This window comes from Micropterus salmoides, unplaced genomic scaffold, assembly GCF_014851395.1.
Source record: "Micropterus salmoides isolate LMB-PRFRI ecotype aquatic unplaced genomic scaffold, ASM1485139v1 Ms_hic_scaffold_5, whole genome shotgun sequence".
NCBI lineage: Eukaryota > Metazoa > Chordata > Actinopteri > Centrarchiformes > Centrarchidae > Micropterus > Micropterus salmoides.
In genome coordinates, this window is record NW_024044237.1 from 22,829,986 (window position 1) to 22,971,514 (window position 141,529).

The 141,529-nt window shown below is 39.9% G+C and overlaps 10 protein-coding genes across 26 annotated transcripts in view; 5 read left to right on the forward strand and 5 right to left on the reverse strand.

The window, feature by feature from the left end:
• Window positions 1–22,352: 22,352 nt before the first annotated feature.
• Window positions 22,353–26,905, forward strand: gpr101 (G protein-coupled receptor 101). The gene has a single exon (XM_038698715.1). The coding sequence runs from the start codon at window positions 23,257–23,259 to the stop codon at window positions 24,610–24,612; it is 1,356 nt and encodes a 451-aa protein (XP_038554643.1). The 5' UTR covers window positions 22,353–23,256; the 3' UTR covers window positions 24,613–26,905.
• A 604-nt stretch (window positions 26,906–27,509) lies between these two features.
• LOC119888235 (transmembrane 9 superfamily member 2) lies at window positions 27,510–36,506 on the reverse strand. Of its 2 annotated transcripts, XM_038698713.1 has the most exons (18): window positions 36,221–36,506; window positions 35,616–35,683; window positions 35,420–35,513; window positions 35,180–35,307; window positions 34,744–34,873; window positions 34,139–34,266; window positions 33,371–33,485; window positions 33,172–33,251; window positions 32,919–33,024; window positions 32,431–32,481; window positions 31,952–32,084; window positions 31,257–31,376; window positions 31,101–31,158; window positions 30,766–30,925; window positions 30,481–30,632; window positions 30,246–30,357; window positions 29,818–29,989; window positions 27,510–28,140 (listed from the first exon to the last, which is right to left on the reverse strand). In XM_038698713.1, the coding sequence occupies exons 1-18, from the start codon at window positions 36,356–36,358 to the stop codon at window positions 28,073–28,075; spliced, it is 2,013 nt and encodes a 670-aa protein (XP_038554641.1). In that variant the 5' UTR covers window positions 36,359–36,506; the 3' UTR covers window positions 27,510–28,072. The 2 variants fall into 2 exon arrangements, with proteins under 2 accessions (XP_038554641.1, XP_038554642.1); XM_038698714.1 differs by lacking the exon at window positions 32,431–32,481.
• A 1,582-nt stretch (window positions 36,507–38,088) lies between these two features.
• On the forward strand, window positions 38,089–43,732 carry rbmx (RNA binding motif protein X-linked). Of its 3 annotated transcripts, none has more exons than XM_038698716.1 (11): window positions 38,089–38,534; window positions 38,642–38,767; window positions 39,453–39,559; window positions 39,653–39,818; window positions 39,967–40,116; window positions 40,245–40,362; window positions 40,611–40,739; window positions 40,809–40,900; window positions 41,707–42,667; window positions 43,300–43,403; window positions 43,593–43,732. In XM_038698716.1, the coding sequence occupies exons 2-9, from the start codon at window positions 38,659–38,661 to the stop codon at window positions 42,021–42,023; spliced, it is 1,188 nt and encodes a 395-aa protein (XP_038554644.1). In that variant the 5' UTR covers window positions 38,089–38,534; window positions 38,642–38,658; the 3' UTR covers window positions 42,024–42,667; window positions 43,300–43,403; window positions 43,593–43,732. The 3 variants fall into 3 exon arrangements, with proteins under 3 accessions (XP_038554644.1, XP_038554645.1, XP_038554646.1); XM_038698717.1 differs by having other exon boundaries at window positions 38,144–38,324; XM_038698718.1 differs by having other exon boundaries at window positions 38,156–38,534; window positions 39,967–40,110.
• Window positions 43,733–44,333: 601 nt separating this feature from the next.
• On the forward strand, window positions 44,334–74,339 carry arhgef6 (Rac/Cdc42 guanine nucleotide exchange factor (GEF) 6). 2 transcript variants are annotated; one of them, XM_038699127.1, is made up of 22 exons: window positions 44,334–44,732; window positions 45,821–45,904; window positions 48,120–48,204; window positions 51,130–51,251; window positions 51,442–51,646; window positions 52,101–52,153; window positions 52,647–52,741; window positions 52,967–53,062; window positions 53,968–54,090; window positions 58,159–58,297; window positions 58,579–58,638; window positions 59,830–59,976; window positions 62,195–62,281; window positions 62,432–62,513; window positions 63,141–63,256; window positions 63,432–63,611; window positions 64,688–64,708; window positions 69,825–69,921; window positions 70,428–70,526; window positions 70,650–70,749; window positions 71,036–71,090; window positions 71,900–74,339. In XM_038699127.1, exons 1-22 carry the CDS (start codon window positions 44,568–44,570, stop codon window positions 72,020–72,022), a joined length of 2,334 nt encoding a protein of 777 aa, XP_038555055.1. In that variant the 5' UTR covers window positions 44,334–44,567; the 3' UTR covers window positions 72,023–74,339. The 2 variants fall into 2 exon arrangements, with proteins under 2 accessions (XP_038555055.1, XP_038555056.1); XM_038699128.1 differs by lacking the exon at window positions 64,688–64,708.
• A 583-nt stretch (window positions 74,340–74,922) lies between these two features.
• cd40lg (CD40 ligand) lies at window positions 74,923–77,881 on the reverse strand. The gene is made up of 4 exons (XM_038699129.1): window positions 77,557–77,881; window positions 76,908–76,935; window positions 76,707–76,799; window positions 74,923–76,595 (listed from the first exon to the last, which is right to left on the reverse strand). The coding sequence occupies exons 1-4, from the start codon at window positions 77,755–77,757 to the stop codon at window positions 76,216–76,218; spliced, it is 702 nt and encodes a 233-aa protein (XP_038555057.1). The 5' UTR covers window positions 77,758–77,881; the 3' UTR covers window positions 74,923–76,215.
• A 1,598-nt stretch (window positions 77,882–79,479) lies between these two features.
• tmtops3a (teleost multiple tissue opsin 3a) lies at window positions 79,480–86,834 on the reverse strand. Its single transcript, XM_038700195.1, has 4 exons — window positions 86,450–86,834; window positions 83,393–83,721; window positions 80,475–80,708; window positions 79,480–80,063 (listed from the first exon to the last, which is right to left on the reverse strand). The coding sequence occupies exons 1-4, from the start codon at window positions 86,832–86,834 to the stop codon at window positions 79,884–79,886; spliced, it is 1,128 nt and encodes a 375-aa protein (XP_038556123.1). The 3' UTR covers window positions 79,480–79,883.
• A 3,003-nt stretch (window positions 86,835–89,837) lies between these two features.
• vgll1 (vestigial like family member 1) lies at window positions 89,838–93,959 on the reverse strand. Of its 2 annotated transcripts, none has more exons than XM_038700197.1 (4): window positions 93,725–93,959; window positions 92,686–92,882; window positions 92,232–92,591; window positions 89,838–90,752 (listed from the first exon to the last, which is right to left on the reverse strand). In XM_038700197.1, the coding sequence occupies exons 2-4, from the start codon at window positions 92,873–92,875 to the stop codon at window positions 90,715–90,717; spliced, it is 588 nt and encodes a 195-aa protein (XP_038556125.1). In that variant the 5' UTR covers window positions 92,876–92,882; window positions 93,725–93,959; the 3' UTR covers window positions 89,838–90,714. The 2 variants fall into 2 exon arrangements, with proteins under 2 accessions (XP_038556125.1, XP_038556124.1); XM_038700196.1 differs by having other exon boundaries at window positions 92,686–92,888.
• Window positions 93,960–94,026: 67 nt separating this feature from the next.
• adgrg4a (adhesion G protein-coupled receptor G4a) lies at window positions 94,027–104,043 on the reverse strand. Of its 2 annotated transcripts, none has more exons than XM_038700199.1 (19): window positions 103,897–104,043; window positions 103,742–103,812; window positions 103,617–103,644; window positions 103,409–103,431; window positions 103,093–103,235; window positions 102,880–103,009; window positions 101,807–101,913; window positions 101,336–101,552; window positions 101,082–101,247; window positions 100,168–100,320; window positions 99,236–99,373; window positions 99,095–99,140; window positions 98,820–98,923; window positions 98,485–98,606; window positions 97,188–97,456; window positions 96,401–96,506; window positions 95,938–96,218; window positions 95,493–95,594; window positions 94,027–95,378 (listed from the first exon to the last, which is right to left on the reverse strand). In XM_038700199.1, exons 2-19 carry the CDS (start codon window positions 103,780–103,782, stop codon window positions 95,230–95,232), a joined length of 2,325 nt encoding a protein of 774 aa, XP_038556127.1. In that variant the 5' UTR covers window positions 103,783–103,812; window positions 103,897–104,043; the 3' UTR covers window positions 94,027–95,229. The 2 variants fall into 2 exon arrangements, with proteins under 2 accessions (XP_038556127.1, XP_038556126.1); XM_038700198.1 differs by having other exon boundaries at window positions 103,093–103,238.
• A 7,579-nt stretch (window positions 104,044–111,622) lies between these two features.
• On the forward strand, window positions 111,623–115,248 carry LOC119888421 (tumor necrosis factor receptor superfamily member 27-like). Its single transcript, XM_038698976.1, has 9 exons — window positions 111,623–111,670; window positions 112,237–112,350; window positions 112,461–112,639; window positions 112,748–112,863; window positions 113,105–113,215; window positions 113,310–113,454; window positions 113,531–113,675; window positions 114,769–114,808; window positions 114,980–115,248. Exons 1-9 carry the CDS (start codon window positions 111,623–111,625, stop codon window positions 115,246–115,248), a joined length of 1,167 nt encoding a protein of 388 aa, XP_038554904.1.
• A 1,370-nt stretch (window positions 115,249–116,618) lies between these two features.
• Window positions 116,619–141,529, forward strand: part of map7d3 (MAP7 domain containing 3) — a 27,513-nt gene continuing 2,602 nt past the window's right edge. The window contains exons 1-20 of one of the 11 annotated variants that reach the window (XM_038700037.1): window positions 116,619–116,778; window positions 124,190–124,291; window positions 124,606–124,686; window positions 125,085–125,248; window positions 125,563–125,671; window positions 126,567–126,650; window positions 127,487–127,594; window positions 128,386–128,487; window positions 128,894–128,992; window positions 130,883–131,008; window positions 133,046–133,185; window positions 136,703–136,833; window positions 136,971–137,182; window positions 138,979–139,099; window positions 139,528–139,813; window positions 139,986–140,039; window positions 140,123–140,192; window positions 140,430–140,598; window positions 140,776–141,068; window positions 141,171–141,529. The exon at window positions 141,171–141,529 is cut by the window's right edge and continues 2,602 nt beyond it. In XM_038700037.1, the coding sequence (XP_038555965.1) occupies window positions 116,634–116,778; window positions 124,190–124,291; window positions 124,606–124,686; window positions 125,085–125,248; window positions 125,563–125,671; window positions 126,567–126,650; window positions 127,487–127,594; window positions 128,386–128,487; window positions 128,894–128,992; window positions 130,883–131,008; window positions 133,046–133,185; window positions 136,703–136,833; window positions 136,971–137,182; window positions 138,979–139,099; window positions 139,528–139,813; window positions 139,986–140,039; window positions 140,123–140,192; window positions 140,430–140,598; window positions 140,776–141,068; window positions 141,171–141,178 (2,604 nt within the window). In that variant the 5' untranslated portion in view covers window positions 116,619–116,633 and the 3' untranslated portion in view covers window positions 141,179–141,529. The remainder of the gene's footprint in view (window positions 116,779–124,189; window positions 124,292–124,605; window positions 124,687–125,084; window positions 125,249–125,562; window positions 125,672–126,566; window positions 126,651–127,486; window positions 127,595–128,385; window positions 128,488–128,893; window positions 128,993–130,882; window positions 131,009–133,045; window positions 133,186–136,702; window positions 136,834–136,970; window positions 137,183–138,978; window positions 139,100–139,527; window positions 139,814–139,985; window positions 140,040–140,122; window positions 140,193–140,429; window positions 140,599–140,775; window positions 141,069–141,170) is intronic. The other 10 variants (XM_038700038.1, XM_038700040.1, XM_038700041.1 and 7 more) reach the window with 10 other exon arrangements.

Below are 141,529 nucleotides of genomic sequence, written 5' to 3' on the forward strand. Positions count from 1 at the left end.
GTGTTGTACTCTCACAGCCTGCACAAACAGAGACGTGTTTGCCACTATCCATCCATGCAGGACCGGATGTGCAGTCAATGAAATGTAAAATGGTTGTACTGTAAGACATTCACATAATATATCCGCGGAAACGAGTATTAAGATACCTACGAACGTGTTAACGTTTTCATTCAACTGTTAAATTTAAGCCGGTTATTTTAAAAATGTGGACAACGAGGAGGTAACATCTGCCAGTTTGATAGCTATTAGCTGGCAGCAGCAGCAAAATTTATTTGACAGGAACTGATGGCTGTATAGGTGGAGAGATGTCTGTTTAATACCATAAATAATTATTACCTGTAAGGCAAACTATGGCTTCTCCATCTCGCCTCAGACTAAGTGCTGGCAGTCAGGACAGCAGGTGGTGAGGTAATGCAAACAGCCTGTTCAAAATTGATGTCCATCTTTCTTTGACAGCCAGCATTTTTGTGATAAGACATAAGCTAGATTTATTTAATGGAGCCTTTAAAGGAAGTGTAACACACTTTGGATTGCAGTGAGGTGTAGTGTAAGTTTTGTGTTACAGATTTATCATTAAAATGTATTTATTTTTGCAGTGTGGTGTGGATTATCAGTGTGGATAGTACTTTTTTATATGATTAAATCATTTATCCAACAGTCACACATACATCACTGTCACTTTGCGTGTGTATGGTTTCTTTTACTTCTGCTCCTACTTTTGTTTCATATACCTTTATTTTATTTATGTTTACCATGTCTGTATATCTCTAGTATCTCCTTGTACTGCTGCAACAAACCGAAATAATCCTCTGTGGTATTGTTATATGGTATAATATTATATTTTTGTAACACACTTTGTAAACACATTTCTAATATTTTAAATGTGGAACAAACCCATGCCTCTACACAGCAGGCTGTAACTGACGTGGGGTTGGATAATAGTAGACATCACGTGACTGCAGCACTTTAAGTCCGGACGCACGGCAGGGTCTGTCAGAGCCTCCCTGGTGAGGACGACACTCACACGCACTGAACGGATAGACACCATTCATGTATTGAGAGGACGCTTACAAAGCTACATAATACACATCCAACTTGGTAAACTTCATCACCACCGCTTGATTTTATTGGTGGTATCATAACGAATCAGTTTTTAAACAATCTGCACAGTTTACTGTATCAAAATGCGCACCACCAACGCCGCACGGATTTCACTCCTCCCTCCTGCACTTTCCATTCATGACAAAACAGTGGTGTTTACTGTTCCATCGCACCACACCTCACCTTAGTCTCATAAGCGACACCGACAAAATTCGTTAATTCACATAATTAAGTCTTATCGCCTCTGCTATTTGCTGCGTCACCGGCTTCAGAGAGGGGCAAAGTGTGGCACCATATCTGAACTTGCATGAATGAAAGTGACGGAATTAAAGGATTCAGTCAGCAGGCGACTCACTCAGCCTCCAGTGCGTCTGTCTGTCTCGCCTGTGTGGCGCTCTCCTGCATTCTTCAGTGAGCATCACTTTGTAGAGTCGGTGCAAGGCATCCTCCTGTGCAAACACCGGTCTTGGACATCCTAGACAGCCCGTCCTGCGACATATTTTTAGTTTGGACCCGTTGATGTCACTTCCTGCCTGGTAATAGCCTGTACAAATGTGATGTGGAGGGGTGTTCAGGGAGCCGTTCGAGGGAATTGTCGAGGTCACCAGGCAGGCAAGTTCACAAGGTCATGCAGAGGCAACATTTCCAGGAGCAGACAAGAAGCGCGTTAGTCTATAAAATGACAGCCATCATCCCATCTCGTTCATTCCAACTGTGCCCTATACTTTTATATAATCAGCCACATCCACATCATCCTACCCCCCTGTGATGCGCCGGCGAGTTTCATTTCCTGGTAGGCTGTGCGCATTTACGGCCACGGTTATGCAATGATGAAGGCGCATCATCACTTTGGTTTGTTTAAACTACGCATCCAAATCGGTGAGAATATGATGGAGCATATAGGGCACTCTAAAAGCTATAGTTATCCTGGGACACCTGTTGATGTCAATTTAAAAAAAATACTCATGAAGTTAAGTTAAGGTTTCTCATTCTGTTTTTTGTTAAAAATGTGCTCAAGGCCTATTTGGACTGCATTATTCACTGTTTTGTTTAAGCTTCAAGCCACTCACTGCTTTAAGAAGTCTGTGTGTCCTTTAGCACACATTTAATATACCTTGGAAGAATCATAATGATGACACACATATTACTATTCTGGCTGCCTGTGTGAGACTGATTGCTCTTGTCTGAAGAGGGGTACGCACACTGAGGTGATAAGATGGGTGTTGGGAAAGTTGACTCCTGCTAAGAGCGCTATCCTCTTTCCTTGCCCAGGTCTCTCCTCTTTACCTTTGAACCCAGGCCCAGCAGCCCATCTCTGATCTACAGAGGGTCTCCTCTTACCCCTGTATACCCTCATAGGCCCCTGTGATAGATGACCATCAGCATGCCGATACTTCACAATATTTCAATTTCCTGCCCAGGAAGAGGAATTTAATGGGTTGAGTGAAGTTCAGAGGCACAGTGTGGTGCCTCCAGCTCACATCCAGCCCCCAGCCTCATGTCGAAGACTCAAGATCCAAACACGCAGCTGAGAACATTCCAGAAACCAGGTCCTCTCTGTGTCAACAAAACAACCCCTGCTGCCATCGTCCTGCCTGACAGACAGCAGCGCAGAGGACACTGACTGGAGACCCAGCAGCCTCCGTGAGTGCAACATTACAAAGATAAGAGATTGTTTTCTTCAAAGGTGAATGTTCTATCTGCAGGGTTAGGCTGATGTTTGGCTGGTATTGGCCTGCTGTGCTACTCACTGCTGATATGACATGTTTCAAAGACTTCTACATAAGTCTAAAATTCAGAATAAAAGTGTTTTGGAAAATGGTGAAATTAGTACTAAATATTTGAACAAAATATTTTAGGTTTCACTTTCTCACAGTCATAAAAACGTTTGTTTGGGCCTTGAAATTGTCGTCCTACTATTTAACCTTCAAATATTTATGCTTTATGCAATGGTTGTGGATTACACTGCTTGACTGAAATTTATATTGTCACGTCTGAGTTACTGAAACACCAGACAAGAATTAGTATTTGTTGAGCATGAAAGTTCGTTCTTGACAATAGTTTGACAAAAATACTGCAGGTCCTCTTGTTAACGTTTGTCGGGGCTTTCAACAACATCTCAAAAAATCATGACAAATACCAGTTCTATAATAATTTCCTAATAAATAACTAGAAGAGAAGAACATTTTCAGCCTTTTCTCCTGGTAGATCAGAGGCCTTTTTTTTCTCTCATGGATGTTTTTTTTGTCTTAAACAATCATGACAAACACCAGCTTTATAATAGAATCCTTAAAATACTTTGAGATAAAAATGTTAAACTTTTTTATTGGTAGAACATGTACATTTTTATTTTATCCTTTTTCATACTGTAACAATATTCTGAAAGAAAAATGTACACATACTGTATTACAAACATGCAGATAATTAAGCTGTGTTTGACTTTGTTATGTGGATTAGTTATATTTATATGCCACGGTGATTCAAACAAATAGGATTATGAACATTGTATCAATGTGAGTATGGCGGGCAGATATCCAGTGTGTGTAGAACTGTGCGGGTGTATGCTGCCTGTGCAGAAGTGTACATGCATGTGTGTAATATTGTATTTTTTGATAGGAAGACTCTCTCATGTGGCTCTGTTGTAAAGGTCTACCATTGGTTGGATTAATCAGAGGGCTGTGCAAGCAGGAGGAGAGGCTACGAGTCAGGCAGTGCAACCTAGTGGTGGAAGAGGGTGTGTGGTGCAGAGGGGAGTGTACTACAGATCACACAGATACACCCATAAATACACATTTTCTATCTTGCTCATAGACACACACACAGACACATATTCACAATCAAACCCACATGCTTTGTTAATTCGCTGTAGAGTAATTTATCTCCTTAAAACACATGGTCTTAACCTCTAACTCGTGGATTTGATCTAATGTACTCAATACCCGACATAGTGTTCCAGGTTTAAAAATAACAGATAATTCCCTACAACCCACCCACATATATGACTGAACGCTCTCTAACCAGGTTGGTACACATTTGTTCAGCCCACCCTCTTAGCCCCTTCAACTTACATCCCCCGCTCCTACTTCCGTCCTCCCACAGCCAAGCCCTGCTCTTGAACCAAATGGCACTGTTAGCAACTTCAAAGTCAGGAGCTCTGTGACTACCCAACCTTCAAAAGGCAACATCCCTTTGCCTCTGCTATGGAATATTAGGGAAGTACAGCCAGACCAGCTGACTGAGCAGTGGTGTCACCTTTCTCCAATCAACCAACTGACACTTACTCACACACCAGGCTGTTTTTGGAGATGTTCGGACTAGAATCACAAGTTGCCCACCAACCCCCCCAAAAAATGACAGATTACCCCACCCTTCCAGATGTTTTTGCAGAGATTCAGGGATCAGAAGGAGGAGCTTTGATAAAGAGGGGGCTAGGTATAGTTTGGTGGGCGGATCTGGTCACCAATTTTGGTAGAAAAGAGGAGTACAGCACTTACAAGTGAAGTCCCAAAAGCAGGGTTTAGTAGGGGCCCAGCTTTACCAGAGCTACGGCCCATTTTTCCTTGAAGGGGATTAATAATGAATTAAGGCACTCCCACCCCCTTCTAAAAAATATTCATGCATGCTAATGCATCCATTATTTATAGTGTGCATAAAGGCTGGCTAGTGGTGGCCACATGCAAGTGGGAGGGATGTAAGGATGAAATGAGCAGGTGGGGGTCTCTTCCCCCCGAGTGAAGCTTCGAGGCTCTGGAAGCAACATCCGCCCATTGTGGCTGGGCTGGAGCTGGGTGGGGATGGGATGGGGACTGGATATGGACAAGTAGGAGGAGGTGGGGGATGAGGGGTCCTCGCTGCCAGACAGGCAGCTCATGCATAGGGAGAGGGCCGCCAAGTGTTGTGGGGGGAGGGGTGGATTAAACAAATAAATACATGATAAGAAATAATCATGCGGTGGAGAGAGAGAGCGCAACGTAGACAAAGAGGCTAAGGGGGACAAGGCGGAGAGGTTAGTTAAGTCAGACAGGATTTACTGTCTGGTCGGACCCATTCTTGACCAAAAATGACATGGAAGACATGAAAACTTTTTTGATTTGACTGTTTGATTTGTTAGTTTGTATTGGTACTCTCAAAGAGGAGCCATCTAAAGTTTTACTGCTTTGTAAGGATATCGGGAACTGAAATAAACTGGATAAATCTGAGCTCTACTTGAAAATTTCAATTCCAGGTCTAGCACATAATATTAGGTAGCAGTGGGTGATAATTTAATAAAGCATTACAGAAGTTGATGCAATGAAGCAAAGGTTGAAATGTAGAAATGTGAAAAGGGGAAAAGTGTGAAGTTGAGAGATGGAGGAAGAGTGAGAAGAGGCTGCACTCTTTTCATGTGCCCAGCATGCCAGGTATGTGATGCAGTGAAGGAGCAGGGTGAGTAGAGTGATAAGATAAAGCAAAAGCACAAGGCAGATGAGCTTTCTACTCCACTGATCCCCATATTAGCATAGATACAGTGATCCGCATGGTAGGGAACTGGTGTTGTGGAGGTGACATCAAGGCCATGACACCCCAACTCATCTCCATAGATATCACCGGGGCCATGCAGGCAAATCATACATCAGGCTTATCTAAGATATGTCTGTAGTGCATGACATTCTGCCAACAAGCCGCCACCTTAAATTTCAGTAATTCTCCTGAGTGATTCTTTCCCAAAACTGTGTTGGTTCTTCCCAAAATGCAGGAATGAAACACATGTTAAAAATGCTGTGCTGTCAGAGTGACTGTTTTTAAATGGTTGGACAGTCTGCATGATGGCTATTTCACTGTTTATGTCCTTGCTCCAGATCACACATCTGGTCGATATGTGGTGATATCTGGAGTAAAAGGTCATCAGTGTGGCTTTGCAAAAACTGTTTCAATAGGATTTCCATCTCATTTTAAATTGATGATAATATACCCATAAGATGATAATGAAGCAAATCCTTGAATTGAAAATTGATCAAATTTTGTTGCATGAACCGTGATGGGATGATTCAGGAACAATGCAGTTAACAGAGAGATATCCATTAATGGCAGACATGCAACATGTTTACCAAACACCAGAGGCAAGACCTCCCAGAAGTGACAATCTGCATTGTGCAAACATTGCAACCTTTGTTCCCCCAACAAACACAAGGTGAGGCACTTAAGTGTTTTTTAATAACAAAACCTCAACCACACACAGGAAAATCCATAAACATTGGAATGATGTCAAAACAACGTTGTGAGGTTTGGCTGTTTTAATTTTCCACTACTCAAAGTAAAAATGGCTCCTGCAACATTTCCTGCACCCCGGTGATTTTTATGACAAATACAACAGCAGCTTAATTATACATGCGACCACCACCATAAAAGCAGAACCATTAACTCCCATCTTGTTAACACAGAGGACCAGCCTTGAAAGTGCTAGAGTCGCATTTTAAAATCTTTTCACTCAGCGCCTGTCTGTTGTGGCAGATTGGCACCATTTAGAGGAAATATAAAATGAATGTGGCAGTGTGTACACACCTCATGCATGGGTATCTGGTTTGAATGAACAGGATAGTGACCACGAAAGGCAACTTTGATAACCTATTCTTGATGTACTGGCTAATACATAATGAAAAAAAAACAATCCAGATGAATACATATCCAATGAGAAAAACCTAGACACTTTCACTGACTTTGAGTTCATCCTACAGCTGCATGGATGCTAGAGGAAAGGTGGCTTCTGGTGTCCCTGACCTACCCCAGTGTATCCAAGAGAAAGCTTTGGAGTCTGCAAATAAGAATGAACTTCCAACCTCTTCCTGTAGAGGCTTTGGTTAAGTTTCAAAGGCTTCCTGGTTTTACGTTACTGGCCAAACATGCCCCAGCTGTACACAAAGTGGCCACTCTCAGTGAGACCCTATGGAGGCAGAGGGAGATCAGACACCCCTTGACGTTACCAAACATCCCAGTTAAAAGCAGTGAACAGAGGGGATGCCATTGATGTTATTGCTTGCTTTAACAGGTCAGCGTTCACCCATGGCAAGTGTGATATTACCGAAACTAATATCATACTTGTGAGCAATGGTTCAGGCCCAGAGGCCTCTACAAAGAGAATTCAAAGTTTGTCAGTGTCAAGAAGTAGAGCGGTAATCTGAATATTTCATACTCTGTTCTTTAATCTACCATATCCTTAAGATGCCCAAATGGACTTCATAGAATGTGTCAATCTCTTGAGTGATAGAATGTAAAACTCACAAAACACCCCCCTAAAGGCAATCCCATCAAGCACCATTCACTAAGAGATGTATAGCCCTATGTTAAGCAAATGTGCAGAGAAATGGTGACCCACTGAATCCATTATTTCTCCTCCTATGGCCATTGTCTTAAAGGCTGCCTTATGTGCCTTTAAAGACATGTTAAGAGAAAAGAGCTCTCTGCCTTGGAATGAGTTAACTTAATTATCATAGCAACTGGCAGTGCTCTTTAACATGTCAATGGTATTTGACCTGCATGCATAATTTTTGCTGTGTTATTGTGGTGGCCTCTGCGTTTCTCACTGACAAAAACCCAAACCACAGGCACGGGGGCCTATTGTCATGGGCGCATCCATCTGGATCAAGGCCATTAGAGGATATTTGCACTTCCTCTGTGGCTCCTGGCTCTTTTTGACATGCGGCAGAAGGAGCAGGCATCACCCACCAGTGCAGGGCCAATTGAGGTGCAGATTGACCAGAGGGACAGTGAAGAAGGGCAGCCAGCAGGGCAGCTCTCTTGTCAAATCTACTGATGGACACCCACACGGGGGCTGGTAGTTGTCCTGCGGTTTCTCAGGTCCTATAGCAATTGATGGGACATGACGAGGCAGGCGCCCTGGTTTCATTCTTTTGTCCCTGGGGATGTTGGAGGGTGTATCAGAATGTCAGAGGTTCTTGCCTACAGCACACTTCTGGTGTCAACTGCCTACAATATACAACTGCCCCTTGACTGTCCACACATACACTAAAAAGAAAAATGATATTCAATTGGCAGTGACGTACAAGTATACTGTGCCTTTAGAAGGGGAATTTTCTCCTTTTTGTTGAACATCATACATGAATAAAACATAAATATATAGAACATATATGCTGTGTGAACACAGATTGTATGAAGCTCAAACAATTTCAACACAAATGCATAAATAAACATGAAGCACTGGAAACATGCTGATAAGGCACACAGATAGGCCTGATGTGGTTAATACCACAGCAGGAACAGGGACCTGGAATGTTCCTTATGTGTATGCATGTGCATGTGTGTGTGTGCTTGTGTGCTCAGGTGAGGGAGACGATTAAAGATAGATCTTTATACACATATGGAACAACAGCTCTCAGAGGAATATCAAATAGAACCAATTCAGTTTCAACACATAAACACCTTAGCTGTCAATCCATATCTCTCCACATGTAACGTATATGCTTGTCACTGCATATGGTGCCTCTCTGAGCTGTGTTGGAATGCTGACAGCAAAGAGATATGAATCTTGATTTGATTAAGAGTCAGAGTTGAGGGTCTAAGCGCTGGAGCCAATATCAATTTGGGTGGGTTGGGGGACTGTTGTGAAAGAGATGAGGTGGAGGGGAAGGGGCAGAGTGTGATGGCAAGGGGGGTTACCTGTGGCCCTAGCTCCAACTGGGAGTAATTTGGAACAGGCTGCTCCCAATGTGTTCATTAGGTTGTGATTGGGCTGAGCGCAGGTGGGGAGGGCCTGCCCTGCCTGACGCTGAATAGTCCTGATTGTGCCCAGCATAAAACGCCATCTGTTTCAATGAGGGTGAGAGAGAGGGAGAGACAGGCAGTAGGAGGGCGCTACCGGTGAAAAGTCATGTTTTATGATGTCTGGACAGTTTTGTGTACTAACTAGGGGACAAAAATTAAGGGGAAGAAAAAGTTATGTACAGCAACATTTGCAAGTCTCTTGCTTGACTGAAATTCATGAGTAAAATAAAAAAAAATACGTGGCCAATTCTTATGATGCAAAAAAACTCCACCTAAGCCCATAAAGTAAATTAATGAGTGGGTGTAAAAAAGAATTGCCACATAACCAAACTTGGTGTAAAAACACAAATAGGCCAAATGTGAGATATTCTAGACAAGAGGTAAAATGGCGTCCATTTCCAGTTTTAATGGCAGGTTTCAGTCTAGCTGTGGCCTGCCACTGTGAGCAGACGGCTGAAGAGACAAGGGGATTGGAGATGGGGCATCGGAGTATATTTATGGGCCGCCTGCTTCAAAGCTGGGATTTTTTTGGTTAATCCTGGACTCATACCAAAAGCAGACATACAAATGTTAATCTAGGTGTTTACATGCACATTTACACTGTCTACTATTCTGTAGACACAACATTACCCAAAATCATATTCATAGGTCTCACGCCGGTAAGAACACAAAAATATCTTTTTACACAGTCAGCCTCTCTCTCTCTCTCTATCTCTCTCTCTCTCACTGCAAGGTCCTGGGAAGAAAAAGAAGAGAGCAGAAGAGAAGAAGGCCAGTGTTTGCTGCTCGACTTTTGAAGCGTCTTTATCGGGCTTGGCAGCGTGGTCCTGCGTGTCCAAGCCTCATCGTTCTTTTCATCCTTTGTGCTGTCCAAGGTGTGTCCAATGCACTGGGGCTTTGTGTGGGGAGGGAGACGACACATCACATTCTGTCTTCTGTACAGAGCTGGGGGATGGGGGGATTGGGGAGGGCTGTACAACAGAGGGGGGACAAAATGCAAACTTATAGAAGGCCATTGCTCTTCAAAGCACCGATGCACAAAGGCTTATAAAGCGTTACTTCATGTAGAGTTGTGCCAGATGTAATTGCGGGGTTCCTAGAGATAGAGAATCACATGCAATGCTTAGCCCCGCCCCTGACACCATGAAAGGACTGTGAAGCTTAAACTGCAAAAGAGGGTGGGCAGAAAAGTTTGCTTTAGTTTGATGCACAATAAACAAGTGAGTAAATAAGTTATCTTAAAGGTTGTGGTACAAATCTACAACTTGCGGCATTGGAAAAGGTAATTTCATGCACGGGGCTTGATTGATGCAGGAGGACTGGCTGTCCTCATTAGAAATCAGGAAGGGTGGAAACTGCGCCGAGCGACAAGTGATTCCCCTCCCCTTTTTCGTTCCCCAATCAGCTTCATGGTATGGGCTCTTTCTCTACACTGCTTTCTACAGAAAATGATGTTGATTCATTGTTAATAAGCCCAGAGGTTGGCAGTGCAAGCACTATGCATGACAAATATAGGTAGGCTGTAGTTTTCCTGATCAACCTGACTAGTCCTCATCTGTTTCCTGTGGCCTCCTGCTGTGACAGTACAGGTGTCGTGTGTGCATTGTTAAATATGTTCCAGGGCACAAATGCTGCCATTGTCAGGTACGTTTGCACAGCCTGCTCCCTGTTCAGTGTATGTGTGCAGGTGGGTATCTGTATGTGTGTGTGTGTCTTACTGACAGTGAATGGTGATGTGTGAGGAGGAAAGGGTGGTACCATCACTTTAGGCCTGCAGATGGGGTTCCCACAGGAGGGACACGCCCCGGTGTTTTCCAAGACAGAGACGAAGGCAAACATGGCTGCAGATCCATCTTTGCATCTCAAATGTTCAGCAGATACTTCCATAGCCAGAGAACAGAGAGAATGAGTTCTTGTTGTCTCTTCATGTGTCATGTCCAAAGGCCTCCTGCTAGGGCTGTGGAAACAGCTTCTGTATCCACAAGGTCAAGGCTTAGATGTCTTGCACAAAGATTTTCTTTAGCAGGCTTTATTTTGAATGTAATATAGTAAACTAAATCATGTAAAGCTTCATCAAGGTGACATAGTGAGCACTATAATAGCATATAAATGCACCTCAGTTGCTCTCTCAGGATGAGTTTACTCAGGGACCTGCGTAAGTTTTACAGACTTCTTTCTCACTACTGTGGATCAGAACTCAAGTTTACATTATGTCTTCACTGCAGTAAAAGGGCCTGTGTTGGTTCTATACTAGCAGAATTACAATGGCTGTTTGTGGCAGAGTGAAATCTTGGCCGTGATCAGAGTGGAAATTAAGGATCTTTTGTATATCCAAGTGATATTAAATGGCACCTGGCAATGCAGGGGTGCTAAAGCCTCAACCGGTACTCCTTTGCATATCAATAAGTAGGCACTCTCGTGAAGTGGAATAATTCAAATATGCCTGTATTGGACTACAGTAATTATTTTTGATGTTGGCACCACAACTTGCATGCAAAATCAAATAAAATAATCATCAAAAAAGAAAATGCATAACAAATACAACTGGAAGAGCGCATCCAAACATGTTGCCACGCCTTGTTTTATAATGGCTGCCATTAGTGCAGATGGCAGCGGATAATGGTAAATATTACATGTAGATACAGAGAAACATACTGTAACAACGTGCACACAGCAATAATGCCACCATAGATTGGACATACGTCAGTGCTAAAGTGTGCAGCAATCATTTGGTGACTCACCACTACAACCTGCATCAAGATGAAACTTTTGGATTAGCTGTAAACTGGCCTGTATCTTTCCACATGTACGCACCATTCTCAGGTCACAGAACAAAGTACAAGGGCCAGCGAGCAGGTGTCAGGGGTCATGGTATCCCAAGGGTACCTTGAGTTTCATCCCAAAACCTTTAGCATTTTTCAAAGCCCTCCTGCAGTCCAGGACCTCATCAGCAAGTGCCCCCAGTGGCCCCATGCACATATGCACTACCCCACGCTCTTTTCTGGTGGGTGAAGGGGGAACCTGAGTGCATCACCTGGATCCCCCAGTACGTGACGAACAGGCTCGGTCTGTCCAAAACAAGGCTGAGACCCGGTAGGGGGGGCCAATAATGATGTTGAAGGGGCAGAAACACATACAGGGGGCAGATTTCATTTTCTCCATATTTGAAAAAGGCTTATCACACATTCGTGTTAGACTCAAAGCCTAGCTAGAGAGGGTTCACCCCATGAGAGATAATTACTCATAACCCACGTGGCCCTGTTGGCTTGGGTTCATATACACATTCACTCAAATTTCGAATGTTCTCACCTTGGGTTTACTCAAGCAGAGCCAAAGTAAAACAGTTCTGTTTGCTTGGAGATGGAGAGTGATCTTCACTTGGATTTCAAACTTTTGGCCATAGAAAGTGACACAGAAATAAGCCAAACTTTAACCACCTGCAGCTTAAAGAACAAGGACAACGAAGGACAATGATTTAAAAAAGACTTGTATACTGAATACTGCTTGTACTAATCCTGCATTAATTTGATATGTCTGTGAAAGTGTCCGTTCGGCCTTGATAAAGGGATGTGGTTAAAACCACTGATGCAGCAAATCTAAACCCCCATCCCCTTGTCTGCCCAATCAGCCATCAATAAAATCTCTCTTCACAACTGCAGACAATTACAACACTGGCCAAGCCCTACCTAACATAGGTGAAGACTCCATTGCTCACTGTGTTACGTACAAGAGCCCGAGAAAAATTAAGGTGTTCTATTTCTCAGCAGATTATACTATATCCGAGATGAAGGGTTGAAAAAAGAACGAGTGTAGTTCAGTCAAACTAGCTAAACGGGTGAGAATTAAGATGTGATAGCGTGGGATGAGGCAGTTATGCATACATAACATGTTGAGGCTGGGACCCCCTACTGGGGAGAGGCACGACAAAGCCTCTCAAACAGCAATACCTCTGGGACAGCTAATGATTAATTAGCTTGTGTCATTAAGTGAGGCAAATGTCACCCGAGCTTCCTGGGGAAGCTGTCACACCATGTGTAGGCTACTCACAAGTTTCCCCCTCAGGTGTTAGTGAAGGGTGGGGGGTGCCTGTTACTAGGCAAATCCTGACATCTAGTGTTCAAATATAAAACTGCATCAGTCTCCAGCTGCCACAAGAAAAGCAAAGGCTGTCCAGAAAACGTTTTTCCTTGTCTCAAACAATGAATAGTAATATTATACTAAGACTTTAAACTTAAAATATAACTTATGCCATACATTTCTAACAATAGGCCTTCAACAACGAAGTTCTCCAGATTCAACTCCCTGGATTACTCCCTGATCTCTGATCCCTGATCACTAAATTTGGTGAGGTGACCTCTGACCTTTAAGTGTCATTCACCTCATTGACTGTGGCACTGACGTCAAAATTAAAGCACTGATACCACCTCACACCCAAGTTTCTGAGGAGGTATGAGCTGGCATACGGGCATGCTTGTCGAGGCAGGCATCTTTTTAATTGCAAGACCTAGCACCACACAAACATTTTAGATACAACTTGCAATATTACAGTATAGTTTCTAGAGTTAAAAACTGAACCACGTAATACCAAACATAAAGGTGGACAATTAAGATTTTCTTACCAAAGATCCAAGATGCAAGCTGAGATGGACGACTTTCTTGCACACTTTGTAACTAATCCGGACAAGAGATACTTCCAAAATGGCAGAGAGAATCACGTTAATAACTTTAATTGTTATTTAAAGACTATTTTATCCATCAGCTACCACTGGCTTTTCACTGCATACGTGCTCACACTTAAATTTCTTTCACTGTCCATCTCAGAATCAGTTAGTCTGAGTCTTAAGAAGGTCAGCACTGAATCCTGGCCTGCTATAAGACCAGACCAAGAAGAAGTGAGAAGGCCCCTCTCTTCATCAGGGAGTGGCAGCACAACGTGGAGAGGCTTAACACACTCTCAAACGCACACACATACACATCTCATGTTTGTGTTTATTCTCATCCACAAGCGCACGTGCACACACACACGCACACACACACACACACACAGGCACGCGCACACACACAATCTCCCTCACCCTCACATAGACATACGCGTACAAAAGCACACCTGTCAGGGCCTTTCCACTGTGTGAGCAAATGCAAAGAAGTCTGGCCCCCCCTCTGTCTCTCTGTATGTGGTATCCCATGTCTGTTATATTAAAGCAAATCCATTCAATTCCTACTTTCTCATCTGAAATAATGGCATGAGCAATTTTCACATTTAGGCAAGCAAGGACACATGCAGTCTCTCTCTCCCCCTCTCTCTCTCTGCTTAATGAATGGAATCAGATCTGGGCCCCTGTGGCTATACTCTAATCTGCCTTTGAAGATTTCTACAATTTCCCAATAAAAAAACTAAACCCGAAGATCCTTACACAATTGTATTATTTTGCAAAATATTGAGAAAATAAGATGTCTACTTATACATTTACTCATATCTACAAGTGCATGTGATTTATGTTATTTACCTCAACCAAAAGGGCCAGAGTCTTTGCTAGGATCCTCCTGATTGTGCCAGTCTATGGGTGTGTGACGTCCATTTGAACGGGGAATCTGTCCAATAGAATGATTGAATTAAAGTGCACTTTGGTCCGAGTGCTCTCTCTTTGCCACTTTGCACCATAACATGTCTTGTCCTAAAATAATTAGTTTGAGGCCTTGGGTGGTGGAGTGGCCGGATCCTCAATGGTCAAAAGAAGGAATGGTCTGGCTTTGAATGGAAGCCTCCCATCTTAAAAAAACACTTTATTTCTTTACACTTGAGGTTTGTTGTCTTTTGTGACTATTATCCCCATTCACCATTTGCTTTCATGCAGCTGTGCCCCTCTTAAAAAAGTCTTTGTGCCAGCACCATGAATACAGGGAATGTGTCCGTGGCAGGTAGCCCTTATTGCAAGTTAATCTCCTGAAAGAGCCTCATACAAGTACTTTTAAATTCTCCCCAAGCCACAGAGGGCTCATCATCAATCGAGCACTTCTCCCCTTTGTAGGGCTGATGAGTGTGGTGCCCGGCCGGTGACAATGGCTGCCAAGTGTGGCAAAGTAATCACCTTCTGGGGAAAACACTAGTAATTACTTCTAAACTGTTTGGGCTTCGGAGACAACTGCTATTGTGCAATAAAATGAAAGTCTCCCTTTAGAGAGCAGTGCTGTGATGGTTGCACTCAATCTTTTTGTCATCAGTTTGTTTACAGAGATTTCTCTTTGCAGTTGCCCACTGTGGCCATGCTTTATCATAAACTGTATGTGTGTGTGTGTGTGTGTGTGTGCGCGCGCATGTGTTTTAGATTATCTGTGTCCCCGTGCCTTACGCACTTCTATGCCTGTATTCCTGACCAGAGAAAGGACAATCCACATGCATGCAAAAATACACTTTGCATTGTATACACTATAATATTAACAATAGTCTTTAGATATCTATTATACAATTTTAAAAATGTAATATTCCTTCCATTCCTAAAGAGTTTGGTAATAAAGCACATTCCTGCATTCAACCAGAAATGTATTCATATTTACCCTCTATTAGGCTCTGAATAAGAGAGACGGGAATATCTTTGACTATTTCGTGAGATGAACTGATGAGAAAATGTTTTTGTTGATCAAGCATAGGTCTAATTTTTGTTACCGCATTAAATATGTTTATTTTAACTTATTATGGGTGAGAGCACTACTGGAGCATAGCAGCAAGAAAGAAAACAAAGACAAAACAAACAAAAACATTATGCTGAATTCTCAATCAGCCTTCAAAACGACAAATTATGAAATAAATTTTGCAACTGAATAAATGTTTATCCCCCAAGCTGAATTGTCAAAATATTATGTATTGTAGAAATACCATCAGAAGAGTAAATGTACTTACTTGCTCCTAAATCTTTATTTTTTGTGTACTTTTTAGTAACACTAACAGAGGAATCTTTAGCCACTTTAATGGCTCTAATCACCTTAATGCCTACTTAAAACTGACCTAGCTAAGAATGTCATTGTATCACATCATATACAAGAATGTTGCTAATTTTGTTTACATGAGAGCTATAGTAAAAGATTTATCTTACTAGGTCCGGATCTGGTACATTAGCAGAGCATCTTTGATCAACTCTGGTCTCACAGTATGCCAACACTGTAAATTACCACAGCATTTATGGATTAAGGTGCATGTAGTATAGGAGTTTACTTAAATATGTGGTGGTTTGCTGGCACTGCCATATTCTAAACACACAGTAGATCTACAACACAAAGGAATTGCAAAATTTACAAGTAAATCCTACTTCTGTTATAATCACCCTATTTTTTTTACAGTCAATTCAAATATATTATTGTGTGTGGGCACACAGTGACGAATTGAGCCCTTGCTGTGAATCCACATTTTTTTCTGGGGGTGAACACTGATCTTTTGTTGTCAGTTAAATGTAACCTGTTTCAGTGTTGACTTTAATATAACTTGTTGACCTTTTCTGTATGCCTCATTAAACAGTGCCCTGCTGACAAAATTATTTTATTTACCGCCAATCAGACATCTGTTTATTGCATCAGTAAAGAAAATTACTGTGACTCAGACATAATCTTTGTAATCTCTAAAACCATTCGACAACAAGAAAATGGCTCAGATGTCATAAGACTTCAATTTTCCTTGCAGTCTCTTTAATATCAAACACTTGTTCACTTCAAACACTACACTATATTCACATGCTTTATACATGCATACACGTGTGGGGTATAGAGATGATTAATTAATGCAAGGATTATCAATAAATACACACGAGAAAAGACATTTAATTTAGTAACTTTCATTTCACAGTTGAGGGTAGACACCGTTACTTACCTTAGCTTCACCATAAGTGCTCATCTCGTCGGTTTAACACGGCCATGTAGGGCCTGACTATCATGCTATCAAAAAAATAATTTAATCCAACAATAAGATTAATCCATCCATTGTCAACCCGTGTACAGGGTCGCGGGGGGCTGGAGCCGATCCCAGCTGACATCAGGTGAAAGGCAGGGTACACCCTGGACAGGTTGCCAAACAACCAGTCGCACTCACACATAAGGACAATTTTAGGGTCACCAATCAACATAGGCCATAGGAAGCTGGAGCAGAGAGAACCCACACAGACACCAGGAGAAGAAGCAAACTCCACACAGAAAGGCCGGGGTAACTGGGGTTGAACCCATGACCTCCTTGCTGTGAGGGCACAGCGCTATCCACCGGACCACCGTGCTGCCCACTTGCAGACTATTTAATATCAAATATCAAACATTTGTTCACTTCAAACACCATATTCATATGGTTTATACGGGTATGTGTGTGAGATATAGCGATGATTAATTAATTCAAGGATTATCATGTAGCTTTCATTTTACTGTTGAGGGGAGACTTACACAACACCACCGTCACTTACCTTAGTTTCACCATAAGCTCATCTTGTCGGTTTGACGCAGCCATGTGGGACCTGACTGGAAAGACTCGCAGGGATTATTATGCTATCAAAACATTAATGAAATCCATCCAATTTTTATCCAATTTTTTACTCACATAATTTTGTCTTAGTCTCAGGGGATTTGGGGTGCAATTTTAAAAAAGTTGATTATAAAACATGGTTTAGTAAAGTGATTGGCTGCCGCAGGGGGAAAAATATCTAAACATTGCATTCTTAGTTAACATGCATATTGGAAAAGCATTTTTTGCACTCCTGCTCAAAAATATACACTGTTAGAGAACAACATTTCCCAAAAGTGTCTGGAAGCTGTCTAAAGATACCGCCTTTAAATTCAATGTAGGCATACAGGATGCGGTATATACCATGTTTGTGTATGTATATAGTATGTGTATGAGGAATTTGCAGGTTTATACATATACTTATTCCTATTGTTGAGGCCCATTAGGTTAATCAGTGTTTGGGCTATGTTTGCTCTCGCTTTTATTGTAATGTAGTTTTTATTTTGAGCCATATATTTGGTCTAGAAACTGTGGCTAATACTCATGCATGCTACAGAGACAGACATAGTTAGGGCACTTTTCACCTGCAGCAATGCTGGGTGTTGTTATCTGGGTATATGGTAAGTGGTTTTCCTGACTGTTTATGTTAACAGCTGCATTGCAGATACAAGCAGAGGGACAAATATGATATGTAGTTGAGGCAGTCAATAAGAATCCTTTCCTTCCTCTTTTATGACTCAAGCTTAACTTGTCCTTAACAAAACCCTTAAAGCTGCAGGAATCAAGTTTTCCAACAGCAGAGGGCAGAACACATTAAAAGAAGCTGACAGATAGTACAATAAACAAACACCAGACTGACAGTCTTAGTGTTGAAAGAATTAGCATTTAGCAGATGTAAGACCCAGATATTTTTTCTCAGAAGCAGGTTTTATCTGCCATAAAACCTTTAGAAGACAATATGTCTCCATCAACGTCTGCACATGCTTGGGTAAGTTGTAACAATTAGACAAAAGAAGCAAAAGTTTCTCTCTCTCTGTACCAGACTATGTCTGATTAAGCATGTGTGTACTGTTATACTGTGTATATATACATATTTTGAATTGAATTATATATATATATATATATATACACACACACACACACACACATTATGAAGTATATATATAAAAGTATAGTATAGAAGTGAGAAGAAATTACACTAACACTTTGCTACGATGTAAAGTAGTGAGTGTACAGCTTGTATAACCTTGCTGTCCCCTCAAAATAACACATCATATATGTTGTAGAAAGACTTTGTGCATCGTGTGGACTACTAGAAGGAGCTACACTCACACTCCCTCATCACTGGAAGTTCAACATAGCAACTCATAGCAAAGAAAAAAAGAATTGTTGCTCTACATAAAGATGGCCTAGATGGCCAAGAACATGCAACCTTCTTGCTGTGAGGCAACAGTACTAACCACTGCACCACCATGCCACCCCTGATGAGGGCAAGATAAACTTATTTGGTTCAGATGGTGTCAAGTGTTTATGGCGGCAACCAGGTAAGGAGTACAAAGACAAGTGTGTCTTGCCTGCAGTCAAGCATGGTGGTGGGAGTGTCATGGTCTGGGGCTGCATAAGTGCTGCCAGCACTAGGGAGCTACAGTTCATTGTGGGAACCATGAATGCCAACATGTACTGTGACATAGTGAAGCAGAGCATGATCTCCTACCTTCGGAGACTGGGCCGCAGGACAGTATTCCAACATGATAACGACCACAAACACACCTACAAGACGACCACTGCATTGCTAAAGAAGCTGAGGGTAAAGGTGATGGACTGGCCATGCATGTCTGGAGGAGCGCAAGGTCTCTAACATCCACCATCTTCGTTATGTCGTCAAGGAGAAGTGGAAGAGGACTCCAGTGGCAAGCTCTGGTGAGTTTTTGTGATGAAATCTGAAGCTGGAGAGGTATGTCCTGGTCGTCAAAGAAGCAGAAACAAAAGATGCAGGATGATGGAGGATGAACTGCGAAAGAGAGAGACAACCTGCATGAACATATGCTTTCTACTGAAATTCTACTCTCACTTCATTGGTGAATGACGGTTCGATTTTCACGTCATGATTGAGCGAGTGTTCCCAAAGGGACTTTTTATGGAGGAACGCTAACTCGCATTCCTCACATACAGTATGTAGCTATTTGGCTTACCGGCGTGAGTACTTTAGCTTTTTCCCAAGTTCGAAAAAGGAAACTTAGTGGTGCAAGGTTTATGTTGAAATGAATAAGGGTTTTGATTAGATGTATATTTGGGTTTTTTTTGTATTTTTCTCTTCATTATGTTAATAACTGATAATAGAGATGCACTTCCTCCTACAATGTAAAACATTCAATGAAATAACATCTACATAGGATATACTATTTGTGTGTGTGTTAATGACCATATTACTGTTATTGTGTGCACTGTTTTTGAAATGTTTGTGCTAATAAAGCCCTTTTGAACTGAATTAAATTGAGAATATTCTTACATTATTATTTACATTGGCAGAATTGTACATTTTCAGTCATGCCAATAAAGCCCCTAGTAACTGACAGATAACTAAATTGAAAATAGATAGGTGGAGAGAGAAAGAGAGAGTAGGTCATGTACAAGTTGTGAGCTTGCAGAGCGAGTCCTTCCTGCCCGTTGTGCATTTGATTTTGTTGGCCCATAGGTGACAGTGAATGAGAGACAAAATGCATGACAGAGCAGGAGACACAGATGGGCAGTGGGCACTTAAGGCCACTGAACATTCATACAGTCTAATAATCCCATGAGGCAAAAGGCCTGTGGGTCTCCCTTTGAACCGCAGTCCATTCAACATAAGAAGAGGGAAACATGTCCCCACCCCTTTGCAGTCACCAGCATTTCATTTGCAATCTAAATCTAAAACACAGGGTGCTAGAGATTTACTTCAAAGGGCTTTTTGATAGCTTGGATAGAGCAAAGACTTGAAATAAAATGGCTAATTATGAGTGTTGATTAGTAGGCCATGTAAGCTACAGACTAATTGGATTGCACAATGTAGTACTGCTTTTGTTTTTTGTGCATTTTAATGAGGTATTTTACTAGAAAGGCTGAAATGGTGAAGCATGGTTTGTGTTTCCAGTAATAAAAATGGTGGCTGATACAAATGCATATGTTATACACACATTCATAGTGGAGCCTTCAACTCTCTAGTTGTGGTTATTTTATCAAAAACGGAGCTATCCATATATTCATAAACACCAATTGTAAAAGCTTTTTTTGTGTTGATAGAACCGTCAGAAGTTCCATGTAAATACATTTCATCCTGATACAATGGGGTTCTATTTATCTATTCTGCCTTATTTATCTATTCTGCCTTTGTGATATTTAGAACGAATCGAGAGCTCGTTTTCACTTTCATCCTGTCAGAGGGTGAATAATGAAGCCTGAAAATGTTGTAATAATTATATAATAATTTCCACAGATGTTAAATGTTAAAACTTATTGCTTGTTTGGCAAATAAATGATTTGCTTTTTAACAAGTGCTTCTTAAAATGTCATATTGTTGTAGAGATCAGACAGATCTGCAGCCAAGTATAACAGCAAATATGGAGTTTAAGTTAAAATATGAGTGATCTACAATATTTTGGGATTGTTACTGTAACACCTTACTATAGGTCAGGTTAACCAATGTGAAGTTAAAAAAGATATAAACATAAAATAGATGTACCAATTTATACTAAATAACATTCTAATCAAAATATAAACACCCAAACCTAGTGCTTGGTCCTCTGCAGGCATGCCTGCTATGAAGGTTGACCCAAGTTCAATTTTTTTTTTTTTCGTGACTCCGGTAAGGGGGTGATAGTGTTTTTTGTTTCTGCCTTAGTGTGCGTGTGGTATGGTGTGTTTTAGTTCTTTGTTTGCGTTCTCTATCTATCTCTCTCTCTCCCTCGCTCTCTCTCTCTCAAATTAGCTTTATTGGCATGAATGTATAGCAACAATATTGCCAAAGCTATATATAAAGTAGCCTTCATGAGGACAATTAATTTCATACATTTCATTAGATAAGAAAATAGAACAGCAAAAGTTGTTTGTGTGTGTTAATACAAAAACAAACCAAAAAAAATTAAAAATTAAAATAAACTAAGTAAATGACACTGTAACGTGCGTTATTATAAAAATATAAAAAAATGTACATAAAATTAATAGATAAAACCGTGTGCGTGTGTGTGTGTGTGTGTGTGTGTCTCCCTCTCTCACACCCTACCTGCAGTAGAGTTGTGGGCGTTCCTTGGGTTGGCGCCAGGACACACCTGACCAGCAACCGCCAATTCCCAGCCATTGGGAGAGAAGAAACTTTTCCCCGACGGATTGTTGAGTTATCTGATTCTGCCGGATCTTGTCACGTAGGCCTACCAGCCAACCTGTTGTTAGAACCTCTCGGTAGGCTAATGCTCTCCTCAGTCTCTCTCTGCCACAAACTAGCTCGGAAACCCAGAAACTCAGCTACACAATGGACCTTACTTGCCTGCTTGCCATCCTCTCCTCACCGTACTTTTTATTTGTTGTTTTAATAAATGTTTACAACTCACTCCTTTGTCCGATCTGCTTTTGGGTTACCAGAAACCTGACACTGACAAGCTTCTATGTGAATATCAAATAAAGGCTATCTGATTGAATGACTTGTTACTATGGAGATCTGTGAGAATACAATAGGCTGCGCCTAAAAGGAAAATCACGCTTTTTTGTGGGGAGCAAAAGATAACGGATAAACTGATAGGCCTATCTAATGATCAATTTAAGTAGGACTATGTTGCGGAAAAGAAAAAAACAATTAGCCTATAATTGAACATGGTCAACCCTCATTGATGTTCTGTGCGGTTCTTTCTTTTTTCTAAAATCAAGTGGGCTACAGAAAATTAAAACTGGATCACGTTTGTATGTTCCACCTTGTTCAAAAAGTGTCAGACAGGATCGTGAAACGCACTTGCACATCCACAACAAAAGGGGAAAGCGGATGGGAGGAGGTCTGTGACAAGCTCCAGCGGGGGGAGATTTCAGTGCAGGTGTCCTTGGGTTTCTTTTTTTTTTCCCTTTCCCCCTGACACCTCGGAGACAAGACTCGACCGTAAGTAAGACTAAGACTGTTGAGGAGGAATCAGAGATGATAAAATAATAAATGTTTGATCTGCCATGAAATCCGAAAAGAGCAGCAAAGGGAAGATATGCTCGTCTGGATGAGAGACCCCCGCTGGGTGAAGACACGCAGCGTATGTTAGCTGAGCCGTGAAAGCTTGCTGCCATTGACTGGCGCTGAGGCTGAAATGGGAGCGAAACGGTGAAAACCGAGCGCAAGGGAGTGAGCATCCTTCAAGCAAAACATCGCATCACTGATCATTTGAAGGTATTATACATCTTCTACAGATTAGCAATCCGTGATATTTGCCACGGTCTGGACATTGTCAGTTGATGCTGACGGCTTGAACGGTGGCATTTATTGTCTCCAGAACAATTAAATTTTTCTTCTGCAGATGTGGGCTGCAAGACGAATAAGGCCTAGTCGGTGGGTGAAACGTTAAGGGATTAATCACTGATCACGATGAACAGCGATTCAGTGTTAATAATCTGCAGCATTAGCCTACAAGCTACTCAAGGATGGGTCTCCTGGACTATTTTCACATGTAATGGATGATATGCCATGTTAAATGAGATGAATATGGGAATTATGTGAGATGCATGTTATTGCACCTGAAATCCACTGATAAAGGAGGACCAGCTACTGCATCTTATTGTTGTGAAAACCTGAAAAGTGCAAACAAACCCTGAGCTGGTTTTGTCTCCTGTCATTCTGCACAAGCTCAGAATGGGACTAACGTGACTCTGCTGGATGTGAGGCCACACATGCACTCACTGGCCCCGCTGTCAGACGCACAATGCCAAGCTCTCAGGTTCCCGGTATGGGCATGAATTTCACTGATGTTCCCTGGGAGCCCGGTTTGACCGGCTCTGGACAAGACCTAGTCTGGTCCTCCACTGCTAACAGCGTTGTGAAGATGGCGCTCATATCTCTTATTGTGTGTGTGTCCTTATTTGGGAATGTGGTGGTTCTGCTGGTGTTCCAGAGGAAGCCTCAGCTCCTTCACGTGGCCAACCGCTTCGTCCTCAATCTCCTCTTGGCAGACCTGCTCCAGACCATATTAGTCATGCCCTTTGCCATTGCAGCCACCGTGCCAGGTGTGTGGCCACTAGATGCCCGACTGTGCCAGGCTCTGGTGGTGCTCATGCACCTTTTTGCATTTGCTGGAGTCAACACCATCATAGTTGTCTCTGTGGATCGCTACCTGGCCATCATTCACCCTCTGTCCTATCCCACCCGCATGACCCCTCACCTGGGCACCAACCTGATCATCTGCACCTGGGTGCTCAGTTTCCTGCAGAGCACGCCTCCACTATATGGCTGGGGGGCCATTGACTTTGACCGCCACCACAGCGTGTGCTCAGTGGTGTGGTCATCTAGCCTGTCGTACTCAGCTGTGGTGTCCACCTTCTCCTTCTGGCTGCCTGTGCTCATCATGCTCGGATGTTATTGGATGGTATTTAGAGCAGCTCGGAGGCAAAACGCACTTGTGCACCCCATACAGACACAATCCTACTCCCAACCATGCCCACAGGACTTCCAGGGACCTAGCAGTCCACAGCGGCAGCCTCAGCCCCGGCCCCAGCCCCAGCATGCCAGTTCACCTGATGGCCCCTATTCAGCCAGGGGGTACCCTGTTCGAGTGAGGCACAGACGCTTCCACTACCACTGCAAAGCAGCTCGTGTTGTTTTTGTGATAATGGCTTCATATATCCTCAGCATGGGGCCTTACAGCATACTAAATACTATATCTACGAGTGCCAGAGCAGCTGTACCTCCCTGGCTGTCCTCCCTTGCCCTTGTGCTCTTCTTTTTGCAGTGCTGCCTCCACCCGTACATTTACGGTTACATGCACCGTAGTGTAAGGAAGGAATTCCTAGCTTTGCTGTGCGGGCTGTTCTGCAAACAGGGCCGTCCCAGCCAGAGCTCTGCCGTGGAGAGCTGCTTCACAACTACAGAGGGACGACTCGGTGCCCACTCTCACGTACCCAGTCTGACTGCTCGAGTCTTCCCTCTGCGGACTTGGGAGGAGTGCACAACATCCTCCTCTCCCACTTGTGAGAGGAAGTTAAGGGACAGCCGTAAAGAGACCACCTCTACCAGCGTCAGCTCTGAGAGGGAGCTCACAGTCCACAGCAAACAAAGCACATAAACTGCCTTGAGGACTCATCAGACAGACCATATTTTCTCTTACTTAAAGAGCTTGTCATACAGTGTGTTCAAACATAAGTTAATACACCTACTTGACAACAGGGTTATTCATTCTGAAGTTGCTGGCATTAGGAATAGTGGTATTACCTAATTGATCACCAACACAATGACCTTTACTATTTTAGTATTTAGTATTTTTTAAGCTTGATTAAATTATTGACTTGAGATTTCAAGTTAGGTTAGGTTCAGTGTTGCATTATGAATGTATAATAGAGCCAACTGTTCTAAATAATGAGTATTACATTATTTTAACTTCATCAAATTATGAGAAACAAATAATCTTTTTGAGGTGTGTCAGATAAGTCATAATGTGTGTAGCTGTAATTATGTGTTGTCTCTACAAAACATTGTTTGAAATGTATGCAATTATTGTACCAGTAACTGTTAAATACCAGAAACCATATATTAATTAATGTTTTTGCCCACAGGTCTAATATAAATTCCACTGGGTTTTTTTTTAAACTAGACTAGTCTGACTCATGTTGAGATAGAATTCTTATGTTGGATCAAAGTTGTTGCTCTAATTATGGGGCATAAATGTCTTTGATAAGGTATTGATCTGCAGTATCTGCACAATTACTCTATCTCCTTTAAACTGTTTGTGTGTTGTATTCTCTGTGATCCTGTCTAAGGGGAACAGGATGTACTGTTGTTGTGTAAGTGCAAGCAAGCCTCGCCTGCAACTAATGAACTCAGGGTCTGCTTGCGGAAACATTTGTAGTGCCCAACCCTGTTCTTGAATCTTGCTGAGCAAGTTAATATATGTGTGTTTACGTCTGTTCTTAGTCTCAAAGCACCTTTTGTGTAAATGAGTAGTATAGCGATTTATTGTGCTTTCCGGTTACAGAACACACACGAGTTGGTGACTCTCTCCGATGGGATGACCGTGGCCTCTTTGTTTCCTTAAACTTTAGTTTAACCAAGGTGGACATTTTACATCTCACTGTGTGCCACTGTACATTTGGTATTTGCTGCCTTTGTAATGTCAGCCTTTCTTTGAGGAAGCACCGTATTTTTGTTGAAAAACTACAGTGCACAGAGAGCAAAAAACATAACTCAAGTGGACTTCTCCCGTTATTTAACGTAGGCCGCATGCCGTAGGATCTTATATAACAGATTTCTTATAGTCCACTGAATACATGTAGATTTGTAAAGATACCTCCTGATACAGTATTTGTAATAGAAAACCCTGTCTGTTAAAGACCACAGCAAGGATGAGTACTTATGTAAGTGTTATATGCTTGCCGTGACTCATATCAGAGAAAGGCAATCGATTGAGTTAATTGGGTAGATGATGCGTCTTGCCAAAGGATGTGCATCACAACATTATGTGCATTATTTGAAAAGTGGCTCTAGTTGACACATGGTCAAGTTTTTGTAACCCTTCGGGAAAGAGTAAACATAATTGAGCAGAATCAGCCAGGGTGCTCCCAGTGTTATAGTTATTAGACTGTGATAGTTTTATGGGAAACAATTCACAAGGTATCAGACCTAACTGGACTGGCGTGGATTTCAGCCTTGGTTTATACAAAAGGTCACTGCATAAATCCGTACCACAGTATTAATGACAATCAAACTTGTATAATATGTTTTAGTGTGTTGCTCTGGATAGGACAAAGGGGTACAGTATGTTATGAAATTTAAATAAGAGAAAATAATGTTTTTAAGTGCTTTAACACTACATATTTTTGCGGTTACTATTGTGCTTTTGTATTATTTCTGGTTTTGTTATCCAACATCAAAATTTGTGGGTTGTTTAATAAAAGTAAATTAACTGTAATATGTGTAAAATGTTAAATTCAATTCCACAGGTTTTTCACATCAAATACTTGCATAAGACTAAGGTGGGCATGACTGTGCCAAAGTTTTTCCCTGCCTCCATCAACCAATGCCTGGCTTTAGATATAATGAGCAGGATCTTTTGAAAAACTACAAACTTAAAGGAAATTTGTGTAGTCAGGTCTGACTGAGGCACAGGTGAAGGAAATTCCACAAATCAAAGTGAGGCTGCTCAGCCAGAAATGGGATTAGATTTTAACAAAAGCCAAAGGTTCTTAATTTGAAGTTGGTTTTTTTTGCATTTTTGGTTAAGTTCTATGATTTTAGTCAGTACACAAAAGAAATGTACATTGTGATGAAGAAGCTGAAAAAGTTTATAAGGTGCCAATTCTTGTCCCTTTCCTTATATTACTAGGTGTCCTTCCCACACAGAAGGCCATTATACACAATACAAAACTGACAGAGGAAGAATAAAATGTGGCTACAAATAGCGCACTACACTGCATTTGTCCACACTGAATCATTATCACTGTCGGAGAATTCTTGCAATAACTCTATACTCATCCTTAGAACTCGGTCTCTTGTAAGCTTTCTCATTTTGCTTTGTATTTTTGTTTCAGCCAAGAAAAACTGACTAGGAGCTGAAGACTGCATCCTATTAGCATCATGTCCACATACAAAAAGTTTTTAAAAATGTGGTAAGCATGTGCAAAAAGTTTTTTTTTTTTTTAAATTGCATTTATTTGCTAAAGTGTTATCACCTTGGGTGATGACTTCACACTGCTCGAAGCAAAAGGCAGCAGTGTTTCATTAAGTTAAAGTTCAGCAAACCACTTATTCAAATCTAAAAGGGTGCATATGTACTTAATCAGTAAATTCATAGACAGCATTATGATAACTTGTGTGGCCAAACAAATCAGGCATGTCACTGTGAGATTGTCCTTCATGTGAAACATTCTGTAGCATGTTCTAGATACAGATGTGCTTCTTAACCAAGTGTACCCTTTGTTTCTATGCAAACTTAAATGTAGCCATCAGATACAAAACAGTGGACATGTATCATAGCAATGTCAGTGTTTTATATCATTTCTGAACAATACAGGCTGATATTTTTACCTTAAAAAAAGAAAAAAAAAACTCCTACAGAAGGATCCGTATTGGCGAAAGTCTTTAAGTAGCATTCTCTCGGTCACTCTCTCTGTACAGTATGTACACGCATTTTTTCCCCTCATCAGTACAGGTAATGAAAAAACAAAACATTTAACCATATGGGTATAGAAAAACAAAATACAGAAATTTTTACTTTAAGAAAATTAAAATTAAAAACAGTTCGGTTTTCTTGTTAAACTCAAAGCAAACTGCTCACTACAACAGCTATATCATTGGAACCTACACTGATTTGCAAGGACCCACTCAAAATATTACCAGTCAACAGTAAACACAAAATTATATATATATATATTTTTTTTAAAGAAAACAGCAACATAGGTTTAAAGCACAAAAGAGGACGGGCTCTGCTCTTCGGGTCTTGTCTATAATAAGTGATGGTTTCAGTTCAGGTCCATTAGACCACTTTATCCCGTAGCCAGCACTGAGGAGGTCAGTACTGCAGCAGCAAGGAGTCAGTCCACCTTGACCACACTGTAGATCTTATTTACAAACCAGAAGCAGGCGAAGAAGCCAATAGTTCCTGAGGGGGAAAAAAACTTAGGTTAGAGAATTCTTTGATAAATGTTATAACATACAAAAAGATTAAAATTAATAAAAAGGCCACAAGGTCTTAAAATTCATGTACTTCAGGAGCCTAGAGACACACATACACACACACAAAGTGTGAAATTGTACAGCCAGCTTGTTGTTGCAGGAAAACCAAATTCCACTCCCTAAAAGCTTGAAAAGTAACTTTTGACAGGGCTGGGACTGCAATTTCCACAAAAACACCAGCAGCAGCACTTCATTTTGTCAGAGAGAATATTCTCCCCCAATGCTGAGAAGCCAGATGGGTCAAAATCCTGGATCAATTCATGTGGGTATAAAAGTCCTATCTGACTGCTCAATTGGGGGCCACACAGCCCAATCCCGAATTAAGTTGGGATCAAAGTTGGGATGAGGTGAATGAGACAGACAAGAAAATAAAAACTTAAATGGGGAATGAGAGAGATTAGGATTATTTAGATCAAAACTGGAAGCAAGGAGGGAAACTGATCATCTTTTCCTAGAATCCTTGGATTATTTCTTGGTGATAATCTTTTGACATCTCGTCCCCTTGGTACTTACAGCTCTGTCTTAAGATAGTGTCAAGCAGTGCTGTAGTGACAAGCAGGGCTACAGGCTAACTTTTATCTGGCCTAACGACAGTGCAGTATAACACCAGGGGGAAAAAGTCATCATCTGACATAATTGTGAGCAGTATATTTCTGGTTGACATAAAGACTAAGCTGTTATCTAGTCCTGTATATTATCCTCTTCATCATCGTCTCATATGAGTGGGTGTGCAATAGAGCTGGACAGGGCTGGAGAGCGCTGTTGTCATGCAACATGTGTCCAATTTTGTCCCTTAACATGCACGCCAAAGTGGCAGTGTACTGTTCATCCTAGCTTGCAAAACTGTAGTCACACAGCTGCATATGAAGTGCAAATGCAGAGAAATTGTCTTAACAACAATGGCAATGAATCCTGCATATTCAACATTGACTTACTATCATCCATGGCAACGAGTGAATGTAGCGCCTGTATCTTTTGATCTACAGAAAAATAGAACCAAAAAAAAAAAAAAAAAAGGAACTCCCTGATAAAACTAGGCTCTGGCCTTTCAAACTGAAAACCACAGACAGAAATATGACCCAAATAAGTCTGCAAAACTAGACCTGACCAAGAGGGACTTTGAACATTCTCGTTTCATTTCCCACGGTCTCCCTGATTTTCATAAAACTTTAAACAAACCCTTGCATTTAATATGCTCTTTACTGCATTTGGCACAGTGCTCCTATATTGCCAGTAAAGAAATAAAAAAAGGCCAAGGCTTGGCTTTAACTAAATGAAAAAATGTACAATAGTGTTGACTGCTTCCTGGTGTCTTATTTCATAGGAACAGGATGGAAGTCCTGAATCTTCACAATACAGTTAAACTGACATTGGGTGGCACTTTACAAACTGAGCAAAGCAAACAATGCCATTCACACCCACAAGGTTCACACTCCTTTCTGCCTGACATATGGTGAGCTACTGGAGCTTTTCCCAAAATTGTTATACAAATGATAATTTGTGATTTTTATACAAAAAAAGCAACTCATCACAATCTCATTGCAATGTGTCAACACAAGCAGGAAATTGTTGTGGCTCACACATCCTTAACTAAAAGTCTCACCTGTGAAGAGGAAGAAGATGAGGACCATAATCATAGTGTAGCCAAAGTAGAGGATGGTGCTGGCAGCTCCAATTATTTGCAGCTTCGAGAAGAAGTAATGCACAGCGTAGATAAACAGATAGACAGCTGTGAAGCCGCTGGTCAGGAAGGAACGCCACCACCAGTGGTAGTCCTGGACACACATTACAAAAGATGACATGATATGATCCAGTAATGAGGATATGTCAAGTTAAATCTGGAGCAGATGGAAAATGCAAACACAAAAAAGCCATATTCACAATTACCGTATAAAAAAATATTAGCACATGTAGTTAGGGCTGTCCATGAGCATGATCTAGAGCATGATCTATTTATTTTCAAGTTTAAGTAATTAATTTTTTAGACTCAAGTTTGATAAATGCTACAAAATTCTCTGATGATTTAGGTACCTCTGCGCATAGGTGGAAGTAGCAGAGCAGAATTGTGGCCTCAGAGCAGGTGATGAGTAGAATAATGAAAACAAGAAACAGGAATCCAAACATATAGTACATCTGATGAGACCTGGAAAATAAAAAGGAAACATGTGATAAAGAAACAAACTCCTCTTTGCTGTGCAAAGAGTGCAAATTGTTCAAAACAGGATCTGCAGACAAATCTGGACAGACAGCATTCCTGTGTCCTTACCAAATGCTGTTGAGGATGAAGAAAAGCTGGATGAAGATGCAGCCAAAGGGCAGGATGCCACCCATTACTATACCGGGAATAGGTTTTGTAAAGAAAGATTGCTCAGGAATTTGACGGGGGATTTGGTTTGTTCGCACTGGTTGCTCAATTGCCTGAACAGGAGCAGAAAAAGAGAAGATATGATTACAAACTCTCAAACACACACACACACACACACACACTTACTTAATCTACAATCAATAATTTCAAGATAGACAAATTAATAAACTAGGAGGCCTAACTCACAGCCTTCTTGAATCCAAAGTAGGCACCAATAAAGGTGAGGGGAACAGAGATCCCAAACCACAGAGCCAAAATGGCCACCAGAGTGCCAAACGGGATTGCTGCTGAGGAACCCTCCACCCAAAGGATCAGGTTCATCAGGAAGAAGTCTGCAAACACAATACTAGAGACGAGAGGTGGACAGAAGACAATGACATCGAGAAAGATAATACATGTGAGATGGATACAGGGTGCAAGACAAAATAAGGGCATATCAGGTGCAACATGTCACTCCAGCACTCCAGGGCAGAAATGTACAAAAGTGAGACAAATGAACAAATGCAGTAAAGTTAACTTACCCTGGGCACAAGAGTGCTGTCAGCAAGACGTTTGTCTTCCACTTTTCACCTCCAAAAGCTGAGAATAGAAATAGAGATCGATGAGGATATTATGATCTGTTGACTCATGTAAGACTTTAATGAAACAATTCTAAAAGGTTTTCATTGGACTCTTACTTTTGTAAAGGCGTGCAGAGACATAGCCAGCAGGCGTGCCCAGCAGAACCCAGAGGACCACAGCACATGTCATGAGAGCCCCCCTGTTGGCTGGTGACAGGAAACCCAGACACGCCAGGACTACAGTGGACAAACAGTCATCAGTGCACTCATTCAGACATATCAGCATCATTGCAGTATCAGGCACAGCAACAATGTGTAGCCCTCTGTCCGCTGTCTGTCTCTCCAACAGGCGGGGAAACAGCACACACAACAGCAATACTGCTGTCATCTATGGTGCATGGTATCTCACCACAGCAGGTAATATTGTAAAAAAAAAAAAAACATTAAGGAACAGCTTTGATTTTAATTGTTCTACTGCCTTGCTGGCTGTAGGGATATCCGTTACCAAGTTACATTTTGTTCCACATAATGTCTTACATTTTAATTAAGTTTTCACATGTACTCTATATGTTTAATATACTAAACTGAGTGATATGAAGTGCAACCACAAGGCAGCCGTGTCAGTGTAATACTGACTGCAACAATTTATATGTTACTGTAACAATTGCTTGTGCACAGAAAATCTAACTCAGTCAATCCTTGGAGTATTTTATGCGGTGAACACAAAGAAAAAATTAAAATAATGATAGAAGTTAATAAGAATGAAACTCTAATATATAACACTTTGCAGCCTAATGTAAAATAGTTCTTACAGAGTGTGATGAAGGTCATGATAAAGATCTGGGTGCCCTGTCCAAGGAACACAGAAAGCAGCATCCCTTTCCTGGGGGGACGGAAAACGTCTCCGTGCACCTGCTTCCACCCGGACTCCTCCTGTGCATCCTCCTAGGAGGGCAGGTAGATGGCAATACAGTCACAATCAAGGAAGTACTTAACATTTGCAATTGATAAAAGTTAAAGGTTAACCAACCACCAAGCAGTGAATATTACCTCACAATCTGACACCTGCTAGCAAAGCAAAATAAGGTGAAGACTAAGAAACAATTGGTTTACCAAAAGTTGTAAAATTTGGTGTGGAAAAACTCAGTCAAATCTTAATTATGAACCCCTTACTTGAAACACCCACACCATGTTTTATGCTCTCAATCTAATGTTTGCCGCAATCACACCCCCAAACACTTGATTAAATATCTACAAAGGTTTTGTTCCAAACAGCTTTTAATACGCTTACATAGGGTAGAGAGGATTTATCCTTGGTCGATGGAAGCTTTATCAAATCTGCCTGTGAAATGTAACAAAAGATTTATATTCCTGGGTAGTGTGCACAAAGTGTGCTGGGTGGTATGACAACTAATTAAAGCATTAGCCATTAAAGATAACCAGTAGACAATCAAGAAACATTTACAAACACATACACTGAGTGACCTTTTAAACACCAATAACATAACCTCTAAGATGTATGGTCATCTAGCTAAAAACAAGGCTACCCTTCAAAGTTCTGTGAAAAGGTTTTCAACAAAATGGCACCAGCTACTTTGAATAGTTAATTTGCATAAAGCAACATGGTTCCCTGCAATACACAAATAAGACAATAATACCCTTAGGAGTATAAACTGTTTTTGGTTTATTTCTAACAACAGCATCTTCACTTGTATACTAGTGCATCTTATGCACACCTGGATCAGGCCCAACTGAAAGAGAGCTCAACAATGCCTTTACCTGGTCAACCTGGTTGTATCTGGCAATGTCCTTGTGCAGGGTTCTCAGCATGATCATGGCAACCATGCCAGACAGGAAGAGGACAATGACCAAGGAGTTCATGATGCTGGACAAACACACACACACACACACACACACACACACACACACACGACAAACCATAACATCAGCTAACAAGCATCAAGTAACAATCAGGGGGTTGTAAGGACAGAATGTCTCTGTGCAGTGCACAATGTGAAAAATATCTTCATACCTAAACCACTGGATGTTTGTGTGAGGCATGGAGACAAGTATGTAGTCCCACCTAGAGGCCCACTTGATAGAATTGTTTTCCTGTAAAAGGAAGTGAAATTATTATTATTTTTTAAATTTCATTTTCTCTTAGGTACAAATAAATTATAATACACATATTTGTTAAATAATACAACAGATCATACAGTCTGGCAGCCTACCTCAAATGTAACCGAGTAGGTGTAAACTATTGACACATCATTATCAAACTCCCCAGGGACCTCCATTGGGCTGCCTCCTTCACAATTTGGGTTTTTCTCATCTGCATTTTTGATACTGTTGTGCACAAAACACAGAAAATCCTTCATGTCAGATTATTAATGTTATGGCAGATAATCGTTTCCTCTTACATTTCATATATATATATATATATATATATATATATATATATATATATATATATATATATATATATATATATATATATACACACACACACACACCTTTTCTTAGTATTATACTCTTTATTAGTCTGTTAACATATGCAGGGTTTAGGTCAGAGCTGTGAGTGTTTTTCCTCTCTTGCTGTTCCTCTTCTCTCCTTGAATGTTCATTCAAGGCCGGGAGAATATCTCTGTTCCCCAAAACATAGAAACCTAGACTGTGTAAATGATTATGCATCCCTTTGCTCGGGGCCGGATGCCCGAAGCTGCCCTAGGCAGCAGGTCTCTGGACCAGCGGTATATGTGTTAGCCTATGGTACTTCTCGGTTTATTCTCTTTTATTAATAAATTCTTAAAAGACAAGGGGTTGTTGTAACTCAATTATTTGCTCAATATCTCACAAGCATTATACAATTTCCACAACAATTAATTAATCTGGGTTAGTTTTGGATGGTGATTTGTCATTCAGTTGCAACATATTGAGATAAATTAGACCCAAATCAAAATACGGTGGCACCATATCTATCTACTACCAACCATAATTACCTCTTTGGCTCCAGCGTGGCAGCGACCAGCCGAGCACCTCGCCATCCCTCTAATGCTCCACTGTGGTAAGTGATCCTGATGTCCACATGGTTGAAGACGTAAAATGTGTTCTTCTTGTTGAACTCAGCCTGAGAAAAAAAAACACACTCTTATTCAATATCTGGTACTCAGGGTAAGATTTTTAAACAAATATCTGTATTTTCAATCATTTTATTAATTCAAAGAATTTGAACAACCAACTTCACCATTATCCTACTTAAGAGTATGTCAATTTGATATTTTTGGTTTCATCAATGACTTTGTGTCAATAAGTACATGAAATACTGTTACATAATCTATCCATAAGTATCATCACATACTGATTGAGACTTTAAGTGACAGTTAATTGTAAATTTAACACTACTTTGGAATTATTATTAAAACTAGCCAAAAATTATTACGCTTAGTTATTATTATTAGATATGAAAATGCTAAATTACACCCTTGACAAATTCACAGATCCTGGGTAACTCAATATATCAGAATGATGATGACCAGATGACCAATTAGGTAAAACTTAATATTTTAAGTAGAGTACACATTCAAAGACAAAAATAATAACTCACATTGATAACGCAAGCATCTTTAGCTCTGCCATCTGAGGTAACGAGGCAGCCAATGGGAAAGCCCGGGTTGCAGTACTTCTGACCATCTTCCACATCATAGCACCAAGTCACCGGCATGTTGTCAATGATCCTGAAATAATAAATTGGTTTACATTGTCAAGCTTCTTGATAAATAAAGTTTGTGTGCTTATGTCTGCTGGCTGACAATTTCACCACTGCTGTTGTCCAACTTTCAAACAAAACCTCCACACTACAAATGACTCACAAGTAAAGACTTACAGTACAGTAGAGCTGTAGATTTTGACATTTCTAAAAAAAAATTTACTCAAACCGATGAATACATTATCAATATAGTTGCCGATTAATCTAATAGTTGACAAATAATAGATTAATTGTTGCAGCTCTACAGTACAGCAGGCCTATGTCTTTTACTAACCAGTGGTGCTGGTAGTTCAGCTGCATTCCCATCTTAAGAAAATCCAGTTTGGTTGCATCCGCCTGGATGCCTTTCTTGTAGGTCTTTGTGCACACCCATTTGCATTTAACATCTTGTTTGAAGATGAACTGTAAAAAGCAGATGAGAGTTCTGTTACATCACAAGAATTCATTAAACAAATGGAATCTATATGGAGTCTATAATATGCAACACCATAAATGCCATATGGTTAACACCCACCTTGTATGGTGAAGACTCAATTCGTTCACCAAACAGCACCTGTCCAAGATTCTCTGAAGGCCTCTTTTCCATGTCATCTTTGCAAAAGTCAAACCTTTAATACATTTACAGATGGTTAAACGCAATGACAAGATGGTATTGAGCTTAGAAACATATCCAGACAAATGGCATGAAGTAGAAGCTAAATGCTACTTACACATCATACTCATAAGGCAGGACTGACTCCACTGAGTCCAAGCGATTGACAAACAACTGAATCTGTGTCTGTAAAGAAGCAAAACAAACCAGCATCCTTGAGTCTAAATTTGTTTAATAAAAAAAAAAAGCTCATTCTAGGGGTTACAGTTAAAACGTTGTGGTAGATATTATATTTGATCGGTCTCCCAAAAGGGTAAATGATTTGCTAGATCCCAACGTCTTGGTCAACCCAAACTTGCCTGCTCTCTGCCAGGTAACGTTAACGTTAGCAAAGCAATCAATGTTAATGGTGTCTGTTATCTGTCATAATTCATTAACGTTATTTGAATTAATGTGCTAAAAGTATAATGCTACGCAGGTGAACTTATTTAAGGAGAATTTATACATTTCCTTGGCAATGACAGTGTCCATAAAAACAATTAGCAATGCATCAGAAGACCAGTGCTCAGGTTCCAAGTAAGTTAATATCGGGGCCTAAGAAAAGGGCTGGCTAGCTAGCAAGATGAAGGAAGATAATACATTGAAATTAATGTGCCAATTCCAACTTCAACAGAACGTCCACTACATTAAATAAGAATTGTGAGTTATATGAATTCACTATACCTGGCAATCTTCAGCACCCTTTCCGTCTTCACAAAAACTCACTGGGGCTAAACCCGGAAGATAAAACGCCGAGCACGAACAGAAATACAAGACTAGCAAATTAAACAGCACAAAACCAAAGTGTATCCGCCTCTTCATTTTATCGAGGACACGGTTCTTTGAAGATTTTGTATACTTATGTCAAAGGAGCGCCTTTCTTCTTCTAAGGGAAGGGAATGTTTGCTAGCTGTGCACTGTTAGCTGCGTCTTTCTGCTCGGGACCCAGAGGCTGAATTGTGCTGTCGAGTAGAACCAGCATCCGTAACGTCGAAAGCGGAAGCCACCGGAAGTCAAATGAGTTTACCTTCGAAATAAATACATATAATAAACAATCTGCTTAGTATGAACGATTATTTACATTTATTGCTGAACTGGGCATACCCATCTTATTTTGATATGATCAATTTGTATAAATGTGATTATAAACAATTACATTTTCAAATTGAGCCACACGTACATCGCATATCGTTTTACATTGAAAGGACTAAATCGGATGTCATATTTTCTGACCGGCTGGACACCGTGGAAGTGTTGCACTGACGTTGCTTACCGATTCCTCCATAAACATCCTGGTTTTTAGAGAAGCTTTACAATGCACAGAAGTTATAAAAATGCTTAATGAAATGTTACATATGTTGTACAAAATATAGATACGAGAAAGCGAGGGAAAATAGTGGGGGAAACAACATTCGGATACTGGCAAATTTTCGATATTATTGTAAAAGACCCCTTAGTACGTCGTGTAACTTAACGTTAGCCTAAAGAATTACGACATGATATGTGGTTTCGATCCGATACCATGTAATACAGGGCCTTGATCACTCTAGAACTGCTCATAATATTACAGATATTATACTTACTATCGTCGATTATCCTTGTCAGGTTCGAGGTAGGTTGTTTGAGTGCACACAACACCACAACAGCAGTGAAACTGTTGAAACCAGTACCTGCATAACCTGTCTCAGGGGACGAAGCATTTGTAGTCAGGGCCCCGAGGCTCTGGAATAGCCTGCCCGAGGAAATCAGGGCGACTGAGTCAGTGAACTCTTTTAAGTCACTTATTAAAACATACTTTTATAGGACAGCCTTTCCCAATTATTTTATTCTGTTTATGTTTTACTTTATTATATATATTTAGATTTAACATGTATTTTAGTCTCTTAAGTGTTTTCTTGCTTTTATCGTGTATTTGTGTTTTATTGCCTTTGCACTTGTTAAAGCACTTTGTAACTTGTTTTTGAAATTAGCTCTATAAATTAAGATTATTATTATTATTTTTATATTACAACCCCTGTTTGTGTTACTTTTTGGACAACATGGTTACCTGCCATAAGCTAATATCGGCCTGGCTGATTTAGCTTTTGAAGTGAAGTACAGGATCATTTTGAATTTGTTCATGCTACTGTCCTATTCTGTAAGGCAGGGGTTTTCAAAGTCTGAGTCTGTGGGCCTCCCCATACACAAAAGTTTGGAAAAAGGCTCCTGCTCACACCCCCTCAGTTTAGGCTACTTGCTTAAGTTTAACTCTATTCCAGGCCTATGGGATCATGATTATGTTATTTGATCCCATAGACACTCACCAGTTGAGCCAAGATAGCTTAACATTGCTGTTTTGATAACTTCAGCCTACATCAAATACATAAAATAGGTGTGTCCTAAGTTATATATTAGTTCTGACTCTGGGAAAGTGGGAAAGACAGTAAACTTCCCCAAAACTACCATTATGTTACTCTATTTTAGCCTATATACCTTTACCCGAATGACGCACATTTAGGTTATTATATGTGATCTCCTTTTGACAACCAATGTCATATTTTTTTCATTCAGTTATCATCCCCTGAAACTGCCTGGTATGGAGCCTTCCACTTTGAAATCCTCTGCTGTAAATGGGTGGATAGAAAAACAGGTAACCTGATTCGCGGTTTCGAACTGTAGGCGGCAGCGTTACGCATTGGGTCGTCTGGTCTGCAAACAAGAGAAGAAGACGGAAGGGAGTAGAAGAACCGTTGTATCCTGTACAAAGCAGCGGCATAACGTTAGTGCCATACTGTCTGGCAGCATCTAGGTGCGTGTTTGTGAACTTAATATAACAATAGTAGTATTGTTGTTTTTTTTAATGTTTTTAAAGTAGCGCGTTGGCGTTTGTAAAGCTCGAGTCCCCAGTTAGTAAACGCAGACTTGCTAGCTAGCGTTAGCCAAGTAACTAGCACCAACCGCTGGCACGTTTATCGCCATTTTGCGCATTCAACAGCCGTAGACTTTTGCCTGCAGCAAGGTAATCAGACATGTTTGGATACTGAGGCCAATACAACGTTATATGCTTGCTTGTGTTTTCAAATGCTCAAAATTTCAAATGACACTACGACCCTTCATTTGTTGCAGGTGGTGGATTCTGCAGCATGGCAGAGGCAGACCGACCAGGGAAGCTCTTCATCGGTGGGCTGAACACCGAGACCACCGAGAAGGCCCTGGAGCAGTACTTCAGCAAATACGGCAGGATTGTCGAAGGTGAGAATGTAGGCACGGTTGGTTATTTAATTCTCAGAGCGTACCATTGTTAACTCTGGATAAAGTATTTAACATTAATTAGGAAATGCTGTTTCAGGTATTTTCTTAAAATCTACCCAGTTTTTGCAAATAACTACCTTTTTAATAGTGTGTGTGTGTGTGTGTGTGTGTCCTAACCACTTCGCTCTTGTAAAAGCATCAAATGTCTAACGTTACCTATTAAGTTTTTTGGAAGCCGGCAATTACATTTAGACTCATGTTCACTTAAGGCTCATTTTTGGAGTTGGTAGTTATAAATCAGTGAATTTATTTTTGATAGGAAATGTTTAAAAATTGGATAAATGCATCGATGTCAAATAAACCTGTAGTTTAACAATCTGTTGTCATTTCATATTATTTCAGCAGACTGCAGTGCACAATTATGGACCAGCTCCGGTCCCCTTTCTCTCTTCACTTAACATTAAGCTTTTTCGGGGCAACCCTTATTGCAAAATACCTTGTTTACCACTCTATGTAGTTTCATTTGGTAGCAGGAAATAAGAAACCATTGCAGTTTCAGTTAGTAAAATGTGGCTAGTAAAAGAGCACGCTTTTGTCCAGCTTAAACTGTTGAAAAATTGTTGTACTTTTTGTCAGACAATAGTGTAATCACAAAGCACAAGCTCACTCACTGTCCTTATTTCAGTTCTTTTGATGAAGGACCGTGAAACAAACAAATCAAGAGGCTTCGCTTTTGTTACTTTTGAAAGTCCTGCTGATGCAAAGGATGCAGCACGTGAGATGAATGGAAAGGCAAGTACTGTCTTTAATCAGCCGTAACCTTTAAAACAAACAAACCAAAAAAAATAATGAAATCTGGTTGTAACTGTAACTCTTCTACCACAGTCTCTTGATGGCAAGCCTATCAAAGTTGAGCAAGCTACAAAGCCTCAGTTTGAGAGTGCTGGCAGGCGGGGACCTCCACCCATGCACTCCCGCAGTCGGGGTCCACCCAGAGGCCCCCGTGGTTCCAGGGGAGGTCCTGGTGGTATGAGGGGCCCACCATCCAGAGGCAAATGAGTTATTTATTTAGTTGTTTTAGTTTGTCAAATAATAGAATGTGGTCAATTGTAATACATTCTCATTGCATGTAATTTGTTATGGTTATACACATTTTGACCGCAGTGTGTTTTTAATATTTGTAATTCTTGTCTGTCAAGACTACTATGATAATTCAGGGAATGCAGAACCCTTCTTCAAAGGAATGTCCTCCAGAGGCCCCCCTCCATTGAAGAGAGGACCTCCAGTTCGCAATGGAGGTCCTCCTTCCAAGAGGTCTGCCCCATCTGGTCCAATGAGCAGACGTAAGTGTGAGGGAATTTTGTTACTACTTATCACTTACCATCTAGTTCTCCAGCAAGTACCCTGCTGGGCTGCGTGTATCTCAGGGTTATTTGGTGATTAATGAGCAGGTTTGTCATTAATTGGTGTGTTCCAGCCCCCATGTCAAGGGACAGGGATCCCTATGGTCCACCTCCTCCTCGCAGAGACTCCATGATGTCCAGGAGGGATGATTATCCATCACCAAGAGATGAGCATTACAACTCAAAGGATAGGTAGGACACACATACAAGTTTTTGCCAACTTGGGGGGGGGGGGGTATAAGAAATATTTGAATCCAGATTGAGATGTTATCCAAATTCTTCTCTTGCTGCTCAAGTCTGAGCTGTCCTACATCTGAGAAGATAAAACTCCACAAATGTTTAAGTCTAGTGCAATATAAAACTTCACTGTATATATCTTTGGGGGGGAAAAAAATCTTAATACATGAACTAAAATTTTATATATTTATACTGTTTCACAGCTACTCCAGCCGGGATTATAATTCCAGAGATTCGAGGGACTACGGACCTCCTCCTAGAGATTATTCGTACAGGGAATACTCCAATTCCAGTTCCCGAGATGACTATAGCTCAGTGTCAAGAGGATACAGGTATGAGTATAGGTTTTAAAAAGTTTAAAGTCACTTGGTCGTAAACTAATAATTGTTTGCATTATGTAGTGACCGTGATGGTTATGGGGGAGGCCGGGAACCCAGAAGCTATATGGACCGTCCAAGTGGTGGCTCCTACAGAGATTCATATGATGGTTACGGTAAGATATGACTCCATGAGTGTATGACAACAGGTCACAAAGAAGAGCTGCACAAATAACCACCCAAATCACAGCTCAGACTACTGCAATATCCAGTCACAAGATGCTGCAGTCTTTCCCCTCCCCAGAGGAAACCGCATTTCAAGCAGCCTCTTTTTAAACATTTTTTCTCTCCCTTTGCTGCATCTCTGACCTGCAGTCCAAGTTGCGTATTTTCATGCTATTGGAAATTATATAACCATTGGCATCTCAACTGAAAAACAAAATTATATTCAAAAGCTGTGTCGACGCATCAGTCCATATAACCGCTGCAGTCAGCAAAACAATCAGTGTTTTGTGGCAATATCAAGCAGAAATAACAATATTTATTGTGCCCCAGAGAGTTTGCAATCATAAGGAACCCCAAAAAGTCCTTGGAAACATCCGTTGACCACTCAATATGTGTTGCAAAGCACTCCCTCAAGGAGTAACGTTCAAAAAACCATCAAGACAACTCTGAAAACCTCGTCCTTTCCTGCAGTTCTAACACTTGGAGCTCTAAAAGGAAAAATGGCTACTCAAATCAATGGCATGCTGAAAAGGGTAACACTGCCCATTTATTCCCTGTGCTTGGATATGTTCCTGCCCATGCCAACTAATATCCATGTTAAATGTAAGATCGATAACATGATGGGACATTTAAACATGTCGTCCATTAACTTTATTTGTCACAGAATGAATTCTATTGGCAAAAAAATGAGCACATGACAGTGCAAGAAAATGTGTCAATTGAACCTTGCCAATTACCTGACCCATTGACCCTGCAGGTAACTCTCGCAGCGCCCCACCTTCACGGGGCCCCCCACCATCCTATGGTGGGAGCAGTGGAAGCAGTCGTTATGATGACTATGGCAGCAGTTCCCGGGATGGCTATGGCAGTCGTGACAGTTACCCCAGCAGTCGGAGTGACCCATATCCACCTAGCCGTGGTGAGCGATTGGGCAGGCAGGAGAGGGGCCCAGCTCCCCCTGTTGAGAGAGGCTACCCTCCTCGTGATTCATACAGCAGCTCAAGTCGTGGAGGGCCACGCGGTGGCCGCGGTGGCAACCGACCCGATAGAGGAATGGCTCGCAGCAGATACTGAACTGGACTTGGAGATCACATTAAAGCATACGTTCTCGGTGCACAGTTAACAGTTGTTTTGGAAATCTGACCACAAAGACAAACCAGCCATGTCTAACTCTGTGGAATATGAAGCTTAGCTTTCAACTGTACCTTGACTTTCCCAGTTTTTTTAATGTGTAAAAGTTATTTGTTTATTTTATTTTTTTTTTAGTATTTCCCTTGCTCATGTAACAGTACAGTTACCAAGTGAGTGTTAGTTTTTGTAAATTCAGTGCTGTTGGAATCTGCAATACCGTAAAAGTCTGGCTACTCTAATAAAGCTTTTAGTTGTACCTTGACCACTGCTCATCGATTTTCAAGACCAGACCAGAGCCAGTAACATGAATGTTGATTAACAACATGATCTCCTTTTTACAAAGTTTTCTGTAAAGCTTGGATGAGTCTCTGCTCATGCTTTATAAATAGTCGAGTGACTTCATTCTTAACACCAATGTGCCATCAAGTGGACGCTACTGTTTTCAAGGGTTAGGCAAATGTTACTGTCAAAATGTTCCAATGTAGTTTCCTTGGAAATGGATCATCACCCTAGAGCCATTTGATGGCATGCAACGAAAAACCAAGGCAACAACAACCAAATGCAACTCGACTGGTAGTCAACAGCTGGTAAGCAAAGCAAACCTCTTTGTTTCTCATCTGTAAATGAGTTTCTCATTGTCCTGTATTGCAATCTCCCCTCAAAGGGAGATACTCAAGACAACTTTTGCCTCAAAAGAAAAGAGGACAAAAGAAAAGGGGGAGGTCAACTGAATGTGCCCTTTTCATTGTAGTCCGTTTTCATCAGCTAAAATTGTCAAAAGTGCAGCAACATCCCAAGAAGTTTTCGTCAACAGCCATTTTGCCAACTGAGCCCTCAAAACGATGACCCCTTTTTGCCTAACCAATCGTCCAAACCTCAGTAAAATGATTGGCAACAGTGCATTTTTAAATCCTATAGTAAAGATTTCTAGATATTTGTAAACTTTTTTTTTTTTCTTGGTATAACTTGAAAGCACTTTTTTAAATTTAAGAGCCATTTTCTCAATATGAAAACATTTTCGACAAGCATGCCAATTCAAACAATGGAGACCCCTGGAAGAACACCATCGTCATAACTGCCAAACTGGACACAATCACTGAAGCAAATTCGCAGTCGGACCAAGGACTACAAAACCATTTTCAGTTTTTTTTTGTTTGGTTTTTTTATGAATACATGATTAAGAGAAGGGCAACATGTTAATATTACATTCTCATTGCAGGATGAACACCGCTCCAAGGCTACTGCCCTTGCAACTTACCTGAATTGTGTCCTCAAGTTGTTGGACCAATGAAACCATAGTGCAGCCACGGTGCACCAGTGCAGGTATGTCCACCAGACTAATTGTAATAATGAAAGGAAAGTGGAGGAACATTATAAGTTATAAGCACAGCAAAATGGTGAAAGTACACTATTTGAAATGCAAATGACCACCAAGGTTGTGGTATAATGGAATTGTATTGCTGTAAAATTAAACTGTTATGTAATCAGTTTTTAATGTTAACTTTGTTTCAGATGCTGGTGCAAGCTTCTGTTGAAAGTGCTGGTTGAATCGTTTCAAGTGGAAATGCGTGTTGAAAGTGGGAAGAACACAGGCCGAGGATTTGCTCAAATTAAAATTTGGTGGGGTTTTTCAATAAAGACTTTAAAAGTGATTTGTTCATTACGTTTTTTGTGGTCTTTTCTCTGAATAATGCATTTGGCACAAATCCTCCCAGAAGTAATTACTTTAAGTGTGTGTATATCTATCTATCTATCTATCTATTGAGATAATAAATACTTTTTTTTTTTTTTTTTAATTTCTCCCACCACTGGGATTCTGAAGCTTTTCTAATGGTGAAAAATAAGCATTTAACATGACTAATTTCTACCTTTAGTGAATTTAAAGATCTGTCAAACATGATTTCTTTCTACCTGCAAATATCACAATTCAGTCAATGTAAATTATGGGTTGTGATAGCAGAAGTGATAACAGCTGTATGACTATTGGTATTTGTTTCTGTCAGAAATCGTTGACTCATTTTGCATCGTTATCTTTTAAACTATACTGTGCTCATTAATCACCAAATGACCCTACCAATGTGAGCAGAATACATGTCAGACCTACTGCTCACACATCCTGAGTGATTCCTATACTAAAAAGTACATTTTCTGTTGCGAAATATGCGGATGCGCATCAGATACCAGTCCCCTGGTGGTGTTTCCTTATCATTGCTGTATTTTAACTTGTAATATAGGAGAAAATGCCCTCTGCCAGCATTTTGTAGAGGAGAAGAAAAGCCCTACTGTGTATTGTTGAGGTGCCTATTTGCCAGTAGGGGTGATCATCAGTTTTGCGTATAGAAACAGCGTCGTCCTTCCCCCACCGCCTCTTTTTTTTAACTTCTAGCAGAAGTGCGGATGTGAGTTGCATATTGATACGGAACAGGCCGCTAGTTTTTTTTTTTTTTTTAGCAATGTGTGCTTAGGCAATGATCATTTTGTGGAGCTATGAATCCAGAGGAGCAGACTGTAACGTGGTTAATATCACTAGGAGTGCTCAGCTCGCCTAAAAAAAATATAGCGGACCCGGAGGAGTTTTTGAAAACATCGTTGAAGGATGGGGTCGTCTTGTGCAAGCTCACGGAGCGGCTCATACCTGGCTTCACTCCCAAGGTGAGTTGTTGATTTAAGTTAACTTAAGTTAATAAATGCCATATGATCGACTGCCCGTGGTGAAAGAAAGGGAGGGGTTAGATTAAAATGATACCGACGTGAAGTTCTCCCTGCAGCGGGCCTTTCATTTTTATTGCTCACGGTGCTCGAGCCGGGAAGTTTTAACAGCTGCATGTTTTGTATGATGCTTAATGCATCGAACCGCTGCTGCATTTTGGTGAGTTTTCAGGTGTGGGGTTTCAAGATGTGATTTCCTGTGAACCCAGGAAAATGTTCCGCATTCTTGATACGACTGAGTCGGCGTGTGAACACCCACCAAAACAGGACAGATTTTGTAGGAGTGCGTGAAACATTGGACATAGACCATATTAGAGCGACCAAGTAGGGGAGTCCACCCGACTCGCAGTTGTTAAACAACTTTGACGCGATAAATCAACGTTAACAACATGCTTGGTTTAGTTGTTTAGATGACAAAGTTGATAATGATAAACAACAGTTGCAAAGACAGTTCGTCACTTCCTCTTGAAAGGCTCGGCTCTTCCAGGTGCGACCTCCCCTTTGACCAAGTGACTTCAATGTAACGGGAAATGGCTAACCAGAATAAAACCGGAAGTAGTAACTTCTCTCTTGAATGATGTGCTGTCCTGCCTAGTTTGTTGCTCTTTCTGTTGGGCTGTCATTCATTGTCCTAAAAAGAAACAGTCTAGACTTAAAAGCAGTGAAGACACCAACTTGTCCCCTATATTCATTTTGGAGCGTTGCGACGCGGCCGTTAAAAATAATTTTATTTTGAAAGTTGGAAAAGTCAGCGGATGTTTTACTTAAATCTGGCTACTTTGACGTTGATGTGGTGTTAATGGTTATGTATTCTTGAAGAAGACGCAGAGGGAATCCACAGTTATTTTGTCAACTGTAGGGCAACACATTTGGATTGCTACAACAATGTTACTTTATGCTCTTTTGTGTGTAACTGAAATTACAGCAGCATCGGCGTTAGGTAAGTGCTTTTGCCAGATATGTCTGTCTGCCTTACTAAGCTGAGGTGTGTGTGTTTTATATATTTATCTCGTGTGTGTGTGTGTGCTCAGTATTGCCAGGATCCGAGAACTGAAGCCGACTGCATTTCCAACATCAGGGAGTTTTTAAGAGGATGCTCGTCCTTGAAAGTGGAAGTAAGTTGCGATTTATTATTTGTGAAGTTTCATGTACAAACTTTGAAAAATTTGACCTCTCTTTCATTATCTGCTACTTAGCCCACTGCAGTTTACATAAACTTAAACACACTTGCTTTTGTTTTGATCTGCTTACTCTGCTGGCATACAGTTTTCTCATACGTCCATGCTGTCAGTCAGGAAGTGAACTATAAGCCCTTGTGACAAGTGCCTCCGTTTTCAAATGGTCGCAACTTAGTTTTCAACAGTATTTACTTCCTTTTAAATTCCCTTTCTCTTTTTGTGCTGCCGTGATGTTGACATTTGTATGTTGCTGCAAGTTATTAAAAAAATCCCCATGATATACACTGCAGGCCTATATTGCCAAGAAGGTGTCCTAATATTTGAAAGGGCCAACTCATTTGCAGATGTTGGGAGTTTTCTCTGTCTCTGCAACAGCTTGTTTGTGACTGCCACACTGGACAGTAATTTCTCCTCTGGCTTTATAAATAGTCTTTTCTGGTCGTGAATCACATTGGTTGGTGTCTTTAAACAGCTAATTGAGTCAGCAAGCCTGGCTCACTGCAAAGTCAAGTGGTTCTATAGTTCTGCCCAGCTGGCTTGTTATGTCTGGGAGGTCCCCTTTGCTTTTATCCACCAACTCTGCCATAGCCCGTAATTAGACCTTTTGCGGCCAGCCAGTAGCTCATGGCCAGAAGTTTTTGGAGAGCCACTGTCAAATGTATCAGCCAGGGGATGTCTGTGCCACCACAGCCAGCCCTACCCATTCTTCGGTCAGTGGTATGATTATAATTATAGAAATTTTTCTCTCTCTCTCTTTTTTGCCATTGCAAATAGTGCCCGTTTGTCCTGTGACTGCACAAAGATAGGAGTCATACTGCTTTCACTTCTGCTCCGATATGCAGAAAGAGGAAGTGCCAATTACTGCTCAAAGCCTCTGATTTTTTTTGCTGTGCATGCGATGATTTGCTCAGATTGTATACACTTCTAGAGTAACATGCATTCGTAACATGACTCAATAAAACTCCTAACCATGGTGAAGATGTCAGTACTGACTGATCAAGGTCAATACTGTGATGTAACATCTAATTGCTGCTTCATTTTGTTTTATCAATGCAAGTGTTTTTTTCTGGCTTTTAAAAACAGTGGTACAAAATCATCATGTATAAATCTAACATCATCCATCGTCAACCGCTTATGTACAGGGTCACGGGGGGCTGCTGACATTGGGCGAAAGGCGGGGTACACCCTGGACAGGTCGCCAATCCATCGCAGGGCCACACATAGAAGACCGCTCACACCCACACATAGACAACCGCTCACACCCACATTCACACCTAAGGACAATTTAGAGACACCAATTCACCTAGCCTAGTCTTTGGATGGTGGGAGGAAGCCGGAGCACCCGGAGAGAACCCACGCGGACACGGGGATAACATGCAAACTCCACACAGAAAGGCCGGGGCAACCGGGGTTTGAACCCACAACCTTCTTGCTGTGAGGTGACAGTACTAACCACTGCACCACCGCGCTGCCCATCTAACATCATGTTCTATCTATTTATTTTTTTTATTTTATTTTTTTTTACATGATTAAAAGCAACCTGCATAACTCTTGGTAGTCGTGTCAACCCTAACACCGACCTTTATACTTTGAAATCTAATGATCACACTTGCTTTAACTTGGAACGATGTTGTACACAACTCATGACCAAGGCTATACAACTCAAACGCTGTATTTAAGATGTTTTATTTAAAATGGAAACCTTATCCGCTGGAGGAAAGGAGATAGCTGTCTGAGACAGAGCAAGCAAGCAGTGTGACTGTGTTTGAGCATGCATCTGTGTGTGCGTGCAAGTGCGCAGCGAATCGCAAATGAGTCTGGCACTGTCATGTTTTATTACAAAGCAATGAAGAATATGGGTCACGCTTAACATGTCGGTTTTTATTTCTGTCCTCTTGTAGGCTTATTCAAATCCCTGTGTATGTTTCATTGTGTTTGTGTGTGTGTTACTATTGTTTGTGCTGCAGCCTAGAATGAGTGTCTCTCTCTGTCTGTGTGCATTTAACAAGCATCACTGCTCAGATCTGAGCTATCCGTTCTAATTTTGAATTATTCTTCTTCCACTTCTGATGGATTCCAGGTTTATATGAACAGATGGTTTTGGGGTTGTTGGTCTGATCTTTGACATCTTCTCTGTTCCTTTTCCATCCAGGGTTTTGAACCTGAGTGGTTATACACTGGCGAGAATTTTGGCAAGGTTCTGAACACTTTGCTGGCAGTCAACTTTGCCACACAAGGTAAGCGTTTTGCAGTCTCACTGTACCGCTCCTCCCCCATATCTGGCACTGCTTGATAAAATTTTGTCTTCTCTGAAAGTAAAGAATCAAATAGTAGTAAGTAGTAATATTACTTTTTAGATTACAGTACCCTGATGTAAAGAAAGCAAGAAAACATGAATTCAGTGAAAGTCTGTATGTTGCGCTTTACACTGCACAAACAGCTTCTTCTGTGTTCAACCATCCCATGTCACTTGACGATAATGAATTAACAGTATATGTGGTTACATATTCGAATGGCCTTTTCTCATGTATGTACTCTGATGGCAGTCCATGCAGCCATTCTAAATCATGATTTGGTATGTTACCAATGGGCAGCTGGCATGGCAGTGTGTGCTTGTTTCATGCTGGGTGCCATATTTACTCATGTGCAACCATAGCTTGATACACCCTGAACAATATCCTCTTTTGTTCGTTTTATGTCTTCTTCTTTTTTTTCTTCTGAGATTAAGCTCAGAATGAAGAAAAATGCATAATGTGACCCCGATCTCATGTGCATTTCTTCAGTAAGGACGTAGCATAAAATGGTTCGCAGTGCTGCAGCCCCACAGCAGTTTGGGGTAATTGCTTCACATGAGAGTCCTTGATTGGGGGCGAGGAAGAGGTAATACCAGTCTCCTTCGAGTTGTCAGCGCACAGCTGCCAGAGACCCAGCAGCCATAGAATTATTTAGTCAGTGTTTTTAGACTTCTGCCACCACTGCATGTTTTATAAGAAATGCATAATCATCCGGGCTATTTGAGAAAATGCGTTTGTGAAATTCCCGTATGTAAAATAATGGCAGTGCTGTGGCTAATTATTATTTTCATTATTTATTATATTTCTGATTAATTGAGTAGCCGGTAAATGTCAGAACAACATTAAAAACAATTACCTTCAGTTTGCCAGACTCTAACGTAATGTCTTCAAATTGCTTGTTTTGTCTGACTAATGGTACAAAACCCAGATATTCAGTTTACAATGATGCAAAAAGACAAATCCTCACATTTTATAAGCTAGTAGCATCATTAAAATAGTTGCAAATTAATTGTCTTTCATTTGACCCATCAGTTAATTGGCTAGTTGTTTCAACCCTACATGACATTGCTTTCCTTTGGGGATCTGTTACACTTGTTATGACTTTGTTAATGCATGATCAGTCTCTTGAGTGCACTTAAATGAAGGGGAGGACGTGTGCCACAGTATGAAATGTGGACCAGAAACCTCCGTCAGTGCTGGGCTCTGCTTGATATGCAAATCTTTTATAGGCTGGCTATGCCCAGCAGCTGTTCTCCCATCTTCAAAAGTGAGCTTGATTTGAAGTGGATTAGTCACAAGTTAGTTGATAGGATCAGACATAAGAGGCCTCTGTGTTTTTACTCGTGATCTTCTTCCAAGCCTAGCTTTGCTTTTGTCTTGTGCGTTTCTGTGCTCAATATTTGTATTTGTTTAGGGTAAATGCTTTTGAACGTTGCCTGCATGCAAAACTAACAGTGGAAACCACAGAGCTTATCTGACAGAAGGGCCTGTTAGGCTTCTCTGTGTGTGTTGCAAGTGACATGTGGGATCCATGAGCCCCACCTGCGGTACATGTGGACTGTCCCACTGCCTTCAGTGTCCTTCATCATATCAGTTAGGCCTCCCTGACCTCGCAGCATATTGAAAACGGTACAGGATCTCTCGCCTTTTTCCATCTTAACATTAGGCCTACATCTGATCTGCTGAAACAAGATTACACGAAAAGTGTTACCATAGCACATTTTACTGCTTTTAAGTTAAAGTGCAACAATGCATTTGTCAGTTTTTTAGTCTCCCAGTTAGTGCTGCAGTAATTAATGGATTAGTTTTCAACTGAATTAATTATCAACTTTTTTGATATTTTTTTAAGAAAAGTCAAAATTCTCTGATTCGAGCATCTTAAATGTGAATATTTGTTTGTTTTCTTTGTTTCTCTGAACTGAATATTTTTTTGGTTGTGGACAAAACAAGACATCTGAGGACGTCCTCTTGGGCTTTGGGAAACACATTTTTACATTTTTAACCATTCCACCAACATTTTATAGACCAAAAAACCTAATCCAGAAAATAATGGTCCGATTAATCAACACCAAATAGATGGTTAGTTGTAGCCCTACTCTTGGTTGAACGTCTTATTGGGTCTGAATAAGAGGTCACTAGGACTAATGGTGCACTCTTATTCCCTTTGTAATTTTCAAAGGATTGGACAGTGGGCTGGGCTAGTGTCCAGTTGGCATTTGATAGGGCTTCAGTTAGTGTGTTTCTGCCTGTCAGCCCGTAAGAGGTTGCAGGGCTGCAGTGTGTCACTTTCCAGGCGAGTACTGGCAACAAAATTGATACATCCATCGGTGCATCTCAAGGACTGCACTCACACTGCAGAACAGCTGGCAGCTACTGACCCTAAATCACTGTTCGTCTGCTGCAGTGGCTCAGTGATGACACAACAAGGATTGCGTGTTGGTAACATAAATTAGATTCATTTTCAAATAAGGTACAGGGCTGGGGGATTTGTTGTTAAATGTGTGTAAATCAATCATAATGAATGAATTTGCTTGACAAGCAAACAGTGTGTAAGTGACACTGATAACTGAGACATTTATATTGTAATAAAATATAATTTTTTTTTTTTTTTAAATATAAAGACTGCATGTTGCCTTACTTTTTACAGCTGCATAACCTTATTCCAGTGCAGTGTGGCACTTTTGGTTAAATCAGATTATTCTAACAGTGTGCACCTGCAGCAACTGTGGTGTGTGTGTGTGTGTGTGTGTGTGTGTGTGTGTGAAGTTATGTTCTTCACCTGATAACAACAAGACCAGGGAGTCATACGTTCAGACATCAATCTGACCAAAATAAAATAGGCTCCATATTTCCTGTGTGTGTCCATAGACTGTGCTGCTGAGAGGTCATGTCCGCAGTCTGGTGCTACCTCTCCTAGTCAGTCGACATCTTCACACACACTTTCCTCTGCCAAATCCAAAGGCTCTCTGCGTCGACAATCCAAATCAGTGGTATGGTCTCTCTATATAAATATCTGCATTTCCTGTCTTCTTGTCTACTCACTTCCCGTTCGTGAAACTGGCTCAACCCAGTTTGATTTTGCACATTTTATACATGGAATTTGTCAGTTCATTTGGTAGTTGTTTACTCCTGTTGACACATTGCATTCCCTGTGAATATGTAAATAAACCTCTCTAACAGGAGATGTCTGAGAACGGTGGAGGTGGGCAGCAGATGGTGAAGGCCCGCTTCAACTTCAAGCAGAACAATGAGGATGAGCTGTCATTCAATAAAGGTGACCTGATCCTTGTGACGCGGCAGGAGGAGGGAGGATGGTGGGAGGGCAGTCTCAACGGCAAGACAGGCTGGTTCCCCAGCAACTACGTCAGGGAGATCAAACCCTGCGGTGAGTTTGGGCCACACAGTCAAGGTCATTAATTCCTGAGTTTGATGGTGCAAACAATTTCAAAAATACTTTATTACAAACATTTTGTACGATATACAAAATATGCATTTTGCTCAACTTATTTTGGAAGTGTAATGATGGTGCTATAGTAAGTATTATAAAGTTGTGATGAAAAACATGAGATTTTTGATATTACTTGTGTTCAAACACTTGAATAACATGATTTGCAAGAGAGAATATGAGACGGAAGTGCAATGACTTGACCAGCTGTGCATTGTAACTTGTGTAGGTCACAAAAGAGGTCATCTGAAATTTTCCTAAAAGTAAAACTTTTTTCCACACTTGGATTGTTTAAACCGCCAAACTGAATTCTATGAAGGTTATTATGAATGGATATGCAGTATAAATTATTGTTAAATCTTTCTTTAATCTGTGCTGCTTATCTCCTCTACAGAGAAGCCAGTGTCTCCTAAAGGAACTCCGCTGACCAAGAACTACTACAGTGTGGTGAGTCAGAATTATTTGACATGTAAAAATCTATATTCTGTCAGTTCACTTATACAAATACTGTGACTTCATGACCCAAGTCTAAGTCCTCATGTGTGTACACAACAGTTTATTGGAGTTTGTTAAAATGTGTTTTCTTTCTATTGATAAATATTGGTTGTCAGGTCATACAGCTTACATCTGGGAAGTGATGGATTTCTAGACTGACGGCATTTTTTTTTTTTTATTACTCAAAAGGTGCTTTTGTTACTCATCAATCGTCTAAAATACTTAGGGATCTGTGTGCCTGTCATATTAGAGTGTTCTTGTTTTTAACTCACTGTAACTAACTTCTCCATTTCAAATCACCGTCTATCAACACTACGGTACTTTGTTTTCTCACTTTTAAGAGAATTTTTTTTTTCTCCAGATTAATTACCAATTTTATCTGAAAACAGAGATTTGCTTGAATCTGGCAACATGAAGTATTTTGCCGATTGTGCTGCTTTTGCAGGTTGTGCAAGATATCTTGGAACATGAGCGGGAGTTTGTCAAAGAATTGCAAGCAGTGCTGAGCTGTTATCTACGGCCCTTGCAAGCCAGTGACAAGTAAGCAAAATGACAAGGAGATGTGACAAAAGGCAATGTAGATTACCGGGGAAATCTTTTGGTTAACATATGAAATTAATGTTTTTAGAAACAATATTGTTGAATTTACTGAACTTGTAATAGATGATGATATTGTACTTTCATGTTTAACTGTCTTACATTGTACATGTTGCAGGACAGTTGTTATCTTCTCTGCTTATGCTAAATATGTGTATGTATATTCAGGCTGAGCAGTGCAGACAGCTCCACCCTGTGTGGAAACCTGGAGGAGATCCTTACCTTCCAGCAGGGACTATGTGTGGCTTTGGACGACTGCACAAAGTAAGTCATGCTGGACACAGACTTCTATGAAAACCTTTGTAGTTTGATCAGTTATACAATATTTAACTTCTATTATAACAATCTCAGTGCAGAGCAATGTTTGGACCAGAATGTACACCCTCTTGTACTTGTTCTGTAAGACATAATCAAATGCCTTTAGAAGAGCATTCTAGTTTTCACTCATGTGCTCCAGGTCATTTACTACACTGCACACATACTATACATTACTGCTAAGTGTTCCGCAAAACATACCACACTTCACTATATTTTTGCAATCACTTCCTTCCTCCCAGACACCTCTTCTTCTTCATCGTACAAATATCAACTTGCAAAGAGTGAAACATTTTTTTTAAATGGGTAATCCATCATAGTGGCCAGGCAGACCAATAAAATTTTCTCAAAGTTACTATCTTTACACACATTGATTTGAAATATCTGCGGGGAAACTCTGACATCCAAAACCACTGGAAAGAAATGGCTGCGTCTGGGGTAGGAAAATACACTCATATCTTAGAATGTACGTCATGCTTTGGGACATATCCAGTAGTGACTTAAAGTGTGTTCTGTCTAAAAATAGCCCTTAAAATATTGTAAACTTTATAATTTGCGGTTGAGGCCTTAAAACAATGTGTATCTGTCTCAAATTCAGTTGAGGAAATCTTAAGATATTATGGTTTTGTGATGCTTTTGTTAATCTTATGAGTAGTCTTCTACCAGTAAACAAGGACCAATTAGTAAAACTGTATTTGACAGGATAAAACTTACAGATGCCTCAAATAATTACAGTTTTGCAGTTTTTTGGGAAATGAAATATCTCTTTGTCTCTTTCCAGATCTCTTCTTTACCCAACCCTTTTGTTCTTCCTTCACCTCTCTAACCATCACTCTGTCTCCCTGACTTTGCAGAGTCCCAGAGGTCCAGCAGCGGGTGGCGGGCTGCTATTTAAACCTGATGTGTCAGATCAAGACTCTGTACCTGGCTTACTGTTCCAGCCACCCTTCAGCTGTCTGCATCCTCACTGACCACAGGTCAGCCCACTGCACACACAACAACATACCACTACCATACACTACTACAACAAAGTAAAGTCTGATTTTAAATCATGAAGGTATTTTGAGAATTGGGACGAATAGTGCAAATTTATAGGCCAGCCGTCACGTGGCAACCATTTCATTTCGCCTAAATTTCAGGTTCGCATTTTCTGTCTTTTGATGGACTTTGATGTGACTAATGGTGGTAGACTCACTCAGCTGATAAACGTTACAAGTTTGTCTCGGTTAACAAGGTTTTTCCGAAACAAACGGCATCCTTCAAAATTATAATAAAAACCAGTGGCTCTCAAACTGGTGTTGTGATACCAATAAGGGCTCAAAAGATGAATAGAAGGGTCATGAGATGATTTACTGGGTAAAATATTATATTACACACATTATCTTTTCAAACTGATTGTACCTTAGTCTTTTTCTTGTGAAATACAAAGTAGTTTTGCCTTTTCAGGCTCCTAAAAATTATTCAAATGAAACAGGAATATCCCTATTTGGTTTGGACATATGCACCCCCTAATGTAATGGTGGGGCGTGGATGTTAAGCAGACCTACAGTCACATGATTATGATTTATGTGGGGACATCAACACACACAAGTGCTCTGATACTAGCATGCCTATTTTTTGCTAACCTGAATCTTTTGTTTATCTAAAGTGGGACATGACGGAAAACTTTCGAGAACCACTCCTGTAATGTGTTGAGGGGTCAAAGGCAAAACCACCATCAATAGGGAACCATGCATGTAACCAACCTCACTGCCCTCAGACATTGCTTACTTGCTTACACAGAGGTGGAAAGAGTACAAAAATATTCTACTTAAAGTAAAAGTATGATTACTTTGATGAACTTTTACTTAAGTACAAGTAAAGTTACTTTTATAAAATTCTACTCAAGTAAAAGTAAAAAGTAGCTCATTTAAAAGTTCCTCAGTTAAAGTTATTTAGTTACTTTTTAAACCTCCTTAAATAACTTATTTATATTGATTTAATATCTTATTTATACATATTCAATTAAATTGCAGTCTTTTGCGATTTGATAAGGGAACAAAGCCATATGGCGCTTTCACTTGTAGTTAGTTTGACAGATACTTTGTCAAATCAATGGCGAAAAACAATGACATTTAATGTTATAATGAGAAGTCTGAGAATGTTTTCGCTTCATTAGGAAACTGTGGTGGGAACAGCTTAAACTCTGGCGGAAAAACGGGAAACACTAGACTGTATATGAAGTCATATCCCTATTTACAACAGGTGGTCATTTTAATGGGATATCATAAACGTTAGTATAATAAATAAATAGTTAACAGCGGGTTACTAATGCCAACTAACATTGTCATGCAACGCTGTCTTTTTGGCTATTTGGAGCAAAGCATCTTACCAAACTATGAAAACTTACTTTTAACCACCGATGGAAGTAGCCTATTATTTAACTGACCTCTACATCAGGGGTCCTCAACTACATTTGTTCTAAGCAGACACTATGGGGGCTGGACTTTCAATTGCCATATTACTGTTTAATATTTTCAACTTTTGTCAAATGAACCTTTTTATTAGCTTATATCAGTGTGAACAGACTCCTTAAAAACATGGTAGGCCTAAATCCATAATGATGAATCTACATAGGCTACTATATAGGCATACTTAACTAGAAAATGAACAGAAGTCTGGGGCAGCTAAACAAAATATTGTCGGGCAGTTATTGGTATTTTCCAAATATGAGCGGTCATGACTTTATGCTGCACACAACATGAGTCCGCGAACAGCGAAAGTGAAAGGAGTTGGTTACTTGGCTGAGAAGGTGGAGGTGTGCAGCCTGTCGCCTGCAGCTCTTTATCTAACAACTAATTACTCGCTGCAATATTTCAAACTGGTCCGCTGTCTAAGAAACTGGTGAAAGTGACGTCTGTCTTGTCGTGTAGCCGCATTGTGTAGCTGTCTACACGACAGCGGTCAGCGCCCATCTCACTTACAAACAGATTGCATTTCCTGTGACTATTTCAAAATAAAAGTCAACATGTGTTTCGCCAGTTAAATGCTTTTAATGTGAAGTTAAAGCAGCAGGAAATGTTCAGTTTGCATTAGGAGTAACTCAATACAGCATTTTTCACAGTTTACAGTGCATCATGAAAAGATGCGTTTCTCTTGCACTTCAAGCCAAAGTATTCGCGAGTTTTTCCTTGCACTTTTTGTCTCAGTAACGGATATGATTGTAAATACAGCGAAGTACAATACTTTAAACAAAACATAAAAAGTAAAATTTCAGATTTAAAAAACTATTTCAAAAAGTACATGTACACAAAAAAGCTACGCAATTACAGTAACGTGAGTAATTGTAATTCGTTACTTTCCACCTCTGTGCTTACATCTCTTTCACAGTAATTTGTTTCATGTATTTGAAAAAAGTTGCACTTGGGTCATTGCTGTGTGAATTCTGGAACTACTGCACTGCATGCCGTTTTCCTTGATGAGCGGTAATTTAGCATTGAACCACAAGGTGTCAGGCTTCCCATCTGGATATGACCTATAGACTAAATGGAGTTTAAGCAGTTACACAATTCGGTGTGCTGAAAGAGTCCTTCAATCCAGTAACTATTCAAACGCATCATTCTCATTGAGTGGGGTCTGCTGTTAGGAATTTGTATTGCATTGATCAGAGTCACTGAAATAGCAAAATGGCCATGGTGCTATTTGAATGATAGAACCTGACACTTCTACACTACTCAGGATTGTAAGTTGTGAACTGTAGATTAGCTGAATTACACACAGGAAGCTGACTGTTGACAGGATATATGAAGTTGTGGTTATGTTGACAGCCGAGACAGTTTTTCACAGTAAGCACATTTACATTTTCAGTTGCAGAAGCCTATTTGTGACATGTACCCACTCAGTGTTGCTACAGGATATTGTATGATACAAGTTTTTGATCATGGAAACTCATGAATGGCGTTGCTTTCAGAGCATGTTCTCAGGTTTGCAGTAAAGTAAACATGTGTGCAAAAAAAAGTGCAAAAAATTTGCTGACTGAACTCATGCTACCTTTTTAAAGTTCAACACCCTCAAAGCTGCTTGTGGCCATTCTAACATGCAGCACTTGTGTGATATACTGTATGTTACACAGTGTGGTAGTGTTTTTTACAGCAATGACAAAGAAATGGAAACCTTGAAAAGGTGAGGCCCTCTTTTCCAGGCCTCATTAGAAAATGGGTTATTTTTAATATCATGGGCCTGCTGTTACAAAATCTGAATTCTAAAAATACAATATTAATACTTTTGCCAATGAAATGAATCTAATATGTAGCAACATGATGCCATACCCCATACCTGGAAGTAGTTATGTAGTCTAGTTTTGTTTGTGTGCTGCAGTCGTTTTTCCTGCTGTTTGAGCTACCTGCTGCTTTTCTGCTGTCAAAAGCCACACTGCAGCTCTGTCTGAAGTTTTAAAAAAGTGTAGTTGAGTCATCCTCTTTGATACAGATGGTACAAATAATCAGTGTACATTGTAATAAGGTCTCTTGCTATATTATGCACACTGATATTGATATTTTCTTGTATGACTGAGGCAGAGATGCTACCTTTTTGTTTACTGCAGACATTTGAGCTGTTCGGCTTTTTATTGGTTTGTGGCGATAGATATTGGTATGACTACACATGTTCATGTTGCTGCATGTGTGTTAAAACAGGTCACACAGTTCTTCATCTCAACTGTCTGTATAATTCTATCAAACTGAGAACTTTGAAAAGGCACAATTTGATCAAACATTCTATACTTATTTACTGCATTATTTAAACAATTATTTTTCATTTTTAAGGCATGTTTTCCACCTACACAGATGAGACATTGTTTAATAAATTAAATCCATAATATATAGCACATCTTAAAATTCACTGTATGGTAAAACCATTAGTGTATGCTAAATATGTGAATCCCAGCCCTACGGTGTGGTGCTCTGTACTCTGTAATGTTTCCCCATAGAAATAATGTATTTTAAAAAAAAAAAAAAAAACATTACACTTAACGGTGTATAAAAAGCGTTTGTGCGTGTTTTTAACAGTGAGGAACTAGACAAGTTCATGGAGAGCCAGGGATCCAGTGCTCCAGGAATCCTGACCCTGACCACCAGTCTCAGTAAGCCCTTCATGAGGCTGGACAAATACCCAACCCTGCTGCAAGAGCTGGAGAGACATGTGGAGGTACAGGAGAACGTAAACGTGTAATGTCTAAGCACCATTTAATATATTTCTTTAAAACACAAGATAGAAAAATGGAAAATACTCTAGAAATGTTGGATTAATGTCTGTATTGTATATTTTTAACCACAGTTTCTGTTCAGATTTTGTTAATTTGATTCACCTCAAGAGATTAATCTCTTTCGATCTCTGACGTCGTTTGTATATCATGGAATACCTGATGTATGTATACTTGTCTTGCTTTAACACTTATAGGACTGATGTGTTGTTTATTTACACTACAGGAAGCCCACCCAGACTATGCTGACATAGTAAAGGCAACAGCAGCATTTAGGAGCCTAGTGGTAAGTCTGGGACACTGAGGGGGCTCTGCACTAGCACCTTTTGTTAATCTCCACCAGGGATTAGGCTTCCTCTTTTTATCAGTACCAAAGAAGTTAAACAAGCTGTAAACCTGTCATTTCAGTTCTCAATTAATGGATTCTGCATCGAATGACACTGTTTTGTGTCAAAGGTTAAATTGTGGAAGTAAAATTGCTTTTTCAATGTATGCTATTCTCCTGAATGTTTTGGTTTATCACAATCTCCAATGTTAATTAACTGACTAAACCACTGGGCAATCAGTCTCGTGTGGGTTATTTTTTAACTATTTGTTTTTATGATGTCACATTTGTTGTCACTTGGGCTACACACAAGTGACTATAACGTTAACATAGTACTTTGTAATCAAACACTCAAGCAAGTGCCTGAGCTTTTCCCCTGCTACATGTTGAGTGATCACATCGTTCCTACAGTGGGTGTGAACCTAAATGCCATCTTAAGAGTTGGTTAAGAAACGAGCAACCGCATTGTACCTGTTGAAGATCACTCTGAGACACAATTTCCCCTGGTATATCTGCAAGTTCCTTGTAAGAAAAGATGAGGTGACTCACACGTGTCTCTTCAGCAGGGCTACACAGGAAAGCGGGAAAAAAAGCATCACACAATACTGACTATTTTAAATTGCAAGTCTCATTTGTGTGTTTTGAATGTGTGGTTGGGTGGGCAGGCACTTAAGAAATGCTAGTTGCATATCTTCAGAGCTCTGTCTACAGAACCCCTTTCTTGCATAATCTGCAGTGGAAAATGGCAGATGTTGCATTGTCATTTTTCCTGTTTGAAGAGGGAGAACCCCTGCCTAGCACCTGAAACTGTTCTACTTTATGTTGCAGGTTACTCCATAAAAATAAACTGGTTACATTTTCCAAAACCATATCCATAGTGGAAAAACATTTCCCTGCTGCTCATTACTCAGTATTTCTAAAAGCAAGAAAACAACAAAATGTCATACTTACTTTCACCAATAAACAAGCACTAATTTCGTAAGAGTAGGTGTCACATATTTGATGTTGTGGAATTTGCACTGAAACATAAAAATAAAAATAGCAGAGTTATTTCTAAATCTATTCAAGGAAGCCCTGCGTATCTCACTGTTTCATTGAATTATGAAATGTTTTGTCATCTTCACTGACTGATATAAATATTTTTGCGATTAGGCACAATGCCAGGATCTGCGGAAGCGCAAGAACCTGGAGATCCAGATCTTGTCAGAACCAGTGCGGGCCTGGGAGGGAGACAGCATGAAGAGCTTGGGTCACGTGGCCTACATGTCCCAGGTCCATGTGAAAAATGGGTCCAGTGAGGTGAGAGACATGTCGGCTTTGACACAGTCCAGGATGACCACAACTAAAATCAATTGTCATTTTTTCCCCCATCTAATTGTTGGGATTTGGCTGTTTAGACAAAACTGTAGATAAGAGTCCCCCTGGGTTCCATTCAGTCAAAGACGATAGAAAAGCATCGTAAAATGGAAACTGTCAAAGGATTGATTGATTAATTAATTCAAACAATTTGACTGATTTTATTAGACATTCATTTTAAAAACACTGGCTCACCAGGGTTGTGAGTGTTTGCATAAAAGGAAAAGTCAGGATACCACAATAAAGCCCTAATGCTTATTTCTATTGTGGTCCTTTTGAGGATGGGGGGTATGCAATTGAGGGGTCAAGAGGGCAGATTTGACATGGCAAGAATGACACAAAAAACATTAATAAAAAATAATGATAAAACACATTGCAATCATCAGCAGTGCCCACTCTGCATGATCACTGTATAAACAACAACAATCTCTACCTCAGTGCTTCATTTTCAAAGTCTGGCCCTACTCTACCCTTCATCAGAAATGGATACATAAGTAGATCAACATTAATTCACAGCCCTCACTGCAGATTATATACAAATCTGAGCCTGTACATAATAATTCAAATAAATAGTACAAAACCAAGAAAACTATTATCAGATATAACTATATCGGATATCCTACTTGGAATAGCCTCTGAGCCAATTCTTAAGCAAAAAGTTGAAACTTCCCAAGCTGCCTATGATTTTAAGACTTCCTGGCAACCTATTTCACAGATTTAATGCCATGTACAGAAAAAGTTTTTTTCCCCAGGTTACTCTTAGACCTGGGAGGAACAAAGTCAATGGAACTAACCCTAGTGGAATGGCTATAAATATCCCCCACCTGTATGAAATCATTTTTCAATTACACAATTATATGTGCCATGCACGAGATGTCATAGGGAAATTTAGAATAACCCTAACTACCTTATTTTGAGAAGTCTGAAGTCTGTTTTTAAGGTGTGACGTTATGTTGTACTATGAACAGCAGGCATAGTCAAAATAAGGCTGAACAAGTGCTCCTCCTGCCAGGGTCGCCATTGATTGACTGACCTTGGAATTAAGCACAAAATTTACTCTTAGTATCCAGAGAAGACGAACGTCAGTTTGCTACTATTTGCTATATATTTGTATATTTGCTTCTTTCCCCATCTCTAAAATAATTTGGAAAGGTTTAACAGTAGTTATTCCTTGTACCATTAAAATGATCATATCCATTTCTCAATGAATGGACAGTAAATTTTAAAAAATTATTTTCATCAGATTTAGCCCGCTATCCAGACAGCTGCATTTATCTTTGTTAGTTCAAGAAATATGCATTAAATGTTATGTTCTTTTCTTTCATCTCCATCAGCTAATCTCTTCACAGCCTGCATGTTTTATATGTGGTATTTATATGTCTCATTCTGTGCTAGATTGAAAATGCATGTTGTGTTTGATGTAGGTAAGCAGATGGAGGTGTAAACGGTACCTTGAGTATGAAGTGCTCTAGATTTCTTTGACTAATGCAACATCTCACCATTACAAGTTAAGGGCACTGACAGTAAATTAAATTCCAAAACCCCGCATTTTGATCATTATTTAAAAGAAATGTGAAGCATTTATCTTTTCCTAAATGTGTTACAGGATTTCCCAGTTTCCATGAACCGCTTGTGCTAAAATCCGTACTTATTTTTTTTCAAATTCAGTATCGCCCTCAAGTGTCAAAACAGAAACCTATGTAGGCCAAACCCTGCAGAAAAGCCATCTCCTCTTACTTGTGTGGTTTCTGTGTAGGGGTCGACTTTGAGTCAGTGGTTGGAAGAAAGCCCGGTATAGACACTTGGATTCACCCTCCTTTAATCAATACCAACCACTTTCCAACCACCATCTCAGTCACCATATTTGTTTTGCGACCTAGCCTTGTCAGCTCATCTTGTTTTCCATTAATGCACCAACAACTTTGCCAAACTAAAGTCTAGTTACCAAAATATGCTAATGTTGGCTATGTGTGTGACATAAACCGGCCCACAACAGCATAATGAACAGGTTCAGCTGCAGCCACCTTCCATTCAGTTGCAGATAAGAAACCAATAGCTATCGGTGAAAATCTTTTTGTAACCAGCAAACCTGTTGCAGTACATGTATGCATAAACTAATAGGTCATATTGCAACCAAATCTTTTTTGTCTCTCTCTTGCAGGAAAAAGAGGAGCGCTATCTAATGCTGTTCCCAAATGTGTTGGTTATGCTCTCCGCCAGCCCCCGGATGAGTGGTTTTATTTATCAGGTGAGGTATCACCGTACTGTGAACCTTCCTTCCTGTATCAGTTTTCATTTTTATGGGCAAATAATTCACATCCTTAATTTCAGGTGATAACAAGATATACCACGTATGATATGGTGACTTATTTCCTCTCCTTTTGTTTGTTCCATTCAGGGAAGACTGGCACTGACAGGCACCACAGTAACAAGACATGCAGAGGATGCAGACAATGCCCACTATGCCTTTGACATCACAGGTTTGCATCTGAAGCTCTGGAGACAATTATAATTCTTTATGATACAGCAGTAATACATTATCGTGAGTTGTAACAGGCTGTAACCCAAAGCTGAATCCAAGGTAAAGCGTTAGCTCATTGAACAGCTATGGGAGAGTGTCTTCAAAACTTTTAATTAGTTGTCAAGGTAGCTCTTCTACCTCCAAAATATACATGCTTGTGTCTGTACATAGCTTATAAAAGGTTATAAAAGGATATTAAACTTGCCTTACCATTTGGTACACACACAAATTTAGAAAAATTAAGATAAGGGATCAGATAACCCAATAAACATGAAGCCTTAAATCATTAACCTCAACATTCACTGGAAGAAATTAGTCACAGCCAAGCCAGTCACATCAAAACATGTTGCTTCACATGCCCTATGCCTTTTTTTATCCATGACAACATGTTTGACAGTGCTAACTTCATATTTATTCATGTACTTGTTACTGCCACACGGCATGAATTGCTACATTTTGGGGAAAATCTAAACTAGACCCAGACAAACGTCCTGAATTGTCTGTTGTACGTGTGGTTCTGGCATGCATTTGTAACTTTCACTTGTGTGTGTGTGTGTGTGTGTGTGTGTGTGTGTGTGTGTTGCAGGAAGCATGATCGATCGTATTACAGTGTTCTGCAGCAGTGCCCAGGAGTTACAGGAGTGGCTAGAGCACCTTCAGCCCTTTACCAAAGGAGGCAGCCCTGCAAGCACCATTTCAAAGGTTAGGACACACAGTCACACAAATACAGTTTAAAGTCAAATCAATACCAAAAGTGAACCTTGCACCATGCTAAAGTGTGAAAACCCCTTAGGTACAAAACCTTAGACTCATCTTTCATTGCACGTATACTTCTCACAGACTTGCTTGTCTTCTCTCCTTTGACCCTCCCATGTAGACTGTAGAAGGCAAGCCACTGAGCATGGTCGGTACTCCAACTCACCTCTCGCACCTGGGCAGCATCAGTGCTGTTGGTCGCGGCCCCCTGGAGCCTCCGAAGATCAGCAAGCCCTGGTCTCTCAGCTGTCTGCGTCCTGCGCCCCCCCTCAAACCCTCTGCTGCACTGGGATACAAAGAGGTAGGAGGTTGTAGAGCTGCACAAACCTACACAAGCTTAATATGTATATTCTACAAGCAGTCATTCAGAACTTTTTTTTAGTCAGAAAACACAAGAAGTCCCCTTCCTCTACAAATCCCCCTCTGTCGCTTTTTTCTGTCTCTACTTTATTTAGACCTCCAGTGTCTTGTTTTACACAAAGTTTTCCACCCAACACCCAAATAAAACAAGTTAAATTGACAAACACACTGTTAATCCATTTACTGGACAAATATTGTTATGTTTTTTTTGCTGGTCTTATCTGGATATTGCATTTTTTGAAACATCACAATTATCTACCCAGTCGTAATCTGTTGCTAATCTATAGATTAGTACTTTACACAATGCACGGGCCAGCAGATAAAGTACATGGTGACTGTGAAAAGCAGCAGCAAATATCATTATAACATAATTAATTATGCAGTAATTAAAAGGATATATTTAAAACTACTGCAAAAGTATCTGAAACATGGCAGGGTATGATTATGCCTGTTGAAGTTAATTCCAGTAACGGCAGTATGATCACCAGGTTTGACTGGAATTAGAGAAAGTTATGTGCATTAGTGGTAACGAGACACACGTCTTTTGATGAGTGAGATGATGTTCACTCACTGTTGTCCACGTGGGTGGCAATGCTTTCACAGTTGTCAGTCAGCACTTTATAACTTTCAGTTATCATGGACGGTCTAGCGATGTGTTGTGAAAATATAACTACAGCTAACATGTGTCTAGGCACTAGTTTTGACATGTACTACTGCACAAACTCTATCTTCTACAGTTTGAATAGAACCAAGCAACCTTGTCTGGGTCTTTTGCTCTGCCCTGCAGAGATTGCATGCGTAGTCCTCTGAACGCATAACCACCTTTCTGCCAGTTTTTCCATATATCTTTCGTTTTTCTTTTTTTTCATGAAGTAATCATCCTATTCTGCATAGACAAAGAATAGGTGAGAGGGGGTGTAATATGTTCACCATTAACTCTCTATCACATCCTTCTCTCATCATATTTTTCATGCACATTTCCCCTTTTTCTCTCTTTCTCCATCCTGCCTTCTGTAGAGGATGTCTTATATCATGAAGGTAAGGTTAGAACCCACTCTGTTTCTATCTTTGTGTGTGTGGGTAAGGATGTGGGGTGGGATGGTGGGGGGTGCGGTTGCCTGTGTGTGTCTGTGTGTGTGCGCAAGCCCCAGTGTTGAGCTGGCATGCCATTGCTCTGTTTGCTTCACTCCTCCCTCATTGTCATCTGTTGGTTTCCTGTTTTCGGTGGCCCTGCGTATCTGCTAAGTTTTTATTGTCCCCCCCCCCCCCCCCCCCCATTCCCTATAAGAAGTCAAGGTGCCACTCACCATGTATGGTATCTGTTGTCTGTTAAAAAACCTTTCCCATGCAATAATTCTAATATCTAATTTCTGCTAGGGTTGCTATTTTTGGAAATCTAGACACAGAATGCAAAGTGCAGTCAAGTCTGCTGTCGTTCAGCCCTGAATGTACAGTGAGGAAAATAAGTATTTGAACACCCTGCTATTTTGCAAGTTCTCCCACTTAGAAATCATGGAGGGGTCTGAAATTGTCATCGTAGGTGCATGTCCACTGTGAGAGACATAATCTAAAAAAAAAAAATCCAGAAATCACAATGTATGACTTTTTAACTATTTATTTGTATGATACAGCTGCAAATAAGTATTTGAACACCTGAGAAAATCAATGTTAATATTTGGTACAGTAGCCTTTGTTGAGGTCAAACGTTTCATGTAGTTTTTCACCAGGTTTGCACACTGCAGGAGGGATTTTGGCCCACTCCTCCACACAGATCTTCTCTAGATCACTCAGGTTCCTGGGCTGTCGCTGAGAAACACGGAGTTTAAGCTCCCTCCAAAGATTCTCTATTGGGTTTAGGTCTGGAGACTGGCTAGGCCACGCCAGAACCTTGATATGCTTCTTACAGAGCCACTCCTTGGTTATCCTGGCTGTGTGCTTCGGGTCATTGTCATGTTGGAAGACCCAGCCTCGACCCATCTTTAATGCTCTAACTGAGGGAAGGAGGTTGTTCCCCAAAATCTTGCAATACATCGCCCAGGTCATCCTCTCCTTAATACAGTGCAGTCGCCCTGTCCCATGTGCAGAAAAACACCCCCAAAGCATGATGCTACCACCCCCATGCTTCACAGTAGGGATGGTGTTCTTGGGATGGTACTCATCATTCTTCTTCCTCCAAACACAGTTAGTGGAATTATGACCAAAAGTTCTATTTTGGTCTCATCTGACCACATGACTTTCTCCCATGACTCCTCTGGATCATCCAAATGGTCAATGGCAAACTGAAGACGAGCCTTGATATGTGCAGGTTTAAGCAGGGGAACCTTCCGTGCCATGCGTGATTTCAAACCATGACGTCTTAGTGTATTACCAACAGTAACCTTGGAAACGGTGGTCCCAGCTCTTTTCAGGTCATTGACCAGCTCCTCCCGTGTAGTTCTGGGCTGATTTCTCACCTTTCTTAGGATCATTGAGACACCACGAGGTGAGATCTTGCATGGAGCCCCAGTCCGAGGGAGATTAACAGTCATGTTTAGCTTCTTCCATTTTCTAATGATTGCTCCAACAGTGGACCGTTTTTCACCAAGCTGCTTGGCAATTTCCCCGTAGCCCTTTCCAGCCTTGTGGAGGTGTACAATTTTGTCTCTAGTGTCTTTGGACAGCTCTTTGGTCGTGGCCATGTTAGTAGTTGGATTCTTACTGATTGTATGGGGTGGACAGGTGTCTTTATGCAGCTAACGACCTCAAACAGGTGCATCTAATTTAGGATAATAAATGGAGTGGAGGTGGACATTTTGAAGGCAGACTAACAGGTCTTTGAGAGTCAGAATTCTAGCTGATAGACAGGTGTTCAAATACTTATTTGCAGCTGTATCATACAAATAAATAGTAAGAAAATCATACACTGTGATTTCTGGATTTTTGTTTTTTAGATTATGTCTCTCACAGTGGACATGCACCTACGATGACAATTTCAGACCCCTCCATGATTTCTAAGTGGGAGAACTTGCAAAATAGCAGGGTGTTCAAATACTTATTTTCCTCACTGTATTTGCATGTGTCACCTTTGAATAATCAGCAGCCCAAATATGCTGTCATAGATTAGTCATAAGTTGATTCCATGTCTCTGGAAAACTTGGTGGAACCTATGTTTTATAGTGTGTCTGTAATTTTCTTGTTAACTTCTTCTGACAAGTGGCCATAAAAATCAATTGTGCAGCTTTAAAGAGGTGTAAATATCACAGATCATATACTCACCAGCCACTTTATTAGGTAGACTTCTTCAATTGCTTGTTAACACAAATAGTTAATCAGCCAATCAAATGGCAGCAACTCAATGCATTTAGGCATGTAGATGTGGTCAAGACAAGTTGTTGAAGTTCAAACCGAACATCAGAATGGGCAAGAAAGGGGATTTAAGTGACTTTGAACGTGGCATGGTTGTTGGTGCCATGCGGGCTGTTCTGACTATTTCAAAAACTGCTGATCTACTGGGAATTTCTCGCACAACCATCTCTACCGCCCAAACTGAGACCAAGTCAAGACCAAGACCAGTTCTCTACGTTACATGACAATGAAATGTGGAACGAGATCATTGGTACTTTACAAATTGAACACAGATCTACATTCCTATTAAAACACCCACATACAAACACTAAGAGCTGAAATCAACTCTTTATTCAGCACTCCGTTTCCATGTTTACCATCCACTTAACACTAGGGCTGGGCAATATGGCCAAAAATGTTATCATGATAAAAAATGTCATATCATTCAATATCTATAATTAACTTGATAAATGTCAAATCATTATTTATTTCAAATTTAAACACAGATGGTAATTGTGGTTTTAAAGTTTTTTTTATGGTCAAAACAAACACTTGATGCCAAATAGTGGATCACTTCACAAATCTGAGGTAGAACATTCAAACTATTATGATAAAATGTGTTTAAAAAAATGCAAGAGTTAAATAAAATGTGTTTTCAGTCCCTTTTCCTCAACAAAATAAATATCTTAATAGAAAAATTAAGTGCTAATTCATTTGTGATTAAATCAAACGTTTACTAAACAGTTGGAGTGCGTGTGAAGGGGGCGGGAAGGGATGGCGGCCGCTAACGATAACAACACAGTTTTAGTTAGGGTTATTGGGGCCTTTGAAGCAATAAGTTTTACATCGAATCAAAGTTAGGATGTTAACAAATAAATCAGACAATGCAAAAGCAATTTATTGATATTCCAAAAGTTATGGTCTTGACTGGTCTTGAAATAAAATCCAGAGTCCTCTATGTTCGAGACCAAGACAAGACAAATGAGAACATCAAAAAGTGGTCTTGAGATCGGTCTCAAGACCACTTTTTGACTGGTCTCGAGTAGTACAACACTACAACCAAGGTATGCAGAATACCATCTGTGAACACACAACACGTCGAACCTTGACGCAGATGGGCTACAACAAGGGAACACCACACCAGGTCCCACTGCTGTCAGCTAAGAACAGGAAACTGAGGATACAATCACACAGGCTCACCAAAATTGGACAATAGAAGATTGGAAAACATTACCTGGTCTGATGAGTCTCGATTTCAGCTGCAACATTCAGATGGTAGGGTCAGAATTTGACGTAAACAACATGAAAGCATGGATCCATCCTGCTTTGTATAAACGGTTCAGGCTGGTGGAGTAATGGTGGGGGATATTTTCTTGGCACACTTTGGGCCCATAAATACCAATTAAGCATCATTTAAACGCAACAGCCTACCTGAGTGTTGCTGACCATGTCCATCTCTTTATGACACAATGTACCCATCTTCTGGTGGCTATAATGAACCATGTCACAAAGCTCAAATCATCTCAAACTGTTTTCTTGAAAATGACAATGAGTTCACTGTACTCCACAGTCACCAGATCTCAATGCAATAGAGCACCTTTAGGATGTGGTGGAACAGGAGATATGTATCATGGATGTGCAGCCGATAAATGTGTAGCAACTGCGTGATGCTATCTTGTCAATAAGGACCAAAGAATGTTTTCAACACCTTGATGAAAGTATGCCACGAAGAATTAAGGCAGTTCTGAAGGCAAAAGGGGGTCCAACCCAGTATTAGCGAGGTGGTCCTAATAAAGTGGCCAATGAGTGTATGTGCACTGTATATAATGTGCTATTGATGTACTCTAAGCAATAAAAAAAACAAAAAAACAATGAAGTGCAGCCCCAGAACACCAAACCAATGCGGAAAGAAACTCTGTACACCTAAGGAAAAATATGTTGTGCAAGGCGCCTGCATTAACATGAATCACCAAGCCCCTTCAAAGGTTCTAAGAGACATGATGTATTCAGTTATTTCTCTTGATATTTATGAGGGACTTTTAGGATTCTGTGAATGAGTTTCAGAACTGATTTGCTAACTCTTTATTCTATTCTAATGTGTATTTGACTAAACTTCTCCTTTTCCATCCAAGGCCATGGGGCAAATTACTTCATGTAAAGTATTATCACATTTATAAGCCCCAGGTTAGCACCACCTATCTGCATTGTTATATAAAAAGTTTAAACATGACTAAACTGTTATTTTTAGTAAGTTAATTATGCATCACACCTCAGCTTTTAATGTGCTGAGGAGAGGAAACAGTCATTTCGCCTGTTTTCAGATCCTAAACTCGACCCAGCTGCAAAAAAGAAAATCTGTCACTCATGAAACCACATCATTGTGGTTTAATAGACTGTTAAAATATGTGATGACATCTTAGCATGGCTTTGTAAACACTGTATCCCACAGGTTAAGATTGGATATTTGAAGCATTTTTGTTCTTCCCTGACAGTGATGATATATGTACCTTGAAAAAAAATTTGAAGTAATTGTTATTAGATATGATTAGATTTTTGGTTTTCTTAGTTTTTTTTTTTTTGTATAGCCCTGTTAGGCAGGATTCATATCAGCACAGATGGATTACCTGGCTGATTTGGTCACAGTCATCATCGCATGCTTGCTGCCTTGTTTGTTGATGGAACTTCATTCTTGGATGTTGTTTGTTCAAGGGATGCGCGTCCTTGTAAGCTTGCATTATGTTTGATTTTGAGCCTTGGCTTTACAGGTGTGTGTGGGGGGGTGTAGGTGTGTGTGTAGAGATGTATTGAATTTAATATTGAACTCCTCCAGGACTCCAGCAAGAGCCCGCGGCCCATAAAGAAGTTCCTGCCAGGCAATAGGAAGAAAGAGCGGAAGCCCTCTGATGACGAGGTTCAAACGAGGAAAAGTATGGCTTTTATCTTATTATAATAGGGCATGTATGCTAGGCATGAACGATTCCTTAATATGGGTTTATATTACTTTATAAATACCATTCAATACCATTTCCTTTGTATATTTGTTTTAAAGCTGTTGTTGGTTAAGATAATAGAAAATAGGGTAATGAAGATTTGATATTGAAGGTAAATATATGAAATATGGGGTTTGAGCAGTAAAATTCAGATGTACAGTTATAAGATATTGTGGGAATTATCTTGATCATTGTAACAAAAGTAAGCGTGTCCTCTATTGAGGAAAATAATGGTCTAGATCTGAGGCCTCTGCAGACCATGAATAAATGTAGAAGTGTGGACCTTGCAAGACCCCCTCAAATTTAATTGTATAATCATTGCATCAATGCATTGTGTGGAACTCATTATCTGTATATATTTGTTCTTGATGATTGTGTTCAGTGCCTTCCCGATGTCATCTAAGTGAAAAGTGTTTACTTGACGTCCTTAATGGTTTTGACAGGCACAGCTGCTCTGGAGGAGGATGCTCAGATATTGAGGGTGATTGAGGCGTACTGCACAGGAGCCAGCCTGCACCAGACCACCGCAGGTGTTCGTTTGTGTAAGGGCCATGGACTTATTGTTTCTTTAATAGCTTCTTAGATTGTACATCTTCAAAAGCTGATATAGCCATGAATCAAGCTTTCCCATTAATTTATGTGTGCCTGTGTACGCATATTTGCAGCGGTACGGAAGGAGTGCGTCCCTCAGGTGCTTCTGCCAGAGGAGGAGAAGATCATTGTGGAGGAGATGAAGAGCAATGGGCAGACAGTTATTGAGGAAAAGTATGCCTATTATTACTTTGGAAAATAGGCTTTCATTTACTCGTTGCACCAACAGGGACAGCCCAGGCTTTATCCATTATTTGGATTTGGATTCTGCTCTTCTCTGTAATTAGATTCAGAAATGTGATATTGATCCTATTTAGACATGAATCTTTATCCAGAATGACCTTGAGTTTGGTCGGCAGTATAAGCTTGATGTTGATTTACCTGCTTATTTAATGAGTGGCTGTTTGAAAAGGAAGAAATAAATGTTGATATTGTCTAGCAAAACTATATTTTCTTTCAGGAGCCTGGTGGATGCTGTGTATGCTTTAAAGGATGAGGTTCATGAATTAAAAAAGGTAAGTGTGAGTACATAGTATGTGTGGAGACATGTGTCAGAAGTCTAGCCCTGTATCCTACTTATTTGCATGGCATGTTAAGGTGCTCATTGAGTTGTACTGACATTAGCTCCCCTCCAAACTTTGAGTTTTTGGATAGAACCAGATGTGAGCGGCGTATAGATTAATTTGTTCGTTTTGTTCATCGTTGTTGTTTCAGTGATATTGTTGTGTTTTTTCCAAAGATGGGGCCTTTCCAATGATGTATTTTGTGCTGAATATATAAAGCTCCACATATATTTAAAGAAACTTTTCCTAACTTTGCTGTAATTTCCTCAAAGCCCATAAATATGTCTTCTTCTATATAAATCATAAACCTTTTCATTCCCTTTCTTTGATCATTTATAAAAACCTACATCAGACGTGCCCGGTTTGAAGGGCACCATGTTATCTATATTCATGTATTTCTTTACTTCATACAATACCTTTTTATCATGTTTACATAATATAAAAAAATTACATTCCAACAACACACACTTAACACTAACAGTAAATTCATTATAATGGTTCAAAGAGAAAACTTAAAACGTATTCAAAATAAAAACTATAAATAAAAGCACATATTGAAATATACATAAAAATGGCACCAATAAAACACACATTACATCATCTACTCCTCTGCAATTTCTTTTGCATATCTACCAACATAGATACTGTCATATCCTATCAGCCAATAATACTGGCTTTCTGACGTATTTGTTAGTCTCATTTGTATGTCATTTGAGTTTTAGCAACCTGTTAAATAGTGTTATTTCCCATATGTTTTACAGGAGAACAAGTGGATGAAGCAGTTTATGGAGGAGGAGCAGAAGTCTCGCAAAGAGCTGGAGAGAATGGTTCGAAAACTGGCCAAGCAGAAGAATGATTGTGCTTGGGATGATATCAGCCACTGAATACATCCATACAATCATCCTCATACTAGTGTGTCTGCGTGCACGTGTATGGGTACATTTATGTAAGCATGTTTGTGGAGGGTGAGGGGTGTGTGTGTATTTGGGTATCTGTCTATGCTGCGTCTCTATATTTCACACATAGCATACACAGTGACGATGATGCTTGGAGTTTCTTCGTGCTGGATTTGACATTTTGATGAAATCTAATCTGTCTTCCTGATCCAGCCTCACATGGTGATACTACAAATATGCCTCCTCGTGAAATGGCTTTGCTGAACTAAGACTGATCAAGTGGGATATTTCAAACATACTGCCTCTTGGCGACTGGCACTGTGAACAGTCCCCTGCAAATGGAAACATTCTGGACACAAAACAAGTTATTTTCTTTTGCTTCTGTTCAAAATGGAAAAGGAGTTGTTCTCCTGCATGCACATCTGGGGACAGATATTTTTCACTTCACATCATGACTTTTTTTTTTGCCGTTGTCATATTTTTTTTGTCACAAGGAACCCCAGTGGGCCACTGAGCTTTCATGAGTATGTCTGATTGGCAATTTTACAAACATTCTAGACACATTGCAAATTTCCAGGCCATTTTGTAGGCGTTTAAGCAATTCAAGCAGGTTAGCTCTTCATTTCACATTTGGTGTTTTCAAAACTGCATGAATGTACAGTGTTTCTACAGTATGAATTATGCATCAGAAATGTGATAATATATATATATATATATATATATATATATATATATATATATTAGTCCAAAGCTATCAGGGATGCAGCTGCATAATAGTATAGAAAAGGCTTAATTATGTATCATTTATTATAAAGAGTATGCAAATAATGACAAAGATGTCACCCCTACTCTTCTTACTAAAATGTATTCAAGTATCATTTTAACATATTAATTACATAGCCTTGCTTTATTTTGGATTTTCTTTTTAATATTTTTTATTTATTGTTCACTCAAGCATTTAATTGTGGTGTTAGCCTTACAGATAGTTTTGCTGCCTTTAAATTTGTCTAGGAATTTTATAAACTAAACTGATGTGTAAAGGCAGAGAAAAAAATCTTGTTTTGGCCAAGGGAAAATAGTCATTTTTTAATCGGAAAAGAGGAAAATTACTTTAATAATGAGTCTGGCTTGAGGATTCAAAGGTTTTTGTTTGCAGCCTCTGTGGCCTCATAGCAGGTTCCTGCAGAGCTGATGGAAACAGACTGAGGAAATAAACAGATTTATTTGTGGGTGTTTTAAGTGCCTCCCGAAGTGGTCGATAAACTTAAAGAGAGTTTAAGACCAGGCTGGGACTAAATGCATGATTTATATTGAAAATGTCACATGTGGTTTGTTGTAATATTTCAATAAGAATGGCTCAAGCTTAATGGGTATATATCGGGTCTGAAAAGCATACAGGACCCACTGCGGTACATTTCCTCATGAGGTTGAGTGTGTGCACTGATAACACTGTTATCTACCCTAGCTGCACTGCAGAGCAGCAGTGGATGCTAATGAAATGCAATAAGTGACTGCTTTACTGACTGACCTCTGGGTTAGACCCAGGACGGTAGGCCAGATTTGGAGAAATTGCAATAATAATGAATGAATTTACCCAATTTATTAACCAAAAGGGTCAGACCATGTGGTTCAGCCACCACACAGTTAGTCTATTCATTTTCCTTTATTTAATCAAATCTCTTGGTGATTGTTTAAAGATCACTGCCCAGGTCCCACTTTTCATCTCAAATGATCCAAAATGTAATAATATTGTAATACCTTACAATCCCCGTTGGGAAGTGATGATTTTACGGGCACCTCTCTACAGGGAGGTCAGAGCACAGTGCAAGGGACAAGGCAGCACTTGTACATCTGCAGCGGAGTCGGCATCTTGTTCAAGAAATGCTTGCTCAGGTGTTAGAGCTAACCTTTAACTCGCCATTCCTATTGGGACGCTCAGTTAGCAGCCGGATTTTCTTCAGCATTACAGAGACTGTGCTTCCTGTACAGATGTGTGATTCTGTCTCATATGTCGGCTGTTGAGATTAACATTATTGCAGTTCCTGTACTCTAAATTGTACCACATACTGTAGTTTTGAATTCCCAATATCCTCAGTATGCACTTACTGTTAGGAGGGGGTTGAACCCTGGTTTAATCGTGTTTATCCGAAATTATGTCTCCAGACCACTGAGTGTACTGTTTTTGAAAGGTTCTATGCAATTGTTGTTGTTGCAAGTATTGTAATGCTTTTTTGTTTTCTAGACACTCTGTACTTTGTGTTTGGTATGGTCATTCTTTTATTAAAAATGTAATATAATAAGCAGAGTTAAGCTATTGACATCACTTTCACCAAGTGAGAAATGGAAAACCACATGGCCTAAAACCATATGTCCCCTCTTCCATACTGGAAAATCCACCAAGACAGGCTTTTCCATGCAGCATTCAGCATTTTGTGCAGTTCAGGAATTTGTAGGTTGTTCTCAGACTCTGTAGCGAGAAACCCTTTACAGGATGGAAGGAGTGACTAGAATAGATGACATCCTGTGAAAGTGTGCTGCCTCTGCATCTATACACACCTCTTTAGAGATTCACACTTTCCATGCAGTTCAACTCCGCCACAACAGTGACCTGTGAAATGCACTGCTAGGTTTTGTAATGGCTCGGGTGCTAACTTAAAACTTGCACTGCACTGCATTTTGCTGCTGGTGGGTAGAACTTTTTCATATTACTTCTAATTCCTTATATCAGTCACCAGGTTAAAGTTATTTGTAACTCAAACCTTTAGGTTTTGGCGCATCCAGTGATTACTTAAAAAAAACAGGTCAAGGTTTAAACTACATTTGCATTTTAATAGGACAATTACTATAAGTTTTCATTCCAGTTCCACTACAAAACCTGGAAACTTACATTGGTCTAAATTAAATTTTATTCAGTATAAACATCAAATGGCAGACTGAGAGCTGTGTAACCTATCATAGTGAATAGTCTACAATCATTTGTGTCAAAGTTTTATTGTCGTTGTGAGGTAGTGCCTATATTTTCAACAAAGTTTCAAGAGTTTAACATACGATTCATATACCACGTTGGAAATGAATAGGAAACAATAGCTGCCTGGAAAGGACATTAAAATTCAAGTGGAAATTCTGCAGCATGCTTTGAAAAAATTTCAGCAGGAAAATAAAATGTACATGATTTGTGATTAAGGAGTTAATTAAGGTGTGGTCCTTAAATAATCCGATGTTGACACTGAATTTGCTTCACACAAAGACGATAATCTTTTACCACTGAAAACATCAGTCAGTTTTTATTTTTAGTTTCTTCGCTATCAAAATTATTTTCATTACAGACCATCTTTAGTGGTAACCTGCATCTTCAGTGGTCCAGTTTCTTGTGGCTTAGCATTATGAGAAAATGCATTTTAGCTATGTGGTTTCTTGTGATCTAGAAATTGAAAACCATAGTGGTGTAGACTGCGCTAGATTGCAAAATGCAGTAGGTTTTGCGCTTTACAACAAATAGGAAAAAGTTTGATTTCTGAGTAGCCCATGGAGGATCGTTTTGGGTTTGCCAGAAGAGAACTTTGCTGTGTTAATACTGGTGATGAATCTGGGTACTTTTAACTTGTTAAAGTTCACCTGGTCACCAGAGTAATTCTGACTCAAAACATCTGGAGTCAGAATTACTAATTACGATTTTTTTTAGGACTAAAATGCACATCTTTCCTTTACACCATTTTAAAATATTCTGCATTTTCATGCAGAAATTATCCAAACTGGGACATGCACACAGTAGAGCTGTGTAACCCAACTCTGAACACATTTTTGTTTCAGTCTGGATTTTTTAGTCTAATGTGTTTATCTTCTTTATTTCTAACTAACTCCTGAAATGGGGCTAATGCAAGAAAAACATAAAGAGAAGAAATATTTTAGATTAAATATCAAAGTTTCATTTCACAGCCATACAACTCCATTTACATCAATAAATACAGAACAACCATTCACAATACTGCCAAAGCAATAACAAAATGATATGTGATTTAATAAATTATAGTTTAGGAATGTGGTCTTCTGAAATCCACAAAAAAAAAATCAAAAGAAAGCATTAGTTTCCAGTCCATTTATAAGTGTTCTCAGTAGCTTCCATCCACCTAATGAGTTCCCACTCTTCAGCTTAGGTCCATGTATGTGCTGATATAGGACTCCTACAGTTTATACATCCCAAAGGTTGTTGCACCATCCTTGTAGTCCACCAGTGAGAGGTCGTGTACCCAGACACTGAGCTGGTGTCCTTTCTCCAGTGTAATCACATCTACCTGCGTGACTGTGCACAGGCGTGGGACTGGCGGAGACCCACGGTGGTCGTCCAGATTGCAGTAGCCCTGCATCACGTCCTTCTCCTCTCCTGTCTCTGTCTTCCTCAGCTTGATAATGCTGGTCAGTGGGACCTTAGAGTCACCCTTGGAGAAGGTCACCCTGGAGTAGACATAGTAGTCACCAGTCTCCAGGATCGTCAACCAACTGTTGCGGTAGTAGTTGATGTTCCTAAGTATCGAGTGGTCGATGGCCCACTGGAGATAACCCTCTGGAGAGGGAGAATTTTAAGCATCATTACTGAGTATACTATTTACTTCTAAATCAAGTTTACTTATTGCAATGAAAAAAAATCCAAAATATAATTTCAGTAGTTTCTTACCGGCAGATTTCTTTGATTTGCTTGATTTGTCAACTAGCATGCGTGCCGCCGCTCTATGGGATGTTTCTTGCTTGGCTGATGAGAGAAAAGCAGCTGCCGGAGAAGAGAACAAACTACTGGTCAAATATGTTGTTGAGTATGGATTTTTGTATCTTAATGTATAGAATTATTTTCAGGAATAAATAAATGAAATTAATGTACCTTTTCCATCATCTGAGGGAACGTCTCCCTGTAGGGATGAAAAAAGTCAAATCAGGAACAGAAAAATACTGAATGTAGATTGTCTTACGACACTTAAGAAAGATAGATATAGATATTATTTCAAATCATCTTTCCATTTGTTTACTCAAAATGCTCATCCTACAATGAGACATTATGCTGTGAAATTCACGCCTCACCTATTTGTGAGCATTTCCTGTGCGAGGTGTCAAATGCCTTGACTGTGTGTGTGTGTGTGTGTGTGTGTGTGTATATATATATATATATTTACACAGAGCAAACTGTGTGAACCATCAGAAGATTTACATACATACATTTACATACTCTAATGTAAGCAAACCCATATACAGTGGCACATGCTTTATGTTTTAGAATGAAACTTAATTAAAATTGAAAGAGCTTTAATAGTAATTTCTTAATAAAATTAAGTTTAATTTGAAGTTTAATAGTAGTAGTAGATTTTTTTAAAATAACAATATGGCTTCTTTTTCATAGTAAAATGTTTTAACTTGTAATGGCTTGGAAGATTACTGTATAATTTCTGTAATAATACATGCAGCAGTGCCACCAACTATTAATACATCTGAACTCTACTTAGTGAAAATTCTCATCTATAAGAGTAAATGTTTACCAGTTTGCCATAGTGGTACAGATAGATGAATCCTCCAACCGACAGAAATAAATGCAGCAACACTACACCAACCAAAAACCGGATGAGCGACTTGCTGTGGCCTTGTGATGGAAGTGGAGCCGGGATGAGGACCGGGTGGGACCTGCTGAGGCGCGGAGGCACTGGTGGTGCAGCTAGGCTGGTCTGATAAGTGTTGATCATGGTGGAGAGGAGTGGTGAAACCTAGAGAGGCCTGCCGTCCGTGACATGCCATGCACTTCTGAAGTACTGCTCTCTCAAGCAACTGAGTTTTTCTCTTTCTACTTCCTGGAAGCTCTGAACTCTTCCACATGCAGATCAGTGTGAGATGTGACCTTTATTGAAGGCATGCATATGAGTGCTGTCTTTGCATTTCTTTCTTCCGTTCTGTCAAATGATGTCCCTAAATCCCACACAATGCCATGTGGCCTTGGATTACTCAGTATTTCTCGTCTTATTATTTTTTTGTATTTCTATGTCAATTAGGCAATACTAATTTTAGCCAATGAAAAATAATTTCCCATGACGTTTAGTAGATAATGTAGCACACCATATAGTACACTAATAGTATTTGAATTAGACCACATTATACAGAGCATACCCAAAGGCCTATATTGAGTGTTCACTGGTATTTTCACACAGTTTTAATGCTGTGGGTATTCTCGGAGACACTCACCCAATCAAACCAAATGACCACAGCAGCTGCAAATAGATATGATTATAAAATAACTACACATTTCCTTTGATCAACTTCAATGTAATCGCTAGGCAACCTCTAAAAATACAGTAAGTTGGCTATATGACTATAGGGGAGCACTATGCAGTCCAAAAACAGCCAAGCTGCCGTTTAAGTTTTCACAATATTGGTTTGAATATGGCAGTTATTCATTTCATAGGGAAATCAGAACAAGTGGCCTATACAATTACCAAATTCCAGATTAACATAGCTGAAAGCTTGCTGAATTTACAGATGCATGACGAGGTCTTAAATCTTTGAAAATGACCACAGTTTATGTTGTTTGCTTGGATGTGGTGGCGCATTCGCCGGGAGTGAGACCCACTAATGTTTTTCATTGTACCCACACAGCCTGGATGAGCTAATGTGAAAGGTTTTTTATGTGGCATATCCACTTAGTAGGTCACAGAGTGCTGCATAATGGCATAAGGTCACATAGCAGATACAACCTTGCTGTTGTAATAAATATAATGAAGTTGTTGTTAGTCAGTTCTGCGAAGGCCAATATAGCACCAACACAGTACTTGCATGAGGTACCTAGTGGGTAGAAAACCACCCAAGACAATGGATGTTTGACCCGGTGTTAGTTAGTATTTATGTTTGTTGCATGGTTGTTAACTGTTAAAATCTGCTCTAAGTATTTTTAAACGTACATGTCACTTGATTTCAAATTAATTTGGGTAAATAACTCAACAGTAATTAGTTTACCCAACACTGCATTAGTGCTATAGTGACCCAGATTGGGTGAACTTTTAAACCTATGATTTTTAGCGTGGTTTTATAGTGCATTGTTTTGTCCATTGTTTCTCCAAAGTATGTGTTACATATTCTATACTATGTATGCTGTTTATAGTTATGGTAATGCAACCACTAGGAGAAGACTGCAGATGTTCGTATAAATGGCATGTTTCATGTAGACATTTTGAGCTGGCTCGTAGCTTCCCCTAGTGGATCAAATATTCTCAACTCTAAATATACAATATATATACAGAGTATACATATGTACATAAATAACCACACTGAATATACTAAATTTCTATACCAAATCGTAGAATCCACTTTATTGAAAGTCTTTTGCCTGTGGTGGCAAACAAATATGTGATCATTTTATATGTGATCATTTTATTAATAACATATAAAGTAATGTTTTTTGTTTTATCAGTATCTATATGTATATATGTAAATTGATGCTCTTTCTCTTATTTAAATAGCATATAACCCAGTATTATATTGTACTAATAACTACTTAATTCAATACTCCTGTTTGCTGTGGTTGCTGTTTATTGTGGAAAATGTATAAAATCAAAAAACAGGATGGTACTTCTCTCTCTCAGAGAACTAAGGACAACTTTAACTTGGTCAAACACAGAAATGCATACATGGTACTGTTGTACATCATACACATAATGTCTACATTCAAATATAAAAGAGTTGACAGTGACATCCATCTTCATATGTAAAATCAATAGCAGGGTGTTGAGGGATAGATGGAAAATGTGGGTCTTTTAGTTGCACTTTGGGTTCTGGACAATAAATTGTTCACAGTCTGCCAGATGAAAAAGATGAAAAGCTTTTATGGAGTGTAGTGGACAATGAGAGTGTGGCGGTCATTGTGCCGGCTGCTGAGGATCTGAGGTTGTGAAGTTTGTGAAGCTTGTCTGTGGACACCAGAGACCTGTGTCCTGTGCTGCTCTCCTTGAACAGACTGGGGTTCCCCGCTGCACTTCATGAAGGCCACAAAGCATCCATAAAACTGTGTAAAAGCATAAAAGACTATCATTTCAAGTAAGCATGAATCTGGTGATTTTCAGGTTAAAAGAAGCCAAGACATCAAGTTAAAAATGAATTCATTTGATTGACAGAATGTCAGTGCTACCCTACAGCCCTGCCGTCTAGTGTGCTGCATGTAGCACCTGGGAAGTAAAAGTGAAGAGACACTGAAAGTGTCGGTGAAATAACTGAGACTGAGCTGTATCTTCAGTGTCGCAGGGTGCCATTGAGTTCTCCTCTAAAACAGTCAGTATTTACCGCCTAACTTTATTTTTAGATAGAGCTGAGCAGTTGTATATAGTTCAACCAACAGACCTTGCTTAATATACTTTAAATGCAAAGGAGACAGTGATTCTGGGTCATCGTTCATCACCTCCCTGCCCTCAGCTCTCACCTGGTTGTTAAAAAACCCGTAGATGATGGGGTTGACGACAGTGCTGAACTTTGCCAGGATGGAGGGCACCACACTCGCCAAAGGAGTGACCAGTCCTGACCTACCAAAGGTAGCCATCAACGCCATGATGCCATAGGGCATCCAGCACAGCATGTAGCAGGACACCATGGACAACACCATCACCAAAACGTGTTGCTCTCTGCGCTGAGCTGCCTGCAAATTGATTTTACCCACCTGGAGACATGGAAGAGGAGGAGGAGGAGGACAATAATTTTACCGAAATACCATAGTTAAAGAAAAGGCATGGATCATGTTAGTGTCATTTGCAACACAGACTCTCACCTAAGGAAGGTGTAGCTGGGTATAGGAAAGGTAGATTGGGTAGGTTTGTATCCCTGCACATGCATTTCTGTGTTTTTATTTTGATTTCCTGTCCCATGTTATGTTGCATCCTTACCTCAGTTTGTTCTGTGAGTGAGTACTTGTAAGTAATTGTAACATATCTTTTTTTTTATGTGTGTCATCCAGTGGTAGTATCAAAAAGACAGTGTGATACACAGCAATGCATGCTGATACTATCATCCATTGCTCCTAGAGGGTTTGTATAAATTACCCTGGTTATGCTAACAGTGTTATTATTTCACAGTTTGGACACTCTTCTCCCCAGAGCCACGAACGGTTCCTCATGACAGGTAAACTGAACTGAATGTATAAAATCAGCACCAGTACCACTTTAAAATCAATGACCAACATTGCTCCATCTCTGTCAAGTTTGTGCTTTTTTATCAATTGTAAAACAATGGTAAAAAATTGTTATTGTTAATAATTATTATCCATGTATCAAGGTTACACACTGGTGTAAATTTATTAAAAAAACAATTAGCTACAAGACTGGGAAGACTTGTGGTATAATTTGTGAATTAATGCTGGAATTAGTAAATATGTAGACATGTAAGACACACGTAAGTAATGGTACAAGTACAATAACCATAGAAACATTCATTAAAAAATACTGCATGGCTACTAAAGATGCTGCGGCATGTTTTATTACATCTTCCCTGCTGGTTTCTCCTGATGGCCTGTAGCTGTGAGCTAAAATTAGCTCAGATAACCATATATCACGAGCCAAGAAGTTATCTTGCCTGTGACGCTCATCTTGCTGCTTCATGAATAAATGACAACAAAACCCCTGCCCTTTCTCTCACACTCAATTACATTTCACCTTGTATGGTATTTGGTCGTAAACTTTGTTGCTTTGTCTCCTCGGCCCCCTATAATGTAACAACTGTTCTCAAATGTTCAATCAGTGGTGATTTCTGCATTTCTGAACTTTTGTTCTGTTTTGAATATACCCCAAAAAAAGTATCACATTTTGATTTTGATAGCAACATATGACAGATACATTCATGGAGTGCTGCATAATTGTGTTCCAAAATTAATTAAAATACATATATATATATATATATGAAGTTTTGTTTTGAAATAAAATTATATGTTTTTATTAGGAAATATGTTCATTGTCAATTCAGCAAGACACAATTATGGAACAGTAAATCTCAAAGTATGTGTGGGTTCGTATAAGAAGCTTCCATGAATGGAATCTAAATGTGATGCTGTCATGCAGAGAAAAAAGAAGATCTAAGCTTGAGCAACTGATACTGTTGATATAAATGTCATCTCTTGGTCTGACGTGTCAATGTAAGCCACCCTCGGGAAGTCAGCAGAAGCTCCACAGACTGATTGATCCAGGCGAGGCCCTCAGTTGGAAAGCAAAGGGTGCACAGCAGAACCCAGATTCAACAGTGCAGTAAGGAAGTCTGCAAAGCCCCTCTCTACTCTGACTCCCTCATTTGCACAGAGTAAAAGGAAGGGGAAAAAAACAGGTATCCAATAGTAACGGGTTGCTTCCACAATCTAAAAATACATTTGATGTGATCCATTGATAGGAGTAATAGATACAAAGAGCATGAAGGTACCTAACAGAAATTGGGAGCCCTTAATTATCAATTATTTGTGTGAGTGGCAAGTTTATGTAAGCCCCAAGGTGGGGATGAGCCACTGGAAACTGCATGGGTCATTGCCCTTGAATGCACCTATTCACTCCCCTGAAGATTTTGCCCATCATTCCTTCTCCTGCTGGATTGGTTGTAAGATTGTAAACAGGTAGCTGTGGCTTCTACGATTATCTGTCTTGATACTCGTTAAAATCTTCTTGAAAACACATGACCAAGTGTTATTGGGAGTCTGACAGCCATCACTCAACCTCTGAGACACAATATCGATAGCCACAACAGAGCCCTCTTTAGCAGAGCTATAAAGGCTTCATGGCTGAGCAGATGGATGCGGCGAAAGGCAGCACATTATCCGTAGAAAATGACAGCTATTTGCAAGCAATCTATGCCATATGTGCTTTATGCTAAACCTTTGTGTTTACTGTCAGGGAATTGTTCCTGGAGATGATGTAAGTGGAGATACAATGTGTCCAGCCATTCCAGAAAAAGGTAGACAAGTGAACCACTGTTGACTAAAAAAGGAAAATGCCTCTGTCAAGCAGAACGTTAAGCATCTTGGAGCCCTTCAAGGTGGATTTACTGGGAAATCTCACTCAAAGCATGAGAGACATAATTAAAAACACATTTCCTAATTGTATGCAAAGATACGGTGTTTGCATAATGGTACAGGTATCTAAATGTAGATCTAGGTCGTCTTAATAACCACTTTTTATAATATCAGCAAAAGAAGTGGTTAATTGTTTTAAAAAATCTTAAAATTGATGATTTTTCTTTTTTTGTCAGTGAATATGTAAATCATGTAAACATTTTTCACTACTTGATGTGTAAACAGCATACTATATCTGGTGTTTGTTAGTAAAAACAGCATGCCCTTGTTAACAATGTAACAGATTAGTATGAACTCACCCTCCTGATTGCAACCAGGATTCGGCCATAAGAGTAGACCATGAGTAGAAGGGGCAGCAGCAGGCAGAAGATGAAAAGACACAACACATATGAGACGCTCGTGGGTGAACGGAGGTGCCACTGGACGGAACACGTGGTACCGGGTCCTTCGGGCCCGTAGCTGCTCCAACCCAGAAAGGGAGGCAAGGTCCAGAGGAGAGAGTACAGCCAGGAGCCTACGACACAGAGCCATGCTTTCCTGAAGTCTGAGATGTCATCCGTTGAGGAATGCAGCACGGTGGTGTAGCGCTCATAGGAGAGAACAGAGAGGGACACCAGGGACACAATCCCTGAAAGAGCAAGAGAGGAGAAGACAGACAACATACTCATCACAAGTTATCAGAATGCAATGTGTGAAACCAATTCTTACTGAATGATTACTGGAAAGGAAGCAGCTTCATAAAAAACTCCAAAGTAGATGCTAATTGTCAAAAATGATGTGTTATATTTTCAACAGAATATGTAATGTCCTTCCTAATATAAACATTCAGTGTGCTTTTTGTTTACTATAGGGGTAACCATTTACTTTATTCTACGTCAGTATCATGATACTAGATCCTTGTGACAATCTGCTGCTATGTATGTGAGCATGATACAATATGCATTATGTAAGTCTGCTGTCACAATGTGTTGATCAGCATTAGACATGTAGACATTGCAGACCTTATTGAAGACCAACTCTGTGACTGACTGCATTTCACTTGAATGTGAAAGCGCTTTTTTCTGTTATTGAGACAGAACGGCCATGAGACCTTCAAAGAAAGATCCTGCCTCACTTATGTTGAGTTGTTGCCATTTGTTTTTATTTTTTAGCCATATCAATACATGTCCGATGGCAATGTTGGTCTGTCAGTCAGTTCACCACTTTCATGTAGACTTAAATACCTGCACAACTATTATAATATTACAATATTTGATGGATTGCCATGACATTTTGTGCAGGCACTCATGGTTCCCACATACTAAATCCTAGTGACTTTGGTGATCCCTGACTTTCCCATTATGCCCCACCATCAGGTTTAACTTCTCAACAACTGCATGACTGTTTGCCATGACATTTGGATCCTGCATTCAAGTTCCCCTCAGGATGAACCTTTCGATACCTTTATGGTAGCAGTACTTCAGTCAATACTTTTTGTAACCAGATTGCAGCAAAAAGGACTATTTGTAGGGGAGACCGGGCATGGTTGTAACACTTTTTGCTTCAGCAACTATAAATCGCTGAATTTTTTAGCTAGAGTTCTCAAACTTTTATACAAAGTACCCACATTTGTTCACTACAAATGGCACCAATTCAGTCCTCTACAAGAATATCACAGACCTCTTGATTTGATGCCAAATGCATTGTGTTCAATTGTTACAACCTACCCCAATACCGGGGTAGGTTGTAACAATAAGACAAAAGAAGCAGAAAGAAATGCCACACTGCATGATATGCTTCAAAAACAGGTAGTGAAATAAAAGAACAATGTTTCTCTCTCACTGCAACAGACTTAGTCCGATGACTCAAGCACATGTATGTGTATGTAAATTTATCTGTAACTTTAACTTAACACTATACATAATAAATACTACTACAATGTACTTTATTAAAATCTAATATAAGTCAAACAATTTTATCTGCAATAGTATAGATACTAAACAACATATAGTCTGGTCAAAAAATTTACTTTCTGACCTCAAAATCTGTTTAATAATTGTGCCTATTTCCAGCCTTGATAACCACCATGCCTGATCGGGGAGGAAGTAGGAAAATACTGAAATGATCACATAACTCCTATCTTATCTTTAATTGGTGGAATTGGTGTTATTACAACTGTTACAACCATATCCGGTCTCCCTGTGGTTTTGCTTGCAGCAACACACTAAAAGAAAGAGAAGAGCATGCATTTTTTTCCCCTTATGTGCCTGCACCTTGAACTGTATTTCTAAAAGGCCTGCACGCCTGATTTTAACAGCCGCTCACCTTCAGCTGCGGTCTCAGGCACGTTCCTCACCGTTACAAGTTTATCACCACAAGCTTGGCTTTCGTTGGTTTCATATTCTGGTATCATTTAACACTTCTCTGTACATTTTATATTTGCTATTCACATCACATCAATTAAAGCTTTTGTTGCGCAGCAGAGATCCGCTGATTTTAATCTCAGAGCCTCCGGCTGCAGCTGCGGCTGCTTCAGGTATGGTTGGTCTGATCGGCTGGACGTGCAGCCTCTCTTTTCCTCTGTTTGTGAGTCTTTAGTGTAGTTAAGGGACTTGTTTAAACAGACTCCTTACTCGATTTATAATTGTTACTGTCGTTTTTTAGGAGGTTTGCGACTCACCAAAAAAGGAAAACGCACTTATGGAGATCTTTCACTTCAGTTTATTGATCGAAAGTTAACAAAATAATTTTCCGTTGTTTACTTTCAACCCATGGATCAAAAAATAACCTTAAATTCGTTTCCCACAACTTATTTGGTATCTAAACGATTTCACTCCTCTCTCATTCGAATATAAAAAAAGCTGTATAGTCTTTCCCAATATATTACTACCCGTGAGGATGACCTAATTAGGATGAAATGGATCTGATACCATTTCCCAATACTTTTATGTAACAGTTATTTGAAACAGGAAAAAAATAAAATAGATATCCTTGTTTGTCCATAACAACAATAAAAATAATAATAGGCTACAATCAACTACTATGGCTTCAACAGGTGGCATTTTATGCAAGGTATCTTCTTGAATGCCACCTGTTGATACTGTATTGGTATCGGTATCACTTTAAAGGTACTGGTTTTGGTACTGGTATCATAAAATTTTCAACGATACCCAACCCTATGATTCCCTTAGGCCTACTTTTCATATAGCGCCAACATCCGATCAAAATTGAATCCCAAAATTGAATTCCAATCAGCCTTGACTCCTAACTCTCTAAATTTATCATCCACCTTCCTACATTCAACACAACTGGGTGGAAACGAGAGTAAACAGAAAAAAAAGTTCTATATTTGACCTCACTGCACATATGTTACTCACCAAAGAGGGAATTGGCGAACCCGTACCACTTGCAGCCATAATCCCCAATGAGCCACCTCCCGTGCACACTGGCGGCGAAACTGAAGGGTGTCCCGAAAACGCACACGAGGGTGTCGCTCAGACTGATGTTCAACAGGATGAGATTGATGGGCGTCCAGAGGGAGCGAAACTTTGCGAAGATAAGAAGAGCGAAGAAGTTGCCGAGGAATCCCGCTACTAAAATGAAGCCGAGGCATACTGCCACCACCGTGTGGCCGGTCCGGCTCAACTCGCCGGGTCTCTGGGGAGCCGGGGAGTCCCACAGGGTGGCATCGGTGCTGACGCTGGAGCTGCGGAGAGAGCTGTCTGTGGTGCTGAAATTGCAACCGCGTATGTGGACGACCATAGCACTGACAAGAGAGCAGGGGGCTGTGGAGGAGCTGGACACAAAAACAGGGAGAAGCACAGTCCTGCACAGCCCCAGTACTGCTTTGAGTCCTGTCAACTTTATACCTGTACCCCTGTAATGTATGTAAATACCCCACCCCTTCTCCCCTGCCCCACACAAGCACTCATTGTTTTTCTTTCTTTTCTCTTTTACTTTCTTACCATCTCTCTGCTTATTATAATTTGTCCCTTTGATCACAATGGCCAGTGTGAAAACAGTAAATCCTCCAAATGTATTGCTTTCCAGCTGCAAATGCAATGCCTTTCAAGGCGCTGTGCTGGGTTTATTTTGAGACATGAATCAAATTCTCTACTCACACCGAGTTCCATTGGATTTTAGGATTTTTCAGTGCAGATTAAGCGATTGTCCAAAATGAAGTTCTAATTTCACAGTCACACTTGGATGTTCCGCTCCAGAAATACAAACTTTGGTTGCATGCTTTTGCTAAGCTGTGCGTTTCACATTCACAGTTGCCCCTGTCTATAGCTGCATACAGCTGGTTCAACTGAGCACAAAGCAAGTCACCAACAAAGAAAGTTTCACACCTCTTCAGCATTTTCTTTTATGTACAGCCTCCCATGCAATAAATTAACTTCCCTCATAGCTTTAAAGGACAATTCTAGAGTGTTTATGTTTAATGCTATTTGAATTAAATTAAGCATTTTCAAAATCCTTACAGGGAGCCATTAGCTCCCTTTAATTTCTGCATTGTGTGCATTTATAGAGACTTGTAACTCACTTGAGTAAAAACATAAAACACTAAATGTAGTAATTGTGGTCCTATAGAAAAGCAAAATCCAGTCACCTTTTTGGGCATTTCCCTATCTGTTGTTCTGGCTTTATTATTTTTTCACCAAAAGACACAGATGAAAGGACACAAACTCATAACTGATAACACATTAAATAAAATCTTTATTATTTTAATTTGACACAGGCACACTGCACATCTGATCTCCTGGTCTATCAGTGTGTGTTTATATAAAATGCTGAGGAGAGAAGCACTGTTGCAACTGAGAAGACAAGATGTTCTCTCTGTAACCATTACAGTGGCTACATGCCTGGAGGGACTGACGTCATGAGGCTCTGCCATGGCAGGGAAGATCTCTGTAAATCTCACTTGCTTCAGTCACTGGTGTCACTTGGCCTGTTGAAAGCTTGATAGTAATCAATGCAGACCCAATCCCCTCATCCTATCCATATGAGCCACAGATCAGCCTGATTATGCCTGCACACAAGGGAGAAAGTGAAGTGGTATAATAGTTTCAAGCCATGGCTGCTTAATTCTTCTTTTTAAAATGTTTTTTAAAAAGATTCTTTAATTGTCAATGAGAAACCACTTTTACTCCATAGTTGCTGCAGCTTCTTTTGCACCTGATTCTGGCTTTTTTTACACCACTGATTCCATGTGTGAACTCTTTTGTCACAGATTTGGGTTGGTTGGGCGTGTTTTGGACTTGTTTTCTGTGTTCATTCCCTGCCCTTGTGGTTGCTGTTCTCTGTAGTATGTTTTACTTTTGTGATTTGTTTGTTAATCATGTTTCCTTGTAATTTTGAGTTTTACTAGTGTTCTGGTCTTGTTTTGCTGTCTGTGTTCTTTGCTTTGATAGGTTTTGTTAGCAATGCACTAAAGTCCTCTGTGTTATGTTTTATTTTGTGATTTCATGCCTTGTGTATTATGTGAACTTTACTTTCTGTTTTCATTTGTGGTTTTGTCAGCCTCATGTGTCACTGTCACACTTCCTGTGTTGGCTGTCTCTGGCTGCTTTTGCACCAACTTATCCTTGGGTTACAATGAAATAGGCCATTTGGACGTGTGAAGAGGTACAATAGTGAACATACTGGTGAACAGAGAGTGTTCATGATGAAGAGTGTGTGTCCTCAAAAACAGCTTGTGTATAGTATAGACTCATTTGAAGCTCACCTAGTCCTGACACTTTCTGCTAATAAAATTTCCATTCAAGAATTCACTGGGTGACACTAATGTAGCTCTAAGGGGCTTCTATGTAGATTTCCAACAGCAGCAGATCTCTATTGGACCACAAAATAACATACAAAGTACATTTGTTCCTGGATGGTGACTTTGAGGGGATAATATTGGCTACTGTATAAATAAAATTATATCCAACATGATCAACATTGAACTAATCCGTAGGGCATGATTAAAGCACTTACAGGAATAAATCCAGACAAACAATATAATGTAACCATGACATTGCAGCCATTTCCCCCAAAGAATGTTTTATTTCATAAATGCCATTTTTTGTCATCAAGTCTCTGTCTGTCAATCAAGACAAACCTAGCAGAGACAGTATATGATTGGCTGTCTGTTCATTCAGACCAAAGCATTTAGTAACTGTTCAGTAAATTTATTTATGCATGTGATTATTCATTTCATGAGGTCTCATTTATTTATTCAATATTGAGAACCACGGGCTTCCACAATTTCAATAACTAAAGTTAAAGATAAATCATTATGTAGAGGTGGAAGTATCCAAATGATTTACTTAAGTAAAAGTAGCAATACCAAACTATAAAAACAAGTACAAATAAACAGTCCTGCATTCAAAATCTTACTTCAGTAAAAGTACAGAAGTATTAGCAACAAAATGTACTTAAAGTATCAAAAATGAAATTAGATTTTTATACAGAATTTCCCTTGTCAGCATTATATTATTACATTTTTGGATCAGTATTGATACATTAACATGTAAGCAGTAGGGTCATTTAATGTTGTACTTAAGCAATGTGAAGCTTTTTTAATTACTTAATATTATTAGTAGTAGTTTAATCTATAATACTGCACCATATTAAATTGATCATAAATGTTAATCTGAAACGTAACTAGTAGGCCTAAATATAGCTCTCAGATACATGTATTGGAGTAAAATGTACAATATTTCCCTCTGAAATATAGTAGAGCGGAAATATAAAGTTGCATAATATGAAAATACACAAGGAAAGTGCAAGTATGTCAAAATTTTACTTAAGTTCAATACTTGAGTAAAGTACTTTCCACCAGTGATCACATGTCTTTATGTATTTGTATATCAAACATCTTGTACAGTACATCATCATGCTCATGCTCATGATGCCCATTACTTTACAAAGCCGGTATGGTTTTTGATATTTTTTTACTTTAGAGATATTTCACATTATGAATATATAAACTAGCTATTTGTGTTCAACTTTGAGTGATGGTTGTGTCTGCTCACATTCATTTTTTGTACAAACTTCGAAGATGGCTGTAAGTTTAAAATTACAGAAAACAAGTCATTAACATAACATCACAGTCCTTCATTTTTTTGTTCACTTGGATATATAAAATATTCTCATAGCTAGTAAAAATGCATCTAGGTGAACTGTAGACAGCTATTAACATGTATTTATACACTCAAGAGGCTCACAATGTTCACATTTAATACTGGTCTATTTACTGGCATAGGCCCACTAAGAGAAGTGGCTGAAAAGGGCACAAGAAAATGCCCTTCATCCACCTCAACCACAAAGGGAGCAACAACATATATAATGCTCTAAGATCTACAAGAGGAGTGACAAGAGTTGAAGAACAGGTTTGTCAGAGTGTTCCCTTCGAGAAAGATTGTTCCAGTTGGTACATGCTGTGGTTGCTGAAGTCATTTCACTGAGAAATGGAGTGAGCGGGGAGGGGAAAGGAAGAGCTGCTGTTTCTTCTGTGTGTTGTCAGATCACACTCAGAGGCCTGTTTGACGGGAAAACATCTAACATCTACTGGATTATACAGAAAGCAAGGTGGCTTTTCAAAGCCACAGGAATGCGGTGTAGTTGAAGCTGTGTTTGCTGGTGAAGTCGCTCGCTCTTTTCAATACCAGTACAAGTCCTTCTTGTCCAGACGCCGTCCTGACAGAGAGGAGGCAAAAGATTAATGATTTCTAAGCAGCACTAATGGATGTACATCTTTCTCTTTTAACCCAACCAGTCAAGGCAGTTGGCCAACCACCCAGACATTGGTTCTGCTCAGGATTTCTGCCTGTTAAAAGGTAGCACTGTTGTCACGTGCTTGTTGATGGCGGGACTTGTTGGGTCTCTGTAAATAATATTACATAGAGTATGGTCTAGACCTGCTCTACATGAAAAGTGCAATTAGATAGTCACTAAAGTTTATTTATGACACCTTTCACAGACAAAGAGGGATCACAAAGTGCTTCACAGTAAAGAAGTGGTACTTTATGAATAGCACATAATTATGTTATTTTGAGTTAAGTTTTTAGATCACATGGACTTGTTGTTAATGCTTTCCAGTTACAACTCAGTTGGTACTTGTTGGGTATCTGATGCCACCATGGTCTCATTCCCAGGTCATCAAGTGCCCCTTGGCATCTCATACAGACCCACAAGGTACTCTTTAATGTCTGTATGAGACACAGCGGGCTGCCAGAAAGCCTTTAGGAAGTCAGGAGACATAATACATAATAAGTGCCAGAAAGTCCATATAGTGAGGTGGTCATAGTGGATGGTTGGGCCAGACAAACACAGAGCTTTACCCAGAAGATTGAGCTTTGTGTCCCGTGTGAAACCAAAAGTCAAGAGTTACGTACTTATTTGAACACAAACCATGATCTTTTCCTAAACCTAACCAAGTAGCTTTGCTGCCTATGCCTAACCAAACTGGACAGTTTGACGATAACCACATGTTTAACAAAAAACACATACTGTACATATATAATGGGGACGTAATGTTGTTATAGGTTTAGCAACTGATTAAGCATTCTAGCAGTTTTCCAGGAATTTACTTTCACCCTTTAAGTTGGGGGATTATTTTATAAGTCAACACATAGCGGATATAAAAGGGTACTCCATCAAATGAGTGTTGCTTTTCCACTAAGTATGGGAATACTTACATAAAACAATGGTCAAAATTGATGCAGCAGATGTCGAGATATTTTTACTTTTAAGTCCCTAGTATGTGACCGAAAACCTACTAACCTACATTTCCCATAATGCAACTCAATACATGTTTTTGTTTGACCCTGCATGCCTGGTAAATGCCTATGGCTTTGAGACTCCACACCCTCCTGTTTCTTACTCAGGCTTTTTATAAACAATTTGAACTCTCAAGTTCAAATTGAAATAACCACAATGACATCACCAGGAGTTATTTTGGAAAAGCTACTACATGGCCACAACAGACACAAAGTGTTTTAGCAAGTCGTGTAGTCCTTCCCATGGCTAATAACTTAACTCCCCTTAAACCAGGAAAATAATATTGAAGAGGTAGTCAGTATGCAGATACACAAATGTCTAGAAGCTCATCTTTAGATACTGATTTTAATTTTATTGTTTGGAAGACATTTTTTTATATTGCAGTTGAAGGCCTACCAGATTCATAACCTACAGCAGGGTCCACGGACTCTCTAAATCCTTGTGGCATCGTCCAGCTGGGAAGCAGTTCTGGCTTGGAGGTGGAGGCCATACTGGGTACCATCTCACCACGGTCATTATGCAATAGGTTGAGCAGGGATGTGGCATACTGCTGTCCAGTAAGACTCAACCCTTCTGGGGACAGGGAGTAAGTGATGGGTTGCAATCCCGGGCCCTCTCCTGCCCTGGAAGTGAATGAGTGCCATGAGCCGGGAGCGTCGTCTGGAGGACTGAAGGGCAGGAGACGTCCTGCTACAGGAGGGACCTGTGACTCTGAGAAAGAGTCAACAGCACTCCCCTTGCAGGGACTAGTTTCCTCTGCAGAGGACAAAGAAAGAAGCCATGTAACGAGGATGAAAGCGATTTATTGTACCGTCAGGTAGATCATACACTGTGGATTTTGTGTGCTTACCCAGTTTAACAGTTTTACGGGTTTTCTTTGTCTTCACTGCTGGGGCCTTGGTCTTGCAGACTGTGCTGAGTGCACGGTTGAAGTGAGCATCCACCATGCTGTTGGTGTCCCCATGGAAGTAAGTCAGGATGACACACCGAGAATGCTCCTCCACCTTCACAGCCATCGGACTGTCTGTTCTGTCCTCCATGGGTCAGCTGTGACTGACAACAGAGAAGAAACATGGTCATCAGAAAATGCTCCATATAGACATCATGTAATTAATCATGATTTACAATCTTGTATTTCACCTCAAGATTCATGCAACACCAGATTTGATATTTTTGCTGTTTTTAAACACAATATAACAGTTTAATCCGTAATCCGTATCACTCCACATTTTATTCACTTGCATACAGTGATGAAAAGGTTTTTATTTCTCTAAAACCCCTCAAAACATATTTCTCTTGCATGCCATTGATCATTATAACCCTTATTATTATTGCTGTTTTTAATTTCACTTTTCACATACTTTACATTATTTTACCTGAAGGATTTTGTTAGCAACCCTGTTCGTTTTAACTCATTACCGTTGCAAAGGCAAATTAAAACTAAATCTTCTTCAGTAGAGTAGATTCCTATTTATCAGAAGATATTTAAACTTATCTTGCCCCAGATGACTCACGTCATGGAATGCTGGCATGTTTTTGAAGCTACTTATTAGTAGTTTCCCATAAAATATACACACATTTTTTCCGCAAACCGAAACAGTAAGAGTGTAAAGCACACATTTCATTTTGGTCAGTTTTATGGCTCAGAAACTGTGTCTAGTATCAACATGTTTTGTGGGTTTACACTGCAAGATGTTTAAATCCGAGGCCAACAATGTGTCCTATTTTCCAAAACGTAATGTCAGACACTGAAGATGAAAACTGTATGAAGAAATAAAGTTAAAATTATCAGATTAATCTCTCTAAAGTAAAAATGAACGCTTACCCTGTTGTAAATAAAGAACCAAACCATTGTGTCAGTTATATTTGAAGTAATTTGCTTCTCTTACCTGACCTGTTGATTGACCAGAAATTAGGGAGGACGTCCTTGCATTGACTGCTTGATCAAAGCTGATGTGTTCGCCTACATGAGCAGTATCCAAAAATATTGGAAAAAATGTCACTTGGCTTGAGTTTAAACATCAGAGTTGTTAGTTTTGAGGAAGCAGCTTCAGGTTTCTTTTCTTTCTTCCTCCTCTCTAGAGACAAAACATGCTCACTGAGCTTCCAAAGTTACTTGATGTCTTAGACTGTAAGGGTGTGTGCTGCTTCATGAATGTAGACAGCTATGAACACAATGTCATCCAGCCAGTTCCTCCAGAATCTCAACGGCACTTTATTAAAACATTCCTCAGTCACACTGTCAAGCCTTACAGCAGCAGTTTTAAGGTGATTGTCCAGCCAGTGAGGCTACAATTCATAATGGATTTTTAAAAATGAAACATTGTGTTTATTTCAAAATAATGTTAAACCTTATTAACATGTTCAATGGACCTCAGTATCTGAAGAACCCAAGGCCTTTACGGGTTCTGTGGGTGACTTGTAGTATTTGTTCCTATTGCAATACTTTAATGTTAGACTGTATTTATTTCTATTGGTGCATCATCTGGCTTTCATGCTTAATGTGATAATTACAGACAGGCAAGTCCCAAGTCAAGTCCCAAGTCCTAAACTTTGAGTTTCGAGTCCTTAACAAGTCATAATGTGCTCTTCACCAAATTAAACAAAGGTAATAAAATGTTACATTTGCACAAATAACGAATACTTTCTAAAATGTCTAATTATTTGTTAAAACAAGTTTGTTAAAACAAGTGCAACTGAACTTAATCATAAAAGACATTGTATTGATACTTTCATAGCATGTATCACTATAGAGGGGTGGGGGGGTTGCCTTTATTGGATAGAGACAGTAAGAGGGAGAAAGGAAAAAGGGAAGAGAGGGAGAAATAAATGCAACGAAGGCTGAAGGCTAGAATCTAACTAGCATATAACACACACACAGCAGAATGAATTTTGCATGTTTCTTTCCTGTCTTGTTGTATTTAGTGGTTTCATGAAATGCAGGGGAAATTATTGATTTGTGGAGCACTTTTTAAATAATAGACTTTTTAATCTTAAGGCTTGAGGAAGATATCAAATAAAAAAAAGTCAAAGGGCTCAAGTGAAGCCTCGAGTCATTGGTGTTATAGTCCAAAAGTTGCAAGTCATCAGATTTATGACTCAAGTCCAAGTCATGAGAATCGAGTCCACTCCTCTGCTATGTATTATGGGTTCTCAGTCAGTGCAATGTGATCAAAGTCTTACTTTAGTTTACAGTCATCGACAGCTTTTGATGGGTTGAAATCTTCACACAGAAGCAATCTTCACTTTAACACTTACACTTTAGGATCTGAGCAAACCTAAGATTACATATGGAAATATAAAATCACCTTCTATTTTTTGCCAAAAGTGTTTGTGATTGAACAATGGACCTTGACAGGGAAAGCCATACAGAATAGTGCATACTAAGGCCCGCTCATGCCCCCTGGTGGTGGTTTGGTGCTGATCCTGTAGAGGAGTCCGAGATCTTCCTGAGGGTGGAGGTGTTGTCAGAAGCGACAGACTCAGAGTTAACAAGATTGTTCTTTTTTTGGTGACCACCCACTGTCACGGAGCGGCTCCAATCTGGACACAGCGGAAAAGAAAGAGAAATCAATGGATTGTCCACCCTGATATCCTTCCCCTTAACTATCTTACATCCACACATCCAAAAGCATTTCTTTGCTTTACAATAGCTACCTGAGTAATTGCTGAGTCTGAAACGTCCGCAGCACAAGTGGATTCTCCACTGTTTCCTCACATTTTCCTTCATTAAGCAGTGAAACAGAAAAACAAAGAACCCTAGGACAAAAGAGCAGAGATAGTAGACACACTCCTGTCACCTAAAATGTTGTAATACAACAATATGGTATAGACATAGCAGTTTTTGTCTTTGTTACATGCTAAATGTTTCTTTGTGAGGTAATGAAATCATTTTAAAACCAAGATAAACTGTTAAAATGAATGGTGGTAAATGTCCAAATAAGACAATTGTGAACAATTTGGAAGAAAAATGCAATATTAGCACACATGCTGGGTCTGGACATGTTGCTAAAATCACATAAACACTAACAGAATTACATATATATTGAAAATGACTCACTGTTCTGTAACTAAGTGAACACCAGCTCCAGCTCATATTTACCCTGCAAAGTGTTGAAGATGGAGAACAGGTACATGAGGACCACTTTGCCCGGCCCAAATGAAAAAAAGCCCATTCCCCACGTCAGGCCTAACAGGACAGTGAGACTGGCCACTGCCCTCAAGTCATGCAGAGAGCTGCGGTTGTTTGTTGATGACTTATTGGCCTTCATCTGTCTTATCTGGATCAGAACCATGATGAACACAGAGATGTTGCACAACATGACCAGTAGAACAAACGCCACCACCGTCATGTAGAAAAAGACATCATTCTGCAGCCAGCAGCTGGAGGGAGGGAGACGGTTGGTCATTGTGTAATTTACATTTATTTCCTCAATTTCTGCAATAAATTCATAATTTTATCAATTTGATCACGGCCTCACACTGTATGACCTAATCTCACAATTCTTATCACACAAAATAGAGAGAGAAGATTCGTTGTGGTTTCAACTACAGCTTGTACGTACAATTGGTCAGTGGACTGAAGCCCCCCTGAAGCCTCTTCAGTCGCCGCGCTACCGTAGGCATCTTTATCTATGACCAGCACCATACTGACTATGACCAGAGGAATACCTGTGAGAACACAAAAAATACTACTTTATTCTGCTCACTCACAAAGTGTGACAAGAAAAAAAAATACAGCTTCCCAAAAATATTCTTATTCTTATAAATAGTCTTGAAGTGAACTTTCTAAGCTTTAAGTAAAATTAAAAGAATGATTGTGTTTACTTTAAATAGCTGATTTCCCCATACTCCAAAGGTCCATGCGCATCCCATGGATCATGGCTAACTTTGCTGTAATGCTTTATTTTATGGATCATTAATTCTCCAGTAAGTCTCCTAGAAAGTACTAATTATAGATAAACTAGAGACATTTGTTCTATATGTACTACTTAATGACATTCAAATCAATTGCTAGCTTAATGTAAGAGTCTTGCGGTCGGAGCACAGTAGGTCAACTTAACATGCATAAATGTCAAATTTGTCTATAGGCAAGGATACAGTTCAACATACATGGTTAATAAAGTCTGTATTGATAGATGAGCTATGACTAAATATATGTATATATATACATCTATACATTTCAAGGAAATTCCTATTTTCCCTGTAAGTAGTACATTGTTCTCTCCAGGATGAAATTAGCTCGTCCCCCCGCTGCACGACCACAACCAATCCAAATCCATTCCTGAACCCAATCAGTCAATCAAAGCATACACTTTATTACAGTGAGGACCGCCAAAAGTTCTGTCTTACCCCATCCCACAGCACTGAACTTGAGGATGTAGGAAGGAATGTAGATGTTGAAGACCTTGACCAGAGCGAGGTACATATGCACAGCCTCCAGGCCCATCCATGTGAAAGAAGCCAGCAGGAAGTAGTGCAGCATTGCAGCAGTGGTAATGCACAGACCGTAGTTGGAGAAGGATGAGAGCCAGGAGTCTAGAAGAAATAGCATGCTCAACCCCAGCAAGGCAGCTGACAGGTTGATGAGTATCTTAGATGGATAGTCTCTACGCAGCTTCCTAAAATGCACGAGAGTGACAGGAACAGAAAGATAAATGAAAAGTCTGAAATGTTGTTAGCGGCCTCTGGATTTCCTGGTGATGTGCAAAAAGGCAGAATTTGCTTTTCTTAGACATAATCACCATTATGCACAGTATTTGACTGATAATTAAGAAATCCTAAAATGCAAACAAAACAGCAATTCTTACTCACTGTCTACTTAGTAGTATAGCCTTTTTTGTGTTGAGTGTCATATTTATTTAGAGGTTTCAACCGTATGATAATGTGGGTTCAACAAAAGTGGAGCATTTAACAATGTATTGCCTGTTTTGCCATTAGGAACCAGCAAAATATGTTATTCTAAAATCTTGCCACACTACTTGGTTATTGTGGGGGTGGCTGGGAGTCAAAAAAAGACTGGCATGTGTTCAGGGGAAAGTGAACAAGCTCATGAATTGGACCAGAAGTTGGCCAACTATTAAAGGTTTGACTTTTCTTTAAAATCCATTGTAGGTCAGTGTCCCACTTTGTCAGACCACTTTTGCTAAACCCATCCTGAAAAACTGGTAAGCAGACCTTGAGTTTGGATTGTTTTGGCTAACTGGGATTGGTGACGGCGCAATGGATAAGACTATGAGACATGTCACACCACAGTGTTCAATCCCCCACTGTGACCCATCCACCAATGTGTCCCTGAGCAAGACACTTAACTCCTAGTTGCTCCAGAGGCGTTCAACCTCATATATATATATTGTATGTATAGCAATTTTAAGTCGCTTTGGATAAAAGTGTCAGCTAAAGAATAAATGTAACTACAATTTCAAAGGTCATTTTAAATTTAATAACACAACCTTCTATGAAACAACACTGCAGCTAATGTGCAATCTCTGCTTATGCAATTTCTTCCTCCAGCCGCCTCTAGCGCCTAGGACCAAATATGCTGCAATAACCAGCTAGATTCTAGTTGGTTATTGCAGCAAATATGGTCTTTACAATATAAACCTGGTAAATTCTGTTAAATATGTTAGTGCTATTCCAAGTGACTCACTCAAAAGCAAGGTATGTGAGCAGAGTGATGCCCAGAAAGATGGAGGATATACCACAACCAAGATATGAGATCACTGTCAGGATCTGACTGTCAGCTTCACTGATTGGGGCTCGGGATACATCCTGAAACAGAATATATAACATAAATAAATATATTATTTACTTATATTTAAAGCCAGTAAGCGTAGCATTTAACATTTCCAAATGGTAGTGTGGCTTCAGCATCAGTGTTGCATAAATATGCAAGCAGTCAGCAGCTGGCCATATTGCACACAGTATGTTGGTGCTTGTGTTTGTTCCCTGGTATAATTTATAAAAAGCAGAGCAATGACTCACCAGGAGCACGGCAAAATGTGTGAGGTGATCACAGAGACAGCTGGTCTGATAAGAAGAAATACTCTGGGTTTCACAACCGCTGCTGTTCCAACCACCCTGCCCACCTGACACACACACAAACACACACAACATTTGATTAAAGCTGCTTATCAACAGACACACAACTTCCTGCGTTTAGTGACATTTATTTATGTCACGGGTTCCTAAAAAGTACTATGAGGCTCAGTTATCATCTAAAACAAAATGTAAAATACTATAATTAATGACCAACTCACTGTTTTTCTGGAAATCCCAGAACATGCACTGCACCTTGTCTTCTGGCTGTAAAAGAAAACAAACAGCGAAGTGATGATGTGTTTTGAGTCAAATACAAAACCCCTATTCTTACTGATTGACGTAAAAGTATCATTTCTCACCTGTTTGGGTGTTTGATGGCCGAGAGTCACCGCCACTCGATCCTTTAGGTTGCTCACATGGCTGTGATTGATGTTGGCAGAAACTATATAGGAATTCAAGGTCCAGCTGCTCTGTGTTACACTGGTTATGTGTGGATCCTGTTGAAAATAAAATGTTTGTCACATTAACATGCAGGACTGAAAATCACAATAAGTAAGTAGATAGTAGCAAAGTTTACTTAAGGTCATTGATCAATAAAAATTTGCCATAGACTGAGAGACAGCAGATTTGCCATATTTAAGTTATTTATCTCTTAGTACTGGAAAATATAATTATTTCAGTATTACATTTATTTTGTTGTTGTTTCTTAAAGGAAAGGACATAGAGAAATAGGCCTATACACATATTTGTTTTCTGGCCAGGAGTCAGATGGCGTGATTGATACCACTCACATGTCTGTTTGATAAACAGCTGGTTAGCTCAACCCAGCACAAAGACTGGAAACAGGGGGAGACAGGCAACCTGGTTTGGTCCAAAATCCTCTAAAGCTCACAAATTAACACTGTATGTCTTGTTTGTTTGATCTTTACAAAAACAAGCATAAAAACAACAATTCTTCACTGGTTTCCTGACAACCTCAAGGTGATGACAAGACTCCAGGAAGTCCCTGCTCCCTACCACGAAATAGTCCAGTGCATAAGCCTCTGTGAAACCACATACTGTTCCTTTGACAGTTTTTTACAGATTAAACAAACCAGATATTACATGTTAGATTGCGAGGTGCCTATACGAGGTTTTTGTTATCTTTGGACTGAGCCAAGCTAGCTATTGCCCCATTTCTTGTCTTAATGCTAAGCTAAGCACGTGACTGTATCTTTCATTTAACAAACAAAACAAAAAAGAAAAGAACAAGATGACAAATAGTAACAAGGGAGGATTTAAATGAAAGTACCTGAAAAAGGTCTTGTGTTCCATAGAAATTAAACTGGACACGAGTTGTATTTCTTTCTCCAGGAGGGAAAAAGTTGTGGAGTGTAGAGGGCAAAGAGATAGTGGCATTTGTGTCAGAGAGTGGTTGACTCACAAAGCTCTGGTTGAGAAAAATCTGAGAGAAAAAAAAATCATTGAACACTGAATCACAGTGCTACAGGGTGAAACTGTCACAATGTCCGCCTCTCTGTCCTTCTCTTCAGCTACATCTCCACTTTTCAAGGCCCCTTCAGCACTATTCTTTACCTGTCCACCCAATGCCCTTAGACTTTTCCCGTTATTCCAGATCCCACCACTTCCATCTCATCTCATCATCTCTTTGGCCACCCTACATATACTGGTCCACTTCCTTTATTTCTTTGTCAGGTCATCCTAGTTGCTATGTTGCTCTCTTGCCTTGTGTTTTTGCTTTTGAGCTTCTGTCACCTGATCCTGGACCTGAACCTGCCTGCCTGTTTCCTGCCTTTAAGTTATTTTTACTGAAGTCATCCTGCTGCCTGCTAGTCTACATTTTGGTCCAATCCTTAGCTTTGTTGGTACCCAACTCCATGGAGTAATACTCATCACCTGTTAAGCTAAAAACTGTGTCTCAGGCTACCAGTTCTTGTTATTTACTTTCTCATTAAAGCTTAATGTGCCATGACTGCTTGAGGCCACAATGTCTTGTTTATTAACACAGTTTCCTGCTTTTCCTGGGAGCTTAAGGACATTAACACAAAATAAATTGTTCTTTAGCAGTCGGATGGAATCAGTTGTGGAGTTAAGAAATAAACTGAAACAGGGCATTTCTTTTGCTTGTGGATATCTCACTTTTGCAGTTCACAAAAACAATTCCTAAGTACACTTTTGCATATTATAGCATTTAAAGTGTCTCACCTCTGGGTTCAGGTTTGAAGAAATGGAGGTCACACTAAAGGTGAGGCCACTGAATTCATCTGGATCTACGTTGATCATGGACAGAGCCAGCAAGGGTGCTGTTAGACTGGCAGACTCACCTTGGAAGTCCATTTTGTCCCCAATTCTGTCTGTCAGATTAAGGACACTTTTTCCAAAGACAAAAGACAGCAAGATTAACGAGAAAGTTATATTTCTCTGAGATTAACCAGACACCCACTTCCCTCTCTACTTACACGTTAGCCACTGGAGTCACATCAGTTTTGGAAAGCAGGATATTGGCAACAATGTTGACAATGTTGGCACCAACAGCAGGTTTGAGGGGGCTGACATCAACCACTTCACTGAGCTTCTTCACCACTGTATCCAGCTCGGAGACAGAGAGCTCCGCACTGTTACCTAACTGAACATCTACAAGGTCCTGAATCATGTCCACAACCTCAGCAGCATTATCTAGAAATCAATAATAATAAAAAATTCATTAATGCCTTTTGTTGTGTTTTGCCATGTTTTTGCGTTGTGGTTTAATTTAGATGGAAGGATAAAGAATAAACAAGACAAGAAAGGTTTATTTCAAGAGATTTGGCAAAGGCTTTTTCTGAATTTGCAATTATTTCTTCTTTAAAAACAAACAAAAAATGATATAAGCATTGGAAATTAATCAGACTCAGACTTAATCAGACTATGTGTGTGACTGATCTGCATACCAGTAGTGACGGTGATGTTGTCAAGATCTGATATGGTCACAAGCGGAGTGCAATCTGTCATGTCGGGATCAGCCCAGCTGGTTGTGTCAGTTGCAATGTCTAACTTACTGAAGAAAAAACAGAAATGACGAGGCAGAAGACAATAAATATTCTTTCTGGTCTGTTTCTGATTGGTTGGGTTCTAGCCATACTTGACAATAGACATTGTATATCTTGCTTGGTCCTCAGCTAATACGGTCATTGTCAGTATCAGTCACAGGGTGGTAAAAAAATAAAACCTGCCCACCTGCCACCTGTCTACTGCTGATGATAACTGGCTTTAGTCTTAATAAGCACCAATGCAGTGTTTCATTAAGAGACCATAAAACTGATTACCCATATTACTCTGTCATTGCCCCATCAGTGATATTTATATAAAAATTGGCTGAGGTGATGTAAGAAAGATTGAAGCCCTTCATTGCATTAATAATTCACTTATAGGAAATTGATTTTTGCCTGAGCTGCAGCTGGCAGGGATCTATCAGCATTACATTTGTGTGGCCAGAGAGTGCGTGCAGAGTGGGAGGACTGGTTGGAACAGGACATTGTAATTGAGAGAATTTTCTTGTCCTGCTGATCTGTCTCTATGGAAACAGGTTGTTGCGACAAAGATAAACATGTACCAGTAAATAGAGCAATATACAAGAAAATCCCCACTTTCTTTATTTTATTCACCTCGATGAATGTTGGCTCAGATGACTCATTTACAAGTAAATCCCCACTTCCTCCCCATATTTTTTAAACGAGGCGAATGTTGGGTCAGATGACTCAGGACCCAGAATATTATAATTTGTCTCAATTGTAAACCAATGCATTCTTTATTATGAAAGACTCTATGCAATATTCAGCTGTCAGTCAGTATAACTTCAAATCATTTTGTTCAGCATGATGATATTATTTAAGAATTACTCAGTGTTTTGACATATTATTGCCATGTGTTTATGTCATAATCTTGAAATCAGACAATTGAATCATCATCTCGTGTTTCTGGTCAAATAAAAAACCCTCTGGGTTAAAAGAAGTTAATGTCTTACCAAAGCCTGTATGCTCTCTCTGATATTGGCTTTTTGCATCCCATGTCTTGGTTGACCTGTGGAAACGCTTCAGGCCAAATATATTGTCCATAGATTGTGAAGGTAGTTTCTTCTAAACAGTTTTCTGGCACTGAAAAAAATATGTACATGTTGCAGGGTCTTATTCCACAACACATCTTTCTCTTTTTATTTGTATCAGGAAGTCCAGCGTACCTATGTGCTTGATCGCCACATCCATTGTTTTAATAGTAATGGAGTTATTTTCATACTTTGATGTCAAGGCAGCTTCAATAAAAGAAGCAATTTCTGCCACACTGTTCATACTGTATTCCTGAACATGGAAGGTACAGTAATATCTGCTGATGAAACACACAATTAGTGGTAACAGCAACATTGGTTTGAACCACAGTGCTTCAATACATTAAATTCTGAATTAAATACAAGTCAAGTTAAGTTGAGTTCCAGTACAAAACAGTGCAGGCAGTGCATGTAGCTGTCAGCATCATTATTTGTTTTATCTATCACCTACTGTTTTTGTTGGCCATTGAAAATCTAAAAGAAAGGAAATCAGAGATATGTTGCATTGTAAATATCAATTGCTGTAGTGGCATGAGACATTATTCCTAGGATTAAACTTCAATTACCACAAATAAAAATATGTAATAATAATAAAAATGTCTATTTGTCTTCTCTTTTCATCTAACTTGTCCAGTTATTAACATACAGTGCATACTCACCATCTGTCCATTGTACGGCTCCATGTTTCTGTGAAATATTACAAATGAATAAGGCAACCAGAGTTTTCATAAGACAATTCTTTTTAAATGCTAGGTATGCAATAATAAATAAATTCAAGGCCCACCTGCCAAAGTTCTCCTTTATGATGAAATTCAGAACAACCATGGTGTCATTCACCTCCAGCTGTTCTTTCACCTTTTCCCAGAAGAGGATAACTCAGAGCACACATATTTTTTTTAGGAAAGACATCTTTCAAGTGCAGTTGTGTGAGTCTCTTACCCATTTCTCTATAATTTCATTCGGTTTTGTAGGGCTGCCAGTCACACTCAAGGTAATATTAACTCTGAAGAATGTATCTGGTCTAACTGCAGGAATGAAAAGACAGACAACACAGCAGCTTTTCGTCACATCTATATTTTGTCACTTTTCTGAATAAAGTTCTGCAGAATTTTATAGAAACGGCTATGTAGGTGTATTCTCTTCACCACCAACTGTAGTAGGACAGACACACTCTTAAATGAACAGAAATGCAAATGAGTCATTAATGTGCCTGTGGTAAGTGATCTTGTTCAGTGGTGTGTTGATCACTTTCTGTGAATGAACGTTTCTAAAACCAAAGATGTGGTAGTTGACTTCAGAAAGAAATTAATTCCGCCTTTTCAGACTTTTGTTAAAGAACAGTGGAGAATTTGGAGAGGTGTAATTACCTTTGTGCAATGACGAGAAATTGATCTTGAAATTGAAATTGATGTGAACACTGAGGCAATATGCAATAAAGATTAAACTAAATATTGTTATTATTATTATTACTTATTTACATATCCATTATAGAACCCGATCTGACAGAAAGGACCTATAGTAAAATCATTCCAAATCCATCATAGCAAATCCAGACTGGTTAGAGTTTTCATTTATCTCTAAATTGTATACAATACACTGCCTATTGGTTTACCACAAAGCTTAGAACTTTATCATCTCCGTGTTCTTATTGTTGCTGTTGCTTTGCTTTTAACACGTGGACCATTACCAGCACTTTTAATATCTTCAGTTTTCTTATTGACTTTTTATTGTCTATTGCTAGTGTTACAGTGGGGGAAAAAAGTATTTGACCCCTTGCTGATTTTGCAGGTTTGCCCACTTACAAAGAATGCAACAATCTACAATTTTAATCATATGTACATTCTAACAGTGAAAGACAGAATCCCAAAGAAAATTCCAGAAAATCACATCATATGAATTTATAAAAATTGATAACCATCTGATGAGGAAAAACAAGTATATGACCCCCTACCAAACAGCAAGTATTCTGGCTCCTACAAGACAGTTAGTCTTTCTTTAAGACACAGCTGCAATCCCAACCAATTATCTACATCAAATACACCTGCCTCACCTCGTTACCTGTATAAAAGACACCTGTCAACACCCAAACAACCAGCATCCAACATCACCACCATGGGTAAGACCAAAGAGCTGTCTACGGACATCAGGGACAAGATTGTTGATCTGCACAAGGCTGGGATGGGCTACAAGAGAATCGGAAAGCAACTTGGAGAGAAAAGATCAACTGTCGGTGCAGTTATCAGGAAATGGAAGAAGCACCACACCACCGCCAACCTCCCTCAGTCTGGGCCTCCACACAAGATCTCGCCTCGTGGGGTGTCCCTGATCATGCGAACGGTGAGGAATCATCCCAAAACCACAAGGGGGGAACTGATGAATCAACTGAAGGCAGATGGGACCACAGTTACAAAAGAAACGGTTGGTAACACACTACGCCGTCATGGATTGAAATCCTGCAGCGCACGCAAGGTCCCCCTGCTCAAGAAGAAACATGTACAGGCCCGCACGAAGTTCGCCATTCACCACCTGGACGACTCAGAAGAGGCCTGGAAGAAGGTGATGTGGTCAGATGAGACCAAAATAGAACTTTTTGGCCTCAACTCATCTCGTCGTGTTTGGAGGGCAAAGAACACCGAGTACAACCCAAAGAACACCATCCCCACCGTCAAGCATGGTGGTGGCAACATCATGCTTTGGGGGTGCTTTTCAGCCAAGGGGACGGGACAACTCCATCGTATTGAGGGGAGGATGGACGGGGCCATGTATCGTGGAATTCGACGAGTCATCTGTGCTGTGCTGGCCAATAATGGCTTTTCTACAAAATATAAACATGCTGTTTGTCCAGGGGGTCAAATACTTGTTTTTCCTCATCAGATGGTTATCAATTTTAATAAATTCATATGATGTGATTTTCTGGAATTTTCTTTGGGATTCTGTCTTTCACTGTTAGACTGTACATATGATTAAAATTATAGATTGTTGCATTCTTTGTAAGTGGGCAAACCTGCAAAATCAGCAAGGGGTCAAATACTTATTTCCCCCACTGTAGATATTTCTCTTATAGGACGATTAGTACCTGAACTGATTATAAAGGAGAAACAAAAAAAAGAAGATGGGAAAACACGGTGATTCATCTGAGTTCTTTAGTGAACTGACCAGCTGTCTTGTTGACATCTAAAGGCTCTCCTGTCGTTGACACATTAGTGGGTTGAGCTGGCTGACTTTGAGTTGGATGTGTTTCTGTGAATTAAATGACATAATTTACAAGAAGATATAACAGCACAAAATGATTGTCTTACAGAATGAGCTGCACCTGATTAAAAACAATTAAATTACCGCTATCATTTTGAACCAGTTTGTCGAAGGCTACGTGACTCCATATTGCTGCAAAGCACCAGAACCGTTGTTTAATTTTTTCTTGCATGCTCACCTGATGTAGTTCCACCTGTGCTGAAAGTTGGTGGTGGTTCTGTCACTGCAGGGAATAACTCTGAAACAAACAAAATAAATTATGAATTACAAAAGCAGAATGGAGGAATATTCAAAGAAGTAATTAATCATAAACAGCATGATGTGTGAATGGAATGAAATTATGGAAATGTAAATTTTCTTAGAATGAATAGTCACACATTTCTAGTCATCTATTCAGTATTTTTAGCAACACAGAAGTGTGCTCTCTGGCTCTAGTGAATCTTTTTTCCCCTATTTTCATTAGTGTATCAATCCAGCATCATTTCAATTAATTTAGCCACTTCTGAACTTCAGTGAAAGTGTATGGTGAATTGAATGACTTTAATAGATATGTTAATGTTCATGCCTCAAGTGAACATTTCCAGAGCCTGCTTTGTGTCTATAAAATACAAGAACAGAACAAATATCATACAATTACGTAAATAGACTTCAGATAAAAAAGGTCAACTTAATGTGAACATACATCCTACAATGATTATGGTAATAAAAATCAGTGTGTGGGTAATCTTTAACTCCAGGTATCCACTAAAACGCAATAGTGAGTGAATTTTACATGTGAGAGGACTGAAGTGTACTGTATAGACCATACGTACCCACAGGTAGTATGCTGATGTTATTAACTGTCAAGTTGATGAAGTCGTTGGAAAAGGTCAAACTCAGCAACTCAGCGATGTTCGCCTGAACCACTTCTACATTAGCAGCAGGATTCACGTTCACATAGACTTCACAGCTGAAACTTTGGATTAATCAAAATGACACGGGTTAAATCTACATGTGAATTGCTTTGTACCTAGGTTTGGAGAATATCAGGCTTGTCCCATGAACCTTGTGCAATGCAGTTATAATTTATACTGTACTTATTATGATCTTTTTCATGTCATTATGTTTTTTGTAGGTTTTGAATTCATCTTACCACTTTTCACGACTGGAGTTTGATAATGCTCTTGACCCCTGAAAAAGCATAATTTTTTCATCTCTTTATTAAAAGGTCGTAAGACTTTCAACTAATTGTTTTTAATATAATTCACAGCCACCTTGCCACTGCACATACGTCATTAATTTCCTCGGAAAATAACTGTCTCAATCTAAAAAGAAAAAAATCTTTCATCTGTTCTCTAATCAGCTGGTCTTTGAGGATATTGCTGGTCTTTTCTGTGGAAAAGCAAACTGAGGACTAATAGTGGTGTACCTGAGGTTGTTGCACATGTAGAGTGGCAGGATCATTAAGCATGTGGCAGGTACGGCTGTATAGGAACACAGATAAGAGGAATGTTGTCCGGCTTGCTACCATGATTACAGTTCACATTGACTGCCAACACACACGTGCGCACACACACACACACACACACACACACACACACACACACACAGCTTGATGAGAAACAAGCTGACAGTGGTGGAAAGTAACTAAGTACATTTACTCAAGTACTTATTTGAGCTTCTTGTACTTTACTTGAGTATTCCCATTTACTCCTAAACAATTTCAAAGAAAATATTGTAGCCTACTTTTTACTCCACTACATTTACTTGACAGCTTTGGTTACTAGTAACTTCAAAGATTGAGATATTTTCAAAAATATTGTACATTTATAAAATATAATGTACTATTATAGATTATTAGGTAATCATCCTTTATTAAATAGTTAAATTTAGTTGTACATCAGTAATAATAATCCAGTAATCTAAAATACTAATGGGGCCATCTTTTTGCATTGAGTACTTTAACTTCAGATACTTTAAGTATGTTTTGCTATTAATACTTAAGTATGTTTATTAGTACATTCACTTACTGTGTGTTTTCTGAAGAAGGACTTTAAAGAAAGTATTTTAAATCTTTTACTTAAGTAAAGTATCTGAATACTTCCTCTACCACTGCCAGCTGAGAGGAGTGAAGTTGCATTACCTTGGGGATGACACAAAGATGTCATGGACAGATATGTTGCGAGGAAAAATGCTCTCCAACTGATAAGAGATGACAACAAAGGTAAACAAAGGTTATTTGATAGGCAAATCTGAGTGTTGTTCAGTGGTTGCCAAATCTATTAACATATTCATATATTTTTCATACCCAGCTTCTTGTAACTTCCTCCAGTGACAGCGAATTTTCGCGCTTCATAGATTGAACTATGAATGTCCACATTTTGATTTTGTAGAGTGACCATGCTAGAAAATGAAGCCAAGAAAACAAGTGCTTTAAAATTTGCAATATTTATGAACCAGTTACTGTTGGACCCAGGGATAAATGGTTTACCTTTTCTTTGACCAAAAACTGTACATCAGAAACTATTATCTACTAGATTGCCTTGTTATGTGAATAGATGAGGAAACCTTGAGAGGGATTCATTTTTTAAAAATCTGGACAGCTTAACAGCAAAATCTGTTATCTGTAAACTCATTCAACTCTCACCCACAGAAAATTGCCATGTTATGAGAATAAGTGAGGAAATCTTGGGAGTAATACTTTTTTAAATCTAGAAAGCTCAAACTGGGTGAAAATGAAAGGCAATAAATAGAAAAAGATCATATTTAATTTACCACAATGTAGGTTGTTGTCATACTTAGGAGGGCAGTCAAACTTCCACTGTCGCAGGTCCCAGCTCACTACGTCTCCATCTGCACAGCTCTGCCCCCTCAGCTCCTCGGCGCTCCATTCTCTGGCCCATACCCTGAACAGACCAATCTCACCAAGCAGATTGTTCCCCATCTCTGGCTGCACTTTACCATTTGAGTCTACATAATGAGACACCCCCAGAGTGAGAGTGCCATTTTGGGCTAGTTGCCGGGGTTGGTTGTAATTTACAGAGGCCTCATGCAGATGGGTTCCATTAATGTAGATACGAAGCCTCCGAGTTCGGCCAGACCAAGTGAGACAGATAGAGTACCATTCCTGCAATTTCAGTTCCCTTTCTAAGCGCTGTTCTTTTTCAAACAGCCATACTACTAGCTGTGCACCTGTGCCCTGAAGACCCAGTTCAATTTGTCGTCCCCCTGGTGCTTTGTAGACAAAACCTGTCCATTCTGTTGCAAATTGGAGGCGTAATAGCACGCATACACTCAGCTCCTCTAAGGCTGGTACCACGGCATCTGGTCGTAGCTGCCAGAGACATGGACGACCAATGAACTGTAGCTTCTTACCCCACAGGCTGGTACTGGCAGAGACAGCTGAAACAACACATGAACATGTAGATGAAGATACAGTTTATCAACCATAAATATGTTGAAAACTGTATGTACAGTACAGCATCAAAACAGTCAGTCATTCTCAGTTTCTTTCCCTTCAGTTCAGATCTCAAATGCGTCCCAAAAGGCAATAAAACACATTTCAGATAGGCCTATTGCATTTGTTGCTATTACTCTATATGATATTTTGTACAGAAGCTTTAAAATAATTGAATTAGTCTGAAATCTTACCCGGACCCAGAAGACACACTGACAGCTGTATACAAAGACAGATGGTCAGAGAAGAGAGGCTTCTGACGGACTTCATGACAGCAAAACACAGCTTCCGACGGCAGTCAAGCGGTCATCTGCTGTAAGGTGACAAAAAGATAAACATTTGTATTCACCTTGAAGAAATAATATCATCAATATGAACTTATTTTATGTGACTAAATGAGACTTACCACGGTCATCTCCTTGAAATGGTGAAATCAGAAGATTAAGCTAATTTGTGAGGAGTCAATACCAGTACACGAGGAACTGGCTGAGCCACGAGTCTTCTGGCAAGTGTCACTTGATTTCTGTACAAGAAGACCTCCACGCCCTATACCTTTAGTTCCCCCGAGTTACTCATTAATCACTGGCAATAAACATAACTAACAAGCATGATAACGTTAAAACCAGGACTTCACGAAACCTTCCCAAAAGTGGATCACATCACCACATATAGCCTAAATCCTCTTTGGTCTGTATGAATGCACCTGGTTTTAGTGTGAACGTAAAGGTGCAATTATCTTAACAAGGCTTAACGTTTAAAGAAAGACTGCAGGTGGGTGATAAATACTTCACACAAACCCTGTGAAGATGTTAATGACATAGATGCACTACTGTGACATTATCTATATATCTTGTCACAAGACAAAATAAAGCTTTATATTTAGGGTTTTTATATGAGATTTTATTTTTAAATTCCTTCTACACAGATATGGATGCTTCTGAAAATTGTCACATGATTTTAATTGACATTAATGGCACGCTAAAAGCAGAAGACGGCATGATTTGGCATAAAAACATAAAACTTCTGCTGAAATTGCCTCTACAAATGCTAGACATGACAACAATATTTGCAGGTTATACATGTTCATGGATGTGACGGACACAATTACACCATGTCAGGTGTGTAGCCTATGTGCGTATATGTGTGTGTGTTCTATATGTCAGGTTGCTGCCATCATAAATTTTCTGCAAACAGTCAATGTAATATTATGGTACTACTCTTGTGCTTTACAAGTATCCTCAAGTGATAACTGCTCAAACAAATCTAATTGGCTTTTGTGTGTGATGTATGATGGCCATGTCCGTTTTATTCTCAGCTGTATTGACCTGAAAGTAAGGCAAGTCCATAGTACAGCCTTACTTTAACTACTTGTTTAACAATTCAAACAACCAACATATATTAATAACTCCTCCTTTTCCATACTCAAAATATCTTGTCAGGGTTGTGAAAAGTCAGTTTTATGGCTCTATACTACCACAAAGTGGTCAAACACTATATTGCAACTTAAAGATGTTATTCCAGCCTGCAAACACTCTCACACTCACAAAGTCTCTTTGCTTGAAACACGTTCCTTAACAATAGTCTCATTCATGCATTTTCAATCCCTTGCCTCCCCCTCTGCTCCCTGTCTGAGAAGCCAGAGCCAAAACAAGCGGGTTCCCCAGAGGGAATGTGAGAAGGCCAGGTGTGACGTGAGGTGCCCAGGTGGGGGAGACCTGAAAGTCTAGTTGGGAACCTCCCCTGCGTCACAAATGATGCATGGATGAGGGGGATTCCCAAAGATCTTTCCCACCACTTTACCTACGCTGAATGAAGAGCAGCTTGTAGGGAGGCAAACCACCCTGCCATCAATGGATGCTGCGAATGAGTGATTAGTGATTACAGATACAGATAAAGTGTCATCAGATGTTTAAATTGGCCATACATATGTTTTTAGAATTGTAGATTTAGTGTAGCCCTGCACCGTAGAGAAGGACCATGGACACTTTGCCAGTGGAGGCTTATTTCCGCGCTGCTCTGCTCATGGTAGGTATGCCCTTTAATCCGTTACCTTTTACAGATTTAAAAACAAAACTTTTAGGAAACATTTTTAGGCATTATACTTGAGTACAATATTGACATACTTGTACTTTACTTGTATTCACAGTTTATGCTACATGATTGGTCAGTGATTAAAAAGAAAATTCTTATTTTAGTCCATAAAGTCTTATTTTTCTTCAACAATAAAACCAACTCTGACTAAGAATATCCCAACTTGGTTTCAATGCATATGAACTTGTATCAATTATTTTCTATAATATCATAATTGTAGTTCAGCAACCTGCCTTATATTTTAACAAAATAATAACATCCTTACTGTAATCACACCTTTAATGGTTTTATATATATAATAAAATGCCATAAAACCATTTTTTCAGCATAACAAGTACTTTCAGTTTAATACTTTGAACTCATTTTGCTGATTTTTTATTTTTTTTGTATTTTACTAAAATAATATTTTGAATGTGGTGTGTGGTATTACTAATTTTACTTTAATAAAGGCTCTGAATATTTCTTCCACCATTGATTATTTTAAATGTGTATTTCCTCAGGTTTGCTGTGTACTGGTGCAATCTGAGCCCAGCTGTGATCAAACAGAGTTCTTACACCCTAACGGCACTTGTGTTGCATGCTCTGTATGTGGGCCAGGAGAAGAGCTCTCTGAGGTAACACGCACAACACATTACAGTGTCAGCACCATTTTTCCCTCTTTAACTTTCTTTCCTTTGCCAGTATTGCTACTTGGCTCCAAGTCTATTTTGTTTATAATTCTCAGGACTGTGGTTTTGGAGATGGTGGTGAAGGTGTCTGTATTCTGTGTGAAGAAGGGAAGTTCAGTGCAGATACAAGTGTAGCTCCCTGCATACGATGCACCCAGTGCAAGCTGCTGAACCGTCTGGAGAAGACAGCATGCTCACCCATCAGTGATGCCCAGTGTGGGCAGTGCCTCCCACGGTGAGTTACACCTACAAAACCAGGCTACAATTACCTGATAAGTGCTAGCATTTTGGATTTTTTTTTTTTGTTTTTTTGTTGAGTGTAAGAATGTGATTGTGTGTACAGGTATTATGAACTCAGGAGCATGACTGGGGAAGTGGAGCTGGCCTGTGTGCCTTGTTACAACCATGACACAGCACATAAAGAGTGTTTGTTTTTGACAGCTCAAAGCTCCAAAGGAGGTAAGATTTAAGGATGTTAATAAGCTTCTATAAATAGTTTTATTGAACGGTGATTTTCCAGAGATGTTTTCAAGGAAAAGATATAGGCCTAACTCTTATTCTCTGACAGAGAGTGCCTTTACTGTAGCCGGGGGAAATATCAAAGAAGCCGAAGAGAGTAAACCTGTGGATTTTCACAAACAACTTTTTCATTTTAACTCCTGTATTCAATTTGACTTGGCTGACTTTCTTTTTAATCAAGGAGTAGAAGAAGAAACATTTTCAATAGTCCTGATTGGTTCTGCAACAGCCTCCTTGGTTTTCCTCATTGCCCTACTGCTTTGGGCTTTCCTTCTGACTGCTGAGAGATTCAGTGAGTTAGACACATAATGATAAACATTTCTGCTTTTTCTCCTTATCTTTCTTTTGTTAGCTTGGCTAAATTTATACGTTGTTTTATTGTCCAGAGCGGGTTCCTGAGTACTGTCCTGGCCCTGAAGGACTACTGTCTGCAGAAGACCTTCAGTACCCCCCTTTGTCCAACCCCACAGAGAGACCAGCCAAACAATCAGAGGCCCCTTCACAGACACTTTCAGCTCAAGAACCCCTCAGGTGATTTGCAAATACAACCTACTATTTGATTACTCCTCTATCAGTTCCCGTATCTAATTGCTTCCTCTCTACCCAGAGGCCTAAACCCACTGAGCCATGAGAATGAGGTGCATCCTACTTCTATTGTGATTAATGTCACCACCAACATTAAGTCCTCCAGTCAGAAAGAGGAGACCATCACACAGGATGAACAGCAAAGCAGCTGTTATTCCATGGAGGAGGTAAAGTGGTTTAATGTATCATGTTAGAGGCTTGACCGACAAGGTCAGAGTTGGGGTTACAGTTACAAACTGCTTTCAGTATAATTGTTCCCTAAATTAAATTTACTGTTGTTGATAAAAACTCACTAGAGAATTTTAGTTTGACAGTACTTTATTAATAATGTTGGTTTCAGTTAATGTGTCAGTTTGTCAGCACACAAACCAACAAGAACTCACCCAAATCTGAAAATAAAATAAAAATCCCAATAACCCATTGTGATATCTAGCCATGTTTTGGTTTTATTTGTTGAGGTTTTGATTTTCACTACTGATACTCATACCATCACCTCAGGTACAAGTGAGGTGAATGGAATTTCATTTGTGGTGAACAAAGCATGGAAAAATTATATCCCAAAAGCTTAAAAGCAATGATCCTTCCCAGAAGCAATGTCTCAGATTATCCACAGACCTCACTGTGAATAGTTTTCATGATGGCCATTGCCTCTGTTTTTTCTTCCATTTGTTCAAAAGGGAAACTATTTTAATGCTAACGGCTTGGGTTTAGTGTTACAATGTGTAACCAGACCAGGACTCCTGAACATCTAAGTCACAATTCTGGTTGGCGTGATATACTAAAGAGTAGGACATGAAAATCAAACACAGTATAGTGACAAGCTGATTAAAATATTGATAAAAACACTGAATGTGCCAATCAGGACATTAACTGTGAGTTAACTATTGTTTTTCAGATGCGTATTTTGAGATTCACTGATTCTTTTCTGAATCTAAAATTTGTCAAAAATAATGGCAAATGCCCTTCACAAGTAACAACAGCCCATGGATACAGCAGGTTTTTGATTTGCTGACAAACCATAAAATTATGTTAATGGGAGAAAACCAAGCATTTGGTCTCTTCACATTTTGAAAGCTTTAACAAGAAAATACTATTTTACCTGATAAATTATGTCATTTCTTGTCACTGATATAAGTTTAATAAATTAAGTCCACTTTGATACTAATACCCATTTTATATCAATTTGCTCCTGTAAGAATGATGTTCTGAATCAATCAGTAAAAACCTGTTTCTTACCCTTCTTTTCTATGACAATATCAGATGGAGCAAAAACTTCAGACGATATGGGAGATGGCTCAAGGTATGTGTGTTTTCCTTTAGCCAAAGTAAGTAAGAAGTCCATTATTTTCAAAGATACAGGTCCATACTATATCTTTTTGGCCTGTGGCCTCCTAGCAGATCTATGGATGAGTTTAGTTGTTGGCACTCATTTCTAAAGTTGATGTACCTTTACTGTTCTGACTCTGTCCAGGTCAGAGTATTGAGATACTCGACTATGACTCCGTCCAGGACTTGTCCCTGCTGCTTGACTCTGCTGACAACAGGAACATTTTGAGGAGACTGGGGCGGTCTTTGGGTGTCCCACCTCAGGTCATCGCTCATCTTCAAGGCTTCCAGGACCTCTTTCAGTACCTGCGTACCTCCACCTACACACTGCTTCCCCAGCTGGCCCAGGCTGCTGCGCTCTTGCCTAATCCTGAAGTTGTTGTTAGGATACACAGGGCTGTTATGAACAAGTGACCAAATTGTTGCCAGGTGGATCACTCGACACAAAGACATTCTCACTATAATGAATTAATTTTGAGTGAAATAAAGTACTACATGTGACTAAAGAACTGACATTTTTCATGTTTTTTTTTTTTTTACTTTATTGTCCATTGTTGTACTTTTTGTTATATGGATATTTTTAGCAAGTTCCATCTGAATAAATACATGATTACAATAGATGCCACATAACTGATTCAGTTGAATAATGTGAAGAAGTGATTATTTGTGCTCTGTGTGTTAAATAACACAATATCCAGGTCATTGCAACTGAACCCTACATGCAGTATTATTTCCTGTTTACCATGTAAAATAGATGAGAGGCCCTCTAGCTAAAGCATGTGAGAGAGACCAGGACAGAGGATGCAGTGTTCCTGGAAAGAGAAAGAACATAGAGCCCTGAGAAAATATGTTATTCTCTCACTGGGAGAAGTTTGCCAACTGACAAGTTTCCTTGATCCCTAGCTCTGCCGATTCTTCAGCAAAGTCAATCTGGTAAGGTTTAAATTTTTCACTTTTAACAATCACTATTTTCAAAAGCCATCTCAAACCGAATGATGAACAAATGTTCAGTAAAGTTTACTGTCTTGTTTAAGACCTTTCTTCCTTCAACAACGTTCTGATTCTCAGAAGCCAAATGAAAAATATTTTATACAATAAAAATAATATGTTTGTTAATCTACCTCACCGTTGTTTCATGAAAGTGCCATGTCTGTGTTATTAATTAGCTCCTCAACTTAATTGCTGGTGTTGTCCGAATCTTTTATGGATAAACTTTCGATTTATTAGCACGCAACAATTGCCAGATAAACACAGGAGGGCGCTCTCGCATGTTTTAGCAAACAGTCAACCCGTTAGATCGTCTAATATAAAGATGAACCACTAGGCCTACTAGTCACATTTAAAGGCACACCTTCCAGTTTGCACAACTTTTCGGCTATGATTAAAATCCTCAAACAAACAGAAGTAGTCTGCAAAATGCCATCGTCTCTCCTATGCAATTCAGTTTTCTTGGAAGTGGAATTCGTTCAGATGTCGAACTCCATATGTTTTTTTACTGTAGCCACTTGAGCTCATAAAAACGTACTTGTATTGTTGCATTTGTTCTAAACAAACTAAAACTCGTTTCGTCTGTTGACCTAATTTCAAAGTTGAAATTGATGTAACATAAAAAAAACATTTTTATTCTGTAATTGAATTATGTGGAATTGCGTGCGTGCTTAATGTAAGATAACTGAAGCTGACCTCAAAGCTTTCAAACACAGCAGCAGCTTTTTGATTGATCTGTTCCTCCGCGCTTTGTGCAACGGTTACCGGAAACGGGTCCGAGTGAGACCTCTTCAACTCAGCCCCTCTCTTTGATGTCCACGTCCCCGTGGTGTCCGTGTCCTGCCGGCTGCGATGTGTTACGCGCCTCAGCTTTAGAAAAAAAAAAAACAGAGAAGGAAAACTTCATAGAAATGGCGGAGGGTACTACGACTCTCAAAGGCTTGCGAGCCCAAATGGGTAAGAACTATGTTGGCAGTCGTGGTTATTTTTGTCCCAGTTGTGTCTTACAATGTAGTAATGACTTTGTAATGTTTGCTTGCAACTACCGCCTCTAAGTCTAACCGGGTTGTTTGAACGCGGCCAGCTTCTCTGGCTAGTAACGTTAGCTCGCTCTCCGGTTATCTGCTGACAATGGATGCGGAAAGAAATCTGCAACTTCTTCCCGCATTAAACGTTTTTAAGTTTGATTAAATTTACCCAGCCATATTGATACATTTTGAGTACAGCTAAACCAGTTTGTTTAACTTAGCCTACTAAAAGACAAGTACTTGCAGTTAACGTTAGCGAAAGTTGTAACGTTAACGTTATATTTTGTAGCCTGAGAGCCGGGTTGACATATCACGACTTGTCTGGCGCCTAGCTCACCTAGCTTTGCTTTAGCTCTGCTATACCGCATTTAATCACGTTGTCCAACAAAGTGCTGTTGAGTGAATTTAGTAGACTAGCTAGACAAACACGGCATGCTTGGTAAACCAAGCTAACTGCTTTTGTAACTGACACTCTCCACTAGCTTAGGTAACGTTGCTCATCACTTGGGGATTATTGTCAAAAGTGATCATCGGCTATCCCTATCAGGAAGAGTTCAGAAGGCGTATTGCTGCACTGTTCATGCCTTTTGCGATCTGAGTTGATGCCCGCAGTAGAAACCAACAGACAACTTGTTTTTTCTAGCCACATATCAGCCGGTTCACAGAACATCAGCAGTTTTCTAGCTTTCTGTTCAAAACTCCTCGTATCTTAAACAGAGTAATAGTTTCTCTCCCATATTCATTGGTCGACAGTTATGCTTATTTGTTGACATATGGCATACCCCCCACCACTTTCCAGGGAGGATAACTAACAATGTCTGACCTGAATTTGAGCTATAGCTGGAGTGTCCGACTCTGAGCTCTGAAGGCTACATGGTTGCTCTTCTCGAAAGATCTTAATGAAGTGATAAAAGAGTTTTGGTTGGATGAACAGCTATGTGCCAGAAACACTTCTGTTAAGCAAAAGGCACATTGCTTTTTTGTAAATAGTATTATGTAGTCCAACTGCAGCAGCAAAGTCTCGTAACAATGCTTCTCATCCATGCCTCAGCTAGCCCCTTTCAGGCTTGGACGTGGATGTTTACTGTGTCTGCATCTGTGGGCATGAATGCACAGTTTGTTATGAATTGAGCTGCAGTTGGGCAGACAGTTTCTTTTAGTGTTTCAGACTAAGAGGGAGTTTTCTGCATACCCACCGTGGGTGTAGGCATGTTTTACTCCTGGCAACAACTGGGCTAGAACTGATCGTCATCCTGTTTCCCTGAACATTTCCATTCAGTATTTTCAATCTGGAATTTACAGCCACTTAATTCTGTGACTTTCTGAAAATATTTGCAAAGTTTAGAACGATGTGAGATGTTTGATTGGCTTTGTGAAGATGTCAGTTTGCTCGGCCTTCAGTCAGAGCAGAAGACTGACAATAACAAAATAATGTTAGGAATCTAGCTCAAGTGCATGATCATTTCCACAAGAATGTGAGCAAGGAGAAAATGTACCCTGCTATTATACAGGGAGATCACGCTACTGCAAGTCACACTGCAAGGTTATCCTGATCCTGGCTCAGCAATTGCTGCTGCAGAATTAAAAGCATGAGAAGTATTTCTGAGCTGGTCAGATTTAACCAGAGGAGGAAATGGACCAGCCTCAATTTCAGTGTGTAAATTCTGGAATCTGTCCTCTTCGAGTCAAATACCCCATCCCTGTCTTACTTTTTACGCAGCCGATATGATGTATTACAGTATAAGTGTGTCACCCACATTCACACTGAAGATTTGAATAGCAAAACATGTCAATTTGTGTAGGCTATAACTAAGGTCAAGCTATCATTAGAATAGTTTTGTCCATAAGGCATCAGTTGATATGTTTATGTATCTTAAATATATTTATGTAAATAAGTTTCTTTTTGGATTTTTCTTACTTAAAAGCATCCCTGCTTGCCATGTCTAGATATTTGAGAGGATTTTGGGGATATTTAATTCCCATTTAGGCCCAGATTTTTCAATTCTTAAGAGTTGTTTTCTTGTAATCATGATTGTGAACAACCAGACAACACTGGGAAGCACATTGTCTGTGAGGCACAAGTTTGGTTTAATGTGGTATTTGACAGCAAAAAATATCATATGCGTGAATTAGGGGTGTAACAGACGAAACAACACAGTATTCATCACAAATTGTTGGAACAGGGTGTTTGGTTCGGTATTTTTTAGGATATGTGTGCAGTGTCTGCCATTTTCATAAACAGTGTTGAGATTTTTTTTTCTTAATAGAGATTAAGCAATTGAGTGCTAACATCGTTCCATAACAGCCACACTGACCAGCCTTCAGATGTGTCTGGAGACATTTTTGTTTATCTGCCTTGTGAGTGCAGGAATCGGCTAATGCCGATTATCTCAAAATGCTAGATATTGGCCCAATAAATCGGCCGACCAATTATTCTGTTTATCTTTTGAATTGATTATGGATTTGGATACAGTCAGGTCCTTTCAATGACCACCTCCACAAGATAACATGGGTCACCTGGAAGAGGAGACTCCCTAGGAAGCTGGGATGTGTCATCATTATCCTGCCAGTACTGCAAATAGCCATGGCTTACCTTTGCATGAATAGGTCTCGAGTAATCCCATAGAAGATCTGGTGTGTTTGTGCGTGCGTTTGTGTGCGCACGTGTGTGAGCATGCATCAGCAGTGTTATCTGAGGACCTGAAATCTTGAGCCAGCAATTGGAAGCTCTGCCAAAGATGGCCAAGAATTTTAATGTTTTTATTGCAGCTATAAGTACTATACAAGGTGAGTTAAAGGAAGTATTTACTGGTTCATGTTGTTTTGGTCTGTGAATTAACCTGTTATAGTATTTGGTTGGAGTTAAATATCCCTACGTACTTTTAAAGGCTCAGTGGCGAAGGGTTGTCCACTCTTGCTTTAAGCAGTGCACAGCAGACGCTTCCTGTGCAACAAGCTACTTAATTGTACCATGCAGCAGGACACAGTAAAAGCTCAAACTGGAAGGAGAGACAGACAAGAGCCTTAACCCGCTCCTCTTTCCCCACTATACCAATACTGGCTAAAGATGTATCCAGAGATCTAGCTTGTTATTTAGAGAACTAGCATTTTATCAGCATTAGGGTTAGGCTTTCGACTAGAAGTGTTGATGTAATGTATGCTGGCCTGTTTCCTGTTTCCTGCCGGTCATCACCAACCCCCCTGGTGGTCTTTACTGCTGCCATAATAACTCAGCAGCCGGAAGGTGGGACTACATCTAATCAATATGTATATGTTTTGCACTAAGAATGTTATTCCACGCTACCTAAAACTGCTGGATGTGGCTGTAATGAGTATCACAATAGCTGTACCAATATATATTCAATATGTCACCTATACCGGATTAATCACAAGCAAAATACATCCCTTTAAACTTCATAATCACCTTTATTGATGACCACATGATGACTGAGTGGAAGTTGTCTGGACCTTCCACTGCAGACTGGATCTTTAGCTCAAATGTTGCTCAATACAGCAACCTACACTTACCTGAACAAGTGGTTATCTAGCTCACGCAATACTATTGATCAGTCTGGAGTATAATTACTGGTGGTGGTGTTCCTCAAACATATTAAAGCGCTTACCTGAGTCTGTTGGTGCAGCAGCGATGATGTATAATGTGTGCAAATCTCTATAGCGATGGCGTGATGAGAGACAGCTCCTCTGATTGGCTCTCTTCATTTCTATGTGCGCACCTGGCTCTCTTGAGGTCTGTTGGGGAAAACAGGATCCCCCCCAACCCACTCCCAATCTCATTTAAGCACTTTAATCAACATATGAATGTGTGTGTCAGTGGAGTGAAGTTCTGATTCTGAATGGTCTTTGTCTTGTTTGTGACAGGAAGACTTATTAAACTGTGTATTACAGCCGATGATTTTGTGCATAAGCGATCTTGCGCCTAAAGAAATTCTGCGTGCTTTTAGCTTAACAGCTGTTACCTGCTCAGCCCCTTTGCTTTCCTGTCTGCTTTTACTTCCCTCTAAAGACCAGATAATGCAGTTTGCTTATGTCATTTAGCTTGTCTAAAGCCTGTTGTGTCATAGAAGTAGGGCATACTATTGAAACTTAATTTTTGGGCTCTGAACTAAATAGTTCACAGTAATTTGTACAAGTTAATACTGTTGATCAGCCCCTTCATAGATTCATACATCCTGGATCTACTGATATCAGCATAATGTTATTCACAAGGTGTCCCTTGTGTTGATAAATACACTGTATATTATTCAGCCCAAATGTGAAGCAATTGTTCCTTGTAAGCTGCCACTTAGACTGATGAGTAAACCTTCAAAGCTTTACCGCTCTGTTCTCTTTATTTAGCTATGAATCCTCTCATTTCAGAGTCCATGTCTTCCTTGATACAGGCCTAAGCATGACAGAGAAGCTCTGCATCCATCCCAAGCTGCTGTTTGTGTCTTAGCAACAGTTACCCTTTTATTTGAAGGCTGAGACATGATTCTGGGCTGGATTCAGAGGCAGGACATTTCAGGTTACATGATCTGCACAACCACCAAGATTCAATAGCTTAGCATCTTTTTACATGTTTTCTCCAAGAGATATACATGCAGACATTGGGTGTGATTCCTACATGCCCTAGAATCAGATTGTTTTTTCTGAATGTAGATCAGCTCCTTCAGTCCACCATGGTGCCTTGCCTGTTTTTCCTGTCTATTCTCATGAGTAAAAGAGAATGTCTGTGTTGACGAATCCATATGCTAACCTAGACTGTCTGTTAAACATACAGTTACAGTGATAAACTGCACGCAGCAAAGCATGTTAAATAAATACAGAATAAACTGTGTATAACTCTGAGGTTATGCATGTTTCTTTGCTTGCTTTGAGGTCAGTGTATTCATCGTGGTGTTGTATGATTCTCATCACATGATGGCACATTGGGGATTGATAAGAGTAATTATTAAGAGTAGTTAGTTACTCTAGTGTGTTGAAAAATATGTTAAAAGTGCAGTCATATCACATTTTTTCTTCACTTACCCGCCGTTTGGCCTACTAACCAGTGGCAGGGGTTAAAGACTGGAGTCAGAGCAAAAGCGAAGTGACCGTACACTTCACTGAGGGATTTAGCTGCAGACTTTGACCCTCATAAGCTTCTTTGACAGGAGAGCATTGATGCTGCTGCAGAATACAGATAGCAAGTTCATGACTACTTACCCTCAGCTCACTTTGCTCTGTCCAGCTCATGCCACTTCTAATATCTGGTTTGTAACAGCTACCTCAGGAGGATTGGTTTGTCGTAATCTTCTTAAATTGTCTATTCAGAAACCCTGTTATTATTGTTTCTTGTCTTTGGTTCAGGGATGCAAACAAATCATATGTGATTGTCAGCCGGGTGAACAAACATTGTCCCTTTCTGTAAGAAGGGCCCTTTGTCCTCTCTGCTTTCCAGAGAGTAGGTAGGTAGGTAGTGGAGTGTGTATTCAGTTTACCTACAGATATGACGTGCATGCGATGCTGTACTCTGAGAAATGATGATTGGGGCCTGTGGCGGGCACAGAAAGAATGTTTTCCAAGTCAGCACAGTAAAAGGTGTTGTAATGATGTCCAATAAGTGCCTTTATGCAACCATTCAAATTCACTGTGGTTGCTTCTGGTAAAAGCAAATGGCTATATCTTACATTGGTGGCAAATGTGTCTGCACTATCTATATCTGATTTTATATAAAGAAAAGCCTTCCAGTGATTCACTGGTTTGTATTAACTGCATCTTAATGACTTTTCTGATTAGGGGAGGAAGATACGACAATATTACATGGAGACAATGCAAACCTGTATACCGTCAGAGTTGTAACATGACATATTGATATTGTAAAATAAAAGCCACTCTTAATATGTATACTCACCTCTATTTCTGATACTACCTATGGCAAAGAACAGCAGATCTTAAAAGAGTGTGCGTGTTTTATGGTGGAAAGACAGGAATGTAGTACAAAACTCCAGGAGTACAGGCAACTTTGTTACACAGGTGCTTCTGAAGTACCAATAACTGAACAGTCTTTAAAAAATTAACCTCTTCTTGCTTGCACAATGGCACATGTTGAGCCAATGACAGTTTAGTTTAGTGCAATGATACAGCCTTCTTTAGGTGTAGAAAGACACTGTTTAGTCTTGCTCCCAAGCAGGACCATGAAATTGTCAGCACAGTTATCCCCTGCTTGGAAGGGCGCATATGATCACGACTCAACACACCATGTCATGAGCCAATGAAGATGGGGCATTTCGTATCTTATCTCCCTTGTGAAGGATTAGTGAGAAGCAGCACTATTGTGTTTTAAGTACATTTGTCAACGTTGGTTTGACTTGTCTGTGACACGAAATAAAACAAATCGATGGGGTTGTCAAGCAAATCTAATCTTTATATTTATTTTTCCACATGAAGGTATGTTATCCATGACCTAATCATGTTTGATGTTCTTCATCCAATTGATTCAGTAGATAAAGGAAGAAACTGGTGTTTTTGCCTGTTACAGTGCCATCACTATATTTGCATACATTACGGATAGTCATTTCCCAAAGCTAGTTACATTTGATTGATAATTGTGGGCTTCCTTCCAAGTAGTCATTGCTTTCATTGACTTTTTGCTTTAACCTTTTTTATTATTTATAATTTGAACTGTGATTATTACATTTTTTGTAGTTTTTTTTTTATATCCAGGATATATTTAATAAACGATTAAAGACTTTTGGAAGGAGGGACAGTAAAAAATTGTCTTTGGGCCATTAAGTTTCAAACCCACTGGCCCGGTGGGGCCAGTTGCAAAAGACTTTAACGTTGAGCCTTGAAAACATCTCAAGTTGGATAAACCAGTGCAAATGACGTGCATGTGGAAATTTGTCCTATATTAATTTTATTTTAAAAATTAATGGCAGTACTTGTGTTTGCAATGTTATGCACCACAGGCTATTTTAGCTGTATACCAGGAAACTCACATGGGTTTTATTCCATACATGTTTCACACAGCAGCCCCCCTACCCCGACCCCACCCCCCGAGCTTTTCACAGAAAGCAGTGTATGGCTAGCTGCAGGGTTTGACCATGAGCGGAGGGGTTATGTCAGATGGCTGAATAGCTGGATTGTTCTGTGGCTTCAAATCCATTGGATCTTTCTAGAAGTAGCAAATCCTATGGAGAACAAACAAAGCACAAAGAAAAACAGCTGATTTAAACTTGATTGGTTTTGGAGTACCCAAAGCATTTCTGTTTCCTTAATATTATTTGATATACCTGCTCTGTCAGACATGACTTGGTGTGACTCTAGTTCTCTGTGTATTTGTGTTTTCATATATACAGCTGCAGCTGCACAGGCACAAGCCGAGGAGCGGCGCAGCCTGGCAGGGAACAGTCCAGGACCTACAACCAGCACATCAGCTAAACCTCAGGGGTGTAGGCCAGGTAAATCACCACACCGTGACACAGAAACAGATTGGTTCTCACAGATACTCCCTGTCACTGCTCTATTGTCTTTCATAATCTGAACCATTAGATGCAACACAATCTACTTCCACCACATAGTGTGGCTTACTGCAGGTGAACCTTAGTCATCTTATTGTAATAGTTGACAAAGCTCATTAATGGCAGTCACATGCACACATCTGCCTGATTCACAAAGCCTTTATGCTGCAGTGTAATCCCCCTTTTGTTCTCTGAATATTGCATCGCTGCTGTGTATGTGTTTTTACCACATATATACATGTATGTGGTTGCAGTCATTGACGGTGCCGCGCTTAGAATAGACGACCGACTGCGGGTGGCAAAAGAGAGGCGAGAGGAGGCAGACAGACAACAGGGTAAGAGGGTGATCATAGTTTCTGTGTGGAATTATTTTAGCCAAAGCCAGCTTAAACCTCCCTGTGAAATTTACCATTACATGCATAGCAAAAACTGAATATATATTTCTTGTTAAAACAGAAAATCATTACATTTTAGAACCAAGAATTTTCCCAATTGCAGCAATTTCACTTAAGTAATTGATCATAAATATGATGAACATATATAGAGAAGTAATATAGAGAATAATAATAATATAAAGAAATTTTAAAACGTCCTTAATATTCTTTATTGGCTCTCTTATTAAAGGGGTTATTACTTGAAGTTCCCACGCATAAGAAGACACCATACTAACAAGTGACTTTTTCTCCCGCACACACTCACTGTCCGTGTACGCACGTAATGTATATGCGGTCAGCTTTGCGAGAGTCTCAGATCATGGAGCGGGAGCGCAAGGCCAAGCTGCAAGTAGAACGTCAGATGGAGGAGCGTCAGAAAAAGGTTGAGGAACAACGACGAAAGGAGGAGCAGAAACGATTGGCTGTGGAAGAGAAGAGGAAGCAGAAACAGGAAGAGGAAAAGGTACATGCCACATGGGGAGGAGTCTCGCCAGCCTCAGAGCAGTGCTTGTTGTTGCTCAGTTGATTTAACCTGTGACTAAAATAATTACATTTGCATAGAAACACAGTCTTATGTACCAGTTTTCCCTTTAATAGACATAAAAAAGAAGGTGTGGGTGAATAAGGTCATTGTTGAGGGAATAACAGCACAATTATCCATACACTGTATGTCACGTTTATGACCTCCTCAGGTTTTGTTCTCTGGTTCAGGCATGAATGTTGCTCTGCTGTAAATGACTTGCATTTTTCTCTTCCTCTGCCCCTGTTATGCTACAGGAGCACTACGAGGCAGTGATGCGGCGGACATTAGAGCGTAGTAATCGAGTGGATCAGAGGCAGAAAAGATGGTCCTGGGGAGGCCTGTCAGAATCAGATGGACGAACAGGTAGAGGCCCTTTCTTCGCCTTTAAAGTTCAACCTGTCCTTTTCTATTCAATTTGACTTTTGTCATTCACTTGCCATGGTGCATTAAAGAGCCAGTTAGGATACAACAAAAGCTGCTCGCCTCTTCAAAGCAAGATGTCAAAGGGGTCAGGTTCACAATGTGATCATGTTTCACTACAGTTGAGATTGTTTCTTTGCCAGCAACTGATGATAATGCCAGATGAGATGAGTTGAAGTGCTAGTGATAAATTCTGTCTGTTGACTCTTAGCTGTTGTCTGGTAAAAGTGCTCTCTGACTGGTATACACATGATACTCCTTGGAAGACATTTTCGATGACAACTATAATAACTCAGCCTTGTTAGCAGCTATTTGGGTATCAGTCAAGCATTAATGCATATCATATAATTTTTTAAAAGCTCCTCAACTTGATAACTCCTTATCTGAACCCCCAAGCAATGAAGAGGCCCCGTTTTCAGCCTGTGAAATTGGAGCACTTTCAACAATTTCATTTAGTGAAAGCATTTGTGCAAGCCCTGTTTTGTCATGCAGAAAAGCAAACTCATAAAATCCAATTTATTTACTGAGATCTGAAAAATTAACTGTGGTCTATCACACTACTATCTACTCACAACGCTACATGCATGGGATGTAACGTGACTCCTCTGTACAATCACTCCCACTGTTTGACATTCGGTTAATAAACCACAATTTTCTTCAGAAATCTGCTGAACATTTTGTTGTTGTACAAAATACATAGGTTGTTTAAATTACATCATTGTCGGGGTACGAACTGATGACTGTTGATTTGGTGGCAAAATTGTAAAACTTGTATGAAGGATGTGCCTCAGCAACTTGTTTTTTATTGCGCCTCCCTGAGAGCTGTTTTTTCCCACAGGAGACTCTGATGCCGGCTCCTCATCTCCAGTAACTATAGTTATTTCCTCTCCCTCGCCAGAAAAGCCACCAAGGAGTAGACAAGGTTTTGTTTGTTGATAATTTGCTCACCAATATAGTAACACAGCATGGACTCGGACTGGCACTGGCACTCTAGATAGCTTGGTTACCTACTATCCCTGCCAACTCCCTCACCTCTCCCCACCCAACCTGCAGTCTAACTGGCAGTTTTTCACTAACAGTTTGTTGTATGGGTTCTGTGTTCTGAATGTGCCTTGTGCTGGGTGAATAGCTGGTAAAGTGTAGCTGTAGGTTTTCCACTGTCACTTCAAGGTCACATGGGACACTTTGCATGGAAGCCCAATTGAATTACACACAAAAACAGGACTAATATCACTTTTGGATTCTCTGGCACGCCTCATGTAATGTTGTTGATGCTCTCCTCTTTTGGAGTGGTCGAACAAAAGCATACATTGTTTTAATCATTGTGCCTGGCTCTAAAACCACAACAACTTTGTTATGGTTTCTTAAACATGTATTTGTCATGTTAAACATGGTGATTCACCAGCAAATTCATACTGTATATCATGTGTTTTGCTAAATGTGCATCATTAAATGTGCACTGCATTAGTAGCACATTAGATCAGTGGATTTATGTGGTGTGTGTGTGTGTATATATATATATATATATATATATATATATATATATATATATATATATAAAAATAAATAAATAAAATAATTTCCTGTATTTCTATTTTAGATATATTAATGAAGCAACATATCACCCAGGGCATATTAGGGGTATTAGGATCTTGCAGAGCCTTGTACTCTCTTGTGTGCACCCAAATGCCCTTCCCCATTGGCCAACCTCTAGTATAATCCCCGCCTCCCTTGTGTGTCTTTCCTCCTCCCTCTCAGTGGACAAGCGCTCCACATCCACCATGAACCTGAAACAGCCGTCTGAGGCTGGCATCAGCAAACGCCTATCCTCTTCCTCTGCCACCCTCATCAAATCTCCTGACAAAAGTAAGTCTCCTCTCCCTCCCCTCTCCTCCTCATTTGCTCCTCCTTCCCCACCCCCCTCCAAACCACCCTGCTTTCCTGCGCTGTGTTTTAACCAAAGTAGAATGTTGAAGACGGTCTATTACCGCCGAGGTAAATGTTTTCCAGTGATGATCAGTGTACTGAGATCTACAAGGTGGCAAGGTGGTGTAGATTATCCGGAACAAACCCACTTTCTCCTCCAACTCTTAAGCCTAGAGAGTGAACTCTGACCCCTGTGCTCTCCTTATCCAGGGTTTTACACTCGAGCTCACTGGAGCACAGACAGACTGGTAAAAACTGCTTTAGCTCTCTGTCTCTGATTACAGCTAATGATAAATTAGCATGGCCTCCTGATTCTGCTGCATCCATCAACTATGCACCTTTATGAATCAGATTTTCAGAATCAGAAGGGGTCCCAAGCACCAAATTGTGATTTGTTAATAAATGTACTCGTAGTGGTATAGAAACCTGTCACAATATTCCTCAGCAAATTTTGATTCAGAAGAAGTATATTTGATTGCTGCAGAAAAAAATAATCAACGCAATCAGTTGATTCACATCTCTCCACAGCTTCTATGGGTTGCCAGTGCCATTTCTCCTCCTCCTTCTTTCTGATATTGCTGATTTGTCTATAACTCTCAAATTGTTTAATATTTATTCTTTTCCTTTTCCAGGCCTGTCAGTATATTCTAAAAAGTCTTAAGAGACGTTGTACCATTCACAAGAGAGTGCTGTGTATATTCACCAATGGGTGTTTCATCATTGTCTCTCAGGTGTTAGGCCGAGGAGTTCGTCTTGTAACCGGTTGCCTAGCAATGGCAATGCTGCTCAGGCCAGTAAGGAAGATGGCAAAAAGCTTCAGGTGGAAAAGACAGGTGCAAAAGATCCCCTTTCCATCCCACACTATGCTTCCATGAAAAAGGTGGCGTGCAGTACTGCCACAGGTTATAGAGACAATATTCAATAAGTTCCATTGTAAATTGAGCTCTTGTCACAGCTATGACAGCCACATAGCAAGCTGACTTTGTACACATTAATGGTTTAAATTATTAATGTTGTAGTCTGAATTAGTGGGGCATTAGGTAGATGAGGCAGTTACAACTCACTTCTGTGTTTTTAAGCATTGTCTATTAAACTTGGACATCAGCTGCTGTCTGCCTTAGCCTGGTGACTCACATAAGGCCAAAAGAAGTGCACATGACTTGTAAACTGTCTTTGGGGAGTCCTTGTTCACTCCTCCCCAGTGCCTGCTTGGCTATAACTCCACTTTCATGTCCGTAGGCTGTTCCATGAAGAAGAGAAGTTCCTCCCTCACACGAGTAAGTGTGGGCAGAGCACAGACCCCTGCCAAGCCTGATAAGGGGACAACGGATGATCAAGGTGGCTAGCATGAACAATCGGCATTCTTTTTTTTCATGCCACTACCTGCACTGCTGAGGCCTTCCTTTTTAAATAAAAAGCATGCAATTTTAACGGCTTGCACATTCTGAATTTGTTTGGTTTTTAAAAAACGCTTTCGGCTACTAAGAGCTTTTGGAGATAACATTCTCATTAGGCTCATTTCAGTCATCAGCTATATGGGTATTTTAAGTGGCCTACGCTTCTTTCTATGTATTCCTTCTTTCTCTCCATCTTCTCTTTCAGTTAAGCGTTGCTCACTGACTGCTGAATTACCCATAGGCAGCACTTTTGTTTGTCTGTGATTAACTGGGAACACTGTGCTCGTTCATGTATGCCTTAACCTTTCTGCTGTCTTAACCTACCAGATCCTGTACTGTGCCACATTTGTCAGTGACCACTGATCTTGTTTTAACTCTTTATTTTTTTTATTTTTATTTTTTGGAAGTGTCAACCCAGGAATGGTTTTGCTTTGTGTCATGTCTGCACTAACACAGTGTATTGTTTTGTTGTCACAAAGTGTTTATTGTTTTCTCCCTCCCAGATGACGTCATAGCTGGATTTAAATCGCTGGGCTCGTGCTTCGGTGTGGTGTGTGTCAGTGCCATCCCACCGTAGCACCCCCAGAGCACAGAAATGACCACACTGCTCTGTGTATTGTCATTAACCACCAGTGCTTTTGTTTGTCCTATAGCCACGTCAGCATCTTCGTGCAGATGAGTTGTAAAAATGCTCATGTTTGTTCTGTATGTTTAGCCTGTGCAATAATACAACACATCTACCATCATTCACACTGACTTAGTACTTATCACCTGCAAAGTTATTTAACCCCTATGCTTCCACACACCATCCTTTTTACAACTATAATCTTATCTCAGACTAATAACCCAGATTCTTAATACCAGGGTGCTGAGCAGTGAGCTATGCCGCCGTGCCCCAGGGGCTAGCGCTTAACAGCTAACAAAAAGGTCTGTCTGCAACACATGTCTTCTCAGTAAGGTGCTCTGAAGGGAAGTGTGATGCTGCACTCTGCTTTTGAAGAGGTAGCATTTAGGGACATGTGGTAAAATCAACCCGTCAACACCCTAACTCTTCTTCTGTTATAATTTCTACTTTTTAGCTTAGGTAGGAACGGCCTAAATGGGGAATTGTTCATTCTTCCATTTCATTGAAGCAGGAGTTCTTTGTTTCTGCTGTGAAATCATGGTCCACCATAGTGCTTTCATAAAATGCTGACTTGTTCAGTTCTGCCCATTGTAGTCAGCCTCCTTATTTTAATCAAATTCAGCTTCTTCATCTTAACTATAGAAAAGCTTGCACAGCAGAAGCTAAAGAACCCTTGCCTGGTCACAGTCACTTGCTCTATCATTTTTAGTCTTTGGTTTCTTTCACCTCTCATCTTCCTACCCAACAGTATTCCTCTGCTGTCTTTGAATTTCACTAATGGTTTGTTTTTTTCCATCAGCACACCTCCCTCTGCCTCAAGGAACCATTGATTTGACCCCATTGTCTACTTTAACTACTGTTTTAACTGATCTTCAGTTACCAGACAATCAGTCTTTGGTCTGTCCCAACACTCCTTCATGGCATCCTTTCCTTACTGACTTTTAATGACTATCCTCATTTTATTGTGTCACTGAAAGTTAACAGGATAAAGACAGTTAATAAGGAGCCCATGTAAGATTGTTGGGACTTAACCTTTGGTTGTTTAAGTTGATTCTCTTCTGTTGGTTAAATCAGATGGTGACCTTTCTAAACTTAATTGACCCCCCTCTACCTTCTTTGTTATGACTTCATTCCCCACTCTCATCCACTCTTTCCTTCTTGGCCTTTTTGCTCTCCTCTCTTTCGGGTGATTTTTCGGCCGTGTAGCTCGCAGGCCACCGGCCAGCACAGAGGACGGAGGGGTCCTTAGTCGTCTGCTCACCCCAACCCAGGCCTCACTAGCTAGGAGCAAGAGCGCCGCCGTCCTGTCAGCCCAAGGAACAAATGCTCCAGGTAACCTCCGCTTAGGAGACCCTGACAGGAGAGGAATGATGGCTAGACACAGAACCCCTGTCCTCCCTACTTACCCTCATTTTATCAGTAGAAAGTAAGCCCAGTTGCTCCCAGTATCACTTCACTAGATCTGAGCTCATCCCAGTGCCCTGCTGCAGACCCTCATGCTTTTTGGACAGTCCTTTCAAAGTGTCCATTGGCCTCTTAGTGGTGATGGAATTACAGATGTCACTGCACAGTTCCCTGTGTTTAAAAGCTATTGTTAACGATCAGCTGTTTATGTTATGTATGTACAGTAAGTTATTTGCAGCAAAGTACTCTCATGTGAGAGAGCATAGTCACTCGGTAAATATTGACACTCACATGCACTCTCAGATCTGACACAATTGGCTGTTGTTGTGCTGAGCTGAGCAGGGCTGGCATGGCTGGCATGGCTGGGAGTATTTCTCTGCATCTGAGAAACCTCAGAGTCCATGCTGGGAGATTTGCTTTAAGAGGCTTAGCCCCTACCTGTTAGTTCTTGTTACGTCAAGTTCAGACTGTTGGGCTATTGCATGTGTTCTGGTAGTGTGACCAGATTGCTGGGGACTCCACTACACAGGGGCAGAAATAGTAAATACTGGTAATTCTGGCAATATGGTCTTGAAGTCACACTAATCAAAATGAATAGGTCCTCATTCTGGCACTACATTTTATAATAAAATATACTCTGCAGCCATCTACGTGAGGGTTTAGGTTTCACTGGATTACATATAAGGTAACTTAATTGAACTGTTATGTGTTATGCTATGATGGCAGTGACCTACAGTAAATAAGGCAGTCATTAAGAATATACCTAGTCCTAGACTCAGCATAGACAACCTGTAATGAATCTCCTGAACACTGATGAATATTGCATTTTTCTTGTTGACTGTATTTTTTTAAAGATAGAAAGAGCCATACATTAAAGCACTGACTCACTCCAAAGCTGCAACTGCATTCCCCATGTTGGTTTTAGGTTGTGGTGTTTATTGACCGGCCATTAAAAACCCATTAGCGGCTATAGATCTTCTGCTAAGTATAGCCCCAGTAGAAACACGACACATCAGCATTAGCAGTAGCAGCAGTGGTAGCTCATTGCAGAGTTAATTTCATAGTCTGGTCAGTGTGCATTCAGGATGAATTACAAAATGCTTTTGTAACCAGGCTGTGGCAGGGAGAGTTCTCCAGGTCTCTGGATTATCATGGCTAATCCCTCAATCTGACATAGCAAGCTCATAGGCAGTGGACAACAGTATTTACTCTGTATAACTAACTCCAGGCTTCACTGCGTGCTAAGGACAGGGCTTTTCACCCATTGCCATTACAGGTTTGTACCATCAACATTTTAGATAAGTTGGTCCTCTTCACATACAACTGAGATTTGTTTGTGCGTCGAATTCTTATCGAATATGTTGCATTTAATGTCTGATATGGAGTCTGGAGAGTTACAGTATGATGGCAGAAAGGACTCAAAGACACATTACCCTAATTTTTTAGTTACTCTAAGTGAACACAACAAACGACACTATGAGAATTTATTGTTCGTTTAGTGTACTAATAAATCTGTGTGATATGTGCGTGGATTGTCAGTGTTGGTGGTTTTGTGTAGTGTGTGCTATGCTGTGGTGTTTGGTGTTCATGTTTGTTCATGTTGAGTCCAGAGGCACCTGGTTTTTGTGAGGTTGTTGCCATCTGTTCTTCATGTCTCCAGTAATCTCCACACCAGTCAAAGCTTCAGAAATCAAGCTGTAGTCTGCCTAAAGTGCTATATCTAACAAACCGCTTTTTTTGTGCTCTTGTCCCCTTACAAAAACACACTCCTGCATTTCATTCAACCATCATCTTGCCCTCCTGTCGTCTGTCTCTTTCTCTACCATTTTGCCTCTCTCCACTCTCTTCATTCTTCTCTCCTTCCAATCTTTGCTGCTTTGCTGCCCTGCTGCCCAACCCGGCCGCTTATCACGCCTCCCATTGGTTGTGCTCCTCTGGCCCTGCGATGACTGTGTCCTTTACCAGAGTATCACCTGTGTCCTCGCTCAGCCTCTGCCAGTCCCCTGCACCCACCGCGTGGACCTGTGCGCAGTCGCAGCATTGACCGACAGAAGAGCGGCATGACCACCTCTGTGTCGGCCGATGGAGCCCTCGACCCTTCGATGGTGAGAATACCTTGTTACGTTCAAGCTACTAACACCCAAATATGGGAAATGGCAAGGATGTAGAATGATAAAACCCAACAATATATTAAATATTCATTAACACTTACTCTATAAAAGCAACTTTTAAGAAGGGATTTGAAAGACGCCAGTGATGTAGCTTGTCTAATGTTGGTAGACAGAGTGTTCTACTGTCTGGGTCCTCCACATGATAGGAAGGGAAAGTTATTGATAACGTTCTCATTTAGTGGTCACTCACACTACTTTTGCATTATTTATCTGAGTTGGATGCCCAAATGTCAGTGTTGTATGGAAAACCCTGTTGTAACATGACATCTTTTAGACTTTAGCTGTCAACAGTAGAGGTGTGACAAGACGATGTTGGGTTCACAAGATCGAGACAAGATTTTAAAACTATTTTTAAAAAATCTCCAATGCTGAATTATATGAAAATTTTGAGCATTAAACTCTTAATGTCTTGCATTCTAGTGATTTTTTTATTTTTTTTTCCTGCACCAATTTATGGTGGAAATGTTTTTATGTACGTAAAGGGAAACACAAAATTCAAGTGGCAGGTGACAATTCAAAATATAATGCAGTAAACTTCTCAGGCATTATGTATTGCTTTCAGATATGTTTTCTCCTGTAGATTATTTTCTCATGTAATATCATCCCTGCTGAGTCAGCACACCTGCAGGGACAATTTAGTCTTCCCTCCTCTTTTGTATCTTTTTTTTGTGGGAGTAATCTCTTGAAATTTGCATGTGGCAATATTTTTACCTCAATGATAAATTAATTGATTTGAACCTGCACTTAATAGCTCCTTCGTTTCAGCAGGTTTTCTGCTCATGTCCAAAACGTTCTGCACATTCAAAATCTCTCCCACATGTCTGTGTTCTCTGACAAAAAGTCTACCTGCCCTATATTCTGCTGTACATTATGTTGTTGCTCCGCTAGTAGTATCCCCTTCAGATACTTCAGACAGACACAACTTGGGACTGCATGTTAGGATGAGACAAGGAGGTGCAAACCGAAACTAGCCAACAACACTTCTGATCAGCCAGAAATCTCACCACAAATCCACACAAATGTTAACTTTAGATGAAGTGCAGTTCACAGCCCCAAACAGAGTGAGTTTGCGCTTCAGTTTTTAGATGTTTATATTGCAAAACTCTACCAGTTAGTTACCACTCTGTTACAACCGTCTGGACTCACAGCGCCAGAGCTGGTTCACTTGATTACCATCAGGGCGTACACCGGTGTCACATCAGCTGGGTACAGCTGATTCTCTCTGCCTGTTGACCATATCAGTTTTACATTTGTTTTTCACTGCTTGAGAAAATTGATGTGTGGCGTGACAGCATGTGAAAAATGTAAATTGCGTGAGTCTCGCGAGAAAGCTTTGGTTTAAACGTTTTGATCTCTCAAGATCTCATCAAACCCATACTCAACAGTGATCTCTCAATTTGATAATTTTACTAATTAATTTATTATAAAACTGTTCAGAAGGATAATGCTGAATTATTTTACAACCCTGTGTCAGTCACTCAGTTGCATTTACTGATTAAATATCCTGGATGCAGCGTTGTGGATGGTATCTCTAATCTTATATATGTTCAAGTTATAGAGTGGATAAATTTAAGTAAGTACATGTACACATGCGCTGTGGTTTTTGAAACTGTTGGAAAAAATCTGTATACAGTTTAGAGAATATTACACAGTACAAAGTGATTGCTGGAAAATAATATACTTATGCCTTTTATTTACCAACAATAGTATGCTTTTATTTCCAGGGGAAAGTCATTGAATTGGACTTGGAAAATTTGAACTGTCGATAAAAACATTTTAGTAGTTAACACATGATTTGATTGTTGGTAGCACAGGAAGAGAGGGATACTTTTTCCAGAAGCTGCTTGGAAACCAGAATGAAGCTGAAGGCACACAGGTGGCTTAAATAAAGTATATCATATCTTATCTTATCTTATCTTAAGTAGTGACAAAAAATATATGCTTTCCTACATTGAAACATGATTGCTCAGAGAAATAAGTGGCTGTCACCGAAGACTGATTTTGCATATCCGGCTGCATTTGTCTGTCAAAGTACTTCTGCAGGATGCTAACCATAGGGAAATGCTATTGCTCCTGCTGTTCTTTGACCTTTGCTGGTCACTCATAATATGAACGTGTTCATACATTGCTAAAATTGTATCCTTCTTACCGCTTCTGATGTCTGACATTTTCTTACTTGATGACCTGTAGGGCCTCTCTCTCATAACCTGCCTGTCCTCCTCCTCTGTGGCTATGAGAGGCCTCATTGTCATAGCATGAGACAAAAAGATCCACAGCAGTCAAATTAATGGCACATTGTGCCATGCAAAGCAGGCCCCACCCCAGACGGGGGAGCCTAATATCAAAAACCTTTTGACTTTACTTACCATTTCACTGTCTTCTCTCCTCCGCGTGCACTGATTAGTGTGGAGATCATTGAAATTCAGCCTCTCACTTAAGTGTTGCCAATAAATTGTGTCTTTCAAGTCAGCTGAGTTAGGCCGTCTGCTTAGAGTGAGGACATTTCTTTTAACAAATTACCAAAAGGCATATTAGAAACAATATTAATGATGCAAAACTATTTGTTTTCTGTAAGCTTCCTTGTATCCATTCTTTGCTTATGAAATGATATTATGTGGGGTTTAGGGTTGTTATTAGAAGGCTGTTACTGTTGTTTGTCTTTGAGATCACTTCTGGACCTGCATGCAAAGAAAGTGTGTCTGTATACAGCTCTATACTGCTCCATTGTTATATTGACATAAATAGGAAATTAATCCTTTTGTCCTTGTTATTTACTGTTCTGCTTTTCCTTGTCATTCATAAAAGCAATTTCTTACATTAAGGCGTACAGTTCATTGTATCTAAGTTTTGCTTCCTTGGCATTCGGCACTGAAAGCTTGGGTTGGGTCTGTACTGTATATTTGTGTCCGTTGGAGTGTCACATAGTTGACCTTGCTGTGCCCTCTTTCATCAGGTTTACAGTGCAAAAAGTAGCACATGGGCATTAAAAATACATGAATTAAAACCTGATCCACAGCCTCCTTAAACCAACTTTGCGTCACTGTTTGAAATGCCATTGAAACAAAAAGAGGCAAAGGCAGACTTAATAGTTAAATGGTTAATTTTAGTTAGTTACTCTATTTGGTCCAAATGTAAATGAGACCCCGGACCCTTTTGGGGGTCCTAAGATCAACGTTAGGGGTCACAAGAGTATTAATGGGATATTAGAAAAACGTTTTTGCCCTTTTCTTCTATACTTTCACCTCTTTGAGAACTCTAACTGATCCTTTTTTTGATGTCATGTTACTTAGTAAGATGATTTACAACTGTCTGTTGTTTATAACACAATATTTAAATGAATAGTGTCAAGTAACAGAGTTTGTATGGATTACATATGAGTTCTTCACATGATCCCCTTTCAGTGTTAGTCATGAATTACCTTCCCTTCTGTTACATCTCTGTGGAACTACAGAAGGACAAGCAGTTAACATCACCTGGAGGGCAACGTCCCGCATCCCCATCCACTACACTGGGGCGCAACCGTTCACCATCTCCAGCCCCCAGTTCCACCCCAAAGAGGACCCCCTCCCCAGCAGCAGCCAAGTAAGACTACAAGCGTAGTCTCCAAAACAGCTTTAGTGATATTTGACTTAAAGTTTTAAAGAGGGTTTGAATGCAGCCTGTCATTTAGATTTCATTATGAAACACAAATGGACACAACTCCCACTTTCTTCTTACAGGCAAAGTTCCAAGACACGCCCACCCTCACCTGGTGCAATGAAACAACGTCCCCCATCCCCCCAGCCTAAACCTCCACCTATCCAGAAACCAGCTCTCACTCCAACAGGGCCCCCCACCTTGCGAAAGAGGGACTCCAAGTCCAAGGATCTGTGTCCTGTCCAGGCGGTGTCTCCACAGTCCTCTGATTCCAGCAAGACCAAAGAGAAAGATGGTGAGCAATTCTCAGTGAGAAGAAAACAGTCTACAACATAAATTTTTTTATTGTACTTCATAAAAATATATGAGGTCTTTCATATTAGTACAAAACAAGTAATACACGTCTATATAAAGGCAGAATTGATAACCTTGGTCAGCTGACAGATTTTAATTAGTCAGTACTAATATTTGCAAAGACTGATCGTTATTCTGGCAACCAGGATGTTTGCACTGGTGCAGCCAGACAGGCTGGGAAGTGTCCCAGCCAGACAAGTAGAAATCTTTTTCATTATGACTAAATAAATATACTGATGTTCTTAGCCATGCAGGTCCAAGCCTACGCATACTCCCAAAAAAGATTAAAGTAATTATTTAGTTCTCTCTGGTATTTTACTGAAGTACATCTTTTTCCAGATAATTATCTATGAATAATGCAGTGTCCCCTTAATCTGTTACAAGTGGAGATTGTTCCTTAACAGATGCTTCTTGCTGGTCATCATTCATTGTCCAGACACTTGTTACATTTACACTTAACCTTATACATACTGATCTCAAGGGAATGTAAAAGAAGGAAATAAAAAGGCAAGATTGTAAATCAAACTGTTAAAGCTGTGAAAATATATAAGAATATTGTTCTAATTTTATTATTATCTCCTTTTTTTTTTTAGTAATTTTAGCTAAATTATCCACTTGCGTGGGAATCAGAATAATGGAGCTCTCCTTGTTTGCTTTTGAACTCTCGCTATGTCTCACAGCAGCACCTTGACTTTTAGCAGAAGAAAAACTTGTGTGATCGTGGCTTTAATTATGATCTGTTTAAATAGACAGATCATATACAGAGGTGTGTGTGTGTGTGTGTGTGTGTGTGTGTGCGCGCTTGTGTGCTGCAAACTGAGGTGGCAAGCCCAGTTTCCAATAAATCTCAGTGCCGCAGGAGACCTATTAAGTTCCAGCTGGAGTTGCATCCTGTTTCAGATCTGGGGGTATTTCTGCTGCCACCTTCTGCAGAGGATCATTCGCTGCAAGATAAACTGGCTTAGTAATGGTTTAATGCTACATGCAACAGAGCAAGGACTGTTATCCACTGTGCATCAGAAAGATGTGAAAACAATTGTTGCAGGTGACACAGTTAAGGTATGCCCATGTATGTTTAGGAGTGTATGAAAAGGCAAAATACTGTATCGCTGTATTTGTAATTTGATATCATCAGATCAATTTTAAACATGATATAGCATATTTTTCTGGGAAATCGATTTAAGCTTTATAAGTATAAAATAACCAGAGAGGAATGTCTGTTTTTTTTATTATCATACAAATCAAATATCTGACTTTAATTTAAAATCTGATAGAAATCACAATATTTTCACACAGCAGTTCTGCTCAGCAATTGGCCTAATACACACCGATATATTAATGGTTAATGCTAAGATAGAAATGGAATGCCAAAACTACTGACACATTTATTTTTATCTAATGGTATGTATTCATGTTTATGTATATCATATTGCTCAACCCCATGTACTGTATGTGTATTCCCACAGAGAAAAATTGTTCTTTCATAGATGATCATGTGAAAGTTACTCCGTATCAGGCTGCTTTCTTCTCTATTCTGTTTCTGTCTTTCTCTGTCTCGGCTGGCCGCCTCCAACAATCTAGCTTTCTTTCTTGTCTCAGTCATCACTCATCCTCCAGTCACCAGCGTCCAGATGCTGTGGCTTCATGTCAGCACTACATTGAGAAATGGGTGACAGGGTGACCTAAAGGGCTAAACGTATGTTCTATATTTGTCTTTCCACCTACCAAACTCTAAAGCCTCGACGGGCACCAACTCTGCAGCAGAGGCAGCCAAGATCCTGGCGGAGAACCGCAGACTGATGCGAGAGCAGAAAGAGAAAGAGGAGCAGCTCAGGATACAGAGGGAGGAGGAGGAAAAGTAAGGTTTCTGGGATTGTTGGGCAAATATCTTGTTCCTGTCTCCCAAAAAGATTTTATTTTTTTTATTTTGTGAATGATTGTGATGCAACACATATGATATCTGCATGTGCCCATTAACAACAGTGTTGTCAAGGAAATTGTAGTTTTTATGATGTGAAACGAAAGCATGTAATGTAAGTAAGTTTGCATTGGTTTAAAAGTTTGCATACCATATACATGCATAAGAAAAATGGGTAATGTCACTAGTTTCAACCAATAAAACACTGCAGGTGTTTATTACATGGGCATTAAAAATACAATTAGCATTTTGTTTTAACCAGTAACACCTCTAGACTAAAAGTATCCATACTGCACTATTACCCCTACCTGCCACTTTATTTGTCAGCATGCTTTAAGCCATTTGCGGCCCTTTCTTTACCATCCCAGGGTGAGGAAGGAAGAAGAGAATCGTTTAGCGGAGGAGGCTCGACTGAAACGAGTGGAGGAGGAGAAGAAGCTTGCAGAGGAGAGGAAAATCAAAGAAGAGGAAGATGCGCGTCTGGCAGAGGAGGATCGGGTGAGACTGGCCGAAGAGGAGGCACTGAAACAGGCCGAGCTCCAGAAGGAACGCGAGGAGGCTGAGGCCAAGGCCCTGGAGGAGGCAGAGAGAGTCCGTCAAGAGAGAGACCGCATCATGCAGCAGAACCAGCAAGAACGAATGGAGAGGAAGAAGGTATGGATAGATTGATGGAGAAAATCTTCGTGTTTTGCTTTATTGCTTTATATTGATCACCATCGTTTGCTGCCCTACTGCCTGTCTCTGCAGATCAAATGTTTTTCTTAATTTGTGTTTAGATCCTAATAAAACTAATCAGTTACAAAAATCTGCTGTTTTTCCATTTCAGAGGATTGAAGAGATAATGAAGAGAACAAGAAAAGGGGAGCAAAATGACTTGAAGGTGAGCGCACAGTCATTCAGCGCGTATGGCTCAACCACCTGCACTGAGTGAGTGTTAACATGATGTTTGTGTCTCCTGAATAGAGAGAGGCAGAAGATGATGATAAGGAGGAGAATGAAGATGATGGGGACCAGATAAACTCTGAAACCATGAGTAAGCATTCTCATCCTCTAGCTTTCACATTGCTGGCAGTTTTAGGATGTCCAAGTGCATGAGGAGTCGCACATTACTGCGTTTTAAATTGGTCTGTCACTGAAAGTGATGTTTTCCCCTCTTTGTGTTTGTTTGCATATACTTTACATAAATTGCTTGCTTGCGTGATTTTGCATAATTCTCAATGTGACTTACGACTTGTCTCATCCAATTTTGCTTCCTCTGGTGATTTCATAGGCCAGACAGATGAGCTCCCCATAGAAGCTGACGCAGATGAGTGTGGTCTGTCTTCTGGTGAGCCGGTGGAACAGCGAGAGGCACCCCTGGGCAGTGTGAATGGAAAACTGGAGACAGACAACAAGGAGAATAACAATGGCATAAGCACAGATGAGACTCAGGCAGTAAGGTATGACTTTAGATGATGAAACCCACACGGAAACTGGCCTTTTTTTTTAATCAATTACCACAAAGATGACTTTTTTTGTGAATGATAGTGATACCTGCATGTACGATAATACAATTCTGTCATCATGCACTCACTTCTCCATCTCTTTCCAACCCCCCCCCACCTCCCCCTCTCCAGTCCAGCACCTAAGGGCCGCCACGTCGAGGGATCGGAGTTCCTGAATGAGCAGGACTCCACCAAGGTGGGATTGGTGTCAGGTCTTAACGGTAAATCCAACCAGTGGAGCTTTGAGGAACTCATTGACCTGAACGTCCACTCCAAGACTCGGCCCCTCATCGACGCAGAGGACTGTAACCAGGTCTTGATTAACTGTGACGGGAGCTCAGATGGGACCAGGGTCGCCTTCGAGGACAAGGGAACCCCCGTCAATGCCCTGCATTCCTCTAATCAACCCATAGAAGCCCTGTCAGGTGAGGAGTCAGTCACACTTAATCATCTATTGGGAATTTACACTCTTTGACATAGTCTTCTTTAAAGATAGACTGTAACTCTTTTCTCCTGTGTCTCTGTAGAGATTTGATGCTGCAGCCGCCGCTGAGAAGCCTCTTACTGTTACTTATTGTGTGCACTCGTAAAGGTCTTGTCCAGCAGAGCTCCTTTAAAAAAAAAAAAATCCTCTACCTGTTCCAAACAGCTTTCTGATCTTTCTCCTCCTCCTCTTCCAGAGGGAGGAGCACAAGGTGAAGCGGAAAGACCACCCCAAGTGCTACATTTGCACCCTAAATGATGAGGAAACAAATATTACAATATATGTAAACAAAAAAAGCGTTAGGCTTCAGGGAAGTTCCATATGTTCCTTCAACGTGCTTGCTTCAGGTCTCTTTCCTCTTCCTCTTGTGTTTAGTTCTTCTCCAGATTTTTTCTGTGTTGT

Coding starts and splice junctions, on each gene's coding strand:
- gpr101 (XM_038698715.1), top strand. CDS start 23,257: ATGCCAAGCTCTCAGGTTCCCGGTATGGGCATGAATTTCACTGATGTT.
- LOC119888235 (XM_038698713.1), bottom strand. CDS start 36,358: ATGAAGAGGCGGATACACTTTGGTTTTGTGCTGTTTAATTTGCTAGTC. Junction 34,874..35,179: donor CTGAACTACCAGCACCACTG/GTTAGTAAAAGA, acceptor TTATTATTTCAG/GATCATTGACAACATGCCGG. Junction 30,358..30,480: donor TTCATCCTCAACAGCATTTG/GTAAGGACACAG, acceptor TTTATTTTCCAG/GTCTCATCAGATGTACTATA.
- rbmx (XM_038698716.1), top strand. CDS start 38,659: ATGGCAGAGGCAGACCGACCAGGGAAGCTCTTCATCGGTGGGCTGAAC. Junction 40,117..40,244: donor TCCAATGAGCAGACGTAAGT/GTGAGGGAATTT, acceptor GGTGTGTTCCAG/CCCCCATGTCAAGGGACAGG. Junction 40,740..40,808: donor TCAGTGTCAAGAGGATACAG/GTATGAGTATAG, acceptor TGCATTATGTAG/TGACCGTGATGGTTATGGGG.
- arhgef6 (XM_038699127.1), top strand. CDS start 44,568: ATGAATCCAGAGGAGCAGACTGTAACGTGGTTAATATCACTAGGAGTG. Junction 52,742..52,966: donor CCCTTGCAAGCCAGTGACAA/GTAAGCAAAATG, acceptor ATGTATATTCAG/GCTGAGCAGTGCAGACAGCT. Junction 54,091..58,158: donor TGCATCCTCACTGACCACAG/GTCAGCCCACTG, acceptor TGTTTTTAACAG/TGAGGAACTAGACAAGTTCA.
- cd40lg (XM_038699129.1), bottom strand. CDS start 77,757: ATGATCAACACTTATCAGACCAGCCTAGCTGCACCACCAGTGCCTCCG. Junction 76,936..77,556: donor TGTACCACTATGGCAAACTG/GTAAACATTTAC, acceptor TCATCCCTACAG/GGAGACGTTCCCTCAGATGA. Junction 76,596..76,706: donor CAAATCAAAGAAATCTGCCG/GTAAGAAACTAC, acceptor CTCCCTCTCCAG/AGGGTTATCTCCAGTGGGCC.
- tmtops3a (XM_038700195.1), bottom strand. CDS start 86,834: ATGGTCGTCCACATACGCGGTTGCAATTTCAGCACCACAGACAGCTCT. Junction 83,722..86,449: donor GTTCGCCAATTCCCTCTTTG/GTGAGTAACATA, acceptor TTGCTCTTTCAG/GGATTGTGTCCCTGGTGTCC. Junction 80,064..80,474: donor ACGGGTTTTTTAACAACCAG/GTGAGAGCTGAG, acceptor GCTTTTACACAG/TTTTATGGATGCTTTGTGGC.
- vgll1 (XM_038700197.1), bottom strand. CDS start 92,875: ATGGAGGACAGAACAGACAGTCCGATGGCTGTGAAGGTGGAGGAGCAT. Junction 92,592..92,685: donor CCGTAAAACTGTTAAACTGG/GTAAGCACACAA, acceptor TGTCCTCTGCAG/AGGAAACTAGTCCCTGCAAG. Junction 90,753..92,231: donor TGCTGTAGGTTATGAATCTG/GTAGGCCTTCAA, acceptor CCTCTCTGTCAG/GACGGCGTCTGGACAAGAAG.
- adgrg4a (XM_038700198.1), bottom strand. CDS start 103,782: ATGGTTGTTCTGAATTTCATCATAAAGGAGAACTTTGGCAG. Junction 99,374..100,167: donor GAACACAAGACCTTTTTCAG/GTACTTTCATTT, acceptor TATTTTCAACAG/GATCCACACATAACCAGTGT. Junction 98,924..99,094: donor CTGGGATTTCCAGAAAAACA/GTGAGTTGGTCA, acceptor TGTGTGTGTCAG/GTGGGCAGGGTGGTTGGAAC.
- LOC119888421 (XM_038698976.1), top strand. CDS start 111,623: ATGGACACTTTGCCAGTGGAGGCTTATTTCCGCGCTGCTCTGCTCATG. Junction 112,351..112,460: donor CAGGAGAAGAGCTCTCTGAG/GTAACACGCACA, acceptor TATAATTCTCAG/GACTGTGGTTTTGGAGATGG. Junction 113,455..113,530: donor TCAGCTCAAGAACCCCTCAG/GTGATTTGCAAA, acceptor CTCTCTACCCAG/AGGCCTAAACCCACTGAGCC.